Source organism: Aulonocara sp. 'chitande type north' Nkhata Bay, linkage group LG10 (genome assembly GCF_057382095.1).
Source record: "Aulonocara sp. 'chitande type north' Nkhata Bay isolate Kocher_YH1m ecotype deep benthic linkage group LG10, A_spYH_male_GT1.1, whole genome shotgun sequence".
NCBI classification, from domain to species: domain Eukaryota; kingdom Metazoa; phylum Chordata; class Actinopteri; order Cichliformes; family Cichlidae; genus Aulonocara; species Aulonocara sp. 'chitande type north' Nkhata Bay.
This window is the reverse complement of record NC_141353.1, coordinates 3,719,625-3,852,373: the sequence shown is the minus strand read 5'-3', so window position 1 is coordinate 3,852,373 and position 132,749 is coordinate 3,719,625. Positions and strand designations below refer to the sequence as shown.

The 132,749-nt window shown below is 41.2% G+C and overlaps 4 protein-coding genes and 1 long non-coding RNA gene across 7 annotated transcripts; 4 read left to right on the top strand and 1 right to left on the bottom strand.

Moving 5' to 3' along the window:
• Positions 1 to 26,333: 26,333 nt before the first annotated feature.
• mark4a (MAP/microtubule affinity-regulating kinase 4a) lies at positions 26,334 to 62,227 on the top strand. Of its 2 annotated transcripts, XM_086307857.1 has the most exons (18): positions 26,334 to 26,961; positions 29,319 to 29,516; positions 30,903 to 30,956; positions 34,185 to 34,233; positions 34,483 to 34,548; positions 41,873 to 41,943; positions 42,037 to 42,093; positions 42,524 to 42,760; positions 48,015 to 48,134; positions 48,217 to 48,316; positions 48,420 to 48,529; positions 49,220 to 49,406; positions 49,667 to 49,878; positions 50,559 to 50,662; positions 53,283 to 53,567; positions 55,563 to 55,645; positions 56,218 to 56,262; positions 56,362 to 56,574. In XM_086307857.1, the coding sequence occupies exons 1-18, from the start codon at positions 26,908 to 26,910 to the stop codon at positions 56,424 to 56,426; spliced, it is 2,097 nt and encodes a 698-aa protein (XP_086163983.1). In that variant the 5' UTR covers positions 26,334 to 26,907; the 3' UTR covers positions 56,427 to 56,574. The 2 variants fall into 2 exon arrangements, with proteins under 2 accessions (XP_086163983.1, XP_086163982.1); XM_086307856.1 differs by lacking the exon at positions 55,563 to 55,645 and having other exon boundaries at positions 56,362 to 62,227.
• On the bottom strand, positions 61,895 to 65,371 carry ckma (creatine kinase, muscle a). Its single transcript, XM_086307858.1, has 8 exons — positions 65,227 to 65,371; positions 63,831 to 64,038; positions 63,553 to 63,707; positions 63,258 to 63,390; positions 62,994 to 63,165; positions 62,760 to 62,883; positions 62,477 to 62,666; positions 61,895 to 62,392 (listed from the first exon to the last, which is right to left on the bottom strand). The coding sequence occupies exons 2-8, from the start codon at positions 64,021 to 64,023 to the stop codon at positions 62,214 to 62,216; spliced, it is 1,146 nt and encodes a 381-aa protein (XP_086163984.1). The 5' UTR covers positions 64,024 to 64,038; positions 65,227 to 65,371; the 3' UTR covers positions 61,895 to 62,213.
• An 11,585-nt stretch (positions 65,372 to 76,956) lies between these two features.
• Positions 76,957 to 78,189, top strand: LOC147320045 (uncharacterized). The gene is made up of 3 exons (XR_015131198.1): positions 76,957 to 77,710; positions 77,830 to 77,872; positions 77,984 to 78,189. It is a non-coding gene; the product is annotated as an uncharacterized LOC147320045 (long non-coding RNA).
• A 14,935-nt stretch (positions 78,190 to 93,124) lies between these two features.
• nccrp1 (P1, F-box associated domain containing) lies at positions 93,125 to 97,670 on the top strand. The gene is made up of 6 exons (XM_086307855.1): positions 93,125 to 93,343; positions 94,411 to 94,491; positions 94,568 to 94,664; positions 94,830 to 94,925; positions 97,071 to 97,209; positions 97,292 to 97,670. Exons 1-6 carry the CDS (start codon positions 93,202 to 93,204, stop codon positions 97,436 to 97,438), a joined length of 702 nt encoding a protein of 233 aa, XP_086163981.1. The 5' UTR covers positions 93,125 to 93,201; the 3' UTR covers positions 97,439 to 97,670.
• A 1,210-nt stretch (positions 97,671 to 98,880) lies between these two features.
• Positions 98,881 to 127,262, top strand: slc8a2a (solute carrier family 8 member 2a). Of its 2 annotated transcripts, XM_086307852.1 has the most exons (13): positions 98,881 to 99,076; positions 112,146 to 112,556; positions 113,870 to 114,007; positions 114,180 to 114,407; positions 116,389 to 116,667; positions 118,673 to 119,104; positions 119,360 to 119,721; positions 120,151 to 120,254; positions 122,644 to 122,756; positions 123,011 to 123,034; positions 124,256 to 124,355; positions 125,170 to 125,436; positions 125,573 to 127,262. In XM_086307852.1, the coding sequence occupies exons 2-13, from the start codon at positions 112,215 to 112,217 to the stop codon at positions 125,947 to 125,949; spliced, it is 2,766 nt and encodes a 921-aa protein (XP_086163978.1). In that variant the 5' UTR covers positions 98,881 to 99,076; positions 112,146 to 112,214; the 3' UTR covers positions 125,950 to 127,262. The 2 variants fall into 2 exon arrangements, with proteins under 2 accessions (XP_086163978.1, XP_086163979.1); XM_086307853.1 differs by lacking the exon at positions 123,011 to 123,034.
• The last annotated feature ends 5,487 nt before the right edge of the window (positions 127,263 to 132,749 follow it).

Genomic DNA, 132,749 nt, shown 5'->3' with positions numbered 1-132,749 from the left:
CACCGGAGGGTCAGACATGCTGTCTAGCACTATGTTAAACAATACATACCAAGTGGTACTCTGACAAACAGGCACTGGACCGACACACAATCTATGTAGCCAACGCATATACGCCCACCTACACATAAAGTCTTTGTTGTTTATCTTAAGAGTAAGGCTGCTTTGTTCAGTAAACAGAGCTTTAAATATGGAGCTCAAGAACAACGACTGCACTGTCTTGCAACAAGAAGGGTCATCCAACCCGGGGCCAACAACGGGATGTTTTTTACTAAACAAAGATTTCCTGTTGTCCGCTGAGGTGCCAACGGATGCTTTTATTGGAGCCAAGTTTACGTTATGCACTAGGAGGGAACTTCCCTTCTGCTGCTGCCGCTGAGCTTTTTCATGTCTGAGCTGCTCGTGGGCTTACCATAACAAAGTTGGCCAGCCCCAGCAGGGGTCATTCTACATGCCGACCTCTCAGAGGATCTGTATTTGAATTCTGAATGAGTGGCCGTGTGCTTTGAAATAACTTGGGAGGTTTGCCGTGAGCGTGTGGGATTTCACAGCAGGTGGTGGGATATATTTATTTGAAAAGCATGGAACTGCAGATGTTTGGCCATCTCCATGTCCCCTTACCGCAGTAAGGTCAGTGTAGTAAAGGGTGGTCACACGACACGATCCAGCAAGTTTATTTTAAGTGCTTTTGGTAAATTTACATTCACATATAAGCTTGCTGCTTCACATTGATTCATTTCAATTTCTGATCATTAGAAATTATTAGTAATTATTCAATAATAACCATGTATTCCATTTGGAAATATTGACAGAAAACAACACATTTAGTCCTGCAGACATGTTTTCAGATAAAAAGTAAGAATCCTCTCCACTCTGCCACTAACCTCACAGTAGAACAGTCTTTGTCACTACTATTAATGCAGCTCTCAAATCAGCTTTTTATACTCCCTGCTATGGTTTCCATGTATTGATCAGTGGTAAAGATATTTCTTACTGTGTTGATTTGTTGCGCATTTTCAAAAAGGTATTTTCAACCAGACAACTGTGGCTCATAAGATATTTGGTCATTTTTGTACCATTGCCTCATTGTGTGGGAAAATCCATTAGAGTCAAGTAGATCAGCACTCAGACCAACAACCATGCCACTTTCACTCACCTTTCTTCCTGATGTTCAGTTTGAACATCAGCAGCTTGTTTTGACAGGTGTAAGTAATAAAGTGGCTGCTGAATGTGTGCAGTGTGACTTTATTGGACTGTACAGTAGTTAGTGGTATGCTCTCCGATTGCATACATTTGCCTTTTCTGTTTTCTGATCTGTAAGTATAGTAAAAAAATAAAAAGTCTTAAAACAGTGGTTTTATTATAAAACCAAATAACTCTAAAATGATAATATAGAAAATAGTAACAGCACTATTACTACTGCCCGTCTGACAGTCATGTTGGAGTGTGATGAAGCAAGGACACAAATGTAGAGGTGGAGAGAGAAGGAGCATTAGTAAATAAATACTGGGCCATTTATTAAGGCTAGTATAAGTAGATGGTGGCAAAACAATGTTCAACTAAACACTAGAGCTCCATGAAAAATACTAGGAATGAGGAATTACAAATAGACAGAGTAAAGACAACAGTATGACATAAGAAGGACAAAGGGAGGGCAAAAGCTATATATACACACAAAAGGCTAATTAGGGGACTGAGGAACAGGTGGGTAAACACACAGCAAGGGATAAGGGGATAAAGGAAAAAAAAAACTCTAAAGGCAAGATATAAGGGACAGAAGACTGCCAAAATAAAACAGGAAGTAATATAACACATAGCCAGAGACTAAACAACAAGACATGGGGACGCAGAGGAGGCAGGATAAACTGAAACTCAATGAACTGAATATAAACTTTAACTCTAACCCCAAACAGAGACAAGACCGCAGACAATAGCAAAGCTAAAACTAAGAAACTAACGAGGAAATAACAAGTACATGAACAGAATACAAATCTCAAAACATCATAAACACAGGAATCCAAAATTAAGGACAAAACTCAAAATTCAGCAGAAACCCCACACTACATGACACTGACAAAGATCTGAGTCACCATCCTGGGACACACTGTAGCTGTTATAAAACTCAACCTGCTCCACTAAAATGGATATTTAATTTAGGGCAGCTACATTGTTGGATATGCTGGCCAATCACAGGAGAACGTTCAGTGAGAGACTGAGATTACCAAAAAGCACCATCATTCCTGCCTGTGGCCATCTCCCTGTACAACTCCTCCATCTAACACACTGTGAACACTGCAATAGTTACACCCTTTTTATACACGCTCTTTTCTACTCTGGAATATTCTTGTCAATTTTCTTGTCAATATATATATATATATATATATATATATATATATATATATATATTAGGGGTGCAACGATATTCGTATCGATATTGAACCGTTCGATACAGTGCTTTCGGTTCGGTACGCATATGTATCGAACAATACAACATTTGTAATTTATTTTATCAATTTTCCTTCTGACGATAATGTCTGTGTTGAGCGCTCAGTGAATCTGTGTTCGACTACTCTGCCTAGGCTGCTCTGTCGAGCGCAGATCCCCTGAGCGCTCCACACAGACAGCATAGTCAGAAGGAAGAGCACAGGGCAAGCTAGCGAGACAGAAGTAAGCTCTCCCTGCAACAGGCAAATTGAACCTCATTCAGATCTGGCGTTTGGAATTATTTTGGTTTTCATGTGACGTATGACCCTGAAGGTAAGCGAGTCATGGACTAAAGTAAAACAGTATGTTGGATGTGCCATGCAATGCTCAATTACATTGGTGTGAACTAGTGTGTTAGCGCAGTTAGCTCGTTAACGTGTTGGCCGTCTAGCCCCATGCACGGAGCGATCGGCGGTAGCTCGTTAACGGAGATTTGCCGTGTTGTGGCGTTAAGGTCATTTCAACGAGATTAACCTGAAAGCACTAGTGGGAACACAACGAATATGACTGCACATTTACGCCGACATCATCGTAGTGCAAAGACAAGTGGAAGCAGACAAAAAAAAGCAAGCATGCTACTAACTTTAGCCAAGTCATTTAGACAGCTGTTAGCACATGATTCTCCTTATGCTGCTGAGAATATAGCCCAGAAGAAGCGGATAGTATAGCTTTTATTTTGGAAAGAGCCATTTCTCTGTAATAAACTATCTTTTCCAAAGATGAGTGATTCCTCAATCAGATACAGGGCTTGCAATATCGCTAGCCCGACGTCCCGGAGCTAGCGATTTTTTCAGTCGGGCTACCAAAATCTATCTCTGCCCTGCCCGTCGGGCTATTGTAGGAAAAATATATGTCAATGCTTTTGCATTCTTTCAGAAATGTAGCTGGGTAATTATGTCATTGGCATCGGTGAGCCACTGTCAATATGTGACATATTGAAGTTGCGTTTGAATTTGCGCTTGTTTTTTTGCTTTCACTTTGCAATCGTGCGAACTGTGTATAGAGAGCGACAGCACTGATCTGTGAGTGATGATAATTTGCGCACCAATTCCTCTGACATCGTCTTATTAATCGTTAGCTTACTATGCAAACATGACAAGTGAAATCTCCCGCAGCTTAAACATGTGAGAGGTTGATCGCGCAGAGAATCGCTGAGCTTATGTGAGTGAGTGTGTAAAAGCATTTCAGTTCTGCTGAGCCAAATAAGACAGGTCAGGGTGAAGAAGTGACAGCCAAAGAAAAGCTTACCACAAAACAGAAAAGTTATGACAAATCAGACTATAAGGCAAAAAGAAAGTGCAGCTTTATGGTTTCATGGACAAAATAATTTCTGTGGCTGCAATATGACGAGCTAAATAACCAGGGCTGCACATAAGTGGTCCGCAGGTGTGCATTCGCTGTCAAAATAAAAAACACGCACAAGGGTTAAATTTAAAAACTGTACTTTTGAGTTAAAATATATATTTATAATTTTAATAAATGACAAATTAAAAATGCATGAACATTTTTTTGTATCGAAAAAATATCGAACCGTGACACCAAAGTATCGAACCGAACCGTGAATTTTGTGTATCGTTGCACCCCTAATATATATATATATATATATAGCATATATATCTTAATGCTATTTCTTAAATGTGTAAAATCTGTAACATAATGTTACATAATGTTTGGAGTTTAGTCTGTTACTGTTAAGTATTCTGATTCTGATTGTTTCAGGATGAGCTGCCATTATCCAATGACACATCTGCTTACCTGCATCTTTTGCTCTTTTCTTCTCCTCTTCCTTTCTCTTTTTTCTAAACTGAGCACCTGATGGCTTTGAACTTTTCTTGTCCAAACCTCCATTGGTTTTAATTTTGCACTCCAGTATGAACAATCACCCCCCAACCTGAGGATCACCACAACATAACCTCATAGACCTACACCTTAGTTCACAGAATCACTTTGTCTAGTGTTTATTTCTGAGATTTCGCACAACCCAGGATTCAAATCATGAATACATAATGGGCTTGGATTTACAATATTATAAATGAAATGTGCTCTGTTTGGAAGCAGCCGGCCCCCTTCCCCTTTCGATGGGTTGTGTGTGAGACTTTAAATCATCAAATATAAATTTTAAATTGTTATTGATCCCTTCACCCCTCGTCCTAAAGTGTATATTTATTTTCTTACTCTAATTATATTTATTGTTTGTTTACTTGCACTGTTGTAACTGGAGCCTCGTCGTCTCGTCTCTCTATATACTGGACTGTATGTAGCGGAGATGACAATAAAGTTTACTTTGACTTCAGCCGCAAGCAGGCCAGGGGCGATTCTAGAATCACAGGTTTGGGGGTGCTGAGCACCCAGAGAGCTGCCCATCCAGGCAAGATAAACTTTATTCGTCACAATGAGACTTCTTCCCTGTCTCTGTCAGTCCCTGCATCCTTAAATGTCTCCAGTTGTCCTGAGTTCCCTCTGACTGTCTCCTTGGTGCATTTAAACCTCTGTTCCTCCCTCTTCGTCTCCGTCATCAGTCATCATAATTTTACCATCTCTGTGCAAGTCTGCAAATTTCTTTATTAAATCATAACATTCTTAAATTCATCAAGTCTCTCTGTGCCTAGGTCCTCGTCACAAAACATGACATCACTGTTTTGTACATTTTAACACAATTTAATCCCCACATTTGTGAAAGAAAAGCAAAACACTTTTTTGAAAAGTTTGTAACAAAACCATCAAATTTGATAAAGGTTATTTAAATGCTGCTAATGAAGAATGGACTGGAATTTAAAAAATATATATATATCCTAACCTTAATTACTGCAGGAGAATAATGAATGATGCTCACAGTGAGTAAGAAGTAAACTGAGTGCATATTTTGGACAGAGACTCACTTTTAAAGTGTATGTATAATACAATACAGATACATAAAAATACACTCCAAAAATAGAGTCCTTGAAATGTACAAAATATTATTAAAAAATTAGAAAAATTGAGACACCTTGGCCTACGGTACAATGTATACAATGTATGAAAAGATCTTTACTGCAGATGCTACTATTGCTCTGCAGATCTTTTCTTTTAACCTATGTCGCCTCAGCTTGAGGTTGGCAAATCTGTCTATCACATTTTGGTGGTCAAGTCTCTCAAGCATCTTTCTCAACTGACATCACAGCCAGTTGCTGGAGTCAGCTTTGACCCATGGTCCTTCTCAGCCAGGTACTGTATGGAGCTGACTCAAGACACTAAAAGACCTCTCACAGCTACAGCTGCTAACTGGGTTTGTTAGGGCAACCTGAATAGCAGTTTTCAGTGTGGGGAAGATCTGATTATCCAGAAGATTGTACAATGTTAAACATATCTGGGATGGCACCAGCCTCACTCTTGAGCTTCAAAAGGTTTTTGGCAACTGTGACTTCCTCTGACTGAAGCTCAATATGGTAATGCAGTGCCAGGGCTGACAACCCAGTTTGTTTAGCAGATTCTGTATAGCAGCTTTAATATAGGGAGAACACAACTTCCAGATTGTACGAGTAAAATTAGTTTTTTTTTCTTTGCCAGTTTAACAGTTTGTGTTGTGCCTGTTAGTATTTCCTGCCTGTTTTCTTACCTGGTTCTTCCTGACCTTGTACTTTCTCCTCATGTTCTCCTCTCTCCCTCTTTGGACTGACAATCATACACAAATAGATTGTATTCAATTAGATAAAAAAAACAAAAACTATTAAGATCACTAATAAAAAAGTCCTCTCTCAGTGTACTTTAAACCAAAAGGCAAATAACCAAACCACATGAACATCTAATAAAAGATATAAATATTGAAACACTGATCCAACATTATCCTTTATCGATGGATCATTTGATTTTACACTTTTACCTGAATGTGGCTCCTTTTTTTGAAAAAAACTCCTCATATCCATTATTAACCTGGCTGTCTCTCTGTACACACACACACACACACACACACACACACACACACACACACACACACACACACACACACACACACAAAACAGGAGTTATAAGGTTAATGGGCATCCAGTCAGTTAGCTAGTTAGTACCTTGGGTTCAATATCAGCACATGCACATATGAGAAAATAACCAGTTTCTCTCATTAGATTTCAAACAGGACAGTGGTAACAACAGTAGGCTACGGACAATTATAAGTTTTAGATTTTAAATAGGCTGTATACATTTCAATGGGAGCAACAGGACGGTCGCTGATTTTACTACAGAGCAGGACGGATTGTAGGGTGGCAACCGTAGTTGGGAAAACACGTTTTCAACACTGCAGGTTACCTGGTGTAATGTTTTTCAGCTAAAAAGAAACATGGTCTGACTCCTACCTAACTATATAAAGAGTAACTGAAGGTTAAATGCAGCCAACATGTCCTGTTTTAAGCCAGGCACTTACAACTCCGCTCTGCTGTGTCTCAGCCACCATCGCTCTGGCAGAAAGGGCGCTAGAGCCAGAGCAGGGGAGAGGCGAGCTGGAACAAACCACTTTGGGAGGGGGGGAGGTTATCTATACTTTTGTTGTTAAAGTGTTACGTCTCAACCAAGTACTGTATGCTTTTATATTTTTAGTAGTGTGTCACACAAACAGCAAATATTGTCAACAAAATCGCCCCTGAAGCGGGCGCACCGAGGGCTCTCACGCTCACTTTTCGCGGCATTTTGAAAAAACAGCGGTGCAAATTATAAGTCTGTCTTATAATGTCTGTTGTTTTCGTGTTTGGTTTGTTTTTATTTTGTTTTATTTTGCGAGTTGGTTATTAGATGCTGCTCCAGCCAGCCAGAGAATCCCCCGCCGCCCTGCCCTCTCCTACCTGCGCCGCAAGCAGCAGGCGCACGTCGCAAGGGCGCCTTTACTCCCAGCAAATGGGCGATAGAAAACCGATTGGTGCCTATGACTTTCCCAATATGCGCTGGCATGACGTCGGGCAGCATGAGTACGAGTAAATGGGCGTGATGCCGCCCCGGGCAACCGCCCGTGTCGCCCGTATCAAAAAACGCTACTGGGTGGTAGTCTGATGAAATTGGGGGGTTTTTTGTAGCTTTCCTACAGTACCGCAGCCACTGTGGTACTGTGATTAGACTTTCAGCTTTAATACAAGTGGTTTAACTAAAGTATTGTTTAAGTTTTACTAGAAATTTTTCAGGTCAATCAAATTCCATTCAATTTCTATAGCACAGTTTTTGTGCTTTTCCAAACACAAAAACTGTCTCCCCAGGACGCTTTATATGGTAAAGACTCTACTATAATACAGAGAAAAGCCCAACAATCCCATGACCTCCTCCGAGCACTCACTTAGCGACAATGGGAAGGAAAAACTCCTTTTTAACAGGAAGAAACCTCCAGCATAACCAGACCCTGGTTACGACCTGCTGAGGATGAGAGGAGGGAAATGGGAAGAAAGACAAACTGTGGAAGAGAGCCAGAGATACTTTTTTTCATATGCAGAATGTCTTTTACACATAGAATTTACGAAAGAAACATCATCACTGGATTTCAAAGCAGCTATGTCAAAAAAACAAAGAAATCCCGATTAAAGGTGAGTCTAGAGAAATGTTCCCCATCAGTTAACAAATGCAAAAATGAAACTCTGAACACACGTCTTTGTCCTTTTTATTTCTTTAGACAACCTGTTAGAGTTAGGATTTCACTGGGTTTTCACCTTTCTATCAAAACAGAGTCAAAGTGCGAACAAGTTTTGGATGCGGTCCTTTTTTCTTCCTGTTATTGGTCTTTAGGAGAGAGCCCTGCGGACATTCTAGCTTCCTCCCGCATTTCAAAGACATGAATGTGAGTTTAAATGATGATTCTAAATTTGCTGTCAGTGTAACTGTGAGCACAAACGGTTGTGTGTCTGTATGCATTATCCCTCTGACACACTAGCAAACTTCTCCAGGGTGTACCCCGCCTCTGCGTTCATAAGAGTTGGGATAGACAACAGACTCTATTGCAGATGGAAGATAAACAGTGGGCTGTTTATCTCCTTTGCCCCACTTTTATTGGTTTCCATCATGACCAGCCGGAGAGAGGTGTACCACCTTCAAGCTAACGACATGTGTTTGATTTAAGACTTTGTATGATCAGTTCCAAGACTGCGAATGCAACAAAGACTCATACATGTGTTAAAAAAAGACTTCAGACATATCTAAATATTTCTTCAAGATGTTTACCCACAATAGCTCTCGGATATTTCTGACCTTGGACTGCACTGTGCATTTTTTTTTTAAATATGTTCCACGAATTTGTAGGCCAGAACAGGAAGAACATTAAGTGGAGTTGGCATCAACTAACTGTTAAGTTTGGCAGTTCAGCTTTTGAGTCATACATATACCTAAGAGCATTATCAGACATCCTATTATATAGCAGGCTGAAAGCGGATGCTGGACGGCTGTTTTCAAGTGATCCCATGTGGGGATTACCATCTCTGACTGAGAAGGGCAGGTAAAAATGAGGGCCAAACTCTAGGAGGTTTCCCTCGATCAAGCAGTTAAGGTGGAGTGGTGCACGGGTTCACAATGCAATCCCTGGGAAGCACTCCTCTGCTTCCTCTCATTAACACAGCTCTGCAATGGAAAATCCATCTGGCTGTATTTGCTGTTTGTTTTTGGAAGCAAGCTGTACCCTGTCTTTGTTCACACTGTCATGCACTTTTGACAGTTAGAAGTTTTTCTTTTTGTTTCTCAAGCAGCACTCTGTTTGGTTTCTATTAAAAAAGAAGCAAAAGAAGAAAAAACACCCCTTAAGATTGTGTTGATGTCAAGAATGGCATTTGTTTTGGCTCAGCTCTGGGCACTGGGTTTGGTTTAGTCTAGACAATTCATTCCAGTGTTTGTTTTTTCCTCTCTAAATGAGTGCTCATAACTCAGTCTGGACTGATATGACTGCTTACTGAAGTGCTGGTCTGATCCGCGGAAATAAATCTTGATTTGTTTCTGCTCAGAGGGCAAAAGTTTTAACAGCATGTTTAACACGAAACCAAATAGCTTCCATAGATATTATTTAGCTTTCAGAAAGCTTTAAATGAACTTTCAGGAACAGAATTTGGGGCAGCCTTAACCGTGAAGTACTGGGTTTTTTTTTCCTGCTGTTGTAGATGCAGACTTTCTCCTTGACACGTGCTAATGCACTTGTGCAAACAGCATCCTTTAAACGCAGGAAACAACTGAATTAACACAGACCGTTTTACAATAGCCATGTCAATTTATAGTGTCTACTCTGGATTTGACTGTTCAACAGAACATCTCAAGAATCTCATGAATTTCCGCAGAAAATGGTCAACTCTCGAGTGTCAGATCATCCTTGAATCCGTCATCAGGTGACTTTTTATTACATTTCCTGCTCTCGGCCCTCAGGAACTAGAGTCTAAAAAGGATTAAAGAGAAGAAAGCTCCACTTTGTTTTCCTTTATTGGTGTCATTCTTTCTGAACGCTGTAAAAAAGCAGGCGATGGCAGTAAAGTTCTACTTGCACCAACTCCAAGGCACCACTGTAGTTTCTCTCGGTCGCTTCGACCCATTTCTCAGAACTCTCTGAGTTCTTCGGGGCATAGATTCAACACGCTGGAAACACTGCTCAGAGATTTGGTCCATGTTGACATGATGATTGAGATGGTGCAGTTAGGCGAGCCTGTGCAAATCGTAGCCTCAGTTTCCTGTTTGTAGCAGCACCTGATGTGGTTGTCTGCTTCAAGGGTCAATCACAGTTGCTCTTCTGCATGACTTTGTTGTAACAAGTAGTTATTTACTGTCTGCAGTGGCCCCTGGAGACAAAGCACATACAAACACAACAGAGGTGCTCCAGGCAAAATGAGAAATCATGCAGGGGTAGAAAAGCGCTAATTAAGAAATTGTCAAGTTATCATGTTTAACACTGGCCAAATGAGCCAGACATGGAATGAACCAACAGCAGATGCATGTAGGTGATATTGTATAGCAGCACACAAAAATCATACTTTTCTTCAACATTTAGTCAACAATTAACAGGAATAGTTCAACATTTAGGAAATTCTCTTGTTTGTGGTGAGAAGACAAACTTTCAAAAACTCCCGGGTGTCATTTTACAAAAACAAAAATAAAGAAATCCTTTTTTAATGTTTCTGTAGTATTTAATCCATCAGTGTGGACAAATAATCATATTTATTATCAATAATCATATTTATTAATCATATTTAATTATTTAGAAATAATTATATGTTTACTGGTTTGCTCATTTTTCGTTAAGCTGCCAAAAATACATATATTTACTTGCATCCCTGAACAGAAAAATCTGTTTTATTGTGCAAATGTTATGCTCGACTAATTTCTCAAATTTGGGTGTAAAAATGTGAATTCAGTCACTTTTACTTCTAAACAAGCTTTCTATATTTCAATCTAAATATCATGATCACATCCAAAAATGTAAAGACTGCTCTGCATTCAGACCGTTTGCGCAAACAAAGTCTGCTCGAGTGTCAGTGAGATGCGGCCTGCAAACGCAAACATTTACCTTACCCAGCGCCTACACATTCTGCATATTCATATACCTGTTTATGAAGATTATAAAACATCTGTTCCTTCAAACGGAACACAAAAGACAGTTCTGTCGTCAGAAGATTTCATAACTACGTGTGAAAAACTGCCTCTGACCTGACCCATCAAGGAAAACTCAATAGAGAGAACCTCCTGTCCTCTCCCGTGTCCAGTGTACACCGTCTGTCAGGATGGCTGCCCACTTGAACCAAAACAATGGTGCACTTCGTCACTCCTCTTGGGATATCCTGATTTATGTTATCAGAGTTTATCCATCAAGTGGATCTTTATTTAGCGATGGGGGGGAATGCAGGACCCTGCCTGTGTGTGCCCGTTCAATCCACGCTGCGCTGAAGCGGCACACCAGCCTGTTTGTTTCGCAGCGGTCATATTAAATCATCGTTCTCAGGACTCAGAGGAAGTTCACCTTTGTTCAAAGCGGGGACGTTATCTAAAATAAACTCTGACTACATCTTAAAGTATTTTTCTTAAAATTAGTCAACAGTCCTTACACAAGCATGAGAATTCATTCCGTTTACTCTTGAGCCATGTGATCAGTGTTAAAAGTGACACTGGGTGGATCCATGGATATAAATATTTAGCTTTGGCCTGAAGCCACTTACACTGTAAACATCCCAACCTGTAGAGTTATTTGTTTTCCTTTGTTTAAACCATTTTGACGTCCATATAATAGTGAGAAAAAAAAACAAGGGGATGCTTTTTTCGCCCCGATTGTCTGTATTTATGCAAGCACATCCCCTAACCTCACAGACCTGGCAGGATGCTCAGCATCACCGCCAGTCGAGCAGTGATACTTGAGTAAATAAGCAGAAGGAAGACCTCTGCCCTCCAGGTAATGATCATAATAACAGAAGTAATGAAAGTGAATTATAAGCCTCAAAAACTACGAGACTGTGTTTTGGCAGTGCTATAAGTGCGGCTCTAGATGTGTATTGTTTTGTCTGACTAGTTACAGATGCACAGGCAAAACGTGTCGACAAATGGTGGTTGGAAGTGTCAACTTTTATTTATCCCAAAGTTGGGATATTCCTCCGCTCTAATATGTGTCGGTATGTCTTCCAAAAACAATTGGCATAAAAAGGTAAGGTGTAAAAAACAAAGAGCGCACAGCTGCTTGCTGTGTAATAAGTCCAAAAATCCCAAATTGTGATCTATGGGAGAATTGTGCAAACAGCAAAAAAGAGCATTTTCAAAAGCTTTTTTTTTTTCAACTTAAACATTATCTTCCCAAACTTTTTCTTTTTTCATATTTCACAAGTGCATCTAAAAAAATACAGATCTTATGCCTCAGAGGGAGACCATAGAAATGATAGTGTATTTAAAAATGATTATTCAAAGTGGGCAGCACGGTGGCACGGTGGTCAGCACTGTTGCCGCACAGCAAGAAGGTCCTGAGTTCAATTCCACCATCAGGCCGGGGTCTTTCTGTGTGGAGTTTGCATGTTCTCCCCGTGTTTGCGTGGGTTCTCTCCGGGTACTCCGGCTTCCTCCCACCGTCCAAAGACTTGCAACTTGTGGGGATAGGTTAATTGGATAATCCAAATTGCCACTAGGTGTGAATGTGCGAGTGAGTGTGAATGGTTGTCTGTCCCTATGTGTTAGCCCTGCGACAGACTGGCGACCTGTCCAGGGTGTACCCCGCCTCTCGCCCTATGACAGCTGGGATAGGCTCCAGCGCCCCCTGCGACCCTGAAAAGGATAAGCGGAAGCGAATGGATGGATGGATGGATGGATGGATATTCAAAGTGGCCACAGAATGGCAAGACTAACTTGCAGAAGGACTTTGCAGGTGGATGAAGAGATCTGGAAAACAGCCTCCAGCTACCTCTGCTAGTCTGTTCTGTGACTAGCATCAATAAGAAAATGTTGCACTGAGATGCAAAGAGGGCATATGAAAATAAACTGTTAAATTTGTATATGTATATATATACATATCGCAGCAGATGGCCCCGCCCCTCCCTGAGCCTGGTTCTGCTGGAGGTTTCTTCCTGTTAAAAGGGAGTTTTTCCTTCCCACTGTCGCCAAAGTGCTTGCTCATAGGGGGTCATATGATTGTTGGGTTTTTCTCTGTATGTATTATTTTAGGGTCTGCCTTACAATATAAAGCACCTTGAGGCGACTGCTGTTGTGATTTGGCGCTGTATAAATAAAATTGAATTAAATTGAATATATATAACATAACATATTGACAGGCTGATGAAACACATTTACACTCATTCCATGTTTTATAGTCCACTGACAGTCACAGCTGTTTCACTGTGAGTCCTCATAGTGTACCTTTACATTGCAATCAACCCTGTACAAGATTAGCTGACTGTTCAGCATGCAGTGATTTGCCATGCAGAAAATAAAACGAATATAATAATGATTTTGCTTCTGTGCCATGCAAATGTAATTAATGGTCTCAGGCTCACCACGCCTATGATAAAAGTTAGGCTCAACCACTGCTTATAGACCCAATCTGTATCTGGAAGTTCACAGGAGACTGAAATACCAATAAACGCACAAGTACATGCACCCTCCATGTTAGCAGCCAATCTCCAGCTGTATTTCTTTTATTAATCAGATATTTTTCCATAAATTCTGCTCTGCTTGTACACAACATTACCTGTCAGGAGGCTGAGAGCTGTACACTTCACAGCTGCACCAGCTTATTTCACATTTATAGAACAGCCTCAGTCGTGAACACTGGCCGGAAGTTATTAAACATTACAAGAGTCTCAGTCAGTGTGGTGGAAACCCACATCACACAGCCATGGCAAAATCAACGTCTGTAGTCCTGCAATATGAACTAATGATTTCAGCTTAGACAATAACAGTACCCGGAGTCTCTACACGCAAGGATATATTAAAAAGTGCAGAAAAGTCAGTGTAAGGAAGTAAAATTAAAGGGCAAGCTTAAAATAATTCAAATGCACTGTTTAATTTAGAGAAACATTTAGACTGATGATCCGAAACATTCCCCCGAGGTACCATGCACATTTAGTTTTTCTCAGACACAAAACTCTCATAAAAATAACGATTGTTTTCATGTGTTAATTATTCCTTGGCAGAATTACTCATTAGCCTTCTCCCTTGTTATCTGCTAGTTGACATTTGCAGCGATTTTGGAACTTGACACTCACAAGAGGGTAAAAATAGGTGGAAGGCAAAAGATAGAAGAGAGAGTGGATATGACAGTGAGTGACTGTGAGGCTCTTTTCATGGAAAACAGGGTGGACAAACGGACATCCTTAAAGGCTGTATTTATGAGGAAAGCCTCACCTTTAGTCTCTGGAAACATAACACACAACTGTAAGAAATTCAAATGTTTGGACTGTTTGTGTTTCTGTTATGTTCTGCTCCAAATTCACCATTTGGGAAACATCAAAAAACTGAAACGGTCACTTAAACTTTAACACATTCTGGAGCAGTTTCCCGATGAAGGCTTGTTTGTGTCTGCTGGTGTTTCTGCCCACAAACAGAGGTGATAGACTCCCAGTTTGTTTTGTCCTGTACCTGCCAGTAAGTTGCCTGTTCCTGCTGTTAACAACAAATTTATTGGCTCGGGCCATTTGCAACAACGGAAACTGCTTTACATGGCGAGGAGTAACTCTGGAACTAAACAATGGTTACTCTTGTGAAATATGGCAACAGGGTCTCACCTTTGGCTCCTTGTGCCTTCTCCCCCGGCTTATTTACGTAAGCACGTTGTGTCCTGTACCCCATCAGGAAGAGGTGTTGCAGGAAACCCAAAACTGAGGTAGGAATTAGCGCAAACTCACAACATTAGACCCCAAAAGACAGCTTATCTGATCCCAGATGGAGGTGGAAAAAAAGGGTAAACATGAGCGTGACCTGTGCACCAGAACTCACTGGGTGTAATGTTTTCACATTCATGGGGAGTTATTTATGTTGACTTATAGTCCAACCTGTTCATTGTATTTGATTCCAGCAATACTGATTATCATTAAGATGTTTTTTTGGTGCACAATAAACTTTGAAAAGCAGAAGCTAAAAATGTGATAACCCAAAGAAGAATGAAACAAGAACATTTCAGAAACATTTAAAGAAGAAATTAATGTTACCAAGATTTCTGCCTGCACAATGTTTATTTTCACTAAATTAAATGACGGCCTTTTTAAAAAAAAAACAATGTTTCCAAAAGACAGTTTAAAAAGTCTGAACTTTTTTTCAAGCACATTTTAAATGTTAATTTGATTGGTGAGGTTACACATGTCAGATTTAATTAAATCATTAAAATGATTGAAATATGAAAAGTTTTTCAGCTCCAGTGACAAAACAATAAAAATGCTATAAAATAGACGTGGACTTTAACTAAAAACAAACAAAATTAAATTGGAGAAAAAAAAGAAAAGAATACCCCTGAAGATCCTGCAAAAGCCTTTGATTGAAGTCCATGCACTTCCATGTCAGTATTGAAACCTTGGATACAATCACAGTAATGGAGGACACACACCCGTGGGAGAGATTCATAGATTTGGCCTGAACTATGAAATTAAACCTGTGCTTGGCTGCAGACACAGTTTTTATGCAAGTGAGAGACATCTGAAGAGAGTTCTTAGTGCAATGTTAGTTGAATCCACTAACAACCAACTGCAGTACTCTGGACAGCTTCACAGGTACCAATGAAAGTTTGGTAAATGCAGGGAAAAGTCTTTCTCTGCAGGATCTCACAAAACATCTTCATTTTTTTCCCTCCAATGTCCCTTGCAGAGCATTGAAAAGACAATGAAGTATGCTGAAAATAAAGCAGGTTACATTTGAACAGCTCATTTCATAAATGCAGTCATGGTCAAAAGAAGCAGCACGGTGGTGCGGTGATTAGCACTGTTGACTCACAGCAAGAAGGTCCTGAGTTCCACCCTTTCTGGGTGGAGTTTGCATGTCCTCCCTGAGTCTGCGTGGGTTCTCTCCGGATACTCCGGCCTTCTCCCACATTCCAAAGACATGCGGTTAGGTCAGTTAGTAAGTCTAAATTGTGGATGTAAATGCAAATGGTTGACTGTCTCCACTGGCGACGTGTCCAGGGCGTACCCTGTCTCCTGGCTCCACCCCAGAAGCTCTGCCCATTCTCAGGGCTTAAAATTAGGAGACTGCAACAAAGCAAAAACTGAGTGAAAATGCAAAAGCAATGTGTGAGAAACTTAAGAGAATAGGATCTACTGCTTATTGATTAACAGATTATGCGCATGTGTGAGCACCTCTATAAAAACAGATGTTTTGGCAGTTTGTTGGTCTGGAATATTAAGGTGTGTGTTAACACAGTGTCAAGGATGAAAGACATCAGCACTGATCTTACAATTGTAACTTAAATCTGAACAACCCAGAAGATTTCAGGAACAGTGTCCTTTGGGCAGACTACACCAAAGTAGAGATGTGTGGCCATAGTGCACAGAGCCACGCTTACTAAAAACCAAACACAGCATATCAGCACAAACACCTTGATGGCTATAAAGCATGGTGGTGAAGGGATGATGATTTGGGCTTGTTTTGCAGCTATAGGAGCTTTCACTCACTGATTCAACCATCAATTTCTCTGAATACCAAAGTATTCTAGAGTCGAATGTGGGAACGTCTTTCCAAAGACTAAAGATTCCAAGCACAGCAATAACAGAATAGCTGAAAAAGAGTCAACATGCTGCAATGGTCCAGCCAAAGTCCTTAAGAGAGTTGTACATAAACAAATGCCTGTAAAACCTCAACAAATTGAAATAATATTAAAAAAAGAGTGAGTCTAAATTCTTCAACAATAATGTGAGACGCTGATAAAGTTATACAGTAAACAAATACTTCAAGGTATTGCATCTAATTGTGTTCATCTCAGCTTATTTAGCTTTTTTGCCTAATTTTAAGACCCGGTAAGGACTAGATCACTTTTATGTCCCTATACATAGGACCTTATATCCTGACTTCATGATGATCTGATTCTAGTAGGATGATGGGCTTGAAAGAGCAGGCAGAGATGCTTAACAATACAACCAAACTGAGAAGGCTTGTGGTATATGACATGAGAAGAGCGAGGCAAGTCCGTGTGCATGATGTTACCTAAACTATCTTAAGGGCTTTTTGGTGGGGCTGCAGTTTTGTTTTGTTTGTTTGTTTGTTTGTTTGTTTGTTTGTTTGTTTGTTTGTTTGTTTGTTTGTTTGTTTGTTTGTTTGTTTGTTTGTTTGTTTGTTTGTTTGTTTGTTTGTTTGTTTGTTTTTTATCCAAGTATCATCATTGTTTGCCTGACTCATAATAAGGCTGCGTCCTACTCTCGATCAGTAGCAGTTTTTGGCCTGTAGAAGTTCTTCTCTGAGCATACGGGTCAACAGTAATGTGGTTACTCTGAATATGAGTAAGTATCCTTTATACTTGTCAGCTCCAGTAATACACATCCCAAACACATGTTTAAAAATTAAGCACCTTAAATTAAAAAAATAAAATAAAATAAAATGTCTTGTGAGTGCACATGAGGCTATATCAGCCAGCGTCACCTCTTCCTGACCTCACTCAGCACCATCATTCATCAACAGAGACGTAAAACTTGAGTCTAATGATTCCACATCCTCTCCTGTCTCCTGCTGACGCTGCTTCTCCCTTCCCACTCGCACTTGTGACCTCTGACATAAGAACCATATCTTTTTCATGCTCATCAGTAAATCTGTTGTGTAACAACGTCATTGTTGCACAACAGGTCGCTGTCTGTGGATCTTGGAAAAGAAAAGAAAAAAACAGTTGAGGGGGAGCGAGACAGATGCCAGGTTAGCATAGATACCATGTGTGAACCCTGTGGACACAGTTTGATTATAACTTTGTATGTTTCTTGTGTCCAGTCAGCAGAATGATGTTAAGTTAAATATGTTCAACAGTTCTTGACTCCATACCTATAAATCTTATGTCATAACCTCAGCAATTCTAACTAATGATTATTCTAAAGCATATATTAAATATCAGTGAATCATGAAACATCATTGTCATTAAGTTTAAACTGATTTGTCCACATATTGTTATATATCTTTTAACAGCCATACACTGTTAGAAAAAACATCTTAAAAAAACAGTAATATTCCGGCAGCTGGGGCACCAAAATAATACCGTAAAATAACAGAAAATAACTTACTCATAAAAATATGGTTATTTCCAGTAATGAAAATACAATTTGTTGCCCTAATTTTACATGGGATTTTGCCTTTTTCAAGTGCTTTTAAACATTAAATTAGGAACAATTTAATGTGATTAAACAATGAAATTACCTATAAACAAGGTCAATGAATGCGGCAATATGAATAATAATACTTAAATGCACAGAAATATACAGTTAACTTAAATAATAACAGATTGCATTCATATAGCGCTCTTTGAGACCCTCAAAGCGCTTTACAATTCCTCTTTATAATTCCCGTCTGGCCATCACCAGTAGGTGAAGTGTCTTGCCCAAGGACACAACGACCGAGAGTGTCCGAGCTGGGGCTCGAACCGGCAACCTTCGGATTACAAGGCGAACTGCCAACTCTTGAGCCACGATCACCCTAAATAATGAAAATGATAATAATTATTTGATGTAAAAAAAGTTTATGAGAATTATTTTATATATTTTTCCATAGCATTACATTTGAATTTAACAGTTCAATCTTTCAAATAACGAACAAATATTTGTGAAATCATGATGCATTTGTGAAAGTATTTTAACAATCTAAGACAGATACATTTAAAAAACAAGAAAATTATGTTTTATTACATTACAGTGATTTTACGTTAATTTACATTTGAAATGTGAAATCACAGTCTATTGATGTGAATTTAATGATATTCTAGAAGAACAGTACAAAACTGTAAAATACACAGTAAAATACTTTTATATTAGGATTTTTTTTACAGTGTATCATATCATGCTATTGGCAACAACATTAGCTACACATTGTCTCCCTCTGGTGGCTATTGCAAAGCATCGCCTGACCAAACTAGAAGACTTCACAAAGCTGATGTGACTTTTTTTTTTTAATCTATGGCACATTTTGAACATGGAGACATTTCAAGTTTAAGACAGCTGGACAAACTCTGGAAACATTTCTAAAGTACCTCACACATCTTTTTATTCATGATGCTCTGTAAGAAAAACAGTTTTCATGTTGGATTATATTGGGGATCGTATGCATCACTATTGATATAGCTGTGATGGACTAATATCAAACAGTAATATCTGTCATCAGTCCAAATGAGCCTGTGAACTTAATGGTCTTTACAGAGGTCATAGCTGTGCTATTCTGTGCCATCTGCATTCCCAGGACTGGGCGATCTGGATATCATTCCATGATGAGTCAAGCACTCTATAGTGTTTATCTAAATGTATTCTTTCCTTCAATGTGAGTGAGTATATTGGGTATACCTAATGGATTTACACAATTCATCTTGAATTTTAGCCAAGCTAGTGGCAAAGCTCTGAGGATGCCAAGCTTGTTCCACCAGTCATCTGTCCACACTTGGCTTGACTCTCTTGTAATTCTGTATAAACAGTCAAAGTTCCCCCAGATTATTCATTCTAGAGACATCTATAATCCCCTCACTTTTCCTGCAGTGTCATGAGATTTTGTGATTTTGAGTCAAACACATTTAGGCTCAGAATTTCCTGGATAATTGTAGTACTTTTGCTTCTCTGCACCACCAAACGTATTTTTAATCAATCAGTCAATATGTGATTGAAGTGCAGACTTTCAGCCTTAATTCAAAGGATGGTACAAAAACAAGTGTTAACTGTTAATTACTGACATTTTCATACATAATCCCCTATTTTGAGAGATTCAAAAGTGATGGGAGGACTGATTTACAAGCACTTTGATGGACAGGTAAGACCAGTTCCCTTGTTATTTCTTGACAATTAAAATAACTAGTCCCTAAAGCATTCATTCTAGTGACATTTATCTAAGCCTCCTAATAACATAATATCTGACGCATCGAATTTGAATTTTATAGCTTTGAACTGTAATTTTAATTATGAAGCCCAAGGAGATGCCAGTGCAAGCCCAGGAGACCACCATTAAGAAAAATACAATCTGAGAGACAGCAAAAACTTTCAGAGTGGTCAAATCAAAAATTGTGAACATTCTTAAAAAGAAAGAATGCTTTGGCCAGACCAGCAATACCAAACGGATGGAAGCCTACAAAAGGCAAATAAAGGACATGAAAACAGAATTATTTCCATGGTGAACTCCACAATATTTAACCAAGCCAAGCTGAAAACCACTGGTTACACTCAAGAACAGGAAGAGCAGATTAGAGTTCAACAGAAAACTTTGCAGAAAGCATCTGCACAGTTCTGAAAACAAATTCTTTGTACCGATGAAATCCAGATGAACTGGTAATGATAAAAAGTCATGATTGAAGCAGAGAAACAGCTCATGTTTGACCATGTTCAACCGCTCATCTGTCAGATACGGTAGAGGCAGTGTTATAGCATGTATGGCTGCCAGTGGAGTTGGGTCACTGGTGTTTATTGATGATGTTACTGTGAATAGAAGGAGTATGAACGCTGAAGTGAGACTTGCTTTCTGTGCAGATTCAATCAGCTACTGTAAAAACAGGTCAGGCACTAATTAACAGCACAAACAGATAATTACTTAAAGCACACTGCAAAAGTAATCTAAGAGTTTTTTAAGGAAACAAATGGGATATTTTTAAATGGTCAAGTCAGTCACCTGATCTCAACTCAGTAGAACAAAATAACGAAATAGGCTGCTATGTATAAATGGATATATTAGTTAATGTAAAGTTTTGTTAAACTCCTTGTATTAAAGCTGAAAGCCTGCACTTTTCATTTTTTCTGATTGTTTGATTCACTGTTGCAGTGTACAGATGCAAAATTACAACTCATGGTGAGTACCATGAAACTTGATGAAGACATGATGACTTGTGATACTGTCTGTTAGTCCTTACTTCATGTGGTACCTATACCAGGATAGCTTCAGCCTATCCCAGCTACCATAGAGTGAGAGGCAAGACAGCGATCTAAACACAACAACTTGTAGTTTGTTTTCCCCAGAAACAAAGAAATTATAATTTAAAAACTGAATTTTAGAGTGAAATAAGTCCCATTTAACCACAAATTCTTGCAGGGCTTTATTCTATGCACTTTATCAACTCTGTCTACATCACCATGGAGTTTAGAATCACCAGTTTAACCTAACATGCATGTCTTTGGATTATATAAAAGTTTGTTCTATTGTTCAGGTGACAAAACTGACTAAATTCAGCAGGTTTCTTAGAGGGGAAGTTGTTTATAACATTTTATGATTATGAACATGTGTAATTTAGTTTGTTCAACTTAATATAATAGAATATATAATAACTTCTTTTACTCTGACCTAATATTAAGTGACTGTCCTGACATTAAATCAAGCTAAAGTTAGTTATCATGGGTAAAGTATAAAAAAAAATGAATATTTTAATTATATACTGTTGTTTGTTTGTTTGTTTGTTTGTTTGTTTGTTTGTTTGTTAATTAGTTAGTTAGTTTATTTGCTTGTTTTAATCAATTTTAAATCATGCTTTTTATTTGTTCTTGTTTCTAATGTCTCTGTAAAGCACTTTGAATCACCTTGTTGTTGAAATGTGCTATACAAATAAACTTGCCTTGCCTAAAGTGCTACATTAATAATAAGTTGTGAAAATGGTGTTTGTTAGGACACTATCCTGCTATCTGTTTTTATGTTTTATTATCTTTTTATGGCACTAACACAGCGTGCAGTGACAGTTAACATTTAAAAAAAAAAAAAAAAAAAAAAAAAAAAATATATATATATATATATATATATATATATATATATATACCTACAGGGTGGGCCATTTATATGGATACAGCGTAATAACATGGGAATGGTTGGTGATATTAAAGTCCTGTTTGTGGCACATTACTATATGTGAGGGGGCAAACTCCTTAAGATGGGTGGTGACCATGGAATTTGCAGAATGGGCAAAACGAAAAAATTGGAACAGGACCCTCAGTTCACGCAGAAGATTTTGTTCAGTGATGAGGCAAACTTTTATGTGAATGGTGAAGTTAACAAACAAAACCACCGCTCTTGGTCTGACACTAACCCACATTGGACGGATCCCTCCAAGACAGTTGGAACAGCAAAAGTGATGGTTTGGTGTGGCATATGGGGTAGAACGATAGTGGGTCCATTCTTCATCAATGGAAACCTCAAGGCCACTGGATATTTGAAACTGCTACATGATGATGTGTTTCCCTCTTTGTGCACTGAAGCTAGCACGTTCCCTGAGTTTTTCCAGCAAGATGGTGCACCACCACATTATGGGTGCCAGGTCTGAGCATTCCTAGATGAACAGTTTCCTGGAAAGTGGATTGGTCGTCGTGGGCCAGTTGAATGGCCCCCAAGGTCTCCCGATCTGACCCCCATAGACTTTTATCTTTGGGGTCATCTGAAGGCAGTTGTCTATGGTGTGAAGATACGAGATGTGCAGCACCTGAAACTACGGATACTGGATGCCTGTGCTGGCATTTCTCCTGCGGTGTTGCTATGAGTGTGTGAAGAGTGGGAGAAGAGGGTTGCATTGACAATCCAACACAATGGGCAGCACATTGAACACATTTTATAAGTGTTCAGAAACTTGTAAATAACTCATGAAAGAATAAAGTTACGTTGAAACCAAGCACACCATTGTTTTTCTTGTGACATTACCAATAAGTTTGATGCGTCACGTGGCCCTCTTCCTATTGAAAAAACAAAAGTTGTATCCAAGATGGCCGACTTCTAAATGGTCACCATGGTCACCACCCATCTTGAGGAGTTTGCCCCTCACATATACTAATGTGCCACAGACAGGACTTTAATATCACCAACCATTCCCATGTTATTACGGTGTATCCATATAAATGGCCCACCCTGTAGATTGTTTCAAGCAAAACATGCAGCGCAGCACAGACTGGATTTATTTTGTGTGCAGGTTCCCAAAAAGACACAGATTGAAAGAGCCACTGAGGAAAGGAGACTGAATGATTTGTCTGGAGCTCTCGTTTAAGCTAAACTTTGACAGGACTGGACCATAAAGCCATTTAAATGATGGATTAATACTGCCTGTTGCTCAGTTATAAATTGGGAAGAACTGTAATGTTAATTTTAAACATTACACTAAAGAACCATTATGATTACTATCAACATAATATAAGCATTTTTTAATATTTAAAAAGAAAAACAATGCTTGAAATTTGTTTGAAAATTCAGTGAGTCAGTTATAATAATTTTAATTACACATTTCTGCCTCTCTAGATTAGCATGCATTACAAGGCTCTGTAACAACATGGTGGCTGCGTTGACATAATTCCAGTGACCAGTGTAGCATCTACATGTGTACATGGGCCAGTGTTAGTATGCTAACATACTAATCTTAGATGGCACAACACACAAACATTAGACATTAGACTGATCAGCATTTCAGCATTTTCACTGTTAGCATGCTGACATTAGCACTGAGTTCCAAGCAGTCTTGTGTCCAATTACAGTCTCATACAGGTCCTAGCACAGCGGTTAGGTGTTCACATTCTTAAATCAGTGTAGTCCACAGTAACATTTACCTTTTAATTTAACAATGAGCTCCTATCGCTGTGAATCAAGTTCAAAGAAAGTAGAGGGAAACTGATGCCAGAAGTGGCAGATTCACAGACAAAATTTTCAAAGCTCATTTAAGTGCTTCAGTCTGATATTTTATAACGATATGACTGCACAGATAGAAAAAACTGATTATCTAGTACATTTTTCTCCTTTGCATCGCTCCATCTTAAATGAATTTACACCTGGAGAAACCAGCAGCACTTGTTCAACACTGACATTTATCCCTAAAGTTTAAACCTAATGCAATGCTGCATGAAGACCCTCTCTGTTGGAAGTCTGGGGAGAGTGTGTAAGAAGTCATCTTGTGAAAGTAGCCTACTATTAGGAAGATCGCAGTGTAGTTGTAGGAGGGTCAGTGGAAACGACATAAATTGGTTTCTCAGGAATGGCTATATGCTTAACAAAAATAGGGCAAGCACAATTTAATTAAAGTCTGGATGGCACCTTTAACAGGGGCCTTCATTCTTAGAAACATAAGATAAGCCATCAGGCATGAGCCACACAAAAAACAACTTGACAGATGTCTAATAAAGCATCTGAGGTGGAGGAAATAGAGGGAAAAGCCTTGTGTTTCAGAAAACCTGATTTTGCCTCACACTTAAATAAAGCTGGAATTTGAGTAACGACAAGGAGATCGTTTGAATGACAACGGATGCAAAAGTTACTTATTATAGAGTTCTTTGGTGAGTACAGAAAAGGCATCTCTACCTAAGCAAATAACAGAATGCCATTAAAGCACAGCAAAAGAGACAATCAGGCTAACTAGCCATAGCTTCTTAATTCCTAGTTTTAGGGAGCTGTAGACATGCACATGTGCATCTTTTACTAGGTGCAAGACAAGACAGACAGATAGATAAGGCATCAGTCACAGTACCTCTGCACAGGTCGTAGTGTCATGACTGTGTGTTGGTGTGTTCCACCACAAACCCAGTGTGGACCATAGAATAGACATTAAACATTGCTGCTTTGTGAACTTCTTTTTTTAAAGCCTTGAGTGGAGCATCGTCGTTATATTCCATATGTTTTGAAACAGTGTGTCGTGAGCAAGTGTTAAACTGAGGCACTCTGTTCACACAGCAGGCAAAATGTATTCTTCTTTATCATCCTTCTGGAAATTAATGGAGGCAATAATTTACAAAATAAACATCATACTGTATTCAGTAAGAACTGAAACCAGCAACTGAGACCAAAAAACTAGTCAGAAAAGCTTTGACTGAGGTGATAGATGAAGGGAGCTGAGGGCCATTTAATCACAGACTTCTATATAGTCAGACATGTTCTGCAACCATAAATGTCACCTCCTGCTGGCCATCAGACAGAATGCAAAGCATGTATATGTGTGTGTGTGTGCAGACACTCACATATACACACGTGCTCATATGAAGCCAGTAGCCTAGAGGGAACCAGGAAGCACCTCACTGACAATGTGAAGAATAAAGTATCATTATTCCAGAGTTGATGAGTGGATATGAAGTAGCTTGGCACTTTTATTTCTGGATCCCTAAAATGTTTAGAATGTGTAATTTTAGGAGTGTTGTGTAGAGGTTTATTGGGGGGGGACAACATTTGCCTGGTTACAATTTCAAAACAGTTTTCCACCCATTATGTTAAGTTTCAGGGGATTTCATTACATTATACACAAAGGGATTCACGTTTTAACTCTGTGATGCCTCTGCCTTTTAAGGCATTCGCTCTAACAGAGAGAAGAGCCTCAGCTCCCACAGCAAACACTATCTCTCTCCCTGTGCAGGCCCCAGCCAGACACCAGGTCTTATAAAGGCAGAGAACCGCTTTATGAATCACTGTTTTGGATGGAGAAGCCTTGCACTTCGGCCATCTTTGGATAGTTTATGCTCATTTACGCACAAAACTACGCTGGTATAACCGGTAGTGGGTTGTGTTGTGCTGGACCTGTCAGCATCTTTGATGTGGCGCATCTAAGTCGCATCAAACGCAATACGGTTAGACAGCTCAGGCAGGAAGTTAGGAAATTGAGTTTCCAAAATAAAATGGTGAAGTTGGTCGATGTGTGGAGCGCTTCGGTCTGACCCCCAGTTAGCACAACGAGAGGGTGATACTTCTACGGCCTGCTTTATTATTGGTTAATTTGTAGCTACATTAATGCTCTTTATGGAGACCGATTAAGATACACACGTGAAAATAAAAAAGGTTTAAAATGAATTAACCACTCATTGAAACTCTGAGTAAAAACAACATCCAGGTGCCAGAAGAAAGCAAAAAGCAAAATGTAAATATGTAACAACATGTTTTAGGGAATCATCGGCCTCCGCCTGACCCAAGCAACCTCTTTTATCGTCATCATTGTTATTTTAATCTCACCATCATTAACATTAGGAGGAGATAATTGTTTGGAAACGATACACAATATGAGAGCATTACTGCATTATAGCATATGTTCCTTATGTTGATGCTGTTTTGTGTGTTCCTTTACATAAAGACACAACACAAAGGTATTTAATGGAGCGTAACAACTGACCACAATATAGGTTTAGTGTGCATTCAGATTAAAGCCCCCGGAGGGAGGGGCCCTGGTTCTTACCCTCATACACAAAGGCTGAAAGTGATCACCTGATAGATCAGATAATAGATATTTGAGTCGTTTTGTCTCGAACATCAAACATAACTTTCATATTGTCAGTCCCCCAAACCGACCGGAAGTCTCGTCCCTGTGTCTTCTTCCTGACTTTACGGTGGTGCGCATCTCACCGACCTGGAATACCGATTTCCGAACATTTCGGCCTTTTCCCTCCGCTGCACCGTAAAGCCGCGTTTTCGTGCTGCGGCTTGCATTGGCGTTGTGGGGTTAAGGACGGGCTCTGTCGGTCGGTATTATGACAGAGGGAGATGACACACATCCAGAGGGAGCTGTGTTTGTTTTGTATGGCGAAATGAGGATGAGGCAGGGGGTGGAGAGTCGCCACAGAGACGCTGGGTTCCGTCCAAACATCACCGCATTTTAGCACTTCTTCAGTGCTCGGGATTTGCGTTACACGGCATCTGCTGCACCGCTCATTTTTTCCCTTTCTTGACAGTGCATGGTGGAACATGCAGCTTGTTTGAGGACACCCCCCTTCCACATACCCATTGCTGCCATGATAGGCAGAGGTCTCCTCTCGACCGTGGCTCGGCCGGTTGGAGAAGAGGCAGATTGATTTGGGACGGTGGGTCATATCTGCGGATGTTATTCCGTCTGTGGAGCCTGTAAATCTCATCCGCGCGCGCACACCGTGATTCTTACTCAGGGAAAAAAAGGAGAAAGAAAACAACATGTCTTCTCGATCTGCATTACCGTCTGGAAACGACAGGAGTAGTGGAGACCATGTAAGTGCAATTCCAGTCTGCAGCCTGTGTTTGTGTGCCTGCAGACGATAGATCGTGCATCCCTTAAAAAAAGAAGAAAAAAAGATATCTGCATATGTGTGGCTTTGGGCAGTTTGTGGTTTTATTCATTGTGCGGGTGGTTGAGGGGAGGGGGGTCGTAGATGGTGATGTTTTTCCCGTTTGAGGCTCTGCTGTCCTGATATTGGACGGATATTTAAACAGAGCAGGCTCTTTGAAAAAAAAAGGCTAACCTTGGGTGTCTGTGCAGGGAAAGAGCTGATGGCAGGCAAACAGCCCGGAATGAGTCCATCCGCATACGATAACGCTCAGCGGATATGCGCAGAAAGCCTGAAGACCAGCCGTCACCTCTTATTATAAGGCTTGGAGAGATAGTGATGTCACATTATACTCCTTGCTGCTGCTGCTGCTGCTGCTGCTGTTGTGTGTGTGTGTGTGTGTGTGTGTGTGTGTGTGTGTGTGTGTGTGTGTGTGTGTGTGTGTGTGTGTTCCCTAGAAATTGGATGGGTGGGACGAGAGCAGCACAAGAGGCCAAAATAAACGTAGAGAGAATATCTGGACTGTTCGGCTGAAGCCAGGGGATTACTGCGTAAAATGATGTGCAGTCCATTGCTGCGCAGCCTACAAAGCGATCAACCCCAGAGCCAGTGGGTGTCAGACAGCGCCATACATTGTATGCTGTGGAAAACAGAAACGGCCTGCAGAAAAGAAGCAAGCTGACACCGAACAGGTTCTGCATATGTGGAATCCATCCATCTAATATCTAAATGGGCGCATGACTGATTTATGTTGCATTATGTCATTTCATTGCCCTCAACACTTTTGCACCCCCTCCCCCCACCCCAACCCCATCTGTTTGTTAGCAGAGCTTTCAGCACAGAAGGATGGGTAAGCCAATAGATGTGTGGATGTGTGTGTGTGGAAGTGAATGTGCAGGAGTGTGTGACTTTACGAGGTGTATGATTGATTGTGAATGGAGATTCATCTATTAGAAGTGATCTGGAGCTGTTACTGTTGCATCTCGATTATACGATGATGACAGATGAGTGGATGGAGCGGATGAAGCGGTGTCTTGCCATATTGGCAGTCACAGGTGAGGCTTGGCTTGATGTGCAACGAACAGCGCAGGGGGATTAATGCACTCGCTTGCTCGCCACGCATGCATGTTTGTGCTGCCCGTGGTATTGGTTGGAGATGTTTGATTGTGGAGTTTGGATCCCGACTGGCACCAAGGTGGGGCATAGGAACATGACTGGAAGCAAGAGAAGGAATAACGGAAGGTGGGGGTTAAGGCTATGAGTGGTTGTGTTTGCGTGTGAAACTAAGAGCAAGATGACATGCTGGGGGGGAATGGAAGTGTGATGCCTCAGGGCCCAGGGCTGGCCAGGGACCACTGTGTCGGCATCTGCTCCCTATTTTTTTGTTTTTGTGTTGTTGTTTTTTTACTTCTTCCTCTTACAAACAGTGAAAGGTGATACCTCTTTATTGCCCCACTCACTACCACCTGTTCTTATGTTTCCTTCTTTAATATCTTCCCTTTGTTTGTCACATGACAAGTAGCTGTTTCATACTGTGCTGCATCAGGCTTTGCTTGTGTGATTGCATGTTGTCGTTTTCCGCTTGAAAATTATCTGTGACTCAAGCTTGAGACTATCAGAACTGCACAGCAATGCTCTAAAGTGTTGGGGTCCAGGATCAACTGTTTACAGGGTTGTGAAAGCTTCAGGGCCACCACATATTCTAGCAACAGCGTTACCTGTATCCCCTGTCAAAATGGATGAAGACATCTCTCAGCAGTGAAGTAGCAGACCTCTGAAGAAGATGATGCTGAGCCCAAAATGGAAACAGTATGTTGTGTTGGAATACAGCTGTTAGCCCAGGAACGAGGGACATGTAGTCACATGCAGATCAGCTCCAGGTTGTTGCTCTTTGTCATTACGGGTCAAACATCTGTTGGAATGATTATGGGATATGGCACCAACTTGTCATTATGAGCTTAGCAGTATTTGATATACAAAGCTGGGTTGGTTATTGTAAGTGTTGTCACCAATGTGTTTTTTGTCACTTACACAGTATGTGTTACACTGTGCAGCGATCAATGTGACAAACACTTTAGCTACTAAAAGAGAGAGGTGTCTTATTGTTTGGAGACAGAGTTTATGAGTAGCTTGAAGAGGCTGCAGGCACTAACTAATGCATGCTATTTTACTTCTGGAGGCCCATCAGTCGTTTGAGGTTGTAGATCATCCTTTAAGTCCTTTTCCAGCCTGCTGCTGCTGCTCTGTGTGATATTGCTGTTGGCACAGTGACCTAACCTCTTCCCCTTCATTTTCCTCCAGCATGTGTCACTGGGGGCCAGCCGCTCAGATAAGGCCACCAGCCAGTCCAGCCGCTCTCTGGGTGCCCGGTGCAGGAACTCGATTGCCTCTTGCTCTGACGAACAGCCGCACATAGGCAACTACCGCCTGCTCAAGACCATCGGCAAAGGAAACTTTGCCAAGGTCAAGCTGGCCCGCCACATTTTGACGGGCAGGGAGGTGAGTTACAAGAGAAACAGACATCAAAGGTGGGAGTGAGTGATGGATATAACTGTAAAAAATGAAAGCTAACACTTGGCCGATGTGCTGGTGTCCTTAATATTATCTTAAGAATCCAGTAGTATGTCTTCATGAGAGCCCTCCTTTTAATTATATTTTCTAAAAAGTAAATTTTCCTTGCCTCCTAATTAGTCCTTCTCTAAAATGTATTTGTGTACTTTTCTTTGAGCCAGCTATTTTAACACAAATAGATTGACTTATCTTCTGTATCTTTAATGCTGAGCTTCAAGCTCCATATTTTATTCTTGGACTCAAGTAGAATTTCTTTGGATGACTCAAAGTTCAAAATAGTCCATATATACTGCATGTGCCTCAGCGAAGTCCTTCAGTTTAAGCCACCTTTCTTCTCATCGGCTGCCACTCACAAACAGAGAGGAGGGGCTAATGTGCTCACAAGGCGTTAGTTGTGGATACAGTGGACTCATTATATTAAACTATAGCCATGTTTAACATGAGCATGCACCACTGCAATACTACATGTATGACAGGAAATAAGGAAACACATACGAGGTCCTTTTAAGGGAAACTGGGAAACTATGAAGTGAAATTATTTCAAACTGTGGGTAAAAACAACCTAATCTAAACACACGACTAAATAATTGCATTACGTCTAATAAGATAAGAGTTAACAAGTTTTTCAATTCAGTTCCATTTTATTTATACAGCAACAACAGTCACCTCAAGGCGCTTTATATTGTAAGGTAGACCCTAAAATAATACATACAGAGAAAAACCCAACAATCATATGACCTCCTATGAGCAAGCACTTTGGCGACAGTGGGAAGGAAAAACTCCCTTTTAACAGGAAGAAACCTCCGGCAGAACCAGGCTCAGGGAGGGGCGGGGCCATCTGCTGCGACCGGTTGGGGTGAGAGAAGGAAGACAGGATAAAGACATGCTGTGGAAGAGAGACAGAGAATAATAACTTTTAATACATGTTTTTATAATTTGTAGTACATGTTTTCTTTATGACACTTTATGATTAATTATGTATTTAACAAAGCTCGGAAAGAACTTTCATCATCTACTTAGCAGCGCCTGGTTTAGCAGCACCAGTTCTAGTCAGTAGGGATTAAATCCGCTCAAATTCGCGTGACAACAGCTTGTGGAAGTAAATGTTCCGAGTGGCCTCAGTCCATGTTCACTTGCTGTAGAAGACGATTTAAATATGCCTCTCAAAATGAGATTTTTCTGCATTTCTTGAGTGCTGAGAAAAGAATTCTTAGATATGAGTCAGTTATATCAGTAGGAAAGGCTTCACAGCATCATATAAGAGTGGTGCTATCTTTTTTTCACTCATCAAAAATTCCTTGATGTCTCTTCCAGGTTGCAATAAAAATCATTGACAAAACTCAGTTGAACCCAACCAGCCTACAAAAGGTGAGTTTTTCCTTTTGATACTAATGAGACGAGGGAATATATGTGTTATGTGCTCAGGTACAAAATAGAAACGCACACTGGTTTGATGTTATTTGTCTTCATAAGCAGAAACAAAGCATTCAAGTGAGGTGGATTCTGTTGGGGGTTTAGAGGCTGGTCAGGTTTGTCCTCAGCTGCTTCCACCCTCTCACAAGGGACAGGAATGAGACAGCATCTGATAGAGAGAGGGCTCATGGGATGTGATGCTGTTTGACAGGTGCTAGGGACTGGATGGGAGTGAGAGGAGACCTCTGTTCCAGAGATCAACTCTTGTCTCTCTCCGGGCTAATCACCGGCCTGAGAGGGACTGAGTTATTTCATAAACCACAGTCACGCAACCTATACCTTCTTAGATTGCCATGAAAAGCTTGTTTCTATGCATAACAAAGAAAACAGAAGATTTTGTAGCAGTTCAGAGGTGGACTGGAACAAAATCAGCTGTCCTTGGTGTCTGTCGGGTGCATGGCACAGTCTGGTTTCTTGTTCCTGCTGGGCAGAATGTTGAGATGTGAGTCTGAACTGTAGATACTTGTATGGCTTGTTATACATGGATGTCTGGTATAGATGGAGCAGGAGCTGGGTTTATAGACACTTGGAGCTGGAGACATGGATTGAAGATTTCATTATTTTATTAATTAAAAGCTGTTGTGTCTCAAAATGTGCGCCTCATGTAGCTGTGTGATGTAGAAAAATAAAATGTCTATAGAAGCTCAGAAAATGCATGTGACATGTGCTGCATCCTATAATATCCACATAATGCCAAAGTCTCAACATCACAACATGCTCAAGCTCCTCTGCCTGTGCACAAGACGTGAACAGACCAGGGAAAATCAAATCAGGGGCGAAATAATCCAGTTTTATTTGTGTGTAGTATGTGTGTGATTTCATTTGACTGAAGACATCTGCATGTCTGGCTTGATGCAGTCAACAAGACACTACTTCTATAGGATAGGACCCCTTGTTTACATTAATGTGGAGGGTAACACCATTGCAAAAATGTCCTGGAAGATTTTGATCACTGACTTCCTGCAATCCTCATTCTTAAAATCATATTTCTGGTGCTTATTTCATGGCATCCGGTTCAGGAGCTGTAATCCTAACTTCCATGTCATGCCATCTTCCTGGGTGCACCTTTTTTTGGATTGGATTGTGGGAGACGAGAGAGGTGAAGGAATTTTCACCAATTAGGGAGAAAACTCAACACCTGGCCACTGGTTATAGTTTTTCACATACCTGTGGGCTAGTGAAAGTCCTTAGATTTAAACACACAAAAGAGGCCATATTAACACAATGTGGATGGTTTTGTAGAGATTAGTTGAAAGATAACAAAGTCCGAACTTAAGCATGTTAATTCAGGCAGAATACAAAAGCTAACAGTGACATCCCACATCATTGACACCTTTGTATGTATGTAACTGGTCAATCTCGTTTAGATATTCGAGCTGCTTCAACCTGTCCGCACTTGCTACAGGTGCGTGCCACTTTGCAGCTCACCACCATTCCAGTTCCTCTTGTTCTGGCTATTTCTGACTTCATCAGTGCCATCCATCGTCTACTTTACAATGCTATGGGGTCTTATTGCTCTCCCTGCCTTCCATACATGTGCATAGAATTGGTGGAGAGGCCACAGAACAGAGCCTTGCCGGCAAATATAAATTGCTGCAGATGGAAGTAATTGTCTTCTCTTTATACGACAGTCCTGTCTGAAATGAAGTGTGTGTTAAAGACACATCACATCCAAGCAGAAATTTCTATTTCAGCGCGTTTCTGCTCTGTCCTAGCTACGGCCAGGAAGCTTATAACCACTGTTCACATGCATCCTGACATAGACCTGCTGTTTCTTTGCAGTGTTGGGGGTTTGTTTATTGTTTTGATGGATCTGACTCTTCTCAGCCTCGTTGTGATGAGCAAGGAATTAATGGGATGGCCTGGATGATAAGACACTTAAGCGCTACGCATCCCAAGATTCCCTCTAGCACAGCTGGAGAAGCTGGGAAGGAGCTTGGTCTTAATACCTAGGTTGCTATGGCAACAGTGATATTGGGGCACTGCTGAAGGAATTGAATGGAGAAGGAGGAGGAGGAGGAGGAGGGGATGGAGGGAGATGTGGGAAAGGGGAGTGAGAAAAAAAAGAATAGAATTGCTTATCGCACCATCGTTTTTTTCTTCTTCCTTTTTTTTGTAGTTGACATCATGGAAGAGAGTTGCCACCAACTGCCTTTTGTTATGACAGTGGTACTGTTACTGTATGTTCATGGAACTGGGAGAGCTGGCATCAATTTTAAAGCCCCTGACTGAAGTGTACAAATATGTGCCTCACAGTATCACAGACAGGAGGGGGGGTCAGAGTAGATGTTGGTCTGAATTTGGCTCCATTCATCACACTGCTGTGTGGGCTTTGCTTGCTCTTAAAATGAAAATCATTTTATTATCAGGATTGTTATACATTTGTCTGCTCCTCTTTGGTTTTTTGTGGCAAGCACTGGATGCTGCCCTTCGACAGACTTACTAAATCTGCATGTGAAACGAAATCGTGGTTTTAGGTAGGGGTCATTAAGATGTATGCAGCTAATATTGCACACTTTAGGGAGAGCCTCACCTTCATAACATACAGTATTAGATTAAAAAAAAAAATTTGTTAATGTGAATCATGATGAGCTACTTTAGAGATGTCCAAGAATAAAGTGTATGGCTGGAAATGAGCATGATATGTATATGTATATACAAAGAGCAACATGCAATGGACAAATGTGAGCCCCTAACTGGAATTTATCTTTAAAAAGTTCTAAATTGTGCAATTAGAAAATGACAGATTTGTTATTTTAATTTAAAAGTGAATTAAATGAAATGGAGAAAATAGTTTACATGAAGTGTTTAACTGTGCTCAGTTTCTACTGACATTTCAACTATTTTAGTATTCAGTGTCACATGTGGGAATTAACAGCAACATGCTTCAAATGAGAAGCTCAGCCTACTTATAATTGCTTGACATTTTCATGGTTCTCTGGGATCATAAAACTTCTGGGAAACTCTAGTTTAACTGACATGGATCTCTACAAAGTGAATGCAGAAATGCCCTCTCCACCACTGTATAGAGACTGGTTCCATAGTTGAAACCAGTTATCCTGAGCACCTAATTCCACTGAGGTTTTATTTATCATGAAATGTAAATTTTGTTTCTTCTTCCAGCTTTTTCGGGAGGTACGGATAATGAAAGGCTTAAATCACCCAAACATAGGTAAGTTAATGTACACATTACCATACTTTGTCACAAGGTGTGGGCGCAGCCAGTAGTAAAAAGGTTTGAGCTCTTAAGCAGTCACTGACTGAAGTGCAGAGTGACATCTCACATGTATCAATACCTCCCATTGCACTAATGACTTTCCTCCATATTAAGAGAGCCAGACAGATACCTGTGCATTTTTTATAACATTAACAGCTTTTGTTTTGTGTTTTGATGTTGATCTGGTTCTGTTTTGGGCTACAGTGCAGCTTTTCGAGGTGATTGAGACGGATAAGACCCTTTACCTAGTCATGGAATATGCCAGTGGAGGTAGGTACATCAACCATCATGTCCAGGAAAGCTATGATGGAGCCCAAATGATGTATAGGGTTGCAGATTTGGCATCTAAGCTCCAAAATGAAAACTGTTTGTGAGAGCACTATGTGGCTGATTTTACAGATGCGGTCTTTCTTTAGGATGTGCAATAAAACAAAATAAAAGTGGTACAATTTTTTAAAAACACTGATTCCTTTTTTCATCCATATCCACAGAACAGGTTAAAAAAGGGTTCAGTTTAATATTAGCTTAATAAGATTGATTTTCACTCTCATGTAAATAGAGGAAATATATATATATATATATATATATATATATATATATATATATATATATATATATATATATATATATATATATATATATGTATATATATATATATATATATATAGTGGAAGCAGCCAGTTAGCCTTATTTAGCAGATGGAATTGAAAGAATACCCTGGTTTTCCTTCTTATTTGACTTCATGTATCTAATATATGCACAAAAAAGGGATTTTTCTCAAAGATATAATCAATGGCTGGTATGTTCTACAGAGCCAGAGTGGCTCTTTCCCCTTTCTAGTATTTACACAAAGCTAAGCTAGCTTTCTGTGTGTCTGTTTGGCTAGTCACACAGGGTGTGTGTTAGCTAACGGTACAGAGGCTGTATTTCCCAGGAAAGACAGAATGTGAAACAACTTTACGCAGAGACAGAAAAATGTGTAACAATGACAGGGCAGGAGAGGAAGAAGAGAGAATATTTTTAAAGATAAGGAGTGCTCAGTGACATTTTATAGACTGGAAACTTGAAGCTAGCTGCTAACTGTGGTGAGGTTTATAGTAATGGTAAATGGTAAATGGCCTGTATTTATATAGCGCTTTACTAGTCCCTAAGGACCCCAAAGCGCTTTACATATCCAGTCATCCACCCATTCACACACTGGTGATGGCAAGCTACATTGTAGCCACAGCCACCCTGGGGCGCACTGACAGAGGCGAGGCTGCCGGACACTGGCGCCACCGGGCCCTCTGACCACCACCAGTAGGCAACGGGTGAAGTGTCTTGCCCAAGGACACAACGACCGAGACTGTCCGAGCCGGGGCTCGAACCGGCAACCTTCCGATTACAAGGCGAACTCCCAACTCTTGAGCCACAATACCAATATGGTACAATGTAATGTACCATATTGGACTGGAGCAGCTAGTGTTCATGGTCAATGTTAGGTTATATCGCAGGTATCAGACATCAAATTCAATTTAAGATGAGAATGTTGATTAGATTCATTGACCGTAATCATCCTTGATAGCTCATGTAATATCAATAACTTATGTCTTGTTGATTCAGGTGTGTCAGTAGTGTAGGGTGACCATATTTTGATTTCCAAAAAAGAGGACATTTGGCCCAGTCATGAAGAATTTTAATAATACTGTTTGTTTAAAGAAAATTTTAACATATTTAAAAGATGCCTTCTTTGTGCGATTAATGAATGGTGAAATAGAAAATGTCATATAGGCTTTTACAAGTCAACAAATGCAAAAAAAAGAACTTAAAAACCTCTGGAATTAAATAATGTTACAGAAATAATGTCTCATCTGTATAAGAAAAATTATAGTGAGGTACCAGGGAGGTATTGTGCAATGGTTTCTGCTGTCTCATTTGGCGTTTCTAACCTCAGTTAATTTTGTTTGCACGCCACCATTCTTCCAGTCAAAGTATGATTGGGAATATTTTCCCTGTTCCATGGTTACTTAAGTCGGAGAAATGCCACCGTACTGGATTTCATTAAGAGCTTCAAGAGTGACTTCCACTGAATGTAGCAGTATCACACCATTGACAATAGCTTCAGTCTTGGTGCGGGGCACTGCTGAACTTTTTAGGTTTTAGGGTTTTTTTTAGCAACACACTAGTGCAATCCATGGATCTGTAGCTATTATGATGCTTCATAGTATGAAATGTCAGTGCGCCTTCTTTTATACTTCAAGTACATTTCAGAGCTTTTACTTTTTCACTTTTTAAGTTCAATTGATACTTTAACTTTACAAGTATTTGTACTTCTACTTAATTGAGGAATATTTATACTTTTTCCATCTGTGAGAACTGCTTTCATGCCTTATGAGTCTGAAAACAATAGCTTCCTGGTTTGCTTTAATATTATGTGGCGCGCTACATCCACACAGTTGTTGTTTTCTTGCTTGCGCACAACCAATTTTACAAACATGAAAGCCGATAATACATTTTCACAATAGAAAGAGTAAATCATAACCTTGTGTTTTGGCAATGTTATGTTGTATTTTTGATAAAAATGTTGTTGGGATGTAGTTGAAGTTGGTCATTGAGAAATATCAATAGCAAGACTGAGATCTGTCAGACTCAGTTAATTGATCCATTATAGAAACACAGTGTCAAGGGGTTTAAGTCCTTCCAAACACTCATTCACTTCGGCTGGATTTGTTCTTCACTATTTGAAAAATCGCTTTGACGTTGTCTCTCATCATTCAGAGAATTTATGTACACTACATATGTAAAAATATGTACAAAATAATCAATAGCTCCTGGGGTATTTCCAGTGCCTGGTAGACACTCTCTGCATTGGTGTCATATTAAAAGAAAATAAATTCCTGACTAGAAAAATGTCGCTACATGCAGAAATTCAATGAAAGTGCATGTTTGTTTATGTTTAGTTATGATTAAAGACACCCTGCACTTCCGAGTTTTCAGCTAGAATTTGCTATTAATCGAATCGCTCTTAATGAGCAAGGCAGTTGCAGGAGGCTGGACTTTGGTGGGAGAACCAGAGAAGTCCAACCATAATGGGAAAAACACTAGATAAAAGAGGACAAAAACACCTTCACATTAAAAAATATTTTATATAAGTATAATAAAAAGAAAGAAAGAAAGCATTTTTTTCTGGTTATTTATTTACAGTGGATGGCATCATCACACTGTGGCAGGAAAACACCAGAAAAAAATCAAAATTGTTTATAAACTTAAACTACTGGGCCTGGGTTTCTGCGTTTTCAGTATCCTCTCCCATTATAATGATAATAATTATTATTATCAAATTTGCAAAAATTTGTTGTTACATTCCCATCCTGATATAGAGACGCGCATAAAAAAAGTTAGGCTGAAGAAGGAGAATAATAAAAATAAGTCTGACTTATTAATATCTAATGTGCCTCAGTGTTTCAGTGTTCTGACATACTCAACAGTAAATCTGACTAATAATAGTGTGCCTTCATGCTGATGCACTGGCACACCCAATAAGAATAATACATCTGATGAGCAATAAATAATGTGCCTCAATGCTATTGCATTAACACCCTCAAAAAATTGAAAACAGATGTTATTCTCAGGGTGAGAAAGTCTGTTCCACTCTCATCTCCACAGTATCTTATGAGACCCAGTTGTCAGTTAGCTTACCTTAGCAGAACAAAGCAGCCTATTCTATAAGGCTGTAACCTTATACGTATAGTACAAATGGCAGTGTTGTCGATCTTGAACTCAAAAGAAATGAAAGGAAACGTTCCTTCTGTAACAAAGCTAATTTAAAGAAGCCTAAATAACATCTAAATAACCAAAACTACAGTATCACATCTTTTAATCTAAAATTGTGAAATATAATAATTTTGGTGGGCGATTGAACTCAAGTGATAGCTGTCCAGAAATGCATATGTCATGTTCAGGCACTATGACATATTGGAATATAGTGTGCCTAAACCTTTTTATGGCTATATGTGATAGACAGACTCTTTAAAAAGATGGCTGTGGGCTATGCGCTAATAGCTGCTCTGTATTTAAAGTTAATAGCATATGGGACCTCAACATAAATAAGTGAGCAGCCTCAGTGCAGTAATAATGTTGCTTTTAAACAGACTTTAGACACATTAATACCCGCCAGCACACGTATCTGTACACTATCCCTTTCCTGTTTGCGTCCATTGGTTTCTATTTGTGTCAATTTCTCATCACCAATCCCATTTTTCTGTGTTGTGTCTGAGACCATATAATTTTTTTACTGTGACCTTGGCGAATGTCAGAGGCATTGTGGGGTTTTTTTGGGTTTTTTTTACAAGCCTTTAAGTCAGGGGGTAAAAAACAAGTATTACGGAGTCGTAGTGGTGTAAAATGCCTGTGAAGGCCATAATATGCTTTTTCCTGCAGCATGTTTAAGAGTACATAATAGTGCACAAACACGATAGTATTAAAACAACAGCTAAGCTACTGTAGAGAAATATTAGTGGTCAGACTTGGGTTATGTTTTTCAGTATTTTTATGATGCATATTTACAGATTTACAGCTAGTTTTTCGAGCAGATATAGGAAAGCAGATGTGGAGTCCTGTGAAAAACCCATGATAAACCCCATGATTCAGTAGCTTGTAGAATCAATTTTTGCTGCAATAATTCTCATGAATCATTGTCTGCAGGACTTTTTTATAAATCTCTTACATGTTTGTGGAGGATTTTTGGTGCACGCTTCTTAAAAATGTTGGATTTTTTCGGGCATTTCAGTCAGGTTGTGATCTGAACTTTGAGCCATTGCAACATTTTGAATCTTTTGTAGATTTTCTGCTTGAGATCATTATTCTGTTGCATGACTCACTTTTAACGTTAACTGTCAGACAAACTGACCTTTGACTCTAAAATTCTGGCATTCAGAGGATTTCGTGGTTGACTTGGTGACTGCAAGTTGTTCAGGTCCTGTGGCTGCAGAACAAGCACAGATCATCAACCCTCCACCATCAGGCTTAACAGCTGATGCAGTGTGTTTTTGCTGATATGCTGTTTGGTTTTCTCCAAATGTAGCGACAGGCCAAACATCTTCACTTTGGTCTCATCTGTACAAAGGACATTGTTCCAGAAATCCTATGGTCTTTTTATAATAAAGAGGCTTTCTCTTGCCAACCCTTCCAAACAAGCCATGCGTTCATTCTTTTTGGGACTGAACTTTAACATTTAAAATGCTAACTGAGTCCTGTAGAATCTGTTGGTCTTGTTTTTCACATTTCTCTCAGCCTTGTACTGTCTAACACTGGTGGGGAATTTGCTGGGGCATGCACTCCTGGGAAAAGGGGTAGATGATATAAATTCAAAATGATATCACAGTATGTCAATAAAATATATGATCAGATTTTTTTTTTTTTTTTTTTACAATATTGAAAGAAAACGGTGAACATTTTTGTTGCTTGCATCTAGCAATCCATTTTCCATCCTTTCCCTGCTGACATTGATTACATAATTACTCATTTTAAGTGTAAATCTACTGAAATACTGCAGCAGGAGCAATGTAATAGTAGTAACATAGTATTATTGCCTGTGACACAGCATAAGTCAAATGGAAGTGTAAAAGTGGTGTTTCCAATAGAAATGAAGCTTATGCGTTCAGTAAGGAAGCTCTGTAGTCACACATCTGTCTGCTTCCCAGGTGTTTGGTGGCTAATCTAAGCATTGCATCACTTCCACTTTCCCACGCTTTCAAGCTCATTGCAGCAGCTGTGGTCCAGTCCAATCATCTTTCTGCCTGCCTTCTTCAGCCGAATCAGCCTCCGCTCTGCTTACTTTAAATCTCACCGATCGTTCTCCCTCGCAGAGGCCTTCATGCAATTCACCTTTCTTGCCATCTCTGCATCTCCCATGTTACTCAGACTCTATCAAAGCATCCATCTTCATTTCCACCACCAGCGTGTAGACTCCAGGGAACGGGGCCCTAATCCCTGTCACCGCTGGGATTTCATCAGTCTAATCGGCAAATAGCTTCATTGAATTCTGTGCATCAATAAAGCACGTTCAGTTCCGTCAAATGATTTTTCCTTAGTAAAATGTGTAAAAAATGATAAAATAACTGCTTAACACTTAACAAGTAAACCCTGTAACTCCTCAGGAGTTGCTTAATTTTGTCACCTAATAGAACTGACAAGTATTGTCTGCCAGCTGATGTTGTATCCTCGGTCAAGCTTTTTAACAATTTGCATAAAGCCCTGTTTTTCCTCCATCTCACCGCATCAGTAATTTCCATCCACTGTTTGCTCTTCCTGTCGTATGGGGCGCACCTAGAGAGTGCTCCAGGGACGCTCAGTGGAGTCATATGTTTACTTTGGGTGACACATCACCAGCTGCTAGTATTTCCTCCTTCATAGCCTGGTTGTACTTTATGGTGTGTTTTTGCCTCAAGTGGTAAAATATGTTTGTTTTTTTCCACTGCAGGGACAGTTTTCTTGGATATTTTGCCAAGTACTGTGCTTTCTTTCAGATTTGTTGAAGTAGCTCCTTTTTTTAGGTATTAAAAAGATATTCCCAGATTTACCTTGTTACCATGCACACTACTGAAGATATACACATGGTGTTAACTATAGCAATGATATCACGATGTGGCATTTTTATATCACGTAAAAAGGGGCCAAACCTTCTGCTTTCATAGATGTGGTCACACACAAAAGAGCTTAGAAAGTATTAAAACTGAATGTTTTGATTGTTTTGAGGATTAAGCAGTTTGTTATGTTATTTCATTATATGTTAGAAGGCGTCAGGAGGTATTCTGTCTCTAAAAAAGGGAAGTGAGTTAATTGTGATATTGAAGTAGGGTGCAGAAAAGACTTTTATCAAGTTTTTATGGCCCACATAACCAGACCTGTATGGCTTCAGTAGTTATGGATGTTCCTTCGTGTTGTTAGTAGTTGGAGGCTGCCATAGATGGCAGCCATGTGAATACAGGTCACACAAGCAAATGGGAACGCCTAACAGAAATATTAAATACATTTCAGTGAATTTGTGTCAGTTTGACCATGAAACAAGACACGTATATGCATTTTATATTTTAAAATATCTTTGAGAAATATCCAGTCATTGTTACAGACAGCCATCTTTTTAGGAGGATGTGCTAATTTTAGCCACTTTAAGCTAATGTGCATACCAGGCCTATTAGTACTGTAGCATCGCAACGCCTCAGCATACAGAAGGAAGTATTATTTAGTCTTTCCAAAGTTGTAGTCTGGTCTTATCAAACAAGATAAACCTTAAAACTATTCTCACATGGATTTTCATCACCTTCGGATGGAGCCAAGGTCGCTGCTACCCTCTTCTGTTATGCCTCAGTCGTTCATTTCCTAAAATATCAAACTGTTCCTTTGGTCTGCATGTATTATTTGTTTATTATATGTTTTCATGCAATTACATGATTTGTGGATATTAAAATTAACTTACAGTGCTTGCATCTTATTAAATATTAAAAGCTGCTGATGTGATTAAAATTGGCTGTGTATGTCAGCAGTGTTTACTTAGCTAACAGCATAAAGCTTCTGGCTTTGTTACCTGACTGATGTGCTGATATGCTCCTCACAGGTGAAGTTTTTGACTACCTCGTATCTCATGGGAGAATGAAGGAAGTTGAAGCAAGAGCCAAATTTCGACAAGTATGAATACGTTACCTCTCGGTGTCAACGTTACACCAGTTGTTGCATTTTCTTGTCGGTACTTTAAGGGTGTCTGTCTTTCTATGTCCACAGATTGTTTCTGCTGTCCACTACTGCCACACGAAGAACATTGTCCATAGAGATTTGAAGGTGAGGAACCTCAGAGGAATGTCTGGGGCAACTTTCAGAGGGGGATTAAGGCTAGTCTAGGACTAGAAAATTTATTTCACTGACAGATTACCCTGAACTCAAAGTTGTAATCTCTGACAAGTCTTAATCTATGTCTCTGTAAAGGGTTTTTAATCACACTGATGAGTGTATGGGAGGGTAGAATGTGCAAATGCACAGTGGGCACAGTGACATATATACACTATAAGTCATGCCCAGTTGAACTTGTGCATTAGTGGATAACACACAAGTGCAACTTCCCTCTCCTTGTTTGCACTCTTTGTATTCAGTACAACTTTATTCTCATTGTACTCTCTTTTCTCTCCCATCCATCTTTCCTGTTCTTCCTTGTCCTTTCCATCCTGCTGTCCGTCTCTGCTTCCTCCTCTGCGTGAATGGATGTGTGAGTCAGGCAGAGAACCTCCTGCTGGATGCCGATGCCAACATCAAGATTGCCGACTTCGGCTTCAGCAATGAGTTCACCCTGGGCAACAAGCTGGACACGTTCTGTGGCTCACCGCCCTATGCTGCGCCTGAGCTTTTCCAAGGAAAGAAGTATGACGGGCCTGAGGTAGACGTCTGGAGTCTGGGAGTCATCCTCTACACGCTGGTCAGCGGCTCGCTGCCCTTTGATGGGCAGAATCTGAAGGCAAGTGGAAGGCTGGAGGAAACTATCCGTCTGTTTGTCTGTCTGGGGATACTTGAGTTTTCCTTGGTGGTTTATTGTAGCAGCAATAGGTTTTCATGCATTAGTACGCAACAACATTAAAATCACTGATTTATTCAATAGCTTTGATCTTCTAGTTACCAGTGTTGGGACTAACGCGTTATTAAGTAACGCGTTACAGTAACTACGTTATTATTGTGGTAACGCGCACGGTAACTAGTTATTATGCCAAAATCAGGAACGCGTTAATCATTACTGGGATTTAGATAGGCTCGTTATTCGTTACTTCGTGTGGTGGCTATCGCGGAGCTTCCACAGATTCAGTAACATTAGCAAGTGGTGGAGGCCAGCAGGTGGATGAGGGAAAGGGGACGCAGGAGGAGGAGAGACCCGAGGCGGCCGCCGGTCCGAGTGTCAGGTGAACTGAACTTCAGGTAAGAAGTTATGACCTGCAGTCTATCTGGGTCAGATATAAACCAAGTTTAGGTGGAGTTTATTTTCGTTGTGCTGACTTTTTACAGTCAGTTACAATAACTCGTACTGCGTACTAGCTAGCTTGACAGAGTTTATATACAGCTGGGCGGGTGCTATGATGTTACTGATGTTGAACTTTATTTTATTCATAAGGTTAGTTAGTAGAGTTGCCAACCATCCCGTAAAAAAACAGAATCGTCTCGTATCCAGGGAAAATATCATGCGTTTCGTATTGAGGTGAAAAGGAACAGTTTGTCCCAGACTTCAGCTAGAATGGAAAAAGACACAAAGCTGGAGTTATTCTGTCTTTACGCTGCACAGCTGCCTCTTCTTCTCTCATTCTCCCCCCTCCCTCTCCTGTTTCTACTTCAGTCATGAAACTGATCAATGATCAGCTGATCGGCTCTCTTGTTTGTTTATCGCTCACTTTGCGCCAGAAAGAGGAAACCAGCGGAGGTCGCGTTAAACAACAGCAGCATGTTTAAGCTTGATCAGCTGTTGTTAGAATTTATTTAATATTAATTTCTAGTATCAGCTGATGTTTGCTGGAGCCACAGCTGTAAAGCTGCTGGCCATGATGTCGGTTTGGTTATCTGGTGAGAGGGAAACATGAAGATAAAACCAGGAGATGTCCTTACTGAATCATCAGAGCTGAACAGGTGATGGAGAAACAGGTTTACCTTTTAGGTGACATGAATGAGTTGAAGGGAAGTTATGAACTGTTTCTGGGAGACAAATAACACCAGGATCCTTTTCTAAGCAGCTGACAGCTGGTAACTGTGCAGGGGCGGGTCTAGCAAAGTGTTGCCAGGGGGGCCGGTAGGGCATTAACAGGGAAAGGGGGGCACAAAGAAATACTTTTCTTTCTTATTCTCATTTAAAATGTCTAGCTTTTAAAAAAATAATTATCTGAATCTTCCTACAAACGATTGATAGATTGATGCATATACAGTGGGGCAAAAAAGTATTTAGTCAGCCACCGATTGTGCAAGTTCCCCCACTTAAAATAATGACAGAGGTCAGTAATTTGGACCAGAGGTACACTTCAACTGTGAGAGACAGAATGTGAAAAAAAAATCCATGAATCCACATGGTAGGATTTGTAAAGAATTTATTCGTAAATTAGGGTGGAAAATAAGTATTTGGTCACCTCAAACATGGAAAATCTCTGGCTCTCACAGACCTGTAACGTCTTCTGTAAGAAGCTTTTCTGTCCCCCACTCGTTACCTGTATGAATGGCACCTGTTTGAACTCATCATCTGTATAAAAGACACCTGTCCACAGCCTCAAACAGTCAGACTCCAAACTCCGCCATGGCCAAGACCAAGGAGCTTTCGAAGGACACCAGGAAAAGTATTGTAGACCTGCACCAGACTGGGAAGAGTGAATCTACAATAGGCAAGCAGCTTGGTGTGAAAAAATCAACTGTGGGAGCAATCATCAGAAAATGGAAGACATACAAGACCACTGATAATCTCCCTCGATCTGGGGCTCCACGCAAGATCTCATCCCGTGGGGTCAAAATGATCATGAGAACGGTGAGTAAAGATCCCAGAACCACACGGGGGGACCTGGTGAATGACCTGCAGAGAGCTGGGACCAAAGTAACAAAGGTCACCATCAGTAACACACTACAACGGCAGGGAATCAAATCCCGCAGTGCCAGACGTGTTCCGCTGCTGAAGCCAGTGCATGTCCAGGCCCGTCTGAAGTTTGCCAGAGAGCACATGGATGATACAGCAGAGGATTGGGAGAATGTCATGTGGTCAGATGAAACCAAAGTAGAACTTTTTGGTATAAACTCAACTCGTCGTGTTTGGAGGAAGAAGAATACTGAGTTGCATCCCAAGAACACCATACCTACTGTGAAGCATGGGGGTGGAAACATCATGCTATGGGGCTGTTTTTCTGCCAAGGGGACAGGACGACTGATCCGTCTTAAGGACAGAATGAATGGGGCCATGTATCGTGAGATTTTGAGCCAAAATCTCCTTCCATCAGTGAGAACTTTGAAGATGAAACGAGGCTGGGTCTTCCAACATGACAATGATCCAAAACACACCGCCCGGGCAACAAAGGAGTGGCTCCGTAAGAAGCATTTGAAAGTCCTGGAGTGGCCTAGCCAGTCTCCAGACCTCAACCCCATAGAAAATCTGTGGCAGGAGTTGAAAGTCCGTGTTGCTCGGCGACAGCCCCAAAACATCACTGCTCTCGAGAAGATCTGCATGGAGGAATGGGCCAAAATACCAGCTACTGTGTGTGCAAACCTGGTAAAGACCTATAGTAAACGTTTGACCTCTGTTATTGCCAACAAAGGTTATGTTACAAAGTATTGAGTTGTATTTTTGTTATTGACCAAATACTTATTTTCCACCCTGATTTACGAATAAATTCTTTACAAATCCTACCATGTGAATTCATGGATTTTTTTTTCACATTCTGTCTCTCACAGTTGAAGTGTACCTCTGGTGCAAATTACTGACCTCTGTCATCATTTTAGGTGGGGGAACTTGCACAATCGGTGGCTGACTAAATACTTTTTTGCCCCACTGTATACCATCAACACAGTGAACATCACTGTCACAATAGCGTTTGTTTTCATTCAAAGGCTTTATGATTTTCCTATAATGGTGTATGCAGCTCATCTGCAGTCTGGTGTTACCTACATCTTCCTATTCAGAAGGCAGAATTTCCGAGTTCTGAGTACAATCGAAAGCACCACGACTGCAGTTTTCGTGTTGGATGTAAAAAGCGCACGTGACGCTGTGATGTAGGCTAGAGTCATGGCGGCGGTCAACGACGGTCCAGGCGTGGGATTTCTCTCGTGGAAATATGCACATTATCTTTTCCTTTCTGTTGGTAGGTGGCACAGTGCACTGTGGCAAGTAAACAAGCTAGAAGACTGGCAATCTTGCTGGGTATCCAGTTATGGAAGCAACATTAACAAGAGAATTCTGAGTAAAAACAAAGTTACTTTCCCTAGTAACTAGTTACTTTGAAAGTAACAAGTAACTTGAAGTAACTGAGTTACTTTTGATAGAAGTAACTAGTAATGTAACTAAGTTACTAATTTAAAGTAACTTACCCAACACTGCTAGTTACAATGCAATGTTGGGCTGGGAAACCTTGCATCACAGCATTTATGTGAAAGTAACTTTGACTAGTACCACCCACCTAAATGGGTAGGAAGTGGGTTATTTGCAGACCAAACAGCCCTCCTGGCACTTCCAAATCCCACACCACCTCCCATACCTCAAACATAACTCAAAAACAGGACAATTAGCTGCTGACTGAACATGCAATATCCTCTGATTCAAATTTGGCCAAGCATCCTCTGAATGCACCAAATAATCCTGAACCACAGATGCTTGTTTGGAGGATCCACAAAGGATGCCCAAGTAGCATTCCAGTGCCAGAAACCAAAGGACTCCCGCAGAGGTCCTGTATCCATCCCCTGACATGTCAGAGGTTTTGGCAGCACAAGGCACACCAGTCAGCCGTGTTGTGGCTGATTGGTGCATGTTTATTAAAATGTAGACAGTGTGGGTGGCACATACATATCAGACATAAATGCCAAAACAGTCAAAATGCATTTAATTACAAGAGTTAGGATTGATTAGGAAGCCATCAAACTACTGAACTGATAGGATTTAAAATGGTGGTGTATTCAGGCCATATTTAATCAGCTAATAGACAAATATAAATGTTGCCATTCAGCTACTGAGGCCTCTAAAAACTGTTGCATGCTGTAAAATGCTGACAACTGTTGTAGATATCTGGTCTGTCCATCATGCAGCAAGTGGAGCGCTGTACTCTGTGCAGTTTCCACATTGCAGCAACAACAAGCACACGATTATCTTTCTTGCGTTTTGCATTTCAGACGTTTTCTAATTTCTCTAAGTGATAAAAATAAAAGAATCATAAATGTTAAAACAAATGTGCATATTTGCTTATGCTGACATTATGTTCTGGAGATGTCACACATGATTTCAACAGGCCTTCACCTTGTAGTTTGCATCCAAATATGATGTCACATTTGACCTCTGACCTCACCAATTCCATTTCTATTTCCATTTCATTAAAATACTGCCCAGACAGAGAGCTGCCTTGGTGGAGGTTTGGGCTCTGAGTGCTTCTTGTTGGTGATGCATTTCTCAGAAAGCAGGCTAGTTATTTAATATGTCCAAAAATATGTACATACTGCTAAAATTAAAAAGAGTTTGAACAATAGTACAAAGTTGCTGAGTTCAAGACTGCTGTTCAAAATTCTTCTCATTTATGTGATTTTATCTACTGTTTCATTTAGTGTATGTTTGCAGATTTTAGCCGTTCACAGCCATTACCGTTTCAGCAACATCTTTTTTGACATACCATAATGCCTGGAGAATCAAAGTAAACAGCTGTCAGAGGAAAGGATGTGGCAAATGTAGCTAGACTTTCGGCAGCATGGAAGGACTCCATTCAGATGGTTTGTACACTAAGGCATCATCATCAGTCTTCTGTTTGTAATATCATTACTCCGTGCAGTCGGCCATGCTGAATAAAAAATGAAGAATAGAACTTTTATCTCAAATTTAATAGTTGGCAATGAATGAATGCCTCCCTCCTCCCAGAGCTCCACTAAAGGAATGGTAGAGACCGATGTATATTTCATTTGTCACATATGTCACTATTGGTAATGAACATGAATGACCTGGTCTTGTTCTTCTCGTATTATGCTGAAGGAAATATGGAAAAACATGTATTTGATGTGGCCAACAGGAACTGAGGGAGCGCGTGCTGAGGGGAAAGTACCGCGTGCCCTTCTATATGTCCACAGACTGTGAAGGCATCCTTCGCCGATTCCTGGTGCTCAATCCCGCCAAACGCTGCACACTTGAGGTGAGCGTCGCACAATTAACAGAGCAGACGTGTTGTGAAATTCCCGCTAATGTGAAGCTCTTCTGTCTTTCCGCTTCTACAGCAAGTCATGAAGGACAAGTGGATAAATGCAGGGTACGAGGGGGATGAACTGAAGCCTCATATAGAACCTGTTGAGGACTACAGTGATCCAGCTCGCATCGGTGAGTCAGTGGGCTGTCAGCCTGTCCACTGAGCTCTATGTAATTAGGATACAAGGTCATCTGTGTTTTCTTACCTTCATCTTTGTTTATTTTTTTGGTTCAGAGGTTATGGTCGGGATGGGCTTCACTCCAGAGGAAATCAAGGACTCTCTGCTTAATCAAAAATATAACGAGGTCACCGCTACCTACCTACTGCTTGGCCGCAAAGGCGATGTGAGTTCTGTAGATGTATCTTACCTGTATTATTTATTTATGCATATTTGACTAAAAGGTACATTAACCTTTTCCACACAGCGCTTCAGTGCTTTATCTACCTTCCATCTTCACACATAACCAGTTTAGAATCAACAGTTTACCTTTGAACTTGAGGATGAAGTTTCTGGTTTAAACGCACACAGAGAACATGCACACTGGATGCAAGACACTGGACCAAGAACCTTTGGACTGTGAGGAAACAGTGCTAACCACTGCACCGCCTTTCCAGCCAGTACGGTGGTGCAGATGTTAGTGCTGGATCAGCAGAAATTGGAATCGTTTGCATCAGTGTTTAAGTTTGCCTAGTTTAGAATAGTATGATGCCTTTACCAGGCTTGTAGATAAACAACATAAAGCCAGATAGCCACACATTCTCCTTAGCTCAGTCAATGTTGCAGTGCATATCGATGCAGACCGTATCTGGCAAGGATCAATGGGTCCAATGGGACAAAATTAATATTATTTAATTGTTTGTTGTGTGTTTTCAAAAATCTCTTTTTTCATATCTCTTCTCAGAGCCCTTATTCCAAATTCTGACTCCAATCTTTGTGTCTGAAATCACTACATACCATCTCCTTATCTCTTCAAACCCTCTGCACTGTCACACTTTCTAATATCATTCTGTCCAATATCACTGGGACATTATAGGACGGCAGTGACGCCCGCACTGCTAGTAGCCTGTCCCTGGCGAGGGTACGACCCAGCCCTATCACCAACGGGACCAACAAGCACTCCTCAGCCACTGGCTCCTCCTCCTCCTCCACCTCTTCGTCACATAGCAAGACTCAGCGTAGTGCCTCCACCTACCACAGGCAGCGACGACACAGTGACTTCTGTGAGTCTCTTTTCTAAACTCTTTCTGAGCTGTGATGAAATCTGGAACCACAAACTTCCTCCTTGTCCAGTGACCACAAACTGTCATTGGGTCTCGGCTGATATGACAAGGAAGGTTTTCTAATTGGCAGTTATTCAAATGAGGGTCTTATTTAGGTCTGTGAGCACTGTTGTGACAGCTCTGCTTTCACCCAGTCATCCACAGAATATTCCTTATATGAATTCCTATGTGTCTGTGCTCTGCTGTCCTCCACAACAAAGGCGGGCCCTCCATGCCCGTCATGCACCCCAAGCGGAGCCCAACCAGCACGGGCGACCGAGAACTGCGGGAGGGAAGGATGCCTCCGCGCAAGGCTAGCTGCAGTGTGATGGGGAGCCGCAGCCTGCCTCCCTCTAGTCCAATGGTTAGCAGTGCCAACAACCCCAACAAGTCTGAAATCCCAGACCGTCGCAAAGACATGACTGCCACCACGGTAAGTGACACATTTACTCTTCAAGAAGCAGAAAGCTGGGCATCGAACCAAGAGCATAGGTTTTACTGCAAGAATCGGAAAGTTGGTCTTCACTACTCCTCAGCAAGTATAGTTTTACTACTGTTAGCACTCACATAGGTAGTCATTAAGGTTGTATAGCTTCTTAGACAAGTTAAAAAAACACAAACCTTGTGCTGTGTATAGTCAGAAGGACATATATATGTCTATATGTATATATATGTATAGATGTGTATATATAATGGAAAATAAGGAAAGGCCTAAAATAATTATTTACATAATCGCGAAGCTATGGCTTTTTTATCCTTAAAACTATATATATATTTTTTGTCTACCTTTTTTAAGGTAGATTTTTAGATACAAATCTTGTTTTCATGTTGTTAAAAGGTTAAAATGGTTTGTAATAAATTGTAATAAATATTGTAACATTGTAATAAATATTGTAACATTTAAAAATGCATTCTAGGTGTTTTATATTCACCCAGCCGTGGTCCTGTCTGCTTCCAATGTAGCTCCAACAGATATCTTTGTAAAATGTCAAAGTTCAGTACAGGTCATGGATTTGCATTACAGTACAGCTTCACTGTATGAATCACAGTTTAATTTCCTCAACAACTCTCTAAGCTAATATGTGTTCTGAAATTACTCTTCTCCTCGGATAGAATAACATCCCCGGAAGCGCCATGACACGCCGGAATACATATGTGTGCACCGACCGTTCAGGAACTGATAGACACTCTCTTCTGCAGAACGGCAAAGACAACAGGTACCACTTTGTGTCGTCAGTAGTCGTACAGATTCACAGAGACTTTAAGCGGGTAGCAGATATTTGGTATCATTAACCTTCAAAGGAAGGTGGATTGGATTGGGGGTTTTAGTCCTTTGTTCTGATAATATTTACGAACTGAGTCACAGGGCACCACAAGTCAGTGTCCTGGTGAGGGTGAGGGTTATGCCAGGGAGGGCATCCAGCATAAAATCTCGGCTGAATCAAATATGCAGATCCTAAAGCAAGAGATTACCATACCAAATCAGTAGGCTATCAGTCAATGTGGTGCTGTTGACCAAAGACAAAGGAAGAGGAGAGGTGGAAGGCATGTTGGTAGGCAGCAATAGGAAAAAAGAAGGCAGGAATGTGGAGGTGAGAGGGCTGTAAATGTAAAGGGAGAGAGCTGGCTGATACTGTATCTGTGTCAGGATGGAGGTCTATAGGATCGCTTTGGCCAAGAAGAGGAAGTGCGTAAAGGCAGAGGCAAGGATTAAGTGGTGGAAGTTGATGAAGGAAGAGCGTTTCGCAGAGTTCAAGAAGGATTGAGATGGTTCAGGATGAAGTACAGGACAATATTTAAAAGAAGAGGTTAGCAAAGAAAAAGTAGGTAGTCAGGAAGAAGAAGAAAGTAGACAGGTGCACTGAGAGGCAAAGAGAGAGGTGGCAAAGGATGAGGCTTATAGTTAGCTGCATGCGAGGCTGGACACTAAGGACGGAGAAAAAGACTTGTATCAATCGGCTATGCAGTGAGACAGAGCTGGAATTAAGGATAGAGATGGAAATGGGCTAACAAGTGACAAGAGTGTGTTGAGAAGATGGAAAGAGTATATTGAGGAGCTGATGTATGTAGAAAATGGGAGAGAGAGGATGGAGGAAAATTAGTGAAATAAGAAATGAAGGGGGTTAGCAAGGAGGGCAGCTTGAAGGGGATGAAAAATGAAAAGGGGATCAGTCTAAGCAACATACCTGCGGAGATATGAAAACGTCTAGCAGAGACCAGATTGTTTAACACAGTCTGAGTGAAAGGATCCTCGAGGAATGAAGTGTGTGCTGGTATGCTTTTTTTAGAACAAGGGTCATGTACAGAGCTGTAATAACTGTAGAGGGAAAAGGTCGACCATGAAACTATGGTTGTTGAAGCTAGGTTAAGAAGACAGGTGACGAACAGTGAGCACTACAGATGGGATGTTTGGTTTGGGATATAGTATAGAGAAGGTCAGAATGAGCTTCACTGTGTCTTTGTGGATCTAGAGAAAGCATGTGATAGGGTGCCAAGAGAGGAACTGTGGTACAGCATGAGGAACTCAGGAGTGGCAGAAAAGTATGTGGGTGGTGCAGGACATGTATGAGGACAGTGAGGTGTGTGGTGGGACAGCAGCAAGAGTAAAAAGGTTTAGAAGATGGTAATGACCTGCTGTGATGTATGGTTTGGAGATGGTGGAGACGGAGTTGAAGATGCCAACATATTGGTACGTTCTGAAAAGAATACGACATCCTTTTAACCATGACGTGGTTGTCTTGTTGATAATGTGGCCAATTTGCAAAATTAACTGTGATTTTTTTTTTACCACTATTCATCAACAGCATGTTTTAAAGCTCAGTTTTTAAAACCTTACAATTAGTGCTGTCAGCGTTAATCTCTTTAAAATGACCTTAACGCCATAACTGCATTAACATGGCAAATATCCGTAAGCGATAGGTGCACTCTATTTAGTTATTAGCACTCATCAGGCAATGTCTATGGGCAACTGACTGCACTCAGACCAAAGGGGGCTGAATAATTACGCACACCCCACTTTGCAGTTATTTATTTGTAAAAAAAATGTTTGGAATCATGTATGATTTTCGTTTCACTTCTCAGGTGTACACCCCTTTGTGTTGGTCTTTCACATGGAATTGCAATAAAATTGATTCATGTTTGTGGCTGTAATTTGACAAAATGTGGAAAAGTTCAAGGGGGCCGAATACTTTTGCAAACCACTGTATTAATGACTAACCTTGTGTTGTGGATGGATTATCTCAGTTGTTCTCCTGACTGGAGTTTGGTCCGTTTACAGCATCCTGAAATGCGATTGCGTTTGTCCTTAACCATCAGGAACCCTCACGTTAACTTTTATCAAGTGGAAAAAAGTTAGCATTCATCCTCCAGCTTCACTGTGCTAATGTGTTTATGTTATGCTAACCATAGCCGTGTAGCTAGCCACTACGTAGCACATCATTATATACCAGCTAGTCCCCCCTCAGTAACCCTACAAACATCACTGCTGTACTTTCTAATTGTGTAATTTTTTCAGAAATCCCTGAGTCAGAACATGTTATGTCGTCTTTAGATGGAAACTAGCGAGCTAACTCCCAACGCCGTTAAACTCCATAAATCCTGCTTTCATGGATGCCTGGATGTTAAACTTAATTGTTACACCTTGTGAAGAAGCTACACTGATCATTTTATTAAAGATGAATTTAGACAGTTTGTCAGTGTTTGTTTGATTTTGGGACTAGAGGCGGAGTTTGGACCCGGAAACGGCTAATGACGTCAGACTCAAAGGCCAGATTATCAAAAATTATAAGTCAATAAGACTAAAGACTAAATCCTGTTTATTTTTCTTCCTCGCTCCAGTTCCCTGGGCCACCGCATGCCGGCAGCGTCTCCCTCCACGCTCAGCATTTCTGCAGCTGGAGCTACAGGCTCATCTTCCTCCTCAGACCGATGCCGCCTGACTCGAGGCTCCACAATCCGCAGCACCTTTCACGGGGGACAGCTGAGGGATCGTGGTCCCCCGGTCTACTCGGCCCCGCCCACTTCACCCACTCTGTCGCACCACGACACCAGCCCATTGACCCATGCCCGCACCAGGGCCACCTCCAACCTCTTCACCAAGCTGACCTCGAAACTCACTCGCAGGTAGACTTGCACTACGTGTGATCTGTATAGTAGTACTGCTGAATACAAGAAACATGACAGTTTCTGTAGCTTTGTAGGTCTTCATTAGGCGATGAAATCAAAACTTCTTTGATTTAACCAGGAAAGTATTTACAGCCTGGGAAAACTGCTCTTTGTACAAGCCGCCTCTTCTGCAAGTGATAGGATAATAAATAATCAATAGAATGATATTGTTTAAAGTAATGGCTCGAGATGAGAACATTTAATAGTATGGCTTATGTATTCCTTCAATATAAATGAGCTATGAGACATTAGCTTACCTTAGCATAAAGACTAGAAGCACGTTATAAAAGCTGTGCTCCAGTTCACCTCCAAACGCCTTCAAGTTTTTTAAATATTACAAATTCAAGTAAAATCAACCAGCTGGTCGTTTCCTGAATGACTTGAAATTTTCATTGGTTAGGCTTTGAACACAGTAGCTTGTAGTATGTGAGTGTAGTTCTGTTACCTGTATCCTTAAGCACTGACATAAGCTATACTCTACAAAAGCTGTAGTCTTTTTAAGAAAGCTGGAGCTGTTTTGTTTTTGTTTTTTTTACTTTTAACAGAAGCAGACTCACAGCTTCTCCCTGCATCATACATTTGTGGAAACCACTTGCTATAACATTAGCAGTTACTACTTATTAAGAAGATAATAGGGGTGTCCATATTCATAGGCTGCATCCTCCTGAGGCCACATTTGTAGGCCGATTACGTCACAGCAACGCGACGAAGGCTGTCCAAATTCATAGACTCCTCCAAATGCGTGCTCCTTTTCCCCAGAGTTGAAGGATGTTATTGTTTGGCTTTCAGTGTTTTATTTGTTCATGAGTAAATCGGTTTGGCTGAGATTACAGCTGAATAAATGTCAAAGGGAAAACTGATTAAACAGAAGTGTGAGATGATCGAGAATTTACACCAGGGTCCTGTTATATTTTAGATAGCAAGGAGCAGACGGCCAAGTTTATTAAACTCCACCGAGGCAGCGATGACGCAAAACTGAAGGCTAGACCGTCCAGTTTCACAGCTGCTCACTTCCGCCTACCTGGCCTTCGGAGGACCCGGCCCACTTAGACTGTGAAGGCCGGGCCCTCGGGAGGATGCAGCCTATGAATTTGGACACCCCCAATATACACGTGTTTGTATGCTAAGCTAACGCTATGTTGGTATTATGTTGTGTTAATGTGACGTTGGGTCAGAGTACTTCTTGGGAAATTTCACTTCTCAAGACAGCTGCTGCCGTTTGTCTTGGACTGCTGCTTCTCACTCGTGACTGAAGTTGTGTTAATCCATAAACATGCAGAAGAACAAAAAAGGATAAAACCTCTGTGCTGGCTCACTACAGAGCTTGACATGAGACATCCATTTTACTTGATCTTATTAATTTTGAGCACAGTAGGAAACAGTCTTAATAATGAATCTGTTACACTAGCTCATAGTGTAGCCCTTGCTACATGTACATAGCTTTTATTCAATTTCCATATTCTTATATGGTTATTGAAAAAAGGACACAAGTGTCTCTCACATGTTTTTGTTTTTTGATTTTTGTTTATGGCTTTCTTTGCTGTTCCAGTTGGTGTAAGATTCTTACGAACTCAAACCAAGGACGTCAAATGCATGAAACAAAGTCATGTAGAGTTGATGTAAAGTTCTGTGTTTCATCTTGAGCACAGCCTGGGATGGATCCATGCTTATCAAAACATTTTATCCACCCAGGCCTTTCAGCAAGCCCTGCTGCGGCCCCGGATTATCCCCTCTCCCTCCCAGTCATCATAATCACACATGTCTAATCTTATCAAACCTCAGCTTCATCCTTGCCAATCAGCTGCAGCGCTGCACTCTTTTTCCACCACTTGCTTTCCTGTGATTCACTTATACTCTCTCTTACTCCTCCCCCAAATCCCCTGCTCTTACCCTTTACTCCCTCTTTTTTCTCCATCTTTATCTTGTTCTCTTTTCTCCGTGTCATGGCATCAGGGTCAATCTTGACCCGTCCAAGCGCCAGGGCTCAAACAAATCAGTCTCGGGTTGTACTCTTCCACAAGGATCAAAAACAGTTAGTAAGTTTCCATGTCTCGCTCTTCTTTCTTGTCTGCCTGTGCCGCCCATTTCCTGTCTGCCTGCTCACACTGGAATTTGCTCAAGTTCAGAAATGCCTGATGTTTTTTCATACTGCTTGTCTGCATGCCTCGTGAATGGTCTTCATTCTGTCCAGGTCCCACACACTTGTTTTCAAGCATGGTTGCAATCAAGGAAGAATCAGTGTCATCGTCTATAAAGACTATCCACTAGCATCCCGTGTATACCTGTAGGAATAGTGTTTCCAGTTTGTGGTTGGTGGGGTAAAAATCATTTAATGTTTTCTCCATGTGAAGTTGAGTAAATGAAAGTAAGTAAAATGAAAACGTCGTAACACAGAAGCTGAAGGAAACTGTTTATATCTGCATGCTTTAGAAGTCGTGAGTGAGTGAGGAGTGCCTTTGTCAGGACAAGTTGTTTTGCAACATCACATGCTTGTTGTTGCTGATGCTTGCTCAGTTCCACATTTAATATCCACTTGTTAATGCCGTCTCATCATGAGGCTCGTTGTGCTCTGGTGGATTACCTCTTATGATGCCTGTTTGTCCAACAGGGTCACAAATGAATCTGAGGGAATCAGGAGATTTGCGGTCACAAGGTAAGTACATAAGTTCTGCCTGTGTCGATAGCGTTTAGAAACAGAGAGGATGTCAGATGTCTGACCTTTTTCTTCCTGTTCTTCCCTCCCTCTCCTCAGTTGCCATCTACCTGGGTATCAAAAAGCGTCCGAGCCCCGGGCCGTCGGACGTGGCTGGGATCTGAGAGGCGGCGGGCGGCGGGACCCTGCGGAGGTGGTATTGGCTCTGCGGGAGGCAGCTCTCGGATGTGGCTGCCAGGTCCACCACGCCGGCCCCTTTCTGCTCTCCTGCACCCACAGCGTGGCAGGGGGCCGCGTGGCTTTCGAGGCCGAGGTGTGCCATCTTTCCACAGGCACCTCTGAGACTTCTAACGGGGTGCGCTACACGCGACTCTGGGGGGCGCCGCTAGCTTTTCGGGACATTGCCACCCAAATCTCTAAGGACCTTGAACTTTGATCGAGAGGGTGCGTTTGCATACGAGTGCGTGGTTCCGTGTGAGTGTTGTTGATGTATGTGCGCAAAGGAAATCAAAAAAGGAAAACAAAAAAACAGAGAAGAGGTGAGGGGCTGGACCCGAAAGAAAAGATGTCTCCTTCTGTCTCTTTCAAGACTAACCTCCCCCCTGCACGCACACACGCACACACACACACACACACACTGATAGACACACACCTGATCCGTAAAGTCATACAGACTAAAACATCCACCCTCCTACCCCCTGCCCCCTTCTCTCTCCACCCTACCCAACACAGCTCAGCTTTCCCTTCCCTGAGCTACTGCTCCCACTGGACCTGGATCAGATGGAATAAGTTGAATATTTTTTATTGCTACTCCTAGCCATAATGACTCTTTATTTTGTTATTTATTGTTCTGGTCATTGTTTTTACTCACTGTCACTTTCACCACTGCAGAAAATCACCTCCTGTCTGTCTGACATCCTCATCCATCCTTTTTTTAACACTTTTTTTTTATATGTCACCTTTACATTGTGTTACTGTTTTGTTTTTAAAATTTTTAATATTCCCCCCTCACCGATAGTTATCCTGCTGAAATAGTAACATGCACAAACAAGGAAATGGTCCAACTCAGCAATCAGACGAGCAGCCGCAGTGTTACGTTGCTTTGAGTCGGGTAAATACAGCAGTGACAAACACGCCGGATTAAGGTCAGGGGATGGGGTTGACGGGCCGTTGAAACAGCCAGTCAGAAGCTTGAGTGCAGCACGGAGTTATGGCCTCTCAGTCACATTAGTTTCTCTGAGTGACGAGAGCAGACGCTTCAAATTTAGCTAATGTCGGTCAGTAGTAACTGTAAGGTCAAGCTCCATTTTTCAGCCTTCTTTAACGCTAAATCAGTCCAGCTGATTTCCTCCTTTTATTATCCCAGCAAACATTTCAGTGGTGAGTTAGATCAGTGCTCATTCTAAACATCCAACATGGGTTGAAAAATAGTTCCAAAGGGAAAAATGTGCTGATTACAAAGAGCGGACAAAACATTCTCACCACGAGGGAAACATTTCTTATCCTGATCAGCTGATCATTTATCACAGAGAGTCATCAACAAAATGCTTTTTCAGACATAAACAAGGCGATAACTAAATAAAAGCTAATGCAGGAGGACAAAAAGTGTGATGAAATGCACTTTCATCCACAGATAAAACTGATATGAAAACATCCTGGAGAGATGAGATCCAATCAGAACTAATGAAGTTGTGTAGAAGTGTAGAAAGGTTAGATGCGCATATATGATCTGCCACTGTGAAATGGTACAACTACGTCACAGCTAGCTGTCATGCTCCCTGTTTCTTATGTGAGAATCAAAATATCCAGCACTTGGGAGGAAGAGAAGATCAGACATGTGGACACATTTTGCATTTGATGTCAAAGAAAAAAATCCTTTGGAAATGGTGTGGAGCAACTGTTACCAGTCAAAACTAAATCTAAACCAATTTATGACACCTAAATTATGACTCAAACTACGTTATGCTTAAGTCAAAAGGCCAACAGTTACTGTCAAAATTAAGCTGTCAATCACGTGGGTTGAAAAAAGGGAAGACAGATGGTGCTCTTTTCCCATTACCGGTAGTAACCGAGTTATAACCTCCAGTAATGAAAAGAAGTTCAAGTGCCAAACACTGCAGTTCTTCTAGTGGCCACTTGAGGCAGGCTCCAAATGTGAATCAATCTCCATAGACTCTCATCTTCTTCACAGCACTTAATAGCATGCTTGCACTGTGGTACAGAAACAGTGTTGGCCTTTACAGTCCCTTTACAGATGTGTTAACAGATGTGCAACTGTAGCTCATTGGTGTCTGCCAATCTTTGTTAATATGAGCTACTGAACTGGATCTTTGAACTATGTTTGTGGTATTGGTACCTTTTGGATAATTTATAAAGAAATAATCTGGCAAATAATATAGAATTGCCCGAATAATCCAAAAACCAATAGGTCAGCCACAGAGGCTGTATCCATGTGTTAGTCTGTATGACCTGTATGCAGTCCACTGCAATAATGTGTGGGCAAAAAGATTCTATTAAGGCAGCTGCCACAAAGCTACCATTGAGGCTTCAGAATGCAAAGCTAAAAACCATTTGCTGATTTCACTCTGGCTATGTCCATCATTTATATTTCACTATGTTTGCTGGGATAACGCTCTTAAATTATTACATATGATAATTCGGTGCAGTAAGTTGTCCTTAATGACCCTCTATAATAAATACAGGAGCTAAAATTGGCTAAAATCAACGTCCTTCAGTATTTGTGACCGACCCCCAACCGAGTCATTTAGATTTCACCAACCTTCACTTTTCTTTAGCAGCCTTGTAATAAGTCAGTTGTCATTAGCAGAGGTGGGCCGTCACTCACCCCACCACAGACTTAGAGAGATTCAGTATTTCTGGTGTATTTTCAGTGCAGGGCAGCTCTTCTGCCGCTTCTATTCTGTGCCGTGCGATCTCACCTCAGTCGTGATCTCACTTTAGTCATCGCCTCAGTTCTGTCGGTGGGAAACGCCAAAAAGTGGATCGGCCAAGCAGCAGCGCAAGCGCTTGGATTACACACTCGCCGTCACACACACAGAGGCGGCGTGCACTCCTCTAACGCCCGCCCTTTTTCTTTCTTCTTTTCTTTTTCTTGTGGTACGTGTATTAACTGCTCTGTCCATTACTGATGACCGTGGGGATCAGGGGAGGGGGGAGCGCTCTGTATTCGGAAAGGCACGACGAAGGCAGTGTGGACAGTGTTTTCTTCTTGTTAGTCCAGTTGCCTTTAAAGTGAACTACTCCCAGCGCCTTCATAAAATACACATTTAATGTAAAAAAGTAAAAAACAAAAAAAAGAGAGAGAGAAAAGTGCGAGAGCTTTCTATTCTCCCTCCCTGTTTTTAGTGAATAATGTACTGTGATATTTGCGTAGGCTACAGAGATCATATTGTTTGGCTGCTGATTTACTGTTAATACTGTCTCTCAGTTGTGGCTTTGCTCATGGTGACCTACCCCCACCACCCAGCCCCACCCCATTCCATTCCCACCCCTACATTTTACAGGGATCGCTGACCTTCTGTTCGCCGCCTCCATACGTACCGCCAACTTTATCCGGTCGAGCATTCGTCTTTCTTTATTGCAGGGAAATGGTCAGCCATCATCCACTCTCTCACATTGTTCTACATTTTCAGTCCAGTATGGTGTTTGCTGTTTCACGTAGCCCAGCAGGGGAAGTCGATGTTGACCTGCCCTCCCCCTCAGGGTGAGAAGCAGACACCAGAGTGGACATCAGGAGTCTGTCCTTGTCCTCTCCCTGGACGTTTTTCATTGTGGTGTATATTAGCATTAGGTAATATAGACCTCAATGCACTTTGCTTTGACTTGAATCAGCTCCTTCCAGTGTACCTGTATAGGTAATACCCAGAACTAGCCACTGGAAGGCGCCAATGTCTTAAATGTGAAACACTTCGATTTGTGGATATTTGCACAGGTACTTTATTTATTTTTTAGAATAATATCATTAAAAAAAAACAGGATTTATATCAGTCAGTTGATGGCTGTATATAAAATATATGAATATAGTATATATCTTAGAGCTCAAGGTTTATTTATAGCTAGAGCAAGGGAAGTAATTCTAGATTAAAGCAGTTTCTGTCAGTGATAATGGGGAACAAAACCAAGCTGCAATCTTGCATGAGTTCAGAGTTTGGGTTATACTGGAAAAAATGAAATGTGATGCACACCTTGGACTGGAAGCTTTGTGAAATGCAGACACACACAGTCACTTTTCAGATATGAGTTGCTAAATGAAATGCCAGAATATCCCCCACCCCCCTTCACAAAAAGTAACAGAAGGGCTCATGTGAGACACAGTAACTTCACTCCACCTTGTTGCAACAGGATAGCTTCAGCACTCATTCAAGAGGGCATCTTGAGTTTATAGAAGCCTTTGGATATGCCGTAAAACATACCACAGCGTAGAGTATGAGGTGCAGTCAAAGAATTACAAGACTTGTTGCGGCGAAGAAGACAAGGTCGCAGAGACGCACCTCTGTGTAGCAGAGCAGGCGGTGAGCTGGTATGGTCCAAACACTTGCACGTGCATTTGAGCTGATTGTTCTGTAGTAGGCTGCTACTATAGAACTCTACATTGGAAATACTCAGTGCAGTTTGATTTTATTTATATAGCACCAGATCACAACAAATTCGCCTCTTTATGTTGTGAGGTAAAAACCCAACAATAATATGACACCGAGGGACAAATTCATGCCAGATCCTGGGTCTGAATGTTGGGTCAAAGATGCCCACATGCTGCCTCAGCTCCATGGTACAAAGTGCAAAAGCCTATCTACAGAACTTTGTCTATCACAGGTTTTCATGTTGATAGAGTGACATCTACTTGACATCTTTTACGTACACATGACCGTACCATGCTGCACAACAGGAGTCTGTGAACTCTTTGAGTGCACCTCGTACATAAGAAAAATGATTTAGATCCTGCACGAGGACAGCTGCAGTTGGAATAAATTGTGCAGTTTTAACTTGAATTTCCAAGTCCCTGTCTGCATTCAAGCCATAGAAACGTTTCAGGTTGTTTGCTGAGCATTTCAGCTGGAACTTTTGAACTAAATGGGTTGAAAAAAAGAGAAAAGCAAATAACTTATGGTTAAACAACTCACTCATAGTATAAGATGGATGAATCAGGGGGATTCTACTGTGAAGAATTCTCAAAAAGAGGTTTTGGTGACGTGAGCGTTTGGGTAAATGCTTGTATACCTGCTCGGAAAAGGTGTATCACTGGTCTAAATGGTTTAAATGGTGGATGATGACAGTATTAGAAACCCGAGGGGCTCAGTATTTAACATTCACTGTCATTTCAAAACTGATTTTGGATACAGTTAATGTTACATGCAAAAGAGACTTAAGAACACACACAGTTTGACCTGTATGAGTAATTTTACTCTCTTCTACTGTTTAATTCCTCCCATCAGAAGAAAACTGTAACCTGAAATGAGTGGGTGTGATGCGTAAGGAGAACATGGAGCTGAAGATGAATAAAATTCACTGATGTTGGCAATTTTTTCCGTCATTTTGCCATCTTGTTTTCAAAGCTACTACTTTCCAAAACCTCTATCTGTCGATTATACTGCAACAAGACAAAAACGACTCGTTTAGTTGTTTTACAGGGCACTTTATTATTGAGCAGTATGAGCAGCTTCAATAATCTTTACTTTTTATAACAAAAAGTAGGTGATGCCACATTCGCCAGGCAAGCCCAGCTCAGTGGAGGCTGATCCCAGGATGTTACCAACCAACACGGGAGAACTTAAAAAAAAAAAAAGAGGACAGAGAAAAGAAAAAGCAGGAAAGAAGAGAAAGAAGTTTTCAGAGTCAAGAGTCTCTAGTTGAGCGGCTGTTTCCTCTGCGTGTCCATCAGTTGGCTCGATTACACATGAACGGTCACGAGAAAAACGGAAGATTGTCCCTCTCTACTTCTGGGCTGGGATCATGCTGTCAATGCTCTCTCCCTTCTCCAGCTTCTTCTCCATCTCAACCATCAGCTTGACACCGTCAACCACCAGTTGGACCTGCTCCACTTCAGAGGAGCCCAGACGGTCGGCGTTGGAGATGTCAAACACACCACCCACAGAGGCAGTGTCCACACCACCTAAAGAGAAAGGGCAAAAGTCAGAGTCGCAGTGGAGATTTCACTGGGCTGTTCAAGCTGGTCCACAAGCATATGAGTGTTTACCTGTGCCACGCTTCTGCAGACGCAGCCTGGTGAGGATCTCCTCAAACTTGGGATGTGTGCTCAGCTTGGACAGTTTGACATGGACGCCACCACGCAGGCCAGTGCCCAGGTTGGAGGGGCAGGTCAGGATGTACCCGAGATGCTCATTCCACATGAAGCCACGGTCGTGCTTCTTGAAGATCTCCTCAATCTGGCAGGTTTGAAAGAAGAAGAGTTGTGGAAACATCCTGAACAATTGTTTTCATTTCATCCCGGCTTTCCGAGGCCTGTTATATCTGCATACCTTCTGCAGGCCAACGCAGAAACGCCTGAACACCTCCCTCATGTTGCCACCCTTCTGCATGGAGATGACACGAAGGTGATCCTCCTCATTCACCCAGACCAAGAAGGTCTTGTTTTCGTTGTGCCTGAGCAGATATAGTTTCACATTTAGGGGAACACACAGATAATGCAGACAAAAGATTTCTAAGGAAAATGTTTCACATTCAGCCTGTTAACACTTAATGACAGTGCTCACCAGATGCCTCTGCCATCAGGCCAGTCACGGGCCATACCAGCGCAGGTCAGCAGGGGAGACACGGGCTTGTCAAACAGGAAGTGATCAGCGATCAGCTGCTCCTGCTCAGCATCAGTCATGGTGTTCAGGGGGTAGTACTTTCCCTTGAACTCACCATCCAGGCTGTTCAGAGCTGCAGTTAGGAGCAAAGCAGGGATAATATTGTCCATACTGACACTGGATGCTTAAATTCAAAGACGCAGTCCTTTTCCTTTGAATACTTACCCTCAATGGACAGCCTCTCAATAATTCTGCGCTCTCCACGGCTGTTGTGGGGGGGCAGGGTGAATCCCTTGATGCTGCGACCAGTACGAACACGGCTAGACAGAACGTAGTTGGGGTCCAAGTCGTCACCACCCTAAAGACAAATAAACTTTGAGTCCCAGGTGAAAAAAGATAAATAAATAACAGAGTTCCTGGAGCAATGCACAGATGTGCTAAACCATTAAATCAGTTCAACATCTGAAGACTTGTGCAGTAAGTCTTTTGTTAAGGTACTTCTCCATGAAATCTGCGGTACCTTCAGGTTCTCATGGTTGAGGTCAGTCTTGTGCTTGTCAGTGGGCTTGTATCCACCATGACGGTCAGAGATGACAGGGTCAAGCAGATCCTTGAAGACCTCATAGGACTCCTCATCACCAGCAACACAGCCAACAGTCATGATGAAGGGGTGACCTGAAGAATGTAAGTAAGAAGTGTGTGTTCGGAGGGGGAACAGAAATGAAAGAATTAGTTTTTATGGCTAATGTTAATCAGGAATGAAACAGATTTCTTTATCTGATATGAAACATATCTCACCAGGGTTGTCTACACCAGTCTGGATGACATCATCCAGAGTGTAGCCACTGGGTGTCTGTTTGTCCCTCAGCTTGCCATATATCTCCTTGGTCAGAACCTTGGCCATATGGTTGTTGTGCTTGGACAGATCTGGGAACTCCTCCTCAACTTTGTAGTTGAGCTTGAAGTTGTTGTGGGTGTTTCCGAAAGGCATGATTGCTTTCTAACACTGCAAAATGAGGGAAAAGCCTTTGACTAAATCTTGGAACGATAATAAACTGTTTCATCTGGAGATTGTGGAGGTGATCGAAATAGTCACAAAATTTCTGCAGCATTTGGAGATACGGGATATTCTGTGTGACAGCTGCAAGTTTTAAGCGGTGTCGGCAGAGGAATCTTGGTAACAAATGTCACTCAATTTCCAGCAGCTCAGATGTCACTTTGAAACAGAGTACAGGGAGGAGTGCCTGTTGGCTGGGTATTTTTAGCACAAGTACATCTGAATGTGTACCCTTTATGTCCTCAGTATCTACAAGCAAAGCTTTATACGTACAATCACAACTGTCCTGATTGCACATTGACACATAAATGCACATAAATGAAAACTTGACTGGTCAGTTCCAGCACAGGCGTGTTTTCACTGAAAGCACTACAAGGTCTTTGTGTCACTGTACAGGATTACTGCAACAGTATAATTGTCACAATGCTGAAAGAAGCCTGATTAGCAGCACACTTGTCCAGCTACTGCGATCCAACAATATATACTCTTCTTACTCTCATTACCTGATAAGCTGTTCAACATGAGTACGTACATGATGCATGCAATGACGCACTCGTTACATCACATGAAATATGATCTGCACCTCAGTCCCAAACTGATTTACAAAATTAGCCGTTCTTTAAATCAGTAATCCCTTTCAATGTGACAATTTTCTGATTAGTTTACAGCCAAAAAGCTCCAAAAGTGTAACTTTGAAACAGCAAAAGTCGCAGATGACACATGGGGGACTTCAGTCTGTCTCTCCTACATGTATCAAACTGCGAAGCACCTGTCCACATAAATCACTGTCCAAAAGAAAATCATATGCAGAGAGCGAGAATAAAGAGTGGAGTGACACAAGTTATCACTGGAACCACAGCCTGTCTGTTAAAGCATGATCTTTAAGCTTAATCTTAACGGAGAACAATTCAATGAAATTAGCTCTTTTTTTAATGCATCATATGGATGCAAATGTACCAGATTTGTTGCACAATTATCCTTTGATTTCATCATGGACTTCATGTCCACAGCTTTTCATTAAAAGAAAAAGTAGCCAGAACTAATTGTTTGTGCTATTTTAAATGCTTTGCTTGTTCTCCCAATCCATATCTCCACGTCTGCTCTTCTTTAACCCCACAAAACTAATCATTTCTTTACCTGCACACCAGACAAGTACAGAGGTAACAGTCCTTGGGATCAGATCCTGTTCACCACAGCCAAAATAGGGGTCACCCAACTCTGGAGGTCTCTGGCCCCTCTTTATATACCACACAGACACTAGCCATTGGCTTGGCCATTTTAGTGCCTACTGCAGCCTCATTGGCCAGAGCCTCTGCACTGATACTGCACAGTTTATGAAAGAGACACATTTACAGCTCAGTCATTCAAGACGGGTGCTGCAGCTGTAACCTCACCCCCGTCAGCCTCCGCACACCCCCCCACCAACCCTTGGCCCATACATAGCTGTAGTTGGAGTGTGGGAGCATGTGAAAGGGGAGGAGGAGGTCACATGAGTGAGGCTGGGGTGGTAATGGGGAAAGGCCACTGAAATAAGCTGAGTTTCACTTTTGTCAAACACACTTTGGAGGTCAGGGTTCCTTACTGTAGGTGTGAAGGTTAGAAAGAGTTGGTATTTTCTTCACTTATCAAATGGCTGTTATCTAGAAATGCTCCTCGCATCTTAATGGTGAGCAATGTCCCACCACCCACCGAAGCTGGTTTATGCTATGGAAGGCATAAACACACTGAATCAAACAGAGTGATTGGTCAGGTTTCGATCATTGCACTTCTTCTGGGGTGGCTGTAGCTCAGGTGGCAGAGCAGGACAGCTACTAATCAGAAGGTAGGTGGTTTGATCCCAGGCTGCCTCCTATCTCTTCCTAATGACTATTTTCTTAAGTCATCAGATTGTTGATTTGGTCACTTCTAAACTTTTTTGCTATCTTTATGATCTTGTTTTTGTTTTGCTCTTCAGCAAAACAATGCAAATGCAAACTTAACACTTGGAATTAACTCTATATTCTTTATCGGCTTATTATTTCATGAAATAACAAGGGTACAGGTCTCACCTGGCCATGAAATGATGATGAAAATTTGCACTTCAGTCATATTTCAGGTAAAATGGTGTACAGAGGAAAACCTACAACAACTGTGTCACTGTCTAGAAACTTAAAGACCCAAGAGTCCAAAAAATGAGGGTAGTTCAAATATGCTGTGCATGTATTTAAGGGAGTGTGTTAATATTTTCTGTGACAGCCCAATCTTCATGATTTCTCTGAAGACCGAAGGGAGAAAGATTCTCACGTATGTTTTGAGATGTTGTTGGTACCAGTGCTGCCCCACACCACAGACATCTGAAACCCTTGACTCAAAACTGATATGATAATTATCAGATGCTGAATCTTTGATGGGAATACTGAGCGATGGAATGTTGAGGAAGAAAATCGATGCCACCTGTGACTTAGAGAATCCATCATAGCTATAACACCGGCATCTTTCCAAGAGAGAGGAGCATCCCAGAATGCAGCTCTTTCTGTGGGATGGCCCACCCATCTTTGACTGGCAACTGACAGTTCACAGCTGCTCTTTCAATGTCACCATGTCTGTGAACCACAGCACAGAAAGGACATATCCAGCTATCCAATTCAACCATCCCAGACTCCTTAGGCTTGCATGCGTGCTTTCCTAGGTCCCCTCTCATTTTTGCACTCTAATTCGCCTGCTGTTGTATTGTAGAGGAGGGTCACCGTGCCCTTGCCCTGAATTGAAACCACTTCTCATGTTTCTCAGCTGTCCCCTGCCTGTCCTTCAACAAGTCAGATGTTACCAAATTAGTGCAGGTTTCTTCTATCTCTCCACATACCAATCTGTCCCTGTTAACTAGAGCAGCTACTTTTGTCTGTGCAGAATATTTAGGTACTTTGTAAGTGGCTGGGGTTGTTTTGTTGTTTGTTTTTTCCCTCAGGTAAAAAAAATATATTTTTGGCATATATAATATATATATATGTGTGTGGGGGTGTGTTAGTAAAACTTAGAACAGGTTTTAGCATTTAATTTTCAGGAGGAAGCAGTATGAGCAGACCCTAGCTGCTTCTACACACAGCTACTGGATAATACTGGTCTACAGCAGTTATGCAACAGGGCGGTTACATCACATAAGCTGCCTTCTACAAACGGTGCTCATGGAGTTCCTCCAGCGTCACAACAAGTTGGAATCACCATCATATTACAGAAATAGTCACCTATTGTGTTTGGGCACATGCTAACCGAAGGGAAGTATGTTTCTAGTCCAAAATTATAGTTATGAGAATTTCAAGATGTTTTATGATTTGGGCTCACCGGTTATGGCTGCTTACATTTCTCTGGAATTTTGGTGTTTTGTTCTTTCAATACGTCCAAACAAGTGAGCATTAATCTGCAGGCTCGCACACACTTTTGAAACAGCGTGAGCCTTTGAAAGGAATCTGTGCTGGCTGCACTGACCCATGTCAGAACAGCACAGTGTCAAGCTGCAGCTGCGTGTAATGCTACACTCTCAGTATTGGTGAGGCAAATTGTGTCACTTGGTCTAGGAATGGGAAATGGGTCATTTTAATTCCAGTGTCGACGCTTATCTGCAGTTCATTCATAATAAAACAGTTTCAAGAAATCATGATTGGAAAAGTAACTTCTGATGCTTTACAACCAAATACAATGATGGAGCAAGCAGCTAAAAATAGCACCTTTATGGCAGGCTATATATAAAGCTTCTTTCACACATTAACCTCAGCACCTGTCTGGACAGAACCAGCAGGCTCATGCCCACAGTATGAGCTGCATGTAATATGTAATGTGTTTGTTCTTAATTACTTAATTTCCAGATATCTACATTGTTACGAATGTGTTTTATACTATACTTTCCTGACTTCACAAAAGAAAACCCAAATTGCACCATTTTTAAAAAATAATTATTTTGATTGACGATTATGCAAATTATCAACTGGAAAAATTAGATTTTATGGAAGCCAGGTTTGAGGTATCGCAGTTGTTGCAGCGCTTGGTTTCTGGTTGGCCTTTCTTCATTTAAATTCTAACCACTTGCGTCACGTGCATGGGTGAGGCTATAATTATACCAGGTTTGCTGGGTCTATCCTGGTAGAGCAGCATGTGTACACCCAGAACCCTGATTCAATTTCATTGAGTCAGTTGTCTGTCCATCACAGACAGGACTCGAGGTCCCTTTGCTTTGGCTAAACACCCCAAACACTGACTGCAATAAGCAGTATGAATAAGTGTACCAAACGTCCATGGAAGTGGGCGAAGCGAGAGAGTTATTCCATTTGCTCACCAAAGCATTTACAACTGAGTCTTCCAGGTTCTGTTCTAAACAAATGAGCCTGTCAGTAGGATCCCAGAACCTTCCAGTACAATTCGTGACCATGGACCTTTGCATGTTTAATGATCCCAAATGAAAGAGTGTGCTGTCCAACATGAATCCACACCTAGTCCAGGACCATCGTGGAGGAGGTATGTCCTTTCTACCTTTTGTTTTCACAAAAGAGAGGTAAGTAGGGAAGCCATGTGCTTTATTTCAAAGATGGGTCATAGGTTGGGTCTAGAGAATAAAACCTTAAATCTGCATTTGCTCTACTGACCACCAAGGTACTCGTGCCAAAAGAAGTCCACCTGTACTAAAATTCTTAAATGCAGTCATTAGTTTCAAGCCTTACTAAATACAGTGGCACAAAGGTGGTTCACTTCCTACCAGGGTATACACTCATGACGTGATGTATGTCATATGTATGGCATCTTATCTTAATGACCTTGTAGTACCATATCACCCTATTAGAGCACTTCGCTCTCGCACTGCAGGCCTACTTGTTGTTCCTACAGTATTTAAAAGTAGAATGGGAGGCAGAGCCTTCAGTTTTCAGGCCCCTCTTCTGTGGAACCAGCTTCCAGTTTGGATTCAGGAGACAGACACTATCTCTACTTTTAAGATTAGGCTTCAAACTTTCCTTTTTGCTAAAGCATATAGTTAGGGCTGGACCAGGTGACCCTGAATCCTCCCTTAGTTATGCTGCAATAGACGTAGGCTGCCGGGGATTCCCATGATGCATTGAGTTTTTCCTTTCCAGTCAACTTTCTCACTCACTATGTGTTAATAGACCTCTCTGCATTGAATCATATCTGTTATTAACCTCTGTCTCTCTTCCACAGCATGTCTTTATCCTGTCTTCCTTCTCTCAGCCCAACCAGTCGCAGCAGATGGCCCCGCCCCTCCCTGAGCCTGGTTCTGCCGGAGGTTTCTTCCTGTTAAAAGGGAGTTTTTCCTTCCCACTGTCACTAAAGTGCTTGCTCATAGGGGGTCATATGATTGTTGGGTTTTTCTCTGTATCTATGAAGCGCCTTGAGGCGACTTTTGTTGTGATTTGGCGCTATATAAATAAAATTGAATTGAATGTCCAGCTTAATGTCTCCTATTGTCATGTGTGGCTGCGTGCAGGCAGGCGTGGAGGACCCAAAGTGCAGACACACAGAGCAAAAAGGTGAACTCAAATGCAACTTTAATGGTGGATGGCAAAGAAAAAACAGAAAACTGGCTGAACTGGGAATACAGAAACTTAAACTGGCAGGCAGATGGACAGAACCCACAGCGTGGGATGAGGGAGATCACAACACCGACAAAGGAAAACACAGGGCTTAAATACACAAAGGGAGCAATCAGGGAATGGGAAAGAGGAGGGAAACACGACTGGGACAAATCAGACCTAACGAGACAAGGGAAGCAAAACCAGATACATTGACATGAGACGCGGACTTTCAAAGTAAAACAGAAAAAAATAACACAGATGCGGACATGCCAAGGGGATACAGCAGACAGGGGAGAAAGAGCAACTAAGGAACACAGAACAGAAACCAGAAGGCAGAACTCTCACAAACAAACGAAAAGACTATAAATGATAAATAAAGGCAAAATTAAAGTACAATAGTAAAGAAAACTCAAAACTCTGGGTCAACGACCAAGGTCTCCTAACACCTATGCTGAACACATAACTTGGTCAGTAGCAGATTACTTGGGTATGATGAACTTTGTAGTATAGGGCCCTGTTGTCTGGTATTAAAATGCTAAGCTGGCAAATGCTGAGCTCCAGGTTTCACAAATGATACCTTCCAAATGTGGCAAAGTGGCATCCATCCTTATGCATCTTCCTCGCGTCTCATTGTATGGAATGTCGTCGCCTATCTTTTGTTTGCCAGGTGTTTCCACTCCCTCTGATTGCCCCTCTTGTTTCTGGGTGTGATATATAAAACTTCAAATTTCTCTTTGACCTTTGTCACTGTGTGTGTTCCTTGCCTGTCTGATCTCCCTGTGTGCGTCGAGCCTTAGAGAGAGATTTGGCTTTTATTTTTGTTGGAATTTTTATTTTCTGTTTGTTTTTCCTTTGGGAGCCCCACCAAAGGCCCTTTTCCCTTACAATGCTAGTAACAGATGCCACGGTGCACAGCCAGAGATCCTATTGCCATGGTAACTTATGCTGCAAACCAGATTAGAGGTGAAAAGGTGAAATCACTTCTACTGACCAGCCAAGTCCCTGGAAAACAGTGTCACCATTCCTGGAAGATCTCTGAGACCTGGGCAGATAGGTGGGTCTAAAGTTGTTGTTGTTTTTTTAATAGTGTCTGTGTCAGGGTCTATGCTAGCAGACCATGTGGAGAGAGGAGGAGGACCCAAATGCAGACACTTGGAACAAAACTATAATTTAACACAGAGCAAGGTTAATCAGGCCCAGTTGTGTCTCCCACCTGTGTGTGATTTCCCAGTGTCCCTCTGTGTATTTATAGTGTGTGTCTGCCTGTGTTCCTCGTTGCGTCGTCTGTGTTACTCCGTGTACTCTGCATTACTCTGTGTTCGTCTCCTAGAAACTGTCTGTGAACCTCTCCGTGAATCCACTGTGTGCTCTCCCTGCTGTCCTCCTTTCGTGTTCAGGTTTGCCATTTTATAGTTTAGTTTCTCCCAGTTTAGTTTCTGTTTTGCCATCCCCTCTTTGTCATTTATAATAAACCACCATCGCATCTCAGTAAGTGCTGCATTCGAGTCCTCTTTCCCACACATCACACGACACAGAGGACAGAGACACAAAGGGAACTTAAATGGACGAGATTACACATGACAAACAGGGGAGACGACAGGATACAAAGACACTGAAACTGTCACGGTTTGCCGGGGCAAGCCGTGTGGAATATGAAATAGGACCCAAAATGCGGCAGCTCTGGTGCAGATGAGTGTTTATTTACAGGGGTGTGAGTACAAACAGCGGTGGCAACAAAACATGAAACCGGAAACCTAAACTGGGTAAACTAATAAGACAAACCAGAATGAGGATGCAGGGAGGTCCGGAGAAATACATACAGGGAGACCGAGGGGAAACAACACAGACGAACCAGCGATTACCAAGACAGAAAATACAACTTAAATACACTCAGAGAACACAGGGAGATTACACACAGGTGGGAGACACAGCTGGGAGTGATTAACATGACGAGACCAGGGAGGCAAACTGAAAACACTCACATAAGACGCAGACCTTCACAATAAAACAGGAACACACGGGGGGGAACAGGGTAAACACCAATTAGAGAACAGAACCAAAATCGCGAAGAGAAAACACAAAACGCTGGGTCAAAAGGACCCAGGATCATGACAGTACCCCCCCTCAAAGGCTGGCCCCAGACAGCCCAACAAGAAACAAAACAGCCAGAAAAAACAGAAAACAACCCGACCAGGGCGGGCGGCGGGGGCCCAGGAAGGAGGGCTCGAAGCAAAACAAAACCGGAGCACCGGAAGGCCAAAAGACAAAAACAAAAAACGAGTCCAAAACCAAAAGAAACGAAGCACACCAGAACACAGGAAAAAACAGAGTCCAAAACAGAAGAGTTCAGGGGGCCGACAGCACAGGAGTCCAAAACAGTTCAGGGGGCCGGCCAGGGGGCCGACAGCACAGGAGTCCAAAACAGTTCAGGGGGCCGGCCAGGGGGCCGACAGCACAGGAGTCCAAAACAGTTCAGGGGGCCGGCCAGGGGGCAGACAGCACAGGAGTCCAAACAGTTCAGGGGGCCGACAGCACAGGAGTCCAAAACAGTTCAGGGGGCCGGCCAGGGGGCCGACAGCACAGGAGTCCAAACAGTTCAGGGGGCCGACCATGCGGACGGCAACGGCGGCGACGTGGACACAGTTCGGGGGACCGACCGTGCGGACGGCAACGGCGGCGATGTGGACACAGTTCGGGGGGCCAACCGTGCGGACGGCAATGGCGGCCACTCAGGCGATGGCGGTCCGGGGGCCGGCCGTGCGGAAGGCAACGGCGGCCACTCAGGCGATGGCGGTCCGGGGGCCGGCCGTGCGGAAGGCAACGGCGGCCACTCAGGCGAGGCTGCAGAGGCTGGACTAGGCGAAGCACAGGCTGAAGCCGGACTAGGCGAAACATACAAAGCGCGAGGGAGACTGATACAAAGGGGACTTGACAGACTCACACACTGAAGACACACCATAACCAACATAGTGGGGAAGACACAGACGCGGGACGAACCTAGACAGACGAGAACTAAATAGGGAAGCAGAACTCACTATCAACAGAACTGAAGTCTAAACTATACAAACAAGAACATCATAACACCAGCCCATGACAGTGTGAAGTTAGTGAAATTGACAATAATGTTGTTGTTCTATGAGCAATAATATATAAATTAGGATACTTATTTGCACTTGGTGCAAATGAGGTAATTTTCTGTCATTCCACTTTCTGTTTTTTCTACGGAAGTTTGACGGACTTTTCTGTAAATGATAATGATAAAACATAAAATTCTGTAGATTTACAGTATATTTTCTGTATCATGAACTGATATTTTCCATTAATAGAAAAATGTAAATTTCTGTTTATATTACTATTTCCAAGCACTTCTTTTCACTGTAACTCATTAAATAAAGTTCTTTATATCCTTAAACGTACATTTCTATGCAACTACAACGTAGTACACCCTGTGCTCAAAAAATTCATAAATTAAAACTTTTTAAATTAATCTGTGCTTAGTACACAACAACATACAATTAATGTTAAATATTCTTTTATTCTCCTCAACTCAAAAACTATTCTAAAATATAACGACAGCATCCATCTCGTCATAAACAACTAAACAGCTGATACATGAACAAAGTAACTCACAAGCTTTCAAATTTGAGCATTTTTATTTTCCTTGAAATCTGTTTGCCCTCATGTAAATATGTTTACATTCCAAGTGTTTTCTTCAAGCAGGACACCTGACAAACAAAAAATGTAATATTTAACGATATGTTCACATTTAATAATATCCAGAGTTTGGTTTACATCCATGTCTGTCCACTTATGATACAGTATACACATGTAGTCAGTTATAGCCACTCACCTTTGATGACTGAATACATTCACCTCATTAATGAAGTGAATGTAATTCACATTGTTTTGAACGTTTGTCTGAACTCTTTGGGGTCTTTACCTTGCAATATAACATACTTTGAGTCAAAAAAGTTTGACTGTTTAAGTGGTGCTAAAACTGAACAGATCTAAAGAAGGTGTTCCTGAAATTTGGGTTTATTAGAACAGGAAGGATGGATGACCCAAAGGACTTTTCCCCATATAATAACTAAAACACAAAATAGATTAGACAGATTACTGTTCCAAACTTAAAGATAAAAGTGCATTTACCGGACTTGTTTTGTCAGCTCTTGCTTTTCAAAGACAGTGAGGAGCAAAGTACAATAGAAGTGCTTTTTCTGATGAAGAGTTAAACTGTAAACAGCAGCGTGGTGAATAAGGATCTGTGTCCACGAATCCTCAACAGCAGAGATGGGCAGTAACGCGTAATCTGATTACTTTTTCAGGTAGCGAGTAAAGTAAGGGATTACTATTGCGAAAACGGTAATTAGATTACCGTTACTTTCCCGTAGTAACACTGCGTTACTGCGTTACTAAAACCGTGATTTTTTTGCAAGAATGTCTCATGACAGTGACGTAAGCGAGTGCGACGTTCGTGACAACAGCTGTGTGCAGATCAACAATGGATCATATATCGAGTGCGGGAGAGAGTACAAGCGTGCAGCGTTTAAAGCGTGGAAGTACTGACATTACTTTGAGTTTGATTCCATAAAAAGTGACAAAAACATTAGTGTCCGCTGTGCGTGGGAAGAAAACTTCTTTTTACAGCGAAAAAAACCCCTAAACTTCCAAGCAAGCACCGAGTGCGCAACGACGTAATGGGAAACTCACAGAGAAACTCGCGGATTCTTCCACTGACCGCTGCGGCACACCTGCACCAGGGTAAACCTCCGCCTACCGCAGTCCTGCTTTACAGGTGAAAATAGAGCAACAGGACCACTGAGTCTTTGATGTTATTTATTTTCTGCTGTGTTTTACTTGCATCTATTTGAAAGACTGAGTGTAAACACACAAAAAAAATTTTATTTTATGTGCTGAAATGTGCAGAAAATAAGTTTAAATGTTAAACAAATTTCTTCCCGTCAGAGAATGTTGCATATAATAAAATTTTTGCTTGATGCATAAAGTTAAAAGATTAAAACTAATAAAACAAGTTTTAAAAAGATAATTTTCCATCTGATTACATTTTGTATGATGGATTATGCAGAAAAAGTAGAATTGGGCTGAAAGATCTATCGCTTTATCACCTCTTCAGGTTGTAAATCGTGTTTTTAAAAAGTAACTAAGTAATTAATTACTTTTGAAAATAAGTAATCAGTAAAGTAACGGGATTACTTTTTTGGGGGAGTAATCGGTAATTAGTTACTGATTACTTTTTTCAAGTAACTTAACCAACACTGCTCAACAGTGACAACACTTAAACATCATAGTTTCAAAATCCTTAATGCACACCTTTTTCTCCACTGTGTTCAAATGCTCTTAACTGTTTAAGTAGAGGAAAAAGTCATATTTCAGACATATTTCACGGCCATTAAACGTTAAACATGGCTCTCAAAACGAGGTCATGGTTACTTCTGGAGCAAAAACCTCTGCTTGTGCGCACATAACCTAAATTGCATCAAATAAGACAATAATAAGACAAATGACTACAAAGTGACACCAGAGGCTGGAGAGGAGCAAGCATAAAGTGACACGTTGTGTGCACACACTTTCTCTTGGTACCACTCTTCACATACCAGTGTGTCAAAGTCCTGAATGCAGCCTGCATGCTAGTCCATCAAGTTCCATCTGAGCTTTAAATAAAATACACTCAGCTTTTCCTTGGATTTTCAGAGTTGCTCAGTTCATACAGGAACTGCAGCAGTCGGGGTTAATGTGTCGCTGTGTTGCTCCTCCATCTCAGCCATTGAGACTAGTCGCAATTTATTCTGAGGAAAACAAGAGACACAAAAAGATATTTTAAAAAGTTTATATTTTTATTCATTTTTTTTTAACCTTGAACATAAACAACAACAAAAAACAAAGGATTATGGCTGTGCGATATGACAATATATATCGAATGACGATATAAAATGTGTATTGTTTCATATTATACACTATCGTTTGTTTCGTGATGTTGCAAAATAAACTGTTTACGGCAATATTTTTTCATGGTTTTGATGGTCACTGTAGTGGCTATATTAATTTCTTAAACTTCTATCTATCTCTTATACTTAAAATAACCACGCTATGGATGAACAAGCGACTGTTTCATACTTTTGTTACCAACAATGACGGTAAAACCATCGTGTGGCTCCGCCGTCCGCTTGTTCATTTTTCACATAAACCTTTCACAAGAAAGCTCAAGATCCTGCTGAGACTTTTCAAAGTAAACTGAAATGATATACATTATTCTCAAACTTCAAATTTCAGAATATGCATCAAACAAATGACCTCAAATTAAAACATGAAGTAACTATAAATTGGCGCTTATAGTCACCATGCGCATGAAGGCACAGAGAATACCAGCATGGCCAGCGAGGATGAGGCAGAACCAGGTAGCTCCAAACAGAAGAACCAGTCAAAACAAGTCGAGTTATTGCTAAACGAGGGGCTACTACCTCTGTAGCATGGACATGGTTTGGTTATGAAAAGCCTGCCATCCATGGATTCTGTCAGTGTTTTGATCTGTTCACCATCAACATTGCGTGCAGCAGCAACCACAGCCTCCCAGACACTGTTCAGAGAGGTGTACTGTTTTCCCTCCTTGTAAATCTCACATTTGATGATGGACCACAGGTTCTCAATGGGGTTCAGATCAGGTGAACAAGGTGGCCATGTCATTAGTTTTTCTTCTTTTATACCCTTTCTTGCCAGCCATGCTGTGGAGTACTTGGACGCGTGTGATGGAGCATTGTCCTGCATGAAAATCATGTTTTTCTTGAAGGATGCAGACTTCTTCCTGTACCACTGCTTGAAGAAGGTGTCTTCCAGAAACTGGCAGTAGGACTGGGAGTTGAGCTTGACTCCATCCTCAACCCGAAAAGGCCCCACAAGCTCATCTTTGATGATACCAGCCCAAACCAGTACTCCACCTCCACCTTGCTGGCGTCTGAGTGGGACTGGAGCTCTCTGCCCTTTACCAATCCAGCCACGGGCCCATCCATCTGGCCCATCAAGACTCACTCTCATTTCATCAGTCCATAAAACCTTAGAAAAACCAGTCTTGAGATATTTCTTGGCCCAGTCTTGACGTTTCAGCTTGTGTGTCTTGTTCAGTGGTGGTCGTCTTTCAGCCTTTCTTACCTTGGCCATGTCTCTGAGTATTGCACACCTTGTGCTTTTGGGCACTCCAGTGATGTTGCAGCTCTGAAATATGGCCAAACTGGTGGCAAGTGGCATCTTGGCAGCTGCACGCTTGACTTTTCTCAGTTCATGGGCAGTTATTTTGCGCCTTGGTTTTTCCACACGCTTCTTGCGACCCTGTTGACTATTTTGAATGAAATGCTTGATTGTTCGATGATCACGCTTCAGAAGCTTTGCAATTTTGAGACTGCTGCATCCCTCTGCAAGATATCTCACTATTTTTGACTTTTCTGAGCCTGTCAAGTCCTTCTTTTGACCCATTTTGCCAAAGGAAAGGACGTTGCCTAATAATTATGCACACCTGATATAGGGTGTTGATGTCATTAGACCACACCCCTTCTCATTACAGAGATGCACATCACCTAATATGCTTAATTGGTAGTAGGCTTTCGAGCCTATACAGCTTGGAGTAAGACAACATGCATGAAGAAGATGATGTGGACAAAATACTCATTTGCCTAATAATTCTGCACTCCCTGTACATTAAGAAGCCCCCAAATGCCTTCATGCTGTACCTTAAAGAGCAGAGGCCAAAGGTGAAAGCAGAACTAAGTATTAGTGACAGTGCAGCTGTGGGAGAGAGAGTAAGTGTAACTCTGAATATATTTATGCATCTGTTAATGCTCTATCATCTTGTTTGTGCATGTGCACCAGCTGTCCTGTAGTTATGTGTAGTAGCAGTGTGGCTGTGTATTTATACGAGCTGACAGTGTGTTCTTGTGATCTTCTATCCACAGTGGAGGTCGCTCTCAAAGAAGGAGCAGAAAAAATATTTTGACGAGGCGGAAACACAAAGATGTCATCACGCCACAGAACATCCGAATTGGTCAACCAAAGAGAACTATGTATGTCCAAAGTGCCAACATACAGTTCATCCATGTGCCTTTCACTGCACTGAATGATGAAACAGTCACTGCAGAGAGTTTGTATCAGCTCAGGAAAATTCTGATGTGTTTGTTTTTAGGGCAAAAAGAGGAAGAGGGTCAGAGATCGTAACTGCACCAAAGGTGAGAGAATATTCCGGGGAATCGTTTTCATGTCAAATGTGATGAAAAAAGTCAAAAATCTATTAGAAAAAAAACCCGTTGTGTTTTTGTTTGTGTCTTCTGAACCTGAAGAGGACGCTCAGCAGGCCAAAACACGTTGTGTGAGGCCAGGTCAAGCAGAGCCGTCTTCTTCAGCTATAAAGGAACCACATCAGCTGGATAGAGTCTGGGTGTGCCAGCCACAGACACGTGTTAACACCCTAACCATTCAGGACACAGTACTGGTGCAAATGCCAAACACACTGAACCCAGTCAGTGTGCCTGTGTGCAATGTGCCATGTGCCACAACTTTATTAGTCCCTCCTGTAATAAAGTGAATTATTATTTGCAAGATGATTTGTTCCACAATGGATTGTGTTGCTGCACAGACATTTTAGAGTGGAACACAAGTAAGTCAGGGTTGGGCCAGATCGTTAGGCTGTATGTTATTGTTGTACGTGGCAGAAAATGTTGTTAGGAAGACACTGATTTAACTCCACAGTAATTGGAAAGGCTTAAGTTTGCAGTGCTGTTGAACTGTTGAAGTAAGATGTTTTCTTCAAGGCACTTACACCAGTCACCCAATAACAATGAAACCATGGACGGGTGACATTTCTAAAATTGATAAACTTGTTCAAATACAATGTTAAAATGCTGGAACATAACAACTGAGCTCATAGCATTGAGACAGGGTCCAAACATAAAAGTTATAAACTGATCCCCATGTCACTGAGTGAAATAAGGGTTTGATCCCCTACAACCCAACAAGAATACTGGCTGCCACAGATGTGTTTTGTGCCCATGTGGCACATAGACTGCAATCGATCAATCATGAAGCACTGATTTTATCCACAGAATCAGTTTCTTCCATTCTAACCTTTCCACCATCATGGGCAAGACCAAAGAGCTGCTGGTAGAGCTGCTGCAAAAACCCACGGAGCTCAGCAGCCAGCAACAAATTCTGGATCCTTTGCTTTTAGTTAGCAATTAGCATTAGCAGCACATCCTGCGTCCGATGTGAAAGGACTTTTATGCTGCGCACTGTGACTCACAGCAATGGTCCCGGGTCAGCCCTGACCATTGTTAAACTAATCCTAAAGTAATAATGGTATTTCTAACCACTGATATACCACAACTTTATCCTTTCAACAGCTGCTGAAAATAAGGGGACCTAACTGCTATCGGATAAAAAGTGCCCCAATCCAATCAGAGAACAGGTGGGTTTGGCTGTCGGAGGGGCACTTTTTTGAACTGCAGGTCCTTGAAGGGTAATCTCTATATAAATATCTGGGCCATCTCTATACAAATCTTTTTTACACATACAAATCTTTTTTACGCACGCACAAATCTTTTTTACACATACAAATCTTTATTACAAGTACAAAACCGATTTACAAGTACAAAATATTTATGACCACATTTTGAGCCCATAGTTAAAATGATCATGAGAAAGGTGGAGGAATTTTACAAAATTACACAGGAGGAGCTTGTTAATGATCTGAAGGCACCTGAGACCACAGTCACCAGAAACACCACTGGTAACACACTACGCTGTATTGAAATCTTACAACACTTGTTTAAGTGCTTTCACAGTCAAGCTGAAAAGGGTAAACACTAACTAGCCCACTGGCTGGGCTGAATGTGCTTTACAGGTCTGCTGCTCTGCCCAGGTCTAGTGTATATGACAGTTAAATCTCCCACGAGGCCTTTTTTGTACCTGTGAGGTGAATCTATTAAGTCACTGTGACTTTCACCTGCTTGCCATCACCAGTGTGTGAATGTGTGTGTGAATGGGTGGATGACTGGATGTGTAAAGCGCTTTGGGGTCCTTAGGGACTAGTAAAGCGCTATACAAATACAGGCCAGTTACCGATTACCATTCACCTACACTAGTGATGGGATTTCCGGCTCTTTTTAGAGAACTGGCTCTTTCGGTTCGGCTCACTAAAAAGAGCCGGCTCTTTCGGCTCTGAACCGGCTCTTCAGGTTGTTTTGTTGCTTTAATTAATTAATTAATTATTAACAATAATATAAAATTATGCACTAAAGGAATTACTAATGTAAAAAAAAAAAAAAAGTGGTTTTATTTATCCATCCATCCGCTTATCCTTTTCAGGGTCGCTGGAGCCTATCCCAGCTGTCATAGGGCGAAAGGTGGGGTACAACCTGGACAGGTCGCCAGTCTGTCGCAGGGCTAACACATAGGGACAGACAACCATTCGCACTCACATTCATTCGCACATTCACACCTAGTGACAATTTGAATTATCCAATTAACCTATCCCCACAAGCTGCAAGTCTTTGGACGGTGGGAGGAAGCCGGAGTACCCGGAGAGAACCCACGCAAACACGGGGAGAACATGCAAACTCCACACAGAAAGACCCCGGCCTGATGGTGGAATTGAACTCAGGACCTTCTTGCTGTGTGGCAACAGTGCTAACCACCGTGCCACCGTGCTGCCTGGTTTTATTTATATATGTTTATATATAAATATATGTGGTGGCACCTAGAGACAAAGCACGTACAAACTCCAAAACACTTTTCTAGCATGAACTGAACTTCCAAAACAGAGCTACCTAGATCACTTAAATTACACAATTGAAAGCATGAAAGCATATGTGTATTGTTTGTGTATTTATACACAAGCATTCATATATAGTCAAATAATAAAAATGTAAAAATAATAATAAAAAATGTTCATTTACCTGTTACTACCACACACCAAATCCGGTCGTTGGTACTTGGTGGCTTGTGTAGCCACTAGGTAACAAAAGTTCAACACTGCGCCTAGCATCCTGGAGCACTTCTGTTGTCTTTTGTACGTGTTTTGAGTTTTTATGTGCTTCTGAGTTTTTACGTGTTTTGGAGTTTGTACGTGCTTCGCAGTTTGTACGTGTTTTTACGTGTTTTGGAGTTTTTACGTGTTTTGGAGTTTGTACGTGCTTCGCAGTTTGTACGTGTTTTTACGTGTTTTGGAGTTTTTACGTGTTTTGGAGTTTGTACGTGCTTCGGAGTTTGTACGTGTTTTTACGTGTTTTGGAGTTTTTACATGTTTCGGAGTTTGTACGTGCTTCAGAGTTCGTATGTGATTTGAAGTTTGTACGTGCTTTGTCTGTAGGGGCCACCGTAAATATACTTTTATTTATTCACTCCACATAAAATGTAATAAATAAATCATATAATACAAAAACCAACTAGTCACATTTCAACTTTTAACTATTTAAATTTTCAGCTTTTTCCTTTCACAAATTTAAACTGAAACAACACAAAACACTGCAAACCACAACACAATTAAATATAAATTATAATATGAAAACAAAAAAAACATGCACATTCTCTGTCATATGGACCTGCATGAATTAACTTTCTGAATCCTTTATCATCCGCAACTGAAGATAGTTGTGGATGATTACTATACGTTGTTGTCCCTGCCTCTCTTTCTCTCCCTCCCGCTCTGTTCCTGTGATACTGAGTGTAACTACCGCCCCTCCCCCCTCTGCCCAGCGTAAAGCACAAGGCTCACGTGCAGAGTGAAGCGGAAGAAAAGTGCGAGAGAGAGGGTGAGAGAAAGAAAAAGGCTGTATCCCAATTCAGGGTCTGCAGCCTTAAAGTACGCAGCCTTAACGATCCACAAGGGCCGTGTAATCAAAGACAGCTAAGGCCGGAAGTGCGAGGCTTGTGAAATGGGACGTCTATCCTCTGCCCAGGTTGCCTAGCAACCATGATACTAACAGCTGGAAACTTTTCAGCATTGTTTGACAGAAATGAAGGAGAAACTCTTTTGTTCATTTGTTTGTTTGTTTCTACATGAGCTTTGATCATTCTCTGCAAGATTAAGCTCAGCTATTGAACGCCGTATATTTTAAAGTAAAGGCTTTTAAACCAAGTTAGTACAAACGTCACTAATGTCACATAACTTTGCCGGCATGTGGCCAACAGTAATGTTTTAATGTTCTTCATTATTAAACATTTGCACATAAATAAGTGACATAATATTCAGCACTTACTTAAAGTTTACTCTTCGGGCGCCCCTCATCTGCCGTTTTTTTCTGCAAATTTATCCACACCCACCGCTGCGCTATGCATCCTGGGATATGTTGGGCCACGAAGTCTACACCACCACATCCTTAAAATTCAGGGAAATGAAGGACGCATTTGAGGGCCGCATTTCGAGCAGCCTTCGAATTGGGACAGCCTTCGTCGTGTCGCTGTGATGTAATCGGCCTTAAAATGCGGCCTTTAAGGCTGCAGATCCTGAATTGGGATACAGCCAAAGAAAAACCCACGGCTGGCGATAAGGAGCCGGCTCGCGTCGTTCACGTCAAAGAGCCGGCTCTAAGAGCCATTTCGTTCGCGACCGACCCATCACTAACCTACACCATACCTACAGTTTGTTAGTATGGTCACAACAAGTGAGAACAAAGACTACAAAGAAAACAAACTGGAAGTGTGGGTTGGGGTCTTGTATCAACAATTATGGCATTAAAAGTAATCAAGAATAGTATTCCAAAGTAAGGGCAACTTTGGAGTTCATCATTCTTTTATATCCTATTAATGTGTAGATTTGTGCATAATTACAGCTCATACTACCCTCTTCTCCCTTTGAGAGGTTGCTATTCTCATCACCTGACCAAAAAAACCTCTGAGTCATTCCTCCGTCTTCTGACAAGCTGGATTACCAGCCCTGATTACTTTCATACTTACTCAGTTACTACTTTAAAAACACCTTTGTGCTGATTCAAAAATTCTTTCCTGTCCACATTTCCTCCTGAAATTATTATTCGGAGAATTAACACTGGTGTTATTCACTCTCAGTCTGGTGGCAGATGAAGAAGTAGCTTGAAATGGGTAACAATTGGCCAGTCACAGTTGGAGGCTGTGTCGATGCTTTGTTGGATTTCTAGAATGGCACAGGGAAGTAGGAACACAATTACTGCAGTATTAACACATCTCCAGGACGAATTAGGAAACAAGATCAACCACCACACACTTCTTTTTTTTTTTTTTTTTTTTTTTTTTTTTTTTTTAAATGACATCAGAAACAGCAGTATGCAACATTACGTGATGGCAGAGCTTCAGTTCATCCTTTGTCATTTTTTTTTTTTTTTTTTTTTAATAAATAGGACAGGGGGAATGAATGAGAGAGAGAGGGGGAGAGAAAGAAAGAAAACCCAAGGGGAGAAGAGACGGTGAGAAGGGGGGGGAAGAGAGACAAAAAAAAAAAACTCCTGGGTCACCTGTATGGAGAAAAAACAAACAAACAAACAAACAAACAAACAGAGGAGACAGCAAACAACAAAGAGCAACATAATAATAGAGAAAACAAAGCACCATCACAATAAACTAGCTAGTCATAGATATCAGTATTTACTAAGTAATAAACGATATTGTGCAGCACGCAAGATAGACAGCGCACAGTGTGCTTTGAGGCAGCAGCCAAGAAAGCTTTAGTCCGCGTCTGTGAATACCCATGTGTGCATACCTGTGTGGATCAGCATGCTTGTATTCCAAAGGTTTCTCCATGTAATGATCTGCTAGGGAGTGTGGGGGGGCCACAGCCCCGTCCTCCAGGGTGTGAAGCGGGTATGGAGGAGATCAAAACTCCAGACATCCAGAGGCCCCCAGAACACAAGAGACCATGGAAGACCAACAGAGGGGCAGCCGCGCCACTGTTCCAGTAAGAGCTGAGGAGAGTCCCAGATGAGGGCTCACTCAGCAGCCGCGGAGCAGAAGCCAGGGGGGGTTGCAGTGACGCGCCCGTGAGCTCCGCCGGCCCCCAGCTGCGCCTGAGTGACCGAGCCCTAGGCCGAGAGGCCGGGGGCACCCCACCTCCAAAGGGGCCCGAGCGAGCCCCAGGCCCCAGGCCCCGACAAGCGGCCGCCAAGGAGTGAGCCGGTGTGTACCCGGACGCCCACCCCCAGACACAAAGAACCACCAACACACCGACACCTGAGGGAGTCCGCCACCGGCAGGGGAAGTGGTGGTGGGTGGAGATAGGCCTCCAAACCTTGGAGGGCCTGAGGTGTCCCCAGAGAGGTGGCGTCTGATACCCAACCTGACATATAGACACAGACATACAGGCACACACAGACACAAACATCCATTCCCACCCTCATGCTCTCATATACACTTACTCCACACTCAACCAACGTGGAGACAGACATAAAGAGACGCTGTACACACAATCACACTCCCCAAGCGTACTCTACAAACCGGGTCTAGGTACCCTTGCCCCTGGAGGGGGGAATTGCACCCAGACCCAGGTGGTGTTACCCTTTTCCCTGCGGTGGGGAGAGGCAGACCACCCCGACTCCGCAGCAGCAGGGAGGCCCCACACCCCAGACCGCAGTCGGACGGCCAACTCCTCCTACTAGCCCCCCCGCTCCAGCAGGCCGCAGAGAATGGGGGTGGGAGAAGACTCCAAACCTCCCTCCACCCGCTCATTGTAGTGTTGATGCATATGTGTTCTAAGGTGCAATTAAAACCCAGGAGGGCATGGAGCTACCTGCCAAGGAGCAGCAGGTAAGCGCATGGTCCCTCCTGCTAGCCCTCAATGACTAAGTGTATTTAAAATTGAGAGGTGGGCAACGACGTCAGGGGTGAGGTATACACCCTGATGGTGATTTGGACTCCGTGATTGTGCCCACCCCCAAGATCCTATATGTATGTGTAATGAGAGTGTGAATAATGTGAATGTCTAAGTTGTGGGATAAAATTGAGGCAGAGGCAGCCAGAAGGGGACAGGGGGGGGGGGGGGGGGGGGGGTAGCCTCCTCTGCACCCTGGTGACATACCCCCACTCCAAGGCCCTGCATGTGTGGGTGGTTGTGGAGGAGCGGGAAGAGGGAGGCAGCTGGAGATGGGGAGGGAAGGAAGGGAGGGGCAGGTAACCCCTCCCTGGGGCCAGCTCCCCCGCTGACCCCAGTAGGCACTCCCACCCTCCGCGACCCGCCAGGGAAGGGGGGCCCAGGCCCATCAGACCCAGTGCAGTAGCGCCCCCCGGCTCCACAGAGCCCTGGACAGTCCACCCAACCCCACCCCAGAGAAAACTGCACCCACCCCACCAACCACACATCTTCCAGACTACATAAGACGGTAAACGCCCAGGCTGAGATCTTCCTCCACCTCTCCTGTATCTCCCCCTCCTGCAGAGAGTTCCTGAGAGAAGAAAGCTCCTGCCAGATGTGACCATCCCCCCCACCAGTTGAAGAGCCCCCCAGGCGGCTCGATGCACCGGCGGCACCCTGCTCCAGGGCCGGGCCCCCATGCACCCACCCGCCCACAACCCCGGCAACACACCAACCAGGACCCGAGCCCCCGAGGCCCGGCCCGGGCCCCCGCCCAGAGACGGAGCACCCCCAGAACCTCACGCCCATCCCGGACCCACCCAGGGGCAGCCAGGTTGCCAGGTCAGTAACCCACGTCCGTCAGCACAGACCCTCCCCTAGCCCCGCTGCACGCAGCCGTTGAGGAAACAGTCACCTGAGAGCCAACAGAGCCCTCAACCGGACGTGACCGCTACCCCGGGTTGAGCCCCCCAAGGAAGATGCCTCCGGGGAACCCCCCGACGCCCTAAGCCTGTCCCTACCCCCTCACCAATCACAACAGTGAAGGCGGGACCAAACTATGACCCCCCACCCCCACTAGGTGATGGAGCTGATAAAAGGGGCCCAGAGCAATTGATCTGATGTGGTGGCAGAGGCTGTGTCAAGACTAATGTAATCTAATAGATAATTTCTATATTGGTTAGAATTAAGATTATTTTTATTTTTCCAGTTCATGAGGACTGTTTTCTTGGCTATGCATAGGGCAGTGAAGATCATATGGGCTATATTCTTTTCTGAAGTGACATTATCTAAGCTGCCCAACAAACACACTAAGGGGGAGGTTGGAATGTTACATTTCAGACATTTTGATAAGTCTTCACATATCTCGCGCCAAAACTTTTGCACTGGTGGACAGAACCAAAGAGCGTGGATGTAATTGTCTGGTGTATTGCCTTGACAGTGTGAGCAGTTGTTGGAAGATGTAAAGCCCATCTTGAACATCCGATGACCTGTATAGTGCACTCTATGAAGTATTTTGTATTGTATTAATTGCAGACTGGGATTTTTAATTAATTTAAAAGTTTTTAAGCAAATCTGAGACCAGAAGTTTTGGTCTAGGTTGACTGATAAATCTGCTTCCCACTTTGCAGTAGGAAGGGATATTGATTCATCTAATTTAGAAAGTGTTCTGTATATTTTAGATAATAATTTGGGGGATTTAAGAGTAAGAAAATGTGCCGCACTTAGTGGTGTTTGTAATTCAACTTGACTGAGGTTAAATTTCTTTTTTACTATGGATTTAATTTGTTGATATTCTAAAAACCTTGTCTTGTTGATCCCATATTGTTCAACTAGTCTGTCAAATGGAATTAATTCTGTTCCCTCTAATATATGTTCTAAGTATTTAATTCCTTTACAACTCCATTCTGGGAAATTAATCATATTATTGTTTTGTAATATGTCAGGGTTATTCCAGATAGGTGTACGTTTGCATGGGATTAATGAAGACTCCGTTATTTTTAGAAACTCCCACCATGCTGTTAGAGAAAAGCTGATGTTGATACTTTTAAAGCATTCATGTCTTTTGATGTTTGAGCTAATAAATGGTAGGTCTGAAATCTCTAGATCCTTACATAGTGCCTGTTCAACATCTAGCCAGGGCTCAACTAAGAAGGTATGTTTTAACCATTCTGAGATGAACTGAAGCCTGTTGGCTAAGAAGTATTGGTGAAAATTAGGCAGATCTAATCCTCCTCTATCCTTGGTTCTTTGTAGCGTTTTTAAGCTAATACGCGGGGGTTTATCTTTCCAAAGGAATTTGGAAATATATGAATCCAGAGATCTGAACCAATCTTGTGATGGTTTGTTAGGGATCATCAAAAATAAGTAATTTATTTTTGGCAAGATCATCATTTTTATAGTGGCGACCCTTCCCATGAGTGATATGGGTAAAGATTTCCATCTAGTCAGATCGCCTTCTACTTTCTTTAGAAGTGGGATGTGGTTTAGTTTAGTTAAGTCTGAAAGCTTAGGAGAGATATTAATACCTAAATATTTAATATTTCCGGATTGCAGTGGGGCAGAGGAAGAATTATGGAAGGAGCAGTTAATGGGGAGAACTGTAGATTTTGGCCAGTTAATTGAATAATCTGAAACTCTTGAAAACCAGTTTATTAAAGTAATTACCTCAGAGAGGTTGGTTTGTGTGTTTTGCAGAAAAAGCAACACATCATCCGCATAGAGACTGATTTTATGTTCTATGTTCTTACATTTTATGCCCTTAATTGTTGTAGCCTGTCTAAATGCTGCTGCTAGAGGTTCGATAAAAATTGCAAAAAGTGAGGGGGAGAGTGGGCATCCCTGTCTGGTGCCCCTCAGGAGACAGAAGCTGGAGGATGTCTGGTCATTTGTTCTGATACGAGCCGTTGGGGAATTGTATAATATTCTTATCCAGTTTATGAAAGAGTTTCCAAAACCAAATTTGTGTAAAGTTGCGAATAAAAATTTCCAGTTAACTCTGTCAAATGCTTTTTCTGCATCTAGAGATAATATTATGGTTTCGATGTTTTTATCGTATGAGTAGTCTATTAAATTAAGTAATCTACGAGTGTTTGTTGAGGAGTGCCGACCTTTTATGAAACCAGTTTGGTCAGGATGAATTAAGAGGGGGGTCATTTTCTCTAATCTCTTTGAGAGAGCTTTGCAGATTATTTTAAGGTCTACATTTAAAAGAGAAATTGGACGATAGCTTGAGGGAAATAAAGGGTCTTTGCCTGGTTTTAGCAGGAGACTAATGTTGGCAGAATTCATATTTGGTGGTAGTCTGCCCTTTTCCTCGATTTCCTGCAACATGCCGTGGAATACTGGTGCCAAAATTGTCCAGAATTCTTTGTAGAATTCTGCAGGGAAGCCGTCTGGACCTGGAGCCTTATTATTGGGCATACTTATCAGGGCTTCCTGGAGTTCACTTGGCGTCAGTGGCGAATCCAATTCCATTGCTTGACTGTCTAGTAATTTTGGAAGAGTTACGTTGTCAAGAAACAGATCAATTTCATTTTTAGATGGGTTTATTTGTGGTGAGTATAAAGTTTCATAGAAATCCCTAAAAATGTTGTTTATTCTTCCAGGATCATATATTGTGTTCCCCGATAAATCTTTAGCAGCACATATAGTTGTTTTTTCTTTATTTATTTTTAGCTGGTTAGCTAGAAATCGACCTGATTTGTTACTGTGTTCAAAATTCTGCAAGCGAAGTCTTTGTATAAGGAATTGTGTTTTTTTATTAATAATTTCATTTAATTCTAGTTTTGTTTTGCATATTTTGTTCAATGTTTCCTGATCTTGGTCGCACGCGTAGGCTTCTTCTAGTGATTTGATGTTTTTTTCTAATTCCTGAATATTTTTGTTTTCTTCTTTCTTTTTGTGTGATGAGAAAGAAATTATTTTACCTCTCATCACAGCTTTCCCTGCTTCCCATAGAACAGAAGCAGATATTCCGGGAGTGTCATTAAAGTCTAAATATGAAGTCCATTCCTTTTTAAAGTATTTAATAAAGTCTTCATCTTTAAGTAGTGATATATTAAATCTCCAGTTTTTACTTGGCGTAGTATTATTCTTGTGCATTAGTGTTAAAGATACAGGAGCATGATCGCTGACAGCTATAGGATGAATCTCAGTGTCTGAAATGTCACACAGCAGTGAGCTGCTGACCAAAAAATAATCCAGACGAGAGTAAGAGTGATGAACATGCGAGAAAAAAGTATATTCCTTACTGGTGGGGTGAAGAGAGCGCCATGCATCGCAAAGACCAAAGTCGTTCATATACTGTTTGATTATATTTGTGGACTGCCAATTACGCTGAGTTCCTGTTGTGTTGAGCCTATCCATTTCTTCATTTAGTCCAAGGTTGAGGTCACCGCCAAGAATGAGTTTGCAATCAAGGTGTTCAGAGAGTGCACTAAAAAAACCGTGGAAGAATGAGGGTTCATCAACATTTGGACCATATATACTAACAATACATAGTTTTTTGTTCAATATTGATAGTTTAATAATTAGAAATCTACCCTCTGGATCTATAACTGTATCGAGTACTGTAAAATTAACATTTTTATGTATTAAAATTGCTACTCCCCGTTGTCTAGAATTATAACCGGCTGCAAACACGTTAGGAAACTCAGGTGTTTTAAGTTCGTTTAAACCTGTGACAGGTTTGTGAGTTTCTTGTAATAAAACAACATCTGCCTGTAGTTTTTTAAGCTGGTTAAATATTTTTAACCTCTTTCCTCTGGTGCCAGCTCCATTTACATTCCATGTGACAAACCTCAGCATGCCCTTAATTGTGCGTGTATGTTTAATGATGTATGCTGGGTGTTTCGTTTAGACAGGTGGAGAGAATATGGAAACATCCCTTGTTTGTAAATAGAAAGAGAAAAAGAAGTGTGGTGAGAGACTCCATAAGTCTGACTATGTGTGTGAATATTCACTAATATGAACAAGCGTGGCTTGCTTATGTGTCCTGCAAGTCTGTGCGTGCTGTGAGGCTGTTGTGAATGTGCTGCCGTTGAGCTGATGTGTTTGCGTGATCGTGTTGTGAAAATATGGAGAAATAGAGGGTGTTGTTTGTAGGTGAGTGGGGAAGTAGGTGACCACAGCAGTGAAAGACAAGAGAAAGAAAGAAACCACATGAACTGCAGGAAGAAACATATATCATTTATGTAGATCTGGGATGTCCAAACAGGAAATGAAAACTTAAGACACAAGAGCTTCTGACAAATTTTACACCTGTTAGAAAGAGGAAAACATAAAACGAATCACCAAACTTACATTTACAGGAAATGCTCGATCAAAGTGTAGAACAAGTGATTGTAGCTTTACAGAGGAATATGGTTTCTTGGCCTGGAGCTCTCACTAAATCAACAGCAAGAATTACTTATAGATGGCATAGAAAAGATGGACATCCCCGCCACGATGTCATCCATTGGTTTGCAGTGAATATACTTAACCTTGCACCCCAGATTCTCATTTATCAGTTAACTCTAGCATGTTGGGTTATAATGCCATTATGTTAACACACACCTGAATGGTTCAGACCAACAAACTGCCAAAATGTCTATCTTTATAGAGGTCTCACACATTTGCTGACAATCAAATAATCGTGTGTATTTGATTAGCTGTTACTTATGATTTGAGAAATGGTGGCAGATGAAGAAGTAGCTTGAAATGGGTAACAATTGGCCAGTCACAGTTGGAGGCTGTGTCGATGCTTTGTTGGATTTCTAGAATGGCACAGGGAAGTAGAAACACAATTACTGCAGTATTAACACATCTCCAGGACGAATTAGGAAACAAGATCAACCACCACACACTTCTTATTAAGAGGAAAACTATGAAAAAGCTTTTTCATATGGCTATCTGAGGGCTCTGCTCATATACTGAAGGTTGAATTAATTCTTTATTTGCTCTTACATAATTAAAAACCATCAGGGTGGCAGCTGAAAGAAAAAACAAACAAACACTGTCTTGTGAAATTTGGAAATTTGTGCAATCTGACTGATGGACAAGTGGAAAAAACTAATCTTCAGGAAGTTGATGTCTTCATTCTGTAACTGGTGTTTGGGTTTTTATCACTTGACATATCTTAAATGCTTAATGTGCAGCCATAGAAACAACAAAACTGTCCTGAACATTAGAACGTAAGTGAATCCAGATAATGAAAAGATACCCTGGATATGGTGAAACTGCCTAATAGTACAAGACGCAGGCCTCTGCCACATCTAAGCTGTTTTAACAACACAAGGCATCCCTACAATACAAAGCAAGCCACAGTGCTGTTGCGGCTGATCTGTGCACACTGCTTCTCCTCACAGTTCTGTATGCTATGAGTAACTATGTGTGTCAGAGCCATATTACAGCACAGCATGTTGCCCTGCAGCTCAAGCTGCCAACCCAGCATCTGCTGCAACCTGTGTGTCTGTGGCTTTCCGCCAGCCACACACACCCTGTCGACTCAGGGTCTTCCTTATGTCATTAGCATGTAGCCTGTAAATTAACCTAAATGACATTACATTTTATAAGTTTTAGGCTATAAATATACTGATTTCAACTGGTTCCCAACATCTATTTGTGTTATACTATGAAGCACTTAGAGAATACTATAAATGAACAAACAATGATCAGGCTGGGTAATTTTTTAGGCACATATTTGCAATTTCTACATGAATTTAAGGTGGAAATGTCTTTATTTACATAAAGACATGCAAAACTGAGGTAGAAGGATAAAAAACATGGAATATAAATCCCTTTAGACTCTCACACATTAATGATAAATGTCAGACTTTCTTATTTAATTTTAGGCATGATCTAAAAATGTGCGAGGCCCTGTTGTTTGATAATTCCCTGAGGAGTGTTTCTGGTTGCTGACTTTACTTTCAGTGAGTTGCGCATGCTTTGAAAAAGCTTTAGTGCAGCACAGTTGTGGATGAAATTAGGTGTCCTCACTAAATACATACAAATGTCTCCACCTTGTGGATGTTTAACACTGCAGTCAACATTAAACTCTTACTGCACTTAACTGCATTTAACACCTCCAATAGAAAAATGATGCAAAATGCATTTAGCGCTTAAGATGCAGACTGAGCCTTTTGATTTCTGTAACTAAACAAGCTTAACTTTAACTTGGCCAAGATACAGACTTCTAAGCATTGCAAAAATCAATGTGCAAGAGTGCAGTTATCATGCAATATCCTAAAAGTGCAAAGTGCTCCTTGCATCAGAATCATCAGACACTGCTTACTGACGAAACCTTCTGGGAAAGGTGTTTTTTTTATTGCAGAAATGTTTAAACCGTACTGCAAATAAAACAATTCCATATTTTTTCAAATGAGCTAAATAGACAACTTTACAAATAGAATGTTTTTTAATTAATAAGTGATTTATTTTGTGGTATTTTCAAAGTGCTTACTTTGACTTAAAATACATTTTTGAAAAAAATACATTCGAATAAGTAATAATATTAGAATAATATTAGAAGATTAATACAAGACTGGCAGACTGCTGTTAAGATTAAGCATTTTTATATTTCCCTGAGATTTAAATACATGAATAAATAAGTACAAGCTACTGAACCTAACAAAAGATTTAATATATTTATCAAAGAATTATGCACACAGAAAAAACTAGAGGCTACTGGAGGATACAGCGAAATGATATTATTATATTCACCTTATAGTTCATTTTAAACACACTTTCAGTAGTGAGGTTTCTGTAGCTTGTTTAGATAAAGGATTATACGTTAAACGAGATTCATCAAAACTTCATATGAATAAATAATATATAATATGAGGGCTTATATTATATATTAATGTATATTTAATATAAATGAGGTGATAGTAAGCTGATTTTGTTATTGTCTTAATGTGTTTTTCTAAGTTTAGGTCTGCATCCATCACTACACCCAAATTTCTCGCCTGGTTTGTGGTTTTTAGGTGTATAGATTGAAGTTCTCTGGTGACCTGTAATCATTTTTCTTTGGCACCAAAGACTATTACTTCAGTTTTGTTTTTGTTTAGCTGGAGAAAATTGGGCACAACCAGTCATTAATTTCCTCAATGCATTTACCAAGAGCCTGTACAGGGCCTTGGTCTCCTGGTGACATTGTGATATATATTTGTGTGTCATCTGCATAGCTATGATAGTTTATTTTGTTGTTCTTTATAATCTGTGCCAGTGGGAGCATGTAAATGTTAAACAGAAGGGGCCCCAAGATGGAACCTTGGGGAACTCCACATGTGATACTTGTCTGCTCAGATGTGAAGTTATCTATTGATACAAAGTATTTCCTGTTTTCTAAGTATGTTTTGAACCAGTTTAGTACAGTTCCTGAAAGACCTGCCCAATTCTCCAGTCGTTTGAGTAATATGTTGTGGTCAACTGTATCAAATGCTGCACTGAGATCCAGCAAAACTAAAACTGACATTTTTCCACTATCTGTATTCAGACATATGTCATCAATAAATCATGTGATGATGGAAATTATTTTAAACTGCTGTGACTTTAAGAGGCCAGGGAGGAGCAGCATGTTGGCTTGCAACACCGGGGTGTGTCACAGGCAGACCTCCTTTAGTTAGTCACAGAAAATTTGCTACTGTTTACGTACACTGCCTCTATTGGTGGTTTGTGCTCGAGTGGGAGGAGGGAGCGTTCCAGATAAAACTACCGACTGGGAACTCGGAAACAGCTGTAGTGCCCTGTCACGCTATTTGCACCATGTCTGCTGCCGAGTGGAAGAAGAAGTGCGAGGAAGAGTGGAGCCTGCAGAGTGCACCGATGCCCGATGGCCTGGACTGGAAGTCCGTGTATGAAGCCAAGCCCTTCGGAAGAAATTTACTGATGAACCCTGCGCCATACGGTACCATATCACTGTTACACACGCTACGCTTGTTGTTTTGCTGTCTCTCCCTTATCCACAGAAAGTTTGGATTACAGACAGATGGCATGTGTTGCACACATTTATGCTGGTGTGAATTCATCCCTCCAGTATTAGCGGGATTAAGTTAATAATTAATTCATTGTCTTTGGTCATTTACGGAAAAATGGATCCTGAATGCACAGACCCCTCCCCTAACTTGTTTTTGAGTACCTGTGTGCAATCTGACTAATGCAGAAGTGGAGAAGGGAAAAAAAACCCTGATCTTCAGGAAGTTGATGTCTTCATACTTTAACTGGTGCTGTTCGGGTGTTTAGCATTCAGCATATATACTGTTGGTTATGTAGCGATATGTTTACAAACAAATAGATGCTTTGGGTATAGACATCGGAGACACTGTGACTTTAAGCCCGCTAAGCCAGTATTCTGCTGCACACAACAACTAAACTAGTTTGTGAAATGCATTGCTAACAAGTAAATGAAAACACAAACCCATCAAAGCATACAAAGTTTATGAAACGATGCCAATAGACACAAATCCAACGGTCAGAAATGGAATCTTGTGTTATCTCCTCGAAACTGCGGCCACATTCAGCTTCATATACAGACGGAACAAAAGTGCCTGACGCTTCAGCAGCTGTACTTTTGATAGTTATGTGAGACATAACTTTGCTGAAAACATTAAGCATTGAGTTAAACCTCCTCGTCATTTAAACCGTGCAGTATGCTGTTTTTAAGAAAGAAAGAAAACAGATCAACTAAAACGGCTGCTGTTTTTGTTTTTTTGTCTTGTTGTATAGAGCGCTTTGAGTACTCCGGGAGCGTAGAAAAGCGCTATATAAGAATCTGTCCATTTACCATAAAGATTAGATGTGAAAAAGCTTTTATGACCCTAAGACAACTGGAAACTGAGGTGTGACTCAGAATGCTGACTTAGTGTGTTTTTACAAAGAGGCACGCCCAGTGCTTGTCAGAAAGATAACTCTTTGTCTGTGAGCTGTGTATACTGGGATTACAGTGGCCAACATTGTCTCTTATTCCCTACACAGGGTTGAGTAAAGACATCCCACCACCTGAACCCGAACTGCCTGCCGTGCCTGACCGCGGACCTCCACGATTTCAGCCTGATGGTGAGGGACAGGAGTGACGTTAGCCAAAAAATGAATCAAATCAATGTGGTTTCATGACTAATCTCTGAATCCCCAGGCAACTTCACTGGTTGGACCACGAATTCGGAGGTCCTGCCCTATGATACAAGCGGCATACCTGAAGGTGTTGTGGTGTGTGCATTGCCTCGTTACAGGTAGGTGTTACTTGGGTCAGACATTACCACGATGCTGGGTATAACCGGGATTATCTGCAAACATACTTGTAGAAATGACATTTAAAGAGTGGGTTGCTATATAACCTCTAGTTGTATAATTACAGTGGTAGTAAGTATAACTCTTGTTTGTGGTGGTGTTCCCAGCTGGTTCACCATGGAGCAGGTTGTGGACCTGAAAGCAGAAGGACTGTGGGACGAGCTGCTGGATGAGTTTCAGCCTGAAATTGCCATCCAAGACTGGTGGGTAAATAAACATAAATACAAACAAAAAATGTAAATAAATTAGTTATAGTTGTGACTGCATCATTTTGGTTTAGTTCAAAGTGAAACGATAGAACCTTTGCACCGAGTGAGTAAAGTGTAAAAGGGCCTAATAATGCTAACAGAGTTTACATTGTCAAACAAGTTAAACAGGAGCAGTGTACCAATACCAGAGCCAATCCATATGAGCCTTTACCTCTTCTACAAAAAATGTCAGCAGTTCCTTCAGGAACACAGCAGAGGGCGCTTGCAGGCTAGTCCTCAGTGAATAAAAATGAATGAAACTGAACAGCTAAACTAAGGATGCACAACTTCTTCTAGACAAAAAGATCACACATTATGTTACTTTTAGCAAAAACTGTAATAAAAGGACACTTAATGTACACACACTGGCTACTTATTGATCTGATCTCCTCAATTAATAGCATTCATTTCCAAATGGTTATTGGTCAACAGAGACCTGTGTGTTTGTGTGTGTGTTTCAACAATCTGCTGCTAGAAATTCCCTACTGCTGCTTGTTTCATGCATGAAGTCAACACTGTAGATGCTTTTTTACTACAGTCAAAACCCATAAAAGTAAAAAAGCTAAACGAAACTGAACTATATGCATTCTTACGACCCCTTCTGTTAGCAATGTGATTAAAAACTGACAGGAAGAAAAGCTCATCCCATGACATGTATATTTTGGTCTCTCTTGAACACCCCCTATTAAACTGGAAGTCTCAGTCACAAAGGTTATTGGACAATACCAAGTGCTAGTCCTAGCTAAAACCATCAACATGGTCATTGTGCACCTTTCAGATCAACCTACCCTCACCAGCCACTTTAAGTGCACTGGCCAAACTTCATATTAACGCAAATACGTAATCAAGCCAGTCACACGGCAGTAAATCAGTGCAGGGGGAGGGGGGGATTCAAGTAATTTTGAGCATGGAATGGTTTATGGTCCTCGGCATGCTGTTTTAAGAATTTCACAAACCGCTGATCCCCTGGGTTTCCCACACAACCAGCGGTAGGTTTTACAGAGAATAACGAAATATCCAGCAAGCAGCAAGTCTCTGGGTTGATGTCAAAGGTGAGGAGATGGACATAATGCTTCGAGCTGTTAGGAACTACAGTAAGTCGATTAACCAGTTTTTAAAACCAAGGTATGCAGAAGAGCATCTCTGAACGTACAATGTGCTACAGTTCTCTTAAGACTCTTCAGGGTCATAGTCTTTAGGATCAGAATTTGGCATTAACAAAATAAAAGCATTGATTCATCCTGTCTTATATCAACAGTCGAGATGGACAGTGGTGTAATGGTGTAGGGAATATTTTCTTGCCACACTTTGGAGCCCTTTTCCCCCCACACTAAACATAATTAAAATTCTACAACCTACCCAAGTATTGTCACTGACCATGTCTAACATTTTTATGTGTGTTGTACCCATCTTCTGACAGCTGCTTTCATCCCTCAATCTGGTTTCTTGAACATGACAATGAGTTATCTGTAATCAAATGGCCTCCACAGTTACCAGAGTTCAAATCCAGTTAAGTAATGTTGTAAAACAGATGTTTTGCATCGTATATGTAGAGCCAACAAATCTGCAGCCACTGCGTAATGCTGTCATGTCAGTGTGGACTAAAACCTCTAGGAATGTTTTCCCAGAATCTTGTTGAATTACCACACAGACTTAAGTTGGTTCTGGAAGCAAAAGGGGTTCTTATGCAGTACTAGCAATGTGTATGCAGTGATTGTTGTACAAGTTGAGACAATAAAGAGATGAACTCCAAGTTTAAAATGCTTGAATTGACACATGCGTGGCTTCTGTTTGCATGCCAAAAAGGAAGAACAAACAGACTCTCCTAACTTCACATATATAGATGTGTTTCCACTTAAGTGACTGAGCTAGATTAAGGCCCCCTTTGTCCCCTTACACTACAGACATCCTGGTGCCAGCATAATAGCACTCATTCCCCCAAAGGTCCCAGATATTTATACTATTTGTGAATATAAAGACATTCCACAAGCCTGGAGTGTATATGAGTGTATAGTAATCTGCTCTGAACAATTTAATCACATCACATACAGAAAATGTCTTTGAAGTTTTTAGGAAAATCTAAGTGTGTCATGTTATCAGGTATGAGGAGAGTCAGCTGCATGACTCAATCTACCAGCTGCATGTGAAGTTACTGGGTGCGGATAAAAACACAGTGATCTCAGAGCACACAGTCAACCCCACCGAGCAGCGACTGGTTTACTCTCACGAATGGAAAGAGGTGAGACTCTCATTTCTTTGCCACTACAGTGCACAGTGCTGTATTCCTGCATTTCAATGTACACATCTGTCTTGGCCTGCAGGTGTCACATGTGTTCTCCGGTTATGGACCCGGCGTGAGATATGTCCACTTCTTGCACCGACTGAAGAACAGCTTCCTAAATGGTTTCCACAATACACAGTTCACTGGCAGTGCAGTGATTGTACGACCAAGCAAAAGCAGCCCGTAGGCTAAATCTTACAGTGCAGCCATATCTGATAATGCACTCAGTGTAATCAGTTTCAGCAATATGTAACTGCATTTACAAAGGTTGTCATGACAATAATATAATGATGGACACAATCATCAATATTTGATTACTGGTTTTATGGGAGGCATGGAGGTGGGCCAGGAGGTGTAATTCACAGTTTTTTCTGAAGATTCTGATATGATGCAATAATAAAACATACAGTTTTCTGGTTTGAGAGTTGATCGTTTCTTTTAAGTATTTACATATTTGGGTATTTAAAATATTAGATATGTTTGTGCTGTGTGTGTAAAACACTAACCATGCACTCACTATTTTTACTATGTCAGGAGGTTTTATGAAATTCTTCTTGATGAAGAGCTTATATGTATGATTTATAAATATGATTTATGATCATATTTGAATGTAAAACGTGTTCATTGCAGGTTCTGGTAAGAATTATTTTTCCCAAATGTTTCTTGAAATTACAATGTTTTAATAATGTCATCCATCAGGGTTTTTTTAACCACTTATCTCCTTACAGCTCGGGGCAGGTCTTCAAGGATAAGGACAAACATAGTCCAACATTTTCTAAAAATCTGTTATTCATTCATTCATTCATGATAAAGGCAGTATATTTAAGATTCATTAGTTATTTTTATGCCACATCATAAATATCTGTTCCACATAACACCTATCACTGAAGATATAACATTACCTTTGTGATCAGACTGTCATATTAGAAGTAATGCAAAGGTTAAGTACAAATAAACTAATTTATATTTAAATGTTTACATTTGCTTTGTTTAATGGTTACATAACAACAAAGCATCCAGAATGGTGACCATACTGTACTCTTAGTAGCCTTTTGTTTTCTTTCCAGTGGTGCTTTCTGATTAGAAGTGATGACGGATATACTTGGATTTTTACTACGAAGAGCTCTGTGCATGTCATAATATGAAAAATATTAACAGTGGCCTTTTTAGAACAAACAAATATACATTAATAGCAATTAACTAGAACGCTTTTCAGACCAGAGTAAGACTTTATTCTGCCTGAAACTCCTAACAAGAGCTTACAATGTCATTAGTTCTTGCCACACAATTCTAATAAACTGTATTTCAGCACATGAGCAGATTCTACCCACAAATATAAATATTAGAAGGACAAAAAGTGGGGTTTTAAAAAATTCTGGGGAGGAAGCAAGCCTTCAGGAGAGCACGGTAACATCAACGTCTCATTTGTGCATTTTAATCTGCTTAAGATGCGTTCAGGCGCTCTCAAAAATTATTACATAAACAACGACGTTAACCAGATTTATGTGGCGGGAACAAAGTCTCTTTGACGTTTGAGGTCGTGATTAATATATATTATTTCCAGTCTCAGAAACCTTTGCTCTTGATCCACTTTAAAAGCGTACAGTCCAAAACACGATCTCGGGAGGAGACCCTGAAGGCAGCACGTCACGAGCCGCGTGGGCTCGCAGCATCACCACCTCTGTTAGCCACAATGTGAGTTAACGACAAAGTTCACTTTGAGAGTTCAGCCTGCTGTCGACGCCGGGAAAGTTTAACCAGGACGCGTTTCTAGACTTTCTGAAGCAATGGCAGCCTGTGGTGGAGAAGTCCCATAAAGCATAAGGTAAGACACGAAGGGAAGGAATGGCCAGCGAACAGGTGCGGCGGACAAACCGCGGTTGTGGCGGGCTGCTAGAGGCTACGCCCTCGCGATCCATGTACAGTTTTGATAGCTAACATTAAATAGGGCCGGGGTCACTACGCTGTTACAAACCTAATGACTTTAGTGGTTAAGCTGTCAGTCACACCAGTGAATTATTTATCTATGTAATTATTTTCTATTATAGAAAAAAAGTGAGGTTAAAAGTTGACCGGGATTTTTAAAATTTAAAAGCAATCTTGCGTCAAAAAGGAATGGGTTCGGGAAGGAAATAGTAAGCGGTGTGTGGCCGGTAAAAACAGGAATATAAACATTATACCTCTAAACAAGTACCTCTAGTCCGTATTTTTAAGCCCATAATCTTTACCGTATATTTGCGTTATATAGTACAACTGGAAAAACATCTAGATGGATCATCACTGGTAGCTGCAAGTAAATGTTTGATAAGTGCTTGAAAACGAAATCTAATCTGCTACAGCTCCACCACATGTGTGCATTATAATTCATACCAGAACCTACTTACTCTCCTTTACTGTCCCATGAGTCCAGGATGCTCAGAGAATGTGTGTTTGTGTGTTCCCGCTGGACATTCAGAGGTTTTATATGTTTTATTCAGAAAGATCGCCCAGCTTCGTCCCTGACATTTAATTCTGATAAGGGCTGGACTTCAGAGCTGACATTTAACTGACAGATAAACACTGTTCATTTAGCAGATTGGCTTCACACAGTATCCCCACTCACTCATCTCTTGTGTCCGCCACAGCCCTGGCTGGCCATCGGTGTGTTAAGAGTTGCTGATGTGTGAGACAGGAGGCGCTGACTGCAGATACATCCCCAGTGCTGGTTCATTATATTTGCTTAGAGAGATTATATCAGTTATATCACTTTTCAGACGAGGATCCAAAAAAGCACTATGATTATTCATTTTCTCTTTGTAGTTTTTTGGCATACACTTATCTCTTCTGTTGTAATATCTATAGAGCTTAAATCCACTCCAATCAACTAGGAATGCAAAAAAGGTTGATGTTACACTTTGGGTGTATTTGAAACAATTAAATATTATGATGCAATGTCACATTTAAAGAGTCTTTGTAATGAGGAATTCAATATTAGGGATGATTATTTATTTGAGGCATGATGACATATAGATATTGAATATCAGTACCACGACATATATCAGTGCTAGTGGCTAATGTCTATCTGTCGTTGCTTTGTCTTTCTGTCTGAACATTCAAAAATAGTGTGACGATGAGCCGAATGACCCTGTTATGAGAACAGACAACCAAAAATATCCTCATCAGCATCAACTATTGTCGAAATTTTTATTTTATATTAGCCTCACAGTTAGAGCGTTGACGACTACCCACCTCAGCACTCGGGGTCCCTGCTCTGTAACTTGTTGCTATGGTAAGAGTTGATTATGAATGCATATGAAGTAAGACATTTATTTAACAGACCTGTTGCAACTGTGGCACCCTGTTACAGTGCCATGTTCAAATTCAGTGAACTCTATAGACCTGTTCATTCACAAGTGTTTATTCAAGCAGATTGCACAATTAGGTGCTTGAGTCCATACACATGTGCGATGAGAAACACCTGGATTAAAAGTGGTATGGTCTCATGCTTTTTCATTCTTTGTCAGTTCTATATTTTTTAAACAATTGTTTTAGTTAAAGCCCAGTTTTCATGTTGTTTGCAGACAGACCGTTGCTGTCTTGCTTATGTGTGATATCTAAGCACAGGGAAGACAATATGTGTTGGGGGTTCAGGAGGTAAATCTAAGTAGTCTACCACTAAAGCTCACTGACACTTATCCTGAAATGCAAGCTCCTTCCCACAGACTCACACGTATGTGAGCGCTCAAGTAAACCAATGCGGCAGCATTAGGTGCAGTCACCCATATGTGCACCATTCGTGAGTGCCAAGGGACAATGGGCTATACTACACCTTACATTTCTCTCATATTTCACATGCGATTCCCCTGCATGTTAATCTCCAGGATTAAGGAAAACCAGGGTCAGGGTCTTATGGATGATACTTCTTTTTGAATTAGATTGGCTTACCTTGTTTGGATATCAGTTGTTGAATAGTGCAACAGTATTAATGAGCCCAGAAAACCTCTGTCACATAAATCACAAGTGAACAATTTCTGTTTATTTTGAACTTGTTAAGCTTGCTGTGATGTATAGTATTTATCAGTTTCTCTGTGAGTTCGTGTGATTAATGGGAAAAGGAGAGTCGGTGCGTATCAGGGTCTGTTTTGTTTTCATTGACTCGCTGGTCTATTGTGTTTGCCAGCCTGCTGGCTGCCTCTGCACATTTTGTTGATCTGAACTAGGTTGTTTTCCTGAATTAACATGTTGTGACTTTTATCCTTCACACAGTGAAGGATAAAAGTCACCTTTCAAACAAAAAAAATAAGTTTGTAGCTTGCTGTGTTTCCATTCTCATAATCTATGTTAGACTTCAGGCGACTGTGTGATGTCACCCAGTTAATGAACAGTACAAGTAACGTATTCACTTATACTGGGTAATAAGTAGAGATTCTCTCTTGAATGAGTTACAGCAAAGGGGGGGAAAGGAGTAGAGATGGCTTACAGGGGTAAGGTGCTGATCGTATGTATCTGAGCTATTATTTTGCACAGCCATCAGTATGTATTTGTATATTCAGTCCACTGTTTATGTTTATGACAGTTTCCTGAATATTGCATAACAGGTGTCCCTGTCTGGGTTCATACTGAAGCTGAGAGTGCTGTTCCTTCTAAGGTGACAGAGCCAGTGGCTGAGCAGGCTGTCTCAGGTAATGGAAACCTCAGGAGCCGCTGTCTGCTGGCTGTCAGCCGCTTGTCTCCCGACCTCCTTTCTGTCCGCCCTCACCTCCGGCCCCATGCTGACTTTCTCTGTCCACCTGCCTTATCTTTTTACAGTGAGGTACACGTGGAAGTCCCAGGAAAAGCAGCTGTGTACGTTTCTTTTTTTTTTTTTTTAAACACAGGCACAATGAGTCTAGAGCGAGAAACAAGAGACGGAAATGGTTTAGAGATGTCGAATGAATTGTTTATCTCAGAGTCAAACTGATTAGAGAGGAAGAGAGACGTTAAACTCTGTAACTAGAGCTGGGCTAAACCGAGAACTAAAAGGAAATTCTCAATCTCTCCTTGTTGTATAGCTTAGCTTTTCAAACAGTTGTAACAGTTACTTTAGTCTGACAAAAGCCGAATAACGAATTAGCGCTTCCAGTCAGAGACTGAGGCTACGTCCACACGTACACGGGTATTTTTGAAAACGGAGATTTTCCGTTTTCGTTTTAAAAAATAATCCCGTCCACACATAAAGGCAGAAATGAAGGAAAACGCTGCTATGAACATGCCAAAGCAGCAGGTGGCACTAGATTCCTAACCGTGCAGAAATGTTGGCCAATCAGAAGTCTAGAAGCCTCGGTGGGAAAAAGTAAACAAAGCTGGGGCATAGAAGCAGAACCGAGTCGTATGTGTGGAGGGACAGTAACTGTGTGTATATGTAAGCATTTAAACACTGCAGAGAGTAGAATTAACAGAAACAGTATTGTAGAAATTCATTTCACCGAAACAATAACGTGGCGCACAGTGTGACGCATGCACCAGTTTATTGTATTTCCAGACTTGCTTTCGGCACAATTTACAGTGCACGCTACTCTGTTTTTTGTCAGACTTGAAATAGCCGAAATACCTTCACCCTACGGAACTTCTATGGCTCTTCCGTTCGACAATCTCTCCGGCGTTGGAACCATCATCTGTTTTCTCTTCGGTCACGCTCGGTTGATTTTTCTAGTCAGCACACTCATTTCCTCCATTACCCGCTGGCTGCTTCCCAAACAAACACACGTGCGGCTTGGCACTTGTGCTGTACGTAACAAGTCACGCGACGTGACGCTGCGGCTGTGATTGGTTCGGCTCTGCGCTACTTAATTTGGATTGGCTGACCTTTTTTTTTTTTTTTTTTTTTTTTCTTTGAGGAAAAGAGCGGCGAGGTCTATCGCGATAGCTTAATTTCTCTATCGAGTAAAAGTTATATCGCGATACATATCGTTATCGTTCTATCGCCCAGCTCTATCTGTAACCCTTCTTTAGTCTGACAGTATGCAACTAAAGCTGCTCTGCATGTGTACACACACATATATGTATGTATATATGTATATACATACATATATGTGTGTGTATGTGTCTGTATATATATATATATATATATATATATATATATATATATATATATATATATATATATATATATATATATATATATATTAGGGTACAACGATACACAAAATTCACGGTTCGGTTCGATACTTTGGTGTCACGGTTTGATATTTTTTCGATGCAAAAAAATGTTCATCCCTTTTTAATTTGTCATTTATTAAAATTATAAATATATATTTTAACTCAAAAGAACAGTTTTTAAATTTAATGTTGCTGAAACAACAAAATAATAGTAAAAAATTAATCTATCTGATCGAGGAATCCCTCATCTTTGGAAAAGAGAGTTTATTACAGAGAAATGTCTCTTTCCAAAATAAAAGCTATACTATACGCTTCTTCTGGGCTATACTCTCAGCAGCATATTAAACATATCAGTTCCCCATGAGGCGAATCCTGTGCTAACGGCTGTCTAAATGACTCGGGTAAAGTTTGTAGCATGCGTGCTTGTTGTTTTTGTCTGCTTCCACTTGTCTTTGCTCTAGGATGTAAATGTGCAGTCATATTCGTTGTGTTCCCACTAGTGCTGTCAGCATTAATCTGAAATGACGTTAACGCCACAACACAGCAAATCTCCGTTAACGAGTTACCGCGGATCGCCCCGTACGTGGGGCTGGATGCCGTCAACACGTTAACAAGCTAACTGAGCTAACGCACTAGTTCCCACCAATTGAGCATTACGTGGCACATCTGACATACTGTTTTACTTTTGTCCATGACGCTCTTACCTTCAGGGTCATGCTTCACATGAAAACCAAGATAGTTCCAAACGCCAGATCTGAATGAGGGTGGGGGAGGTTCAATTTTGGTTAGCGTTGAGGCAGTTGCCATGTTGCAACAAGCTTAACTTCTGTGTTACTAGCTTGTGCTGTGCTCAGTGGATCTGTGCTCGACAGTGCAGATCCACTGAGCGCTCAACACAGACAGCATCGGCAGAAGAAAAGTTGATAAAATAAATAAAACATTTTGTATTGTTCGATACATATGCGTACCGAACCGAAAGCACTGTATCGAACGGTTGTGTCGTTGCACCCCTAATATATATATATATATATATATATATAATTATTTTTTTTTTTTCTTGGGTTTTTTTTGTCAGTTGAAATTGTGGCATGGTGTTTACACGGGGATTAGAATTAATAAAGACAGTGTAGCAGATCAGTTAATTTTAATTTGTCGTTATAATACTGTCTGGGTACTAAAATTCCAAACTTTATTTGCAATCATCATGTTGAAGTAATATAGGACATTCAGTAATGTCTGTGAACTGTTTTTTTCTGCAGCTGAATAATAATAAATATAATGTGTAAGTGTAAAAGAACAAAAAAAAAAACCCTTGGATTTGGTGCTTTTTTTAATGAAGGATGAAATTTATACACACTGATTTAAAATACACATATTCTCATTTAAGTTATTCATTCAGCTGCAGGATTAAAGCTCGAAATGTCTTTCAGTTTGTCAAGACCACTTAATTTCGTCTGACTGCAGAAGATTGCTTCTTCTTGCCGACGCAAGGCTTTTGTGACAGCATTTGTTGGACCGAGCAACACACAGTAAAAGTGGGCATCCCAAAGAGCTCAGTGCAGATCTGAGAAGATGACAGATTGACACAAACAGTACAAGTTATTAGAAAGTGTAGCCACATTGCCACGGTCTGAAAAAGATCCAAACTGTCGTCCTCAGCAGAGATTAAATTGGCCCAAACTGCGAGGAACCACCAAAGCCCGAGTCAGTGTCACTGTGTTGTGTAAGAACCAAGCTCCAACTCCAAAGCTAACACGTTCAAGCTTAACTAAAGTTGGAGATTGTGCAGGGGAAGCAACACAACTTCATATAAAATTATCCATTAACAGATTTAATTGATCTCTGCTATTTCTAAGTCAGATATCAGATATAGTTAACGCACTTGTTCAGAATGCACCTTGTCCCAAATAGGCAGTTTACAAGATATGCTACATGTATAATTTTCATGATCTTGATTTCAGACAACTCAAAACTAAACTTGTGCATCATCAAAGGCAGAGCTGGTTTTGATATCGGTTCATGTTGTGCTTGAAAGTTGTCTCAAAAATTCACAAAACACAGTTTTAACCCAGTCTGTGTATCTGGCTTTCACTGCTTTCTTTCTATCATAAACACACACACACACACACACACACACACACACACACACACACACACACACACACACACACACACACACACACACCATGGCAACTTCAAGTCTGTGTTAGAAGAAGCTAAATTATTTGACTAATAATAAATTAGAGTTACAGAGTTGAGTACATTTTAATTTGTGTTAAAGCCGCCAGTAGAAGTACATCTTTACTGACTTATCTTTCAGAAAATGCCCACAGCCCAAAATATTCTAGTGGTTCCATAAAATTTCTGTGAATGAATGCAAACCGTGTCACAGGCACTGATATATACAAAAAGATCATTAGCTCATCAAGTTACCAGTTGTAAGTTTCTTGTGTCTACAAGAAACTTTACCCTACAAAATATCTGAGTCTGGCTGACAGTTAGTGAAGCCACGTATATAACTGAATAACAACCATGTAGTAATGATGGCAGAGTGTTACCTGCTCCAGAGTGTCAAATGTCCATTATATAACTGAACTGAAGTATTAGGGTTTTTTATGTTTAAGTATGTAGACATTTTTAAAAAGATGTTAAAAATATGTTTGCCCAATCAAGCACAGAGACCCTGTAAAACTGTAGAGCTAATTTCTTAAATCAGTCAGCGATCTCGTTCTGAAGTACAATAAAAAGTTACCTGATGTCAGTCTGGAATGCTATGTGGCCGTCTTCTTCGGGCTGCTCTCGTTAGGTGTCGGCACAGCGGATCATCTGCCTCCACCTCACCCTACCCCACCCCATGGTGAAATTTCAGTGACTAAATTTACAGGATTTAGTGAATGGGATGAAATAGAATCAGTTCCAAAATGATATTGAATGAGAAATTATTTGGACGTTATGCAGTCAGTTGTAATACAGTATGGGACTGTACATTATGGGTTAGACATGCAGTTGAGTCGTGGTTGAAAGTAGATCCCCACACTTGAGGAACTGAACAGCATGGCAGTGTGCCCGCCGTGTTGTAAACTAAACCTTGTGCTCAGCCGAGCTTGCACTGCTGCCGTCCAGATTGATGATCATTTTGACCTGGTGGACTTCTGGGGAACAAAGACAGTAAAGCAGTTGGGTTATCTTTCTCCTGGACTTCTCAGAAAACATTTAATTCCTCAGCGGTACTGATTGAGCTGGTGTACTTAATTTATACATGCATAATTAGAGCAAACGTGGCAGATTTTTGTAAGACACACCTGATGGTATAAGTTTGTCTACATTACTCTCGTAGGCTTTCTGAAAGTTTTTATTTGGTTGTGTTCTCACTCATTTTCAGTCCTTTCGTGCAACGTTCCAAGTGGACAATAAAAGAAGAAACTGCCTTAAAAACATCTGCAGCAGGTGATTAATATTTGAAAGGCATGAGACACAAGAATACATCTCATCTTAAGTTTAGAAATGTTCTCAGTTAATAGGTGGCTGTCAAAAAGGCGAATACATTTTTTAATAACAGTAAGTAGAACTTTTTGTCTAGTTTATTCTGATATGCTCACCTTTCTGCTACATTCTGCTTGCTCAGTCTGTTAAACTTGATGTGTTAAACTTATTTTCTTCAGTCCTTTACTTAGTGACTATAATAACTAAATGTGTTTGTGACATGTTTTAAACTGGCTTAAACATTTGCCGAGGGCGCTTTGGAAAATCTGATGCAGTGGAAACAAGTAGATGATTCTTTAACATCTGTAATCTGAAGGTTGCTGGTCTGAGCCCCGGTTTGGACTGTCTCGGTCGTTGTGTCCTTGGGCAAGACACTTCACCCATTGCCTACTACTGGTGGTGGTCAGAGGGCAGAGGTAAAGCGCTTTGGGGTCCTTAGGGACTAGTAAAGAACTATACAAATACAGGCCATTTACCATTTTACAGATAAAGTATATTTTGATGTATGTTTGTGGTATTAACTGGTTATTTGTTAGTGGTAAATTTTGCCTATTAACATTGAGAGTTATTATGATATTTTCTTGAACGGCAGGTGAGTGCGTCTGTGATTCACTGTAGATGTTGTTAGAATGCAGAGGAAACGCTTTACAGACGAGTGTAAGCTTGTGCTCTGTGTGCAATCGCAGGCCATGATTGGCTGGCTGTGAAACTGATACACGGTGTGTTATTGGTTTACCTGTGCATAGAGCTTACATCCTGGAAAATTGATCTGTGTCAATCTGCATATAGGTTAATGTTTGAGCTGTTGGGGCAACACAGTTTCTTCCTGCAGTGATGGATCGCTGATTAGAAGGTCTGTGTGTGCGTTTCAGGTCTCTGTTTTGGAGAATATGTCAAACGGGACCAAGACAGGAAGTGTCTTTGGTTTTCTTTTTAGTTTAGACAAGAGTGCTTAGTATTTGATATATATATGTGTTAATTCTGTGATCACTGTAATCAAAGTACTTAACTTGACTGTAATAGATAATCCATTGGTGAATAAGTAACACGCCCATCTGCCTCACTGTCTCTGAGTCTGACTGGTTTAGAGTCACAGCAGAAAGCCATGTCATCCACTTTGTTGTTGGCGCTAACACAGAATAGCCAGTGGTCAGGAAGACTTTGGACACCTGTGAAATTACTCCTGTAAGTCCGATTGCATTTTCTTCGTATTATTGATGCTTTAATTATTCATCTTTAACTCACCTGTATGCCCGACTGCTCCACATGTCAGAAAGAGCATCCCTTTATCTGACAATACCCCACGGCCAGGATACAGGCGGGAAATATTAAACTGTTAAAGGTGCTAACTCTTTTTTCTGCTGGCTCTCCTATCAGTGTAAGATAACCCCAGGCAATCACTTATCGGTGGTGCTGACAGATAGTGGCCGTGTCGGAGGCCGTAAGGGGAGAGGAGCTGTCATCCAGCTCACTGTTCCTGTGCGTGAAGAGGACAGAGAGACCACAGAGTTGTCAACACCCTGGGACCCCTGTACTCCAGGCATTAGAGAGGCTTGTAAGAAGAGAGTGCCACATTTTTTTTGCACTTTATGTTGTTCACTATCCTTGTTTTTTTTATAATCCTTAAAAGACAATAAAGTTCCCAGTGAACATCAGTCCTCCAGAAAAATCAGAGAGTTGACCTGAATCAGTGCCACTGCAGAGCTGCACAGCTCGAAGGGAGGAGCAGTAGTCTGCCAATTTATCTGCCTATTTACCCAGTCCCTGAAGTGGAAAGACTATGAAGCACGCACTTAATGTCTGACTCATAAATCCACTTGGCTCTTCATATGAATGATCCTTAAAGAGTAGGTGATTGAAAGGAAGAGATATCCTTCTATATTTAGGTGAATGCATTGATCAATAATGCATCCAGCTTATCCTGTACCAGCTTCTTGATTAGCTAGCACTCATTATCCACTGAGGCTTTGTTGCATGCTACCAATCATCAAAATTCACCGTGTACTATTCTGAACAAATCTGAGTTTATGTTTTAAGCATGTCTCGTCACAATGTTAAAAAGGTCATATAAAATATTGAAGTCTTTGGTTCTCACTTTTACATTTAGTGGACTTCTTAAAGGGGCTGGCATTCAGATTATTATTTTTTTAAATAATTTTTATGTGACAGTAAAACAAATAGATAAAGAGTGTTTGTAGTGTTATTGTCGTCATGCTCAAACTTGCGCCAAACAGTTTTGTTCTTTGTTCTATTGTCCAAATATGATTATTGGGGAGGTTATTTTTGGTGAGCCTGTTTCCCCCACAACAACCACTGGCGTAAGGTAGCCCTCTGTCTGAGGTCGAGGTAACCGTAGCAGGCCTTGGAAAGTGAAATGCGATGCTGCAGGCCCTCAGGGCTGTGTTTTTGAATCACAACTGCATAATGAGCTGGCAGAGCTCCGGCTGCATCAAAGATGCAGCACCCTAGTATCTGTTTCAAGTCACAGTGCACAATAGTGCAGTGTCACCTGTGCAAGAGCAGTGGAGGCGTTGGGATCAAGAGGAGCACTGAAAAAAGGCTGAAATCTTTCTCCCACCCTGCTATGACACCCTCAGACTCACTGCTTACACTAAATCTCCCTGTTACACTTTGTCTGTGTGGTGCTTGATATTGTTAATCTTCCTTTCAATCAAAAACACGTGTTGGAAATGGCCAAAATACTTGTTTTCAACTTGAGAATTCTAGAACAGCGGTCTCCAATCCCTGTGCCATGGACTGGTACCGGGCCGCGAGAGTTGAGGCTCGGATGTGAAATTCATGGTTTTCAGGGGTTTTATCGTTAACTCTGTTTCCCTGGGTCTTTTCCCGTGTTGTAGTTGTGTGTCTTATTTTGAAATAAATATTTGCGCGTTACCATAGCGACCAGAGAGCATTAAGGAGCAGAGAGGAGGATGTTACTCTCAATGTTGTTGGCACATTTCAGGAGGACGCTGCTAATAAAGTTACACAATTACACAGTGAATTTGTGTTTATTATTATACTTACAAAATACCACAGTTTTTGTCTCAGTTGTATCATTTTGTTTTGTTGTATTTATCCACAACACCTTAATGGCCGGTCCGTGAAAATATTGTCTGACATTAAACTGGTCCGTGGTGCAAAAAAGGTTGGGGACCGCTGCTCTAGAATACTTGACTGCAACATCATGACTCAGTGATCAATCAATAAGTGAAGGTAGCACATCTTTACAGTTAGTGACATTTTTGCCTGTGTTCCTATTTCTGGTTTAAATCAGTGAAGTTACTGAAAACCAGCAGTCTGACATTACTGGCTGCATAGAAATACATGGAGGGTAAGTGAAGAGCACAATAGTAATTGGTGGGGTTATTGGGAAACAAACAAGCCCGGTATATGTTGTTGTCAAAAATTCTGCTTATCGTTAATGTGAATGCAGTTTAAGCATTACCTAGTTGATTAAGTGGAGAGCTAGAAATAGTTGGACTTGACCTCAACACAGAACTCAGGTTCTTGACATTGTTTCCTGAAAAGGAGCTGGACTCTGGTCCACTCTGAAGTTGTATGTTGGGGTTTTCCTTGGTGGAGTAAAGGGTTTCTTTCCTTCACTTTCAGCTTGGGGATGACATGTTAACTCTTCTTTGCATGACGCTGCAGAGGACACAGCTTTACGGGACTCCTTTCTTTGGTGGATTCTTGCCAGAGATTTTCTTCCTGTTAAAAGCAAGTCTTTTGAGTCATTAGAACTGTGGTAGTATCTCTCGGGCACTAAGGTGAAGAGAGGACTGTAGTCTTATTGAGTTTGTGGAACTCCCGAAGCAGCTGATGGGAACCATTAGGCCAAGTGGAGTGTGGCTCAGGCAGTGGCTGAAGTAAAAACTCAAGTCTGAGAGGAATTTGGTGAGGTTGTGGATCAAGACTTTAGGTGAACATGATTACGGCAATGAGGCAACTCAGGAAGGGTTAACAGCACTCCCTCCTTAAGCGCTTATCAGCAATGTCAATAGCATTGTTGAGCCAAATCCAATATTCCATCAGTGCTTAGTATTGTTGTGGTTTGATGTTTTGGAAGTCAGCATGGGGGAGTTGGTGAATTCACTGAAGTGCTGTTTCAGGATGTCAGGAATCATCAGGAGTCTGGATGTGTTCAATTAAAATGTCCTTATCTAGTCTGATGGTGAAGACTAACATCTCTTGTGACTGCTGTTCTGTTGGTTTTATGTTTCACAATATGCTGTTCTGTCATTTCTACTAATAAATGAATGGATCATTGCTGTGAACCCAGACAACTGGTGGCTCCTTAATCTCATGACCAGGGTTACCTGAATACAAATCCTCCCCACTTTTGGTGTCTGAACCACATTACACGTCCCTAATTCTAACTAAATGTTAACTAAAATATGGATATGCTTTAAACTAATGTTATGAAAGTCCAATTCTCAATCGCAATGTTGGACAAAACATCAGTGCTGAAAACTAGCCAGTTTCATTACTGATCAATTACAAATTATTTAGAGGATAGCAAGGAAACTGTTGCTAGTAGGTCAACATCGACCATATGACCTGCTATAAAGTGCTGGATTCAGATGGATAATCTTAGAAAAAGTCCAGAGTTGGATACACGCACATATCTTCAATTTTTATCCATGTAGTAAACATGCGGGAAGGGGAGGAGCTTTGACAGTTGATACTAAAACACGTCTAATATTTAAAATGCTCACAAAGATCATAATAATACCAGAAATGAAGCAGCGTGTCTAGAATTTTGTGTGAAGACTGCAGAACTGTTCTTACAGCCGCATCCATGTTTTTATGTTGTTTTTATGGTAATCTGATGTAGAGCATATTTAAAATGTACTTATTTGCATGCCATTGCTGTTATAGTTTACATTAGAATTGCTTTAAATGCTGATGTTCACATTCTTGGATAGTGCATCCAGACCACGACACTCGAGGACGAAAAGACAAACTACTTGCTCCTGGTGTGTGTGTGTGTGTGTGTGTGTGTGTGTGTGTGTGTGTGTGTGTGTGTGTGTGTGTGTGTGTGTGTGTGTGTGTGTGTGTGTGTGTGAATGTTGGCTAGAAAGCACTTAGGCATGTCTGTATGAAGGTGTATTAGTGGGTGTACGAAGCTTGTTGTCATATAAAGCGCTTCGAGTGCTCGAGCAGAATAGAAAAGCAGGGCATAAGAACCAGCCTATCATGTACCATCTAAGACATGGTGAGATATGTAAACTATCGTATACGATAAAGATTTTCTCTTTCTCAAAAAAATGTGTGCTCCTCTGCTTCACTAGGAGTTTCTTTTGACCCAGCGGTTCCCCCAGTGAACCCCACCCCCAGGCCCTTCCTGACTCAGGGATACCATGGGACCCCCTCCGGTTTGCCTTTCCAGCCTCCTCTTCCTCTCGTTCCTCCTCCTGTGCCACGCCGGGACCTCCTTCAAGCCCCAGGTTGTGGAGCGAGCATCTGACCCTGAGCTGCCGCAATCCTCTGGTAACACCTCAGGCTCTGGAAAACGGACGTGTTCTGACACTGTGGTTTGTAAACCCGGCATCCTGCTGCCGGTGTGGCTACCACTCAACCCTCCACTGGGGGAGCAGGCAGGGAGGGCAATCATCTATTTCCTCTGTCTCATGTACATGTTCCTGGGTGTGTCCATCATTGCAGACCGCTTCATGGCATCTATAGAAGTCATTACCTCGCAGGTATTATTGAACTTAAAATTGGGAATTAAAAAATGCAACCATTAAATGTTTTACTATCAGGGTTTTGTGTTTGCTCATAGTTGAAGAGTGTTTTGGCTCCTTTTTATCAGGAAAAGGCAAATTTTGTTTGCACTTTGAGCTTGCATTTTTTTAAATATCAAAGTAAAGTGCCAGTATATGTCGCCTTAGATGAATTAACAGATATGAGAATTAGGTAATAAAGAGAAACAGTTTTAAAATATTTACTATAAATTTTTAAATTTTCAATCTTCAATTTAAAAAAATAATTTTATCACATTAACTCGTTGCCAAAACAAAAGTAGTTCTAGTATCAGGCCCACTGTGTTTGAAGCATCGACTGTAAGTATAAGATGGACAAAGCCATTGTCACCTCACCCATTGCTGCTGGATTCCACTTTTGAATCACAGTCTTAGTTTGTTTGTTTTTCTGGGAGCTAAAAATGGACGCTAAAGGTAGTAATCCTGGTTAGCAAGCTGTAGACATGCTCATCAGTGCTAAATAACAGGCTAGTTTAAATTTCAGTACCAAAACCAAAGCACAAATCTCTTGGCTGTTCTACAACTAGATAATTATTTTACAGATAATTCTATTAAATAAGTGGTGGCATACCTGTCAATCAAAGCAGCCAGACCCCTAAATTTATGCCTTACACAAATTAAATTACCACCCTCTTCCAAAAATGTTGGATCACCATGTAAATGTAAAAGCAGAATGCCTGATTTTGCAAATCCTATAAATTCATATTTTGTTCACAGCAGAATACAGTTTCATGCAAAACCAGTAGAAACGTTTTAAACTTATTAGATGACCTAGCAACAGGTCAGTAACATGACTGGGTGTAGAAAAACTATTTTAGAGAAGTAGAGTTTAAATAAAGGTTTGCCAATCTGTTAAAAAATAGAATATTGTTCAACATAAAATTGTGAAGGCTTTGAATATCCATCATCTTTAGTACCTAATATCATAAAAAGATTGATACATGTACACAAGGGATGGGGCCAAAAATCAGTACTGGATTCTTGTCTGTGGCAAAGCTTGTTTAAAATGGACCGTAGTAGACTCAAAAACTGTGATTAGAGTTTACATTTTACACAATGTAACAGCATTTTGAAATTAGAGAAGCAGTCCTCAGTGCAGTTATTATGAAGAGTAAAACTGTCAACAGTCAAATGAGCTGTTTTTTGTACCAGACCGTAAACAAGATTTCCAACCTGATGTATTTGGGCATTTCAAATATGTCTTAACTGAAATTAAGCATTTTGGGCATTTTCCCAAACTTCTGTGACTGCAGGAGAAAGTGGTGACCGTCACCAAACCCAACGGTGAAACCACAGTCGCAACGGTACGGATCTGGAATGAGACTGTATCCAACCTCACGCTCATGGCACTGGGCTCCTCCGCACCTGAGATCCTGCTTTCTGTTATTGAGGTGCACAACTCATTACATTTGCAGCAACATATGCGTAACATATACAACAAATGCTGGAGCTGTATGTGCACTCGGAGTCTGTTTTGAATTCTAGTTGTTACGTGGCTCTTATTCGGTTCTAGTTAGCTTAACAAATGAGCTTTGATTGACTCTTTTTTTCTCACTTTAACAGGTGTGTGGGCACAACTTCCATGCTGGGGAGATCGGCCCGGGCACCATAGTGGGCAGCGCTGCCTTCAATATGTTTGTGATAATTGGTCTGTGTGTGTGGGTGGTCCCTGACGGAGAGTCTCGTAAGATCAAACACCTCCGGGTGTTTTTCATAACGGCTTTCTGGAGTATCTATGCCTACATTTGGCTCTACCTCATACTGGCTGTCATCTCACCTGGGATTGTAGAGGTATGTTCTGATGGTTGCATACATTTTAACTGAAAAACATATGTACTTCTGGCCACAGTGCTATTGTTGATTTTTGGAAATGCAGCCTCTGCACTAAACACACTTTAAAAATGAGTATTTCTTTAAAGTTTGTGGTTTTATGAGATTATTTTCTTGAAAAAATGTGTTGTACTCATAAATATACAGTGACTAGTGTATTATTATTTCTTTCAACAAATTGAAAACTCATTGAAAATGCCATGTTGGCCCTTCACGTGGAATACACAGGACCGGATGAATATGGCTAGAGACTGCCTGTACACCATAGGCCAGGCTTGGCCAACTCCAGGCCTCGAGGGCCGGTGTACTGCAGGTTATAGAGCCTTCCCTGGGTCAACACACCTGAATCAAATGATTAGTTCATTACCAGGCCTCTGGAGAACTTCAAAACATGTTGAGGAGGTAATTCAGCCATTTAAATCAGCTGTGTTGGATCAAGGACACATCTAAAACCTGCAGAACACCGGCCTTCGAGGCCTGGGTTTGGACACCACTGCCATAGGCGGAGGAGAAGAGGACTCGTAGGGGTTTGCATTCTGTGGAGGCAAACTTGTAGTTTGTGCCGGCACTTGCGGACAGGATCATACCCATATTTTTTCATCTAAGAAGGGGTCCCCTTTATGAAAAAACATAAATGCGAGTGGAATCTCCTGAAATGAATTCAAGTCTCCAACACATTTATTCCGGATATTATCACAGTTACCTTTTGTCAGCAGATTAGACGTGCGACGCTTCTGACTCCGTACAGCTGACAACGGTCCAGCTAAACAACAATAACAGCTGGTTATAAGCCAGTATTACCCCAGCTAATGATAGACTAGATTATTACAAAAAGCACACGGGTTGGTTACATTCTCATATAATACAAGAGAATTCCCTAAATGTCCAAGTCAGCAACGGTAGATCCACTTCAAAGAAACTTCCACTAACACTGGCTAAAAGCAGCTAGCAGTGGCAAAAACAGCAGTACTTATGGACGGAAGAGTTGAGGATATCTTCAACAACTCACTGCAGTATCCCTGTCGTCAGTCAGAAGTAAGCGTCATTGACTCATACGCTCACACTGGACTCTTTTTACACAGTTTTACAGCCTCCTCCAGAGGCAAGGTAAGGAGAGGTAAGAAAACAGGATTCAGTTGACTTCAATCTGCAGTCTGCTGAGATCTAGTGGTGAGAATTCACACCCCGCAGCTTTAAATATTAATGCATTGTTACTTTTATTTGTATGACATTAGTGCCATTTGTTTTCAAATGTTTGTTCAAATTTACTCTCTGCTAAATTTACTTTCTTTCATCAGAAAGTAATAATCATACCAATTCTACCAAATGTGGCAATCCTAACAATCTTATGCCTAAGCAGCAGATCTGAAAATATCTTTTTATAGCTTCCCTATGCCCATGTGCTTCGTTGGCATCAATTAGTTTGAAAGAACCTGAAATGTCAGTAAGAGGAAACTGTGGAAGACCTGAAAGATCAATAATACTCATAAAAACTACATCTCTGCATGGCAGAAGGGCAAAGCAAAGCATCACATGACTGAGCTGCAGACACAGAAGTGGTGGCTCACTGTTGCACTTTGCAGTGTTCATGTACGGACGACAGATTAGCAAGAAAACAAATATTTAAATCAACACCTGAATTCTGCTGTAAAGAACAAAAGGAAACGGTGGAAAATGTAAGTGGCAAGAATCTTCAAACAGATGCGGGGATCTTAAATACTGAATCTTACATGACATTCAAAATATTACGAGCTGTATTACAAGGTTTGGTAAATCCTCACTTGGTAACCCTTTGCACACCCACAGTCTGTATTTTTAGATGTTGTGTTTCTAAAACTCACCCAAACATCTAATTAGCTAAAAGGTATACACATACCTTTTATTCTATTTTTAATATATCAAATGAGTAACTGATTATTTTTCATGTTGCCTGCATAATCAGGTGTGGGAGGCCATAGTGACGCTGCTGTATTTTCCGGTGTGTGTGATCTTGGCTTGGATCGCTGACCGCCGCCTACTCTTCTACAAATACATGCACAAGCGTTACCGTGCTGACAAGAGGCACGGCATCGTGGTGGAAATGGAAGGGGACCTTGCTCCCAAAGGCATTGACATGATCGTGGACGGAAAGCTGTCAGACAGCAGTGCATGCCCTGGAAACTCCTCCACTGTTACGGTCTCTGTGCAGACAGGCAATGAACTAGACCCGAACAAAGATGAGGTAAGACTCAGGCAAACGTCTTATTGAGCCACTCAGCCTGAAGGCTTTAAAAGAGCGTTTTTTTTCTCCATTAATTTCAGGTTTAACATCTGTTTTGTTTTAGCTAATTAGAACTCTGCTTCCTGTAGGGGTCAGCGCAGCTGATCATCGTCCTCTATCTCACCCTGTTTCTAGCACCAACCCTCAGCATGCCCCCCTTCACTACATCCATGAATCTCCTCTGTGGTCTTCTTTTTTTCCTCCTGCCTGGCAGCTACATCTTCAAAATCCTTTGTCCAATATATCCTTCTTTGCCTCTTTGGCACCTGTCCGAACCATCTCGACCTTGCCTCTAACTTTGTCTGCTAACCGCTTAGCCTGATCTGCCCCTCTGATATACATTTAGTTATGGCCAAATATCTCGTCAATGACATGAATGTCATGATAAGTTTATTTTCTAGTGATTTCTTTGATCGGTTCTTTATCCAGACTGGAATAATTATACAGCATATATCTTGAATGACTGAAAAACAAGCATTGGGTTGCACAAGTTTGATTTTGTTTTACTTTAATCCACTCAGGGTCAAAACTTTGCTTGTATCCACACTAATGGTTAAATGTTCCTCAACAAGTTCCACCTCAACCAGGTACTTTTGGTAGCCATCAGCAAGCAACTGCTGTAATTCTGACTGGATATTTGACCAGTTTCAAGCAAAGTCAACAAATTTTGATTAGGATTGAGGCCGGAATTTTGGGGAGGCCGTTCCAGTAACCTGATGTTACCTTTGCTTACTTTACCCATTACAAAACCAGTTTTGATGTGTGCTTGGAATCATTATTCTATTCAAACACCCAACTGAGACCAGGTTTCAACTGTGTAGCTGTTGAATTAAGGTGAAGCTGAAGAATTTGGAGGCAGTCCTCAGTCTTCATTATTCCATCCACTTCATGCTTTGCTGCATGAACTGAATGTGATGCTGCCACAACAATTCTTGACCGCTAATACGATCTTCAGAAAGCCTTACCTTTACTCTTCCCAATATATGTCTTGTCATTGTGACCAAATATCTCAATCTTTGTTTCATCTGACCATAAATTTTTGCCCAGAAAGCATTTGGCTTGTCCATGTGGGCAGCTGCACATTTTAGAGAAGGAGCATGGACTTCTTTCTTGGTCTGCAGCCTCTCAGTCTGTGGTGATGTCACGATGTCTTCTTCTAAATCGTGGCAAAGTGGTCCCACATCTAAATAATCTGCAGTTATGTACATTGTTTAAACTGGTTATCTTTGAGTACCAAAGCTCCTCCCCTTAACCATGTTGAAAATTGCTCCAAAGCCAGATCTGTGCCGAGAAACCAACTAATTTAAGTGAACACTACAAATTCTTCCAAGAAGTGTGGCCAAAACTATGCTAACAGCTCGTTGATGGCAAACCCACTAAAATGTAGCCAAATATTAGTGGGGGTGTATGTATGTATTTTCATGTTCATGCTCATGATGAATGCATGTAAAGTTCTTACTGCTACTGCACACATTTCCAATCAGTTCATTTTTGTTTAGAGCTCAGTGAGTTTATAAACAGTCATATTTAATGGTCACACTAGACATTAGTTTTTAGTTTAGTTTCACTTTATTAAAGATACGCATGGGTCCATAGCAAATAAAATAAATACAAAGTACATGTAATATTAAATAGTGGCAGTTCATTATCACGTTTCCTGAAGCAAATAAGATTTTATCTCAGTTGGAGTCTCAATAAGGGAATTGCAGAAGAGCAGACAGGTCGTCAAAGAAACAACGACATGTTGTGTCATCGCAAACTAAGATATTTATTTTCGTTCTGGTGTGAGCATCCCTCTTCACATCCCCACTGCAAACCCTGTCTGGATAGTTACAATAAAATCTCTTCTTGTAAGACACTGTTGAGCAAATCGTTTTTAAAGGGCGTTTTTACATAACATTAAGCAACACACATATCTGTGTAAACACAAGACCTAGTCTGACTACTAGTTCTCCTGCTCTGATAGGTTGTCCGCATCTTGAAAGATCTTAAGGAGAAACACCCAGACAAAGATTTGGACCAGCTGATCGAGATGGCCAACTACTCTGCCCTGGTTCACCAGAAGAAGAGCCGTGCCTTCTACCGTGTCCAGGCGACTCGCATGATGATCGGTGCTGGTAACATATTAAAGAAACATGCTGTTGAGCACGCGCGACGTTCAGGCCACGAGACTGATAAGGCCACGTGCTCGCACATTTGTTTTGAAAGCTCCCAGTATCAGTGCACGGAGAACTGTGGCTCTCTGACCCTGGGGGTGATCCTCGATGGGGGAACTGGTCAGAATACATTCTATGTGGACTACTGTACAGAAAATGGTTCTGCCAATGCTGGAGCAGACTATGAATTTACTGAGGGAACCCTGGTGTTCAAACCAGGGGAGACCCACAAAGAAATCAAGGTAAGAAAGGGAAAAAGGGTAATGTTAGTGTCAGTGTTTAACGTTTATCGTCACTGTCAAGTGTCAAACACAAAAATTGTCCTGGAGAGGTGACCAGGAATCTAGATTTCTCCCCTATAGTTGTGGTGTCTGTCATCAGTGGGATCAAAGAATCTGTCATTCTGAGAATTTAATTGTAGTGAATGTTCAATAAAATGGTTAACAACCACGTGCATCTGGAAGGAATGTAACTTTAAAATACTTTGCTCTCTCCAGGTGAGGATCCTGGATGATGACATCTTTGAAGAGGATGAGCATTTCTTTGTGCGCCTTCAGAACCTGAGGTTAGAGGAGGGTGGAAATGAAGGGATGGGGACTCCACCCAAAGGGAGACTAGTGGAGCCGCTGGTTGCTACGGTCACCATCTTGGACGACGATCATGCTGGCATCTTCACCTTTGAGCAGCATGTGCTGCGGGTGAGTGAGAGCACAGGCATCCTGACGGTGACTGTGTTGAGGAACTCGGGGTCCAGGGGCACAGTTGCTGTGCCGTACCATACGGAAGATGGCAGCGCCAAGGCAGGAGTGGACTACGAGGAGACCAGAGGGGAGCTGGAATTCACCAATGAGCAGACCAGGTAAGGTATAGTAACATAGAGGCAATGACTGGGAGATAGGGGCACACTGTTAATCTAGCTATAAGCTGTCATTCCTGACATCTCTACTTTGGCTTCGGTGCTAAAACTTAAGCCTATATTTATTTTTCACTTTAAGTCACACAAAGTGACGAATAAAAAAAGGTCTGCTTGAAATTTTTGCAATTTTATGAAAGTATTCACAGTCTTTGCTATGAGCCTATTCATTCACTATTGAGCTCAGGTGTGTCAACTGGTAAATTCAGTTCATTGGACATTACCTATGCATGTTACATATATATAGGTGCAGATGCTTAAGAAGCAGAGACTATGTTGTATTTCTGAGTTTTTCTTCCTGTGTAAAATCACAGAACTGTTCTGTATAGAAATAAGTGCGTGTGTGTTTGTCTGTGTGTGTGCTTGTGTCTTCAGTCAGACATTGCGAGTGTGCATTATAAACGTGGAGGAGTATGAAAAGCAGGAAAACTTCTTCATTGTGCTTGACGACCCCAAATGGCTAAAGCGAGGACTCTCTTGTGAGTGTGTAATTATTTCAGATTTCATTTTTAATGTTAAAGTGACTTCTCATGACTCTGTCACTTAAAAAAATTAGTATAAGATAACAGTTGTAGTCTGTTTTTCCTTTCTCATCTACACTAATAGAAAGCATTAGATCGCATCAATGTGCAAGATCAAGTATCAAAACAGTAACAACAACACACGCAGCTGAATGCTGCAAGTAACCTCACACGCAGGCGTTCACTACTGTCTCTGTTTCACTGCAGCACAGACGCTACAGCTAATTATGAGTTACTGGTGTAATTATTTGTTCGTGTAACCTCATTGTGTCAAAAAGATGCAGAAATTGGATATTTGCATGCCAGTGGAGGGGAAAGAAGTAGTCGTGTATAAAATAATTTTTGTGGAAGTTCAGAAGCGAAATGAGTGTAAGGCTGTTTTATCACAGCATGAAAATATTGCTTGTACTCAGTCATTATCTGTCTTTGTTCACAGCACTGCTGCTAAACCAGGGTAAGATTGTTTGGGTGTGGTTTTGCATGTGATCTGTGCAGCATTTTAAAATAGCTGGCCATTATTTTGAAATTCTAAATCCTTGGCCCTAAATGTGACAGTGTGAAGTGGTCGTTTTGCACTATCAGCAGAAATTTGCATTTCTTGTTTTGAGCTCAGTGAACGCCCAAGCTCTTGCTTCTTTTTACACTCACTTTAATACCTTACTGTCAATTTGTGAGTTTGTCTCAATGGGCATGAAGACGTCTGTAAAACGTTTATGAATACATTAATATTTATTCCACGGGTTTGTGTTTTTATTAAAAAAATAGTGGCAGGGCCAGAGGATGAAACACTAAATGTGCTTGTGAAGAGGGCCAAACACTCGGGAAGTACAAGTAGAAAGACTGGAAAACCTGGCTAGCTTATGTGCAACCCAGGTGAGCACATTTCACTCAAGCAAGCAGAAACCATCTTTGGGCCAGGAAAAGCTTCAACTCTGTTGGGAATGCTTTCCACAAGGTTTAGGAGTGTGTTGATGGGTTTATGGGAATTTTTGACGATTCTTCCAGAAGCATATTTGTGAGGTCAGACACTGATATTAGACAAGTAGGCAGTTGACCTCAGGTAGAGGTCAGGACATGCCGAAGCATGTTGTGGAAATTTTAAATAACCTGCAAACACCCCCAGGGAGCATTTTGAAGTGGTTTAATAACATATTGCAATATGGATATGTCAGCTTCCACAACTCTTACATGTTGGCCCATCTCACGGGTGGGGGGGGGGCTTTACCTTCAGCCCCATCCTTAAAACCTCCCTTGAGCAGGATGTCCGTCTACAATGGATCCACTGTGAAGGCGTAATAAAACTTGGGGTCCACTTGTGATAACATTCTACATGCATGCATACAACTGGTGACAGGACTGATCTTGCTATACTAAAGTGAGAAAGCGATATTACTATTACTAATGTGATATGATTAAAACATATGATTAATACAAAAGAAATCTGCCACCACAAGCATTAAGAGCTCCTTTCATTGGAACTATGGGGGCCAAGCCTATTTCCTGAAAAACAACCCCACACCATAATCACCCCTCCACCAAACTTTACAGTTAGCACAAAGCATCAGACAAGTAACGTTCTCCTGGCAACCACCAAACCCAGACTTGCTAGATAGAGAAGCATGATTTGTCTCTCCAGAGAACATGTCTCCACTGCTCCAGAGTCCAGTGGCGGTGTGCTTTACACCACTGCGTCTGACGCTTTGCATTGCTCTGGGTGATGTACGGCTCTAATGCGGCTGCTCGGTCATGGAAACCCATTCCATGAAGCTCTCTACACACTGTTGTTGAGCTAATCTGAAGGCCACATGAAGTTTGGAGGTCTGTAGCGATTGAATCTGCAGAGAGTTGATGACCTCTGTGCACTATGCACCTCAGCGATCTAAGTGTCCAAGTTTCTGTTGTTCCCAATTGCTTTCACTTTGTTATAATACCACTAACAGTTGCCTGTGGATATATTTATCAGTGAGGACATGTCATAACTTGTTAGACAGGTGACATCTCATTGCAATACCACAGTAGAATACACTGAGCTCCTGAGTGTGTTTGTGGAAGCAGTCTGCCTGCCGAGGCGATTGAAACACCTCAATATAATAATTTGGATGGGTGAGTGAATACCTTTGGCAATATAATGTAATTGATGCACTGTACTGTGCACTTGTCTTCCCACTCTGATGGCAAAATTTACAACCAGTTGTAAATGGTTAAAAATGCAGAAGCTACTATATAACATGTTACATTGTGCTAGTGTGCTATTTTTCTTCACCTTAGCTTCAACTGAGGTTAAGAGCACGTGTGTAAGATATCATTAAGGCTTGAATAGTGATCTCCTGTCTGCTCTCTCTCACAGTGAATCCCACCCCTGAGGAGGAACAGGCCAGGAGGATCTCTGAGATGGGAAAACCCATTCTTGGAGAGCACAGCAGGCTAGAGGTCATCATAGAGGAGTCCTGTGAGTTTAAGGTGTGTGTGGAGTGAGTGGGGGGTGTTTGTTTCTTATATTATGATGCTCATACAAGTGTTACACTGCAAGTAAAGTGGCAGTTACTGACATGAAGTTATGTTAAACACATGCAGCCTGAAGATTGACAAATTAAACCAGAACTTTACTTGCAAATTTGGACAAATTCCTTTAAAAACTTTGAAAAATAAATGTGTAAGATTGTACAAGTATGTGGTTTTCTTCACTAACCTCCTGCTGCCTTGTTGTGCGTCAGAGTCCCAATGGAGTACTAGACCAGGTACAGTTTCTACTCACGCGCTGTTTGATACTCATCTGCTTCCAATCTATCTATTTTATTTCATTCCATGTACCTTTATTTCCCATACATAGAAGGAATGTATGTGTACATTGTGTATTGTGTAAGCACTGCTTGACTAAGTCCATCTCATTTGGTACTGTGTTTATACCCATCAGCCACTATATTAGGTATACCTGTATAATACCAGGTTCAAACCCCTTTTGCCTTCAAAAATACATTTATTCTTCATGGCAGAGATTTAGCACGATGCTGGACGCATTACTCAGTTTGGTCCATGTTAACATGACAGCATGACTCAGTTGCTGCAGATTTCTCAGTTTCAAATCTCTTGAAAGGTACTCTGCTGACTGTGGAGACCGTTTGAGTACATTGAACTCATCGTTATGTTTAACAATCAAGTTTGAGATGATTAGAGCTGTGTGACAAGGCACACTATCCTAACACTTGGGATTATAAAGGGATGAAAGTGTGCCAAGAAAAAATGCCTCATAATATTATATCATTACTGCAGAACTAAACTGTTAATACAGGGTAGGATGGATCCACCCTGCCAGATTCTGACCATCCAAATGTGGCAACAGAACTAATTAGACTGATTAGACCGGGCAACAATGTGAGTTGCTGCTGCTTTCCTATCCGCTTGAAACAGTCTAGCTTTTCTGCTCTGACTTCACCAGGGCAGTTTCACCCAGAGAACTGGCACTCATTGACCAGTCTTTCTCTGACCGTTCTCCTTAAATTCTAGTGTGAAGGAAAATCCCAGTGGATCAGCAGTTTCTCAAACAACCACACCACATTCAGAGTCACTTAAATCACTTTTCTTCCACATTCTGATGCTCTGTTTGAACTTGAGCAGGTTGTGTTGACTCTGCGTACATGCCTAAACGCTTTAAGCTGCTGTGTGATTGGCTGATTAGATATTTATGTTAAAGAGCAGTTGAACAGGTATACCTAATTAAGTGGCCAATATGTGTTCTTATTCTCAATTAGATAGATGAATGATCATTTAAATAGTATTTATTCTTTTTGGTGTCGTGGTGTGTGTTAAATAACAAAACAAGTTCAAATGAAAAGACATTTGAGACGTGGTTTGAAAAAAGTCTTGAAACTGTGTAATGTGAACCCATCTGTTGTGTATGCATCCATGTAAGCAATGATTGTTTCTGCTTGATTACCAACATATTTAATTTGTTGCAACAGAACACTGTGGACAAACTGCTCAAGGATACAAATCTGGCCGTGGTGATTGGTACGCGCTCATGGAAAGAGCAGTTCATCGGGGCGGTCACAGTCAGTGCAGGTCAGTGGCATCTTTGTATTTATTTATTGTTTTGTGTTTTTGTCATTTTTTTGGAGCTTCACTTGTAAATTTCTGAAATTCAGGTTTGCCTGTGAATCTTTATGCATGAAATTTATTGCACTGCATGTAATTTTATTACAAGACTTTGTGAACGTTATAATTAAGACTTGTACTTTTGAAACCAGGTATGGACACAATGTGGACTGGGAAGTGTGGTAATGTCTCTGTGTTGTAAATGGTAAATGGCCTGTATTTGTATAGCGCTTTACTGGTCCCTAAGGACCCCAAAGCACTTTACACAACCAGTCACCCACCCAGTCACCCACTGGTGATGGGAGCTACATTGTAGCCACAGCCATCCTGGGGCGCACTGACAGAGGCGAGGCTGCCGGACACTGGCGCCACCGGGCCCTCTGACCACCACCAGTAGGCAACGGGTGAAGTGTCTTGCCCAAGGACACAACGACCGAGACTGTCCAAGCCGGGGCTCGAACCGGCAACCTTCCGATTACAAGACGAACTCCCAACTCTTGAGCCACGATCGCCCCCAAACAGAACTCTAACTTCAACAATAAACTTTTGGTGGTTAAAACTGACTAGTGTACAGTAAACGTCGCCTTGGCTCATGGATGTGAAAGATTTAAGATGCTTTAAATACTGATAATATTTTTTGATGCGTTGGGTCTTACAGGGTTAAAGCTTCATCTGATACTATGAAGCGGTCTGTGATTGGCCCAAAGTGTGATTGCAGGTATTGACGTCTTCTCTTTTTTTTGCCGTGTTTGATTTACTTTCTCTGTGTCTTGGTAAACAGGTGATGAGGATGAGGGAGAGGAGCAGCGAGTGCCCAACTGCTTCGACTATTTCATGCACATATTTTGTATCTTCTGGAAGATCCTGTTTGCTTGCGTCCCACCCACAGGGTACTGGAATGGCTGGGCGTGCTTCATAGTTTCGATCACTGTCATTGGTATTTTAACAGCCATTATCGGAGACCTAGCCTCCCATTTCGGGTGCACCGTCGGCCTGAGAGACACTGTCACTGCAGTGGTCTTTGTAGCACTGGGGACTTCTCTTCCTGGTTAGTGAGGTGTTCTTGTTGTCATAGTTGTTGTTGTAAACACTCTTGTATTGCAGAAGTTTGAATTAGGAAAGTGAATGTAAGAATGTACAGCTGATTAGCCTCATTCTCTAACTTGACTGTTTTTTTTTTCCAGACACCTTTGCTAGTAAAGTTGCTGCTACGCAGGATCAGTACGCAGATGCGTCTGTGGGAAACGTGACAGGAAGTAACGCAGTTAATGTGTTTCTGGGCATAGGTGTGGCCTGGTCTGTGTCTGCCATATACTGGGAAGTCAAAGGGAAGGTTTTCCGTGTGGACCCAGGATCACTGGCCTTCTCTGTCACGCTTTTCACCATTTTTGCCTTCTTGTGTATGGGAGTGTTAATGCTTCGCCGAAGGCCGTCCATAGGTGGTGAACTAGGAGGCCCACGCGTCCCCAAAGTCCTTACCTCACTGCTGTTCTTTGGACTCTGGTTCCTCTACGTCCTCTTCTCTAGCCTGGAGGCCTATTGCCATATACAAGGCTTCTAAATGAGCACAGCTGTGGAGAGTCATGCCTGCACAATAACACACACACACAAAACTCCCACTGATAAACAGTTGCCGTCATCATTTGACATCTGCTGCCACGGTTTAGAAACATACGTATACACACCACAGATTCAACCACGGAACATCCGCTGCCGGACTGTGAAATTATTGTGACAGCACTCCTTCATTTTCACCTCATGAAGTGCAGCGACTGCTTTTTAAGAAAGCAGAATAGATGTGAAGTCGCTGGATTTTGCTTGATACCTGGAGACTCGCATCCTGGATGCCCAGGATTTGGTCGTATGTCTCCCCACACCTGTAGAGTCTGGGTCAGAGCTTATTTTACAAGATGACTATTTCAGGCGTTTATATACAGTAAGCTGCTCAGATACATAACAGTTGGAAGAACACTACTTTGCTTCATATGTTTCTCTCGCAAAAAGAGAAACTTTGTTTGTTAGTTCATTGTTGTCAGTATTCATGAATCCAGGTGATTTGAAGGAAGACTGCAGGCCACTCAGTAGCAAGTGAGCTTTTTTGACAGTCCACAGGAGAAGCAATAAGCTGCTGTTATGAAATATCTCCCACTGCTCAGTTGTGTGTCTGTGTTGCGTTAGGTGACATGAGGCACTGTTTGATGTTTAGCGCTCTGCACCTGCTTAGTTTGATCCCATTGTAGGCATTGATAATAGCAACACTACATGGAGCCAGTATTGAAATGTGAAACTGATAAAAAGTTACACGATGAATTTCTCATAAGCACCTTGTGTCTGCCATTTAGTTTGACTCCTTGAAAACAACGATTCATTCACCCCTGAAGTCTTATCTGTTTATTTATCAATGGTGTAATGTTATTGTATTTCTAATTTTATGAATTTGACTGTTATTGACAAAAGCACGTTGTAATTTATTGTAAGTTGTCATAATTACATTTAAATTTTAACTGCATGTGTCTCGATGAGGTTTGTCTTCAAGTCCACGTAAGTAAGCATGATGGTATGACTTATTGGGGTTCTACACTTACCTGTTCTGTGTTTAACAGATGCATTTTAAGTTTGTGCACCCAAAAAACATGGAAAGTGAGGTTAAAAAATATTTTTCTCTTAAAAGAAAGAAAAATCAGTACATAATATATAATTTAATATAATATAATAACATGTCATGCAGGTCGGACCTCAATTAAAGCCTAAAAAATTCACTATCTGAGATTTTAAGCAGAGCAAGATGAGTTGCTGTTGCTGGGGAGCAACTGATAACACCTCTTATTGTAGAGAAAAGTCACTGATAGCATTAAATGGTATGTGAAGAGGAATGTCAGCGTATTTTGTTTCCTTTTTTCTTTGTTGATTGATTAGAGGGAAGGTTTGTTTTACGCTATTGTTCTTTTTTTATTAAACATAGAAAAGAATGGATGATCCACTCACTGAAGAACGACAATGTCCTTATTTATTGAACCTGTGAAACATGGGGGGGGTTAAATCACCTGCGATAGGTCACATGACCAAGACCAGTGACACTAATATCCAGTGTAAACCACGTCTTATACAAGACAAAGAGTTGACAAATAATCGTCAAGTAATACATATTACCTTGGCATGGGTCAGTTAAAGATGGTGTTGACTTTGAAGACGAAAATGTTTAAATAAAAACACTTTATAAAAGACTTTCTACAACCCAGGATTCAGTAGCTTGTAGAACCATATATAGCAGCCTGAAGCAGCTGACTTTATCAGTCTTTGTTGTGGTTGTGGTTTTAGCCCACTCTTCTTTAAAGTGTTGCCTAAGTTCACCGATGCTTGCAGGCATTTGTGCCGCAGTATTTCAACAGGGTTGAGGTCTAGACTTTGACTGAGCTTTGGTTCTTTTCCTTGCTGCTGTGTTTGGGATCATTGTGCTGTTGCATGATCCAATTTGGGCCAAGCTTCAGCTGTATTACAGAGAGCCTCACATTAGACTGCAGAGTTCATCATTACTGACTGTTACCCAAGGTACCCAGGTCCTGGGACTGTAAAACAAACCCAAATGAGCAGATGTTCGTGATGTGCTGCGATTAACTTTAGCCAAACATGAAGATTTTTTTTCTCAAGCAGTCCACACCACAAACAACAGTAAAAATCGCATCTAAACTTCACAGCATCAGGAGACTCACAAAAAAATCATAGAAGTATTCATTCTGTGCATCAGATGTTTTCCTGATTGTTTACAACTTGTTAACTGCACTTATGCACAGGGGCTGCTGCTTGCTGTATCCTGCAGTTATGGCAGGTGTATCAGATGAAACTAGGTGCACGCTTCATTGGCTTTGCAAGTGATGGTGCAGAAAAAGGTGTAAAAAGGCCAACCTTTATCTGACTCATTTTCCTCACTGCATCATTCACAAGTTACAACCTGCGATTCAAGACGGTGCAGAACACGTGAGTCAATGCGAGTCACTTCTGACTGATGACTGCGATACTGGCATGAGTTGTTAAGGATATCCTGAACTTTCCTGTTGGTAAGTTCTGCTTTTTTTGCTGCTGTTAGCCAGCAACGGTGAAACTTCCTTTGAAGTGGATCAAACGTGGGAAAGAATAACTCCCCAGGAAGAAGCATCTGGCAGGACTAGGCTCAGGGAGGGGACTCCATCTGCAGCGAGGGGTTTGGGGCGAGAAAAGACAGGAGAGATAAACACATAAAAATGATCAAGCTGTTCAGAGGGAAAGTTTGATTTTTAGGACACTTGAGTACAACATTAGCCCACTGGCTTAATGTTAGCTTATAACCAGCTGTTGTTGTTTAGCTGACTTGTTGTCAGCTGTCTTCAACTGCTGATAATAAGTGATAATTGTGATGTCGAGAATAAAACCATAACCATATTTATTGACGTTTTCATGTCTTAGAGCCCTGACTCCAGGAAGAGGATGATGTTTTATCCAGATCACGCTCTGTCTTTCCTTCACGTTTTCACTTCTTTGGTGAAGGGACTCTTTTTTTCAGATAATAAAGGTATGGTTCGTCATATCTTAAATGTTAAAATTTGCTTCCACAGCATGCAAACGTGTGCAATTTCTTACTGGCCATATGTTCAGTATTTAGCCACATACAAAAAATATGATCAAAGTATTCAAAATGGGAGAGCAACATGGCCACAAATCAGCACCTGCTCCTATGTATTTATAATGAATGAACATATGTCTATATGAAAATGTTTCGAAACATATAGCCATGACTGAACGGCACCATCTACTAAGTTGGACAGCACATGCAACTCCACTTGTATGCACAGCAACCTTGTGCAGCGCAACATTCAGTCTGGTTGGTGTCTTGTATTGTCAAGCTCTTGAATTGTTCAGATCCGCTATAACACGCATGCACTCAAGGAAAACTGCCCAAGGATACTTCAAAATGCAAACTGGAATACCCAAAGATTGATGCACCGACCTTCCAATTAGTAGACAACCTGCTGAACTGACCGTATACATGCATGAGGCTGTTTTGAGATGACTTCCAAGCTGCTATTAGCAATACTTAAATACTTAAATACTTAAATACTATCAAATCCCAACAGTTGGGATTTGATAGTGGATTGTTTACTTTATTTATTTGAATATTTTACACTAAAGGAAATGTGTTTATCTTGTTACTGTATATCTTTTCTGTCTTGTAACTGTCCTAAACACTGGACTCCTGTTGAGAGTTACATTATTGCTGCAACAAAATCTTACTTGCGATGATCCAAGGCAAGGGTTCTCATTGTGTAGCCTGCAGGCAAGGAACCACAGTAATGTTTCGTGCAGTCTGTGAGTGCCACGAGAACAGTGTGCAAAATTGTACATTTTATCCGTAGCTCAACAACAGCCTCAAATATTTAATGCACATCCATTTGATGTGAGAAGTTTTAATTAATAGGTGAAACGTGCACATTTAAGCTGATTTGTTTCTCACATCTGTAACCAGATAAACATAAAAAAGACAGAAGAATAAATCATATCTTCTTGTGTGTCTATGTGAGTGATATTATGAAATGACAAAAGTGGAAATAATATTTTCAAAGCAAATACAGAATGCCTGAGATTTTCATAGAATTATTTTCCAGGTCAGTAATAAGGACAAATCTACCATAAGCTGGTAGGTATTGGTACATAGAAAATTGCCAGAAATGAGCAAATAAGTGTTTAATCCTCAAAATTCCCCAGTGGAAACTGTACTTGGTGTTTCACACCCTGTTTGAATTCTACTAAAATCATGTGGTATTCAGCAGGCCCTAAAATTCTAATAAAACCTCAGACATAACAAGACATAATATATATCACTCATTATTCATTTGTCAAGAACTAAAGCAGAACAAAGAAGCATTTGGAAGTGCATCCTTGCTACTTTTATAAGAAGAAGAGAGTAAATAACACCTAAGTGCTGTTAATCAGATACACTTGATTAATCTTCATCAATAATCTTAGTTGCTGCCCATCAGTTTGGCAAGGGTTACATGGACAATTCGAAGTCCATCATTATTATTAAGATTATTCACAAGTGAAAATTATTTAAGAGAGTTGCCAATCTTCCCAGGACTGGACGTCTCATCAAATTCACCGCAGGGTCGTCCCATGGAGTCCTCAGTTACTATAATAACCCCCCAGTTAGCATTCTTTTATGTTAGCTTAAAACCTGTCTGTCTTGCCTGGAATTATTTCAGAGCTTAGAGGCAAAATCCACATTTGTGTGTGTGTGTGTGTGTGTGTGTGTGTGTGTGTGTGTGTGTGTGTGTGTGTGTGTGTGTGTGTGAGAGAGAGAGAGAGAGAGAGCATCTCCCTAAACCAACCTGCACAGAAGGAGCATATGGTGACAACTTTGTATGTGCAGTGAAGGTCAGGAGGCTCCTCCTGGTGGCTGAAGAGTATGTTGGAGGGCAGTTATAACTGTGTTCTCTGGGTGTGACGTGCTGAGAGCAGTTGGGTTGTCTGAACAGATTTGTCTGATGTCCACTCGCAGCTGTTCCAGGAGTGCCGGAGACACTGCCCTGTGAAATGGTGAAACACAGATTCTATCATTTTGGAAATAGAAAAAAACCCTGTTGTTTTATTTTCTAATGTTTCTAATTAAACCCACGGTTTTGTAGGCAGAGGACAGTTACAGGCACCATCATTTACAGTAATGTTTGGAATGATGTCATCAGGGGGCGTTGCTCTTGAAACACTGGCAGCTTAGCCCAGCCCTGTAATTGTTTGGATTTTCACTTGATAAAAATACCTTTTTAAAGATGTTTAGTATATTTGATAGTAAAATCAGGTCAAACTGTCTCACAGCTCCTGCTTTTACTGTGTTATAATTAAACTTTGTCATCTCTGTCTTATCTGTTCTCCTCTTCTTCCCCTTTCCTGCTCTCCTGGTGTCTCATCAGTCTGCTGCACTCTTAATCAGAGCTGCACTCTCCTCCTGTTCTCTCTCCTGTCCTGGTTGTAAAAAGAAAGCATCACCCTGAGCCAACCTATGCAAATCTCACATACTTTAAATCTGAAAGGAAAACAGTAAGTACTTTAATACTCACTCTCAATACTTAGAGAGAACAAAATGCACAGTGGAATATTATCAGTCATGGATTAGCCTCCCCAGCTTCCAATACTCACAGCTCCTTCATTGCTGACCATTTTGAGTCAGAATAAATGAATATTAAGACAATTAGGCTGCATAACACTGTATCCACACAAGTGTTTTATAATTACAAATACGTGCCATAAGTATGATACATGCGATTAGCAAAGAACCATTTTCATGGTCTTAGAGGACGCACGTTATGTATAATACATAACAGTAATATTACAGCTGAATCTGATGTTTTCACAGTGATTGGCTGAATATGCTCCATGGATGCATATTTCCATGAATGATATAGTTCGGTTTTCTCCCATAACATTAACGTGGTGTGGCTTGCTGCAGTACAATTCTAATTCTAATTGCATTTTTGTTGTAACCCACACCTAATTTGTTTTTATTTTGTTATCCTCCTTCATTCACTTTATTTTGCTGTCTCTGTTTTTCTGATGGGGACGTTACTTTGCAACCAAACATCCAGAGATATTAATGAAGGAAACGCTCTTTTCAATTCACACATCTTTTCATTCCAAATCCAAGACCTTAACTGGTGAAAAGGGCAAATTTAACCCTTCCACTAATATATTTTATAATTGCTTGATTATTTCTATTCATTTTTTTCATTAATGTGCTGAATTTAAATGTTGCTGCTGGACTTAGAGTATTGTCTTTTTTCCCTTAGGGCATCTTTGTATGTAAAAGCAGAGAATGTGAGTCCTGTAGCTCAGATAAATGTCTCCATTTCACAACACAGTTTACTGTTGCTGAACTTTCAACAGTGGCTACAACATTCACACATCTGGAACTTCTAGTACTGAACATGTGAATTATTTTGATCGATTATTTAGATAGATACTTACACTAATATTGGCCCAAGAAACTTCCCAAATAGACCAAATCTGATGATGCCATAGCCCCGACACTACATACTGCCCTCTCGCACCTGGAGAAGAGAGACACATATGTGAGAAGGCTGTTTGTAGATTAGAGCTCAGCATTCAATACCATCGTTCCCTTGAAGGAAACTGCAGGATCTAGGACTGAGCAGCTCTCTCTGCAGCTGGATCCTCAACTTCCTGTCTGACAGACACCAAGTGGTCAGACTGGGCAGCATCACCTCATCCCCCTTCATAATGAACACTGGTGCTCCACAGTGGTGTGCACTGAGCCCTCTCCTGTACTCACTCTACACCTATGACTGCACGGCAACTAGCAACTCCAACATCATTGTG

Excerpts from the sequence above, each read along its gene's own strand:
- ckma (XM_086307858.1), bottom strand. The coding sequence starts at position 64,023 with ATGCCTTTCGGAAACACCCACAACAACTTCAAGCTCAACTACAAAGTT. Across the intron at positions 63,391-63,552 it reads TCAACCATGAGAACCTGAAG|GGTGGTGACGACTTGGACCC; the intron begins GTACCGCAGATT and ends ATTTGTCTTTAG. Across the intron at positions 63,166-63,257 it reads TGAGAGGCTGTCCATTGAGG|CTCTGAACAGCCTGGATGGT; the intron begins GTAAGTATTCAA and ends TCCTAACTGCAG.
- nccrp1 (XM_086307855.1), top strand. The coding sequence starts at position 93,202 with ATGTCTGCTGCCGAGTGGAAGAAGAAGTGCGAGGAAGAGTGGAGCCTG. Across the intron at positions 93,344-94,410 it reads GATGAACCCTGCGCCATACG|GGTTGAGTAAAGACATCCCA; the intron begins GTACCATATCAC and ends TTCCCTACACAG. Across the intron at positions 94,926-97,070 it reads GAAATTGCCATCCAAGACTG|GTATGAGGAGAGTCAGCTGC; the intron begins GTGGGTAAATAA and ends TCATGTTATCAG.
- mark4a (XM_086307856.1), top strand. The coding sequence starts at position 26,908 with ATGTCTTCTCGATCTGCATTACCGTCTGGAAACGACAGGAGTAGTGGA. Across the intron at positions 29,517-30,902 it reads ACATTTTGACGGGCAGGGAG|GTTGCAATAAAAATCATTGA; the intron begins GTGAGTTACAAG and ends TGTCTCTTCCAG. Across the intron at positions 56,263-56,361 it reads AGGAGATTTGCGGTCACAAG|TTGCCATCTACCTGGGTATC; the intron begins GTAAGTACATAA and ends CCCTCTCCTCAG.
- slc8a2a (XM_086307852.1), top strand. The coding sequence starts at position 112,215 with ATGGGACCCCCTCCGGTTTGCCTTTCCAGCCTCCTCTTCCTCTCGTTC. Across the intron at positions 114,008-114,179 it reads TCCTGCTTTCTGTTATTGAG|GTGTGTGGGCACAACTTCCA; the intron begins GTGCACAACTCA and ends TCACTTTAACAG. Across the intron at positions 119,105-119,359 it reads AGACCCACAAAGAAATCAAG|GTGAGGATCCTGGATGATGA; the intron begins GTAAGAAAGGGA and ends TGCTCTCTCCAG.